General features: G+C 45.5%; 3 protein-coding genes and 1 long non-coding RNA gene across 4 annotated transcripts; 1 reads left to right on the top strand and 3 right to left on the bottom strand.

Annotated features, from left to right (window-relative positions):
• Window positions 1–36899: 36899 nt before the first annotated feature.
• On the bottom strand, window positions 36900–38050 carry LOC142761199 (histone H3-like centromeric protein A). The gene is made up of 3 exons (XM_075864393.1): window positions 37919–38050; window positions 37773–37850; window positions 36900–37474 (listed from the first exon to the last, which is right to left on the bottom strand). Exons 1-3 carry the CDS (start codon window positions 37982–37984, stop codon window positions 37343–37345), a joined length of 276 nt encoding a protein of 91 aa, XP_075720508.1. The 5' UTR covers window positions 37985–38050; the 3' UTR covers window positions 36900–37342.
• A 1706-nt stretch (window positions 38051–39756) lies between these two features.
• On the bottom strand, window positions 39757–127876 carry LOC142761197 (uncharacterized). Its single transcript, XR_012883544.1, has 3 exons — window positions 127845–127876; window positions 43423–43535; window positions 39757–39852 (listed from the first exon to the last, which is right to left on the bottom strand). It is a non-coding gene; the product is annotated as an uncharacterized LOC142761197 (long non-coding RNA).
• Window positions 119996–121128, bottom strand: LOC142761196 (histone H3-like centromeric protein A). Its single transcript, XM_075864392.1, has 3 exons — window positions 121035–121128; window positions 120889–120966; window positions 119996–120584 (listed from the first exon to the last, which is right to left on the bottom strand). Exons 1-3 carry the CDS (start codon window positions 121098–121100, stop codon window positions 120453–120455), a joined length of 276 nt encoding a protein of 91 aa, XP_075720507.1. The 5' UTR covers window positions 121101–121128; the 3' UTR covers window positions 119996–120452.
• Window positions 127877–135245: 7369 nt separating the features above from the next.
• Window positions 135246–140519, top strand: LOC142761195 (histone H3-like centromeric protein A). Its single transcript, XM_075864391.1, has 5 exons — window positions 135246–135299; window positions 137510–137611; window positions 139310–139446; window positions 139515–139592; window positions 139898–140519. The coding sequence occupies exons 3-5, from the start codon at window positions 139381–139383 to the stop codon at window positions 140027–140029; spliced, it is 276 nt and encodes a 91-aa protein (XP_075720506.1). The 5' UTR covers window positions 135246–135299; window positions 137510–137611; window positions 139310–139380; the 3' UTR covers window positions 140030–140519.
• Window positions 140520–144179: the final 3660 nt, after the last annotated feature.

Below are 144179 nucleotides of genomic sequence, written 5' to 3'. Positions count from 1 at the left end.
CTTTGAGCTAGTTGAGAATCTGGAGCATTACATTTGTGGGTTCGATTAAACTCTGCAAATGGCTAGAAAAAGAGAGCTTTCATGCGAAACTCGACAGTCTATTCTTGTTCTTAGAAATGAAGGCTTTTCCATGCGAGAAATTGCCAAGAAACTGAAGATGTCCTACAACGATGTGTACTACTCCCTTCAGAGGACAGCACAAACAGGCTCTAACCAGAGTAGAAAGAGAAGTGGGAGGCCCCGCTGCTCAACTGAGCAACAAGACAAGTACATTAGAGTCTCTAGTTTGAGAAATAGACGCCTCACTGGTCCTCAACTGGCAGCTTCATTAACCCCTTCCCGCTCCTGGACGTATTATTAGGTCATGGTAGCTGTATCGTTCGCGCTCCATGACCTAATAGTACGTCTCGGGAGTAACGGCCGTTTCGGCCGTCCACCCGACACATACAGGAGCTGTGACAGCTGATGTCTCGTACAGCAGCTGTCACAGCTCCTACAGCGGGGACCGATCGCTTTTTAGGGGTTAAGCTGCCATCGCCGGCCTGCTACACGATAGCGGCCGGCGATGGTGACTATTTCAACCGGACACCAAACAATGGAGTCCGGTTATGCCATCGACGGAAGCCTAGTGGGTCCTGACAAAGTCAGGATCCACTTTGCTTGCTATCAGTGAGTAGCTGACAGCTCTAATACACTGCACTACGCATGTAGTGCAGTGTATTAGAATTGCGATCAGGGCCTCCTGCCCTCAAGTCCCCTAGTGGGACAAAGTAATAAAGTAAAAAAAAAGTTTAAAAAAGATGTGTAAAAATAAGAAAATAAAAGTAAGTAAAAATCCCTCTTTTTACCTTATCAGTCCTTTATTATTAATAAAAATATATAAATAAACTATACATAATTGGTATCGCCGTGTCCGTAACGGCCTGAACTACAAAATTATTTCATTATTTATCCCGCACGGTGAACGCCGTAAAAGAAAATAATAATAAACCATACCAGAAACACAATTGTTTGGTCACTTCACCTCCCAAAAAATGGAATAAAAAGAGAGAAAAAAGTCGCATGTACCTAAAAATTTAACTTATCGAAACTACAGTTCGTTACGCAAAAAATAAGTCCTCGTACGGCTTTATTGATGGAAAAATAAAAAAGTTCTGGCTCTTAGAATAAGGTAACACAAAAAGTGAATGATTTTTTACAAAACGTATTTTATTGTGCAAACGCTATAAGACATAAAAAAAACTATAAACATCTGGTATCGCCATAATCGTATCGCCCCGCAGAATAAAGTGAATATGTCATTTATAGCTCACGGTGAACGCTGTAAAAAAAATAGAATAAAAGAACAATAGTAGAATTGCTGTTTTTTAGTCACCACGCCACCTAAAAATAGAATAAAAACTGATCAAAAATCCCAAGAAAACTACAATGAATTCCTCAAGGGGTCTAGTTTCCAAAATGGGGTCACTTTTGGGGGGTTTCCACTGTTTTGGCACCACAAGACCTCTTCAAACCGGACATGGTGCCTAATAAAAAAGATTCCTCAAAATCCACTAGGTGCTCCTTTGCTTCGGAGGCCGGTTCTTCAGTCCATTACCGCACTAGGGCCATTTGTGGGATATTTCTCAAAACTGCAGAATCTGGGTATTAAGTATTGAGTTGCGTTTCTCTAATAAAACCTTTTGTGTTATAAAAAAAAATGGTATAAAGAGGATTTTCTGACAAAAAAAAAATGTAAATTTCACCTCTACTTTGCTCTAAATTTCTGTGAAACACATAAAGGGTTCATAAACTTTCTAAATGCTGTTGTGAATACTTTGAGGGGTCTAGTTTCTAAAATGGGGTGTTTGATAGGGGTTTCTAATATATGGGCCCCTCAATGCAACTTCAAAACTGAACTGTAAACTAAAAAATAAATAAATTAGGCAATACTTCTCTTCTTACATTATACTGATAATGAGCCGTGCCCACCCCGAGATTACCCCAGTTTTGACTGTTTGTATAAACGGAGACCCCTATTAGACCGTTTCAGTGCCCGGTTTTCCCAAGCATACACCCCCAAGAAGTGTATTTCTATTGATGAGTCCTTGGTACATTTTAAAGGGAGGGTTCAATTCCGCGAGTACCTGCCGGGTAAGAGGGCAAGGTATGGCGTGAAGATGTATAAGCTGTGCGAAAGTGCATCAGGGTATACCTACAGGTTTAGGATATATGAAGGGAAGGACACCAGTAGTCAGCCCCCAGAATGCTTACTGGGAGTTAATGCAAAAATTGTGTGGGATTTGGTGCACCCACTGCTGGACCAGGGTTACCACCTGTCCCTGGATTATTTTTATACCAGCGTCCCACTCTTCAACTGCCTCGCTTCCAGTCATGCGGCACTGCTAGAAGAAATCTGAGAGGCCTCTCTAAGACTCTGCTTGGGCAAACACTCAGAAGGGGTGAGAGCAGGGAACATTCTAGCAGCAACATATTGTGTGTCAAGTACAAGGACAAGAGAGATGTCCTTGTATTGACAACAATACATGGCCACACCAGTACCCATGTACCAGTACGAGGTACCAGTACAGAGACCCCCAAACCAGACTGCATCCTGGATTACAATAGGTACATGGGAGGGTTGGACTTGTCAGATAAAGTCCTGAAGCCCTACAGCGCCATGCTATATGTATAAGAAGTTGGCCGTGCACATCATACCGATGGATTTGTACTGTGGATAGGCCATCAATGTTTAGGGACTGCACAACCCCTTTAAGCCTACTATTTAGCAGGCTTAGAGGGCCCATGAGACAGGATCACAGATTGTGTGATCCTGTCTGCTGGGCCCTGTATGTAAGCCAATCACATGGTAGGCTTAGATACATGGCCCATGTGTGATCCTGTCTGCTGGGCCCTGTATCTAAGCCAATCACATGGTAGGCTTAGATACATGGCCCATGTCTGATCCTGTCTGATGGGCCCTGTATATAAGCCTACCACACTGTAGGTTTAGATACAGGGTCCAGCAGACAGTAATCTTATACTTTATAAGATTACTGTCTGCTGGACCCTGTATCTAAGCCAATCACATGGTAGGCTTAGATACATGGCCCATGCGTGATCCTGTCTGCTGGGCCCTGTATCTAAGCCAATCACATGGTAGGCTTAGATACATGGCCCATGCGTGATCCTGTCTGCTGGGCCCTGTATCTAAGCCAATCACATGGTAGGCTTAGATACATGGCCCATGTGTGATCCTGTCTGATGGGCCCTGTATATAAGCCTACCACACTGTAGGTTTAGATACATGGCCCATGCGTGATCCTGTCTGCTGGGCCCTGTATCTAAGCCAATCACATGGTAGGCTTAGATACATGGCCCATGTGTGATCCTGTCTGATGGGCCCTGTATATAAGCCTACCACACTGTAGGTTTAGATACAGGGTCCAGCAGACAGTAATCTTATACTTTATAAGATTACTGTCTGCTGGACCCTGTATCTAAGCCTAACTTGTGGTAGGCTTAGATACAGGGTCCCACAGACAGTATCACACATGGGCCCTGTATCTAAGCCTAACACATGTGTTACTAATCGTGTTTTTTTGTGTGTTTTCTTACAGGTTTGGTCATTAGACTACGTCGGATTCCAGGACTACTTCGATGACGGCTTTTTTTTTATTATCAATAAAATGGTTAATGAGGGTTGTGTGGGTTTTTTTTTTATTTCAATAAAATATTTTTTCTATGTCTTTGATTTTTTTTAAACTATATTACTACCGCCTTAGTAATGGCCGCCGGCTGATTGACAGCATCCATTGCTAAGGCGGGGCTTAGTGTTAGCCGGTGCAAAGGCTAAAATTAACCCCCATTATTACCCCGGTACCCACCGCCACCAGGGGTGCTGGGAAGAGCCGGGTACGATCCAGTACCTGACCATCTGTAGTGATGGTCGGCTACTGGGGCGGCCGCAGGCTGGTAGTATCAGGAGGGGAAAGCCCAAAAACAGTGGCCCTTCCCACCCTGGTAATGCTAGCCTGCTGCTGCTTTATTGTATCTGGCTGGTTATGAAAAATGGGGGGGACCCCACGTCATTTAAAAAAAATAAAATAAAAAATAATTGGAAAGACTGTCGGGTCCCCCCCCAATTTTCATAACCAGCCAGATACAACACAGCAGCAGCAGGCAGCATTACCAGGGTGGTAGGTGGCACTGTTTTTGGCCTTCCCCAGCCTAAGGCTGGGTTCACAAGACCATGTTACGTCCGTAATGTACGGAACGTATTTCGGCCGGAAGACCCGGACCGAACACACTGCAGGGGGCCGGGCTCCTAGCATCATAGTGATGTACGACGCTAGGAGTCCCTGCCTCTGCGTGGAACTACTGTACCGTACTGTAATCATGATTACAGTACGAGACAGTTGTCCTGCAGCGAGGCAGGGACTCCTAGCGTCGTACATCACTATGATGCTAGGAGCCCGGCCCCCTGCAGTGTGTTCGGTCCGGGTCTTCCGGCCGAAATACGTTCCGTACATTACGGACGTAACATGGTCGTGTGAACCCAGCCTAATACTACCAGCCTGCGGCCGCCCCCGGTGCCTGACCGTCACTGCAGATGGTCGGGTACTGGTTCGTACCCGGCTCTTCCGAGTACCCCTGGTGGCGGTGAGTACCAGGGTAATAATGGGGGGTTAGTGTTGGCCTCTGCACCTGCTAACATTAAGCCCCGCCTTAGTAATGGAGGTTGTCAATCAGCCAGCGGCCGTTACTAAGGCGGTGATAATAAAGTTTAAAAAGATACAAGCACATAGAAAAAATATTTTATTTAAATAAAAAAACACAACCCTCATTAACCATTTTATTGAGAATAAAAAAAACGCCGTCATTGAAGTCCTCGTATCCGAAGTCCAACAACCGAACCTGTAAAAAAACACAAACGCACAAAAATAATCAGTAACACATAAAGAAGCAAAATTATTATTCTTACCTTTCCTGGGTCCAATGCTGGAGCCGCAATGTCAGCGAGCTGAGCCCTGTATCTAATCCTATCATGTGTGATACTGTCTGCTGAGCCGCTGTATCTAATCCTCTCATGTGTGATACTGCCTTCCGAGCCACTGTATCTAATCCGATCATGTGTGATACTGTCTGCTGGGCCCTATATCTAATCCGATCATGTGTGATACTGTCTGCTGGGCCCTATATCTAATCTAATCATGTGTGATACTGTCTGCTCAGCCACTGTATCTAATCCTATCATGTGTGATACTGTCTGCTGAGCCACTGTATCTAATCCTATCATGTGTGGTACTGTCTGCTGAGCCACTGTATCTAATCCTATCATGTGTGATACTGTCTGCTGAGTCATTGTATCTAATCCTATCATGTGTGATACTGTCTGCTCAGCCACTGTATCTAATCCTATCATGTGTGATACTGTCTGCTCAGCCACTGTATCTAATCCTATCATGTGTGATACTGTCTGCTCAGCCAATGTATCTAATCCTATCCATAGTTTATAGGGTCGTAGTGCTATAGATATGCTGTCTCCTATACACACATTTTTTGGGGGGCGGACACATATGTATTGGGGCTATTTCCCCTGACATTTTAAGCCCTGAGGGTATGTTCATACGGCAGCGTCCGTTACGGCTGAAATTACGGTGCTGTTTTCAGGAGAAAACAGCACCGTAATTTCAGCCGTAATAGCATGTGCAGGTGTCTTTCGCTGCGTCAATTACGGACGTAATTGGAGCTGTTTTTCCATGGAGTCCATGGAAAACGGCTCCATTTACGTCTGAAGAAGTGACAGGCACTTCTTTGATGCGGGCGTCTTTTTTACGCGCCGCGTTTTGACAGCGGCGCGTAAAAAAAATGACCGTCGGCACAGAACATCGTAAGACCCATTCAAATGAATGGGCAGATGTTTGCCAACGCTTTTGAGCCGCATTTTCAGACGTAATTCAATGCTAAAACGCCCGAATTACGTCCGTAAATAGGGTGTGTGAGCCCAGCCTTAGTGACGCCCCGGCTGCTAGTGCTGCATTGTTGGGTCACTTAGGAGAGTTTGCGGGGGGGGGGGGCTCAATAAGAACTTTTGCATCGGGGCCCATGAGCCTTTAGCTACGCCCCTGCACAGAAGAACGTTTGTGAGACGCAGAACAACTGAAAAGATGCTGGAAGAGTGCCTGACGCCATCTGTCAAGCATGGTGGAGGTAATGTGATGGTCTGGGGTCTGATGGTCAAACCCGACATGGAGGAGAGAGCGTAATAACTTCATGTAGGTAGCCATATATTCCTCATAAGACGTGAAGTACAGTGAAAGTGGAGCACCTCATGGAGCCCCTCTAAGTAGTTTATAGGGGAAATATATTGTAAGCTTGTCCCTAATATATATCCAGAACTCAAATCACCGCCAGCATCGTCTGCAGGATCCGTGAATGGAGGGAAGTGAAAACTGCTGTCATGGCCGGTCACACTTTATGGCAGCCCCTATGCTCTCTCCATTCACAGAATACAGGGGGCCATAAATGTGGGCATCAATGTGAAATGTAATATCCCTGCAGCTGCGGAGCCCAAAAAAGCCGCCCTCTTCTATCAAGATGTTATCCTTCTTTTCTGTCATTTCTTAGTGACAACTAATATGGCCACCAGGAACTGCCGCCCAGCTTTCCCAGGCTCCTGAATGGCAACATTACCTCATTATCCGTCATGTCACTGTATAACGGGGTGATTTGGCCATACACCACAGATTATACAACAATAGTGGCTGCTGTTGGTCATCTGCGGCACTTTCATACCTGCCAAATAATGAGTTCAATTCATTTTTAGTAGATCATTATTGTGCAAAGGAGGGGGTTTGCCTGAAATATTGATCAAGTGGCCTTATAGGTAGATTCACACAATGCAGTCAAATTGTGGTTTATTGCTTTGTGGCAGTGAGCTGCGATTTGACGCACTGTGTGAATAGACTCATATACTGTGAATAGACTCATTCACTATGCAGACAGTAAGATTTAATTTGACTCCCACCTTCTCTCAGCTGGAGGACGCTAAGCAACTAGTCACGGACTCCATAACGGCGGGCATCATCTGTGACCTTGGCTCCGGCAGTGGCGTGGATCGTTGTGTCATTACACGTGGAGGGGCACAGGTATTAAGGGGTTACACCGAAATGGAGGCCAAGGGAAAAAGGTAAAATAATATAAGAGGCCATATACATATATAGGGTACCCCCATATCAATGCTACCTCGCTGACAATGTAATGTTGATGGCGGCAGTGTCCCCTGAAATCTCTTGTGGGGGAGAACAAGGATCGTCCATAATGGAGGGTTTATGTTTTAATCACTGTATAATGAAAGGTTCTGCAACTTTCTAATATACTATCAGCTCTAACTCCTCACCCATTTCAAGATTTCTGCTTGCTTGCAGTGAATGGAAATATTAATTGTTTACATCCAGAAAATGAAAATCCGTTCTGACCTAACTCTGCTAGGGTCTATTCACATGGTGCAGTCAAATCGCGGTTTATATTTGTGATTACCATAACAATTTCATGGCAATGCACCACAACTTGATCACACCGTCTGACTGTGACAAGCAACGCACATTTTCAGCTTGACATAATGGGTTGCAACTATGCATGCTTCATTCACTGATAGCAAGCAGATATCTTGGAAATGATGAGAATTGAAGTACAAAGCACATTAGAAAGCTGCAGAACTTACATAAAACCCTGCAGTGCGTACATAGAATCAGCCCCTACGGCTGCTATGGTGCCCATGGGTCGGGGGCTCAGGTTAGCTCTACACTTATGATTGGTGTGGTGTCAGCTCCCAATGGGGGGGGTCTTCTGCTGGATCTTCAGGGCCAACCGCAGGATCTTCTGGTGGGCCAGTACGACCCTGGGTGTGAATATACCCTGAGCCATAATGTGAACATGTCCTGCCCCGTCCCCTATACATGCCCCCACTGCGGACACTCCATCAGATGGTACCAATGTCGCACGGTCTACGTATAATCCTTCTCCCTACTCTCATCCCAGGTTCGCTTCTTATCGTTACCTGCGGGGCACCACCGCCGTCCTGAGCGAAACCGTAACTCGCTGCGATCTGGTGGAAGAAACCGTTCAACGAATGGACACGGAATAACCGGATCTGAGAGGGGAGGGGGCACGATGTACCAATATGATTCATTTTTACTAATAGTCGTGGGTTCAACCCGTACACGACAAAACCTGATTCTGCCGCCAAATCGCTTCACAATAGAGACAAGACGATACTGTGCTGCCTGCTGGACTGTTCTCTATCCATACGCCTATAATCAATATATTACATAATCTTGTTCTCTGCGGGGCCGGCCTCATATATGGGATTCGGATTCCCATCATTCACACAAGGATTTAATATGTGGGAACTTTCATATAATAAAAAATAAAACTACAACAACCAGGTCATGTGACGTCTGTATAAAAATAAAGATGAGTCAGGTCGCGCGGCGCACGTGATGTAAATACACTGAAATTCCCTTAATCCGGCTTCCGATCATCTAGAAAATCTGATAATTCAGCACTTGTTTCCAGAACAGTCTTGTATATTCACAAGACGCCTCAGGGACGCAGCAATGTTACATGACTCTGTAGTGCACAACGTACAGAAAATTCCTTTAATCTGGCATCAATGGGACTTTATAGGTGCTCGATTATCAGACGACACACAAAGGTATATGAAACTGACTTGTAAGCAGTCATAACTTGAAGCTCCCAATGTAAATCTGTATCAGGGACCCCCAATTATCATGTCCATGTATAGTACTGGAGTCCTCTAATGTGGCATGTCGGCCCCCCACTCCTCAGGGCCCAGCTTCACCCTTTCCATTATTTCAGAACAACATTTCCTTAGAGGAATTTCTTCATTGGTTCCGCATTATACAGATTTGTGCTGGAAACAAGAGCCAGATCATCAGACTTTCTGGATTATCAAATGCCGGATTAAATTACATTGGATTTTAGTGAGTGAAAAGTCGACTAGCAAACACTATGTGCAATACATCTTCTTACACTGATCCCAGATCTCCAACATATTCTAAAAGACACTTAAAGAGGCTCTGTCACCACATTATAAGTGGCCTATCTTGTACATGATGTGATCCGCGCTGTAATGTAGATTACAGCAGTGTTTTTTTATTTAGAAAAACGATTATTTTTGACGGAGTGATGACCTATTTTAGATTTATGCTAATGAGTTTCTTAATAGACAACTGGGCGTGTTTTACATTTTAGCCAAGTGGGCGTTGTGGAGAGAAGTGTATGACGCTGACCAATCAGCGCCATACACTTCTCTCCGTTTATTTACTCTGCACATAGTGATCTTACTAGATCACTATGTGCAGCCACATACACACACATTAACGTTACTGAAGTGTCTTGAGAGCTAATAGACATCACCTCCAGCCAGGACATGATGTCTATTCAGAATCCTGACACTTCGCTAATGTTTGTGTGGGATTTACAGCACAGCACAACGAGATCTCGATGTAAATGACAGCCCAGCGTGATCTCGATAAACTGTGTTGTAAGTCAAACTCAAACGTTACTGAAGTGTCGGGATTGTGAATAGACATCACGTCCTGGCTGGTAGTGATGTCTATTCACTGTCAGGACACTTGAGTAACATGTAATGACGGGGTAAGGAAACAGACAAGTGAGCCCTAATCTACCCGCCACTCAGTCCCTGCCTACTTGCAACGACCCGCCCTAGGCGACGGGGTACAACTGGGCGACGGTCCCTACGCTCAATAAGTGCCCGACAGACAAACAGACAAGGGTACACAGAAGCAAGGGAAAAGGGGCAGTTGCCCACGGCAACACCGCGAGCAACAAGAGTGGTGAACGAGCCGAGTCAAACCAGGAGTGTACGAGGTACCAAATGCAGAGCAGTAGAGTAGTGAACAAGCCGAGTCAAACCAGGAGTGTACGAGGTACCAAACGCAGAGCAGGAGAGTAGTCAGTAAGCCAGGGTCGATATGAAGCAGGGTCAAATGGATAAAGAAGCTGCAGCAGGGCCAGGAAACAAAACAAAAATCACAAGCAAGGAGGAACAGGAAAGGCAGGTATAAATAGACAGAGGGCGGGAGCTAGCTCCGTCTGGCCAGGCTATGATAGGCTCTCCCACTCCTAAGCCTGCCATCCTGAGTGGTGGAAGATGGAGTCAGTCTCACAGACATAGAAGCAGGTGCAGGCTGATTACCTATGGGCGTGGGTACAGACGCTGTGCCTGGCAGATCCTTAACATAACATTAGTGTGTGTATGTGTCTGCACATAGAGATCTAGTAAGATCAAGATGTGCTGTGTAAATGAATGGAGAGAAGTGTATGACGCTGATTGGTCACTGATTGGTCAGCGTCATACACTTCTCTCCACAACGCCCACTTGGTCATATAGTAAAACACACCCAGTTGTCCATTGAGAAACTCATTAGCATAAGGCTAAAATAGGTCATAACTCCGTCAAAAATTATTGTTTTTCTAAATAAAAAACTGCTGCAATCTACATTACAGCGCCGATCACATCATGTACAAGATAGACCACTTATAATGTGGTGACAGAGCCTCTTTAAAGGAATAGTCCACCAAGGCTCTCTTTTTAGCTGAAAACGTTTCACACGCCCCTTTCTGAGTAACCAGCAAAGTCCCTGAATAACAGACGCCCTTTTATACAGTATAGCAGTCACTAATCCCCTTAAAGGGGCAGTCCACTATTAGCAAATAAATCTTATCCCTTGTATAGTCATTTCTCCATACAGTGGCATAACTGTAGGGGTCGCAGTGGTCGCAATTTCCCGCGGCCTCCCGCACGTCTATAAAATGTTACTATAGTACCTCCTGGGGCCTGTGAAATAAACTACACGGGCCCCTGTTACTATAGTAACTGACAATATACTTATCCTCCTTGTTCCGTGCGCAGGGGAGATCCTGGCGTCTCTTCACGTCATGATGTCGCATCGCTGTGCGCAAAATCCAGACTCTGGATGGAGTCAGGACCTCCGCTGCGGTCGGAGCTGAAGAGGAGGGTAAGTATACTATTACTGCCTGCTGGGGCCTGGGTTGTCCAGTCCCTAAAAATGTATGGCCTATCCCCAGGATAGGCTATCAATAGCTGATGGGTCGGGGTCCGCCTGCCGGGACTCCCGCCAATCAGCTGTTTTGAAGGGGGTGCAGCGCCCTCACTGCGGTTTGACGGTGATTCAGAAGTGACGGGAATGAAGGGGAAGCAGTGCTTTCACTATCTCTGCACCCCTTCCAATACAGCTGATTGGCGGAGGTCCCGGCAGGCGGACGCCATCTGTAGTGATGGCCGGCACCGGGGCGGCCGCAGGCTGGTAGAGTACAAAAACAGTGGCCCTTCCCACCCTGGTAATGCTCGGCTGCTGCTCTGTTGTATCTGGCTGGCTCTAAAAATGTGGGGGGGAGGGGCCCACGTCGATCTAAAAAAATAAAATAAATAATAATTGGAAAAATCGATGTGGGGTTCCCCCATTTTTCATAACTGTTTCCCCCCCAGCTATGCCCCTGCCCAATATTCCAAAACATCTTCTCCATTTAATTCAAGGACAACTCTGATTAGACGGGCAGGACCTCCTGCCACCCTAAGCACCCCGGTGGCGAACGCCAGCGAGCAGCAGCTTTAGGTTGTCTAAATTGTTCTGTACAATAAAGTTTATTGGATAAAGAAAAAATGGCCAGCAGCTATTGGCCAGTTATAGGTTCCGCCCCGTTTCCTAAGTAACAGCAGAGAGCGGACTGGACGTGGTCGGATGTTTAGATTCAAAGCGAGGAAAAAACGTGAGACCAAGCGGCCGCGGACAGCGACACCTGCAGGACCGGCGTGAGGTATTACCCGAGAGGAGAGGCGGTTTTCTCGTGTGTCGTGTGCTCCGCTGACAGGACACGCTCTTTCCGGTAATGACGTTCAGTAGTGGTCTGCTGCTATGTGGTACTATAACGCCCAGCATGTCTCTAGTCGCAGGTTGTTTATTCAGCAGTCTCTTCGCTATGGCCGACTATTAGGGGGTGCGCTCACTGCATACATGTGCCTACAGCTCCATTAACCCCTTAGTGACCAACAATACGCCTTTTTAACTTGCATTCTGCGGGGCGATACGATTATGGCGATACCATATGTTTATAGTTTTTTTTATGTCTTATAGCGTTTGCACAATAAAATACGTTTTGTAAAAAATCATTCACTTTTTGTGTTACCTTATTCTAAGAGCCAGAACTTTTTTATTTTTCCATCAATAAAGCCGTACGAGGACTTATTTTTTGCGTAACGAACTGTAGTTTCGATAAGTTAAATTTTTAGGTACATGCGACTTTTTTCTCTCTTTTTATTCCATTTTTTGGGAGGTGAAGTGACCAAACAATTGTGTTTCTGGTATGGTTTATTATTATTTTCTTTTACGGCGTTCACCGTGCGGGATAAATAATGAAATAATTTTGTAGTTCAGGCCGTTATGGACACGGCGATACCAATTATGTATAGTTTATTTATATATTTTTATTAATAATAAAGGACTGATAAGGTAAAAAGAGGGATTTTTACTTACTTTTATTTTCTTATTTTTACGCATCTTTTTTTTACTTTTTTTTTTACTGTATTACTTTGTCCCACTAGGGGACTTGAGGGCAGGAGGCCCTGATCGCAATTCTAATACACTGCACTACATGCATAGTGCAGTGTATTAGAGCTGTCAGCTACTCACTGATAGCAAGCATAGTGGGTCCTGACTTTGTCAGGACCCACTAGGCTTCCGTCGATGGCATAACCGGACTCCATTGTTTGGTGTCCGGTTGCCATAGTCACCATCGCCGGCCGCTATCGTGTAGCAGGCCGGCGATGGCAGCTTAACCCCTAAAAAGCCGCGATCTCTATTGAATGCAGCTTTTAAGGGGTTAATCAGCGGGGACACAGCGATCGGTCCCCGCTGTAGGAGCTGTTACAGCTGCTGTACAAGACATCAGCTGTCACAGCTCCTGTATATGTCGGGTGGACGGCCGAAACGGCCGTTACTCCTGTTATGGTATAAATATACATATATAATGTATTTGGGACCATAAGGAGTGAAATGTTATAAAGGAGAACATGTGTTACAATATAATGGGTATTTTAGAAAGGTTAAGAGAAGAAATAGTTTGCAGATGCTCTGCCGTCCCTTGAAAATTGCAAACAGATGGTGGTCAATCACTTGACCACCCCCCTAAGCATAAAGGAAACATAAGGGAATACCTGGTGCTCCACCAATGAGCTTTATGGGAAAGGAAGATGTAAGGCTTGAATATACAGATGACTCATATGTTATGGAATGTTCTTTGTTCGTCTGATGCTATAAGTATGAACGTTTGTAGTTCAATAAATTAGAAGTATTTTACCTTGAGAAACGTCTCAGTGTATCTGTTACTTCTCCGAGCAGCTCGTCCTACCTATCGATTTGAACCTGCATGGAGATCAAGGCGTAAAGTGACCCCATTGCGATCACAGAAATTGGCGCCCGAACAGGGACTTGACTAGAAGGACGGCACCCCACCCAGGGGATCTCCCGGGACTTGAATGGCGACCTCCCGGACGAAGGAACGTGCAGACCACTGCTGCAGCAAGGTAAGAAGACTTAATTCTTACAAACTCTGCTCTGCACCTTCCTGTCTGGTAGGTCACCTTCCCGGTAGTACTCCTAAGGAATAGAGGAGCCACATGAGGGTATTTTTAGTGTAAAAATCTGGTCGAGTCTAAAATAAATCCTACCCTCAGGATAAAGTGCCTGATCTCTATGGCAGTATTTGTATGAATGTTGTAGAAACCCAGTTTTGTGTCACAAATGCATTTTAGAATAAGGAAATTGTTTTTGGAAAAAAATTCTGATAATCCGGCAAATTACCAGAAACATGTGTACATGCTTCAGGTGACTACGGGGATTATGATAGGCTAAATTTTAGCCCGGAAATCGAAAATTTTGTGCAGTCCGATAATCCGGCAAAATACCGAGAACGTGTGTACACGATTGGAGTACTTGCGGGGATTATCATGCGCTGATTTTCAGCTCAAAATTCCAGAATTTTCTGCAGTCCGATAAACCGGCATGTCAAATGAACAGCTTGATTTTACGTTTGCCTTGTTATTTGGATTAGGAATATTTGTCATATTACTCTTATGGTGCGGAGGGCACGTACTCGAGTGGTGTCTCAGACGAAGAAAGTAAGCTAGTTATAAAAGGACTGTAAAAGGAAGATTCTCTGGCCAGAGTAGAAAGTAAGTACCGAAACTAGAAACTGTCTAAAATAGATGAGAATAGAATTCATCTGTCAGTAGCTAAAATCTGTAACAAAATAAGTAAGTATGGAAACTAGAAACTGTCTAAAATAGATGAGAATAGAATTCATCTGTCAGTAGCTAAAATCTGTAACAAAATACGGGTGTGCCTAAGGCCACCACTTACAGTCACAAGATGGGAAACTTGGTTACCCTCTTTAAAAAGAAGTTTCGAGGGTATAAGTAACTGTCTCAAATAGGTGAGAAAGGAATTCACCTATCAGGAAAATTACCCCCTACATAACTTAGGGTCTGCCCATAGGCGACCACTTATAACTAGGCAACAATGGGGAACTTGGTGTCCCTATTACGAGATGAGCACCCACAAGGACTGACAGCCAAACAGGTAGTGGCGGAAAGAGAGGGAAAGGATGTGACAAAAGGAACGAATCAGTTAATGAAGGCATGTGGAATGGGAAAAGCGGGAAGATTAGATCCGGAAAAATGGAATGAATGTTGTGACACAAAACGTGGATGGTTGAAAGATAAAAAGTTACAGGGGAAAGCAGAAGCATGGGAGAAGGTGTCAGAGGAAGTAACGCGAGGGGGATGCATGGAAACAGAATGTAAGAAAAAGTTTTATTATGATTGCTATAATGAAAATCCAGGAAAAAGCAAGTAGCCCACCGGGGTATGGGGTAGTCACGACGCAGGGACCAGGGGGATGGACGTGTAGAGTGTGTGGTCAGCAGAATCAAGCATGGAGGGATACTTGTTTTGCATGTGGGGCAGCAAGACGAAGAGGAGCAAAAAGAGCAAAACAGGAAGGACAATGCAAAAAGAGAGGATTGCAGTATGTTGATGATCTACTCCTTTGCTGTCCCTCCCAACCAGAGTGCGCAGAGGCTTCTGTGTCACTCCTCACGTTCCTAGCTAACCATGGCTGCAAAGCATCAAAAGACAAGTTGCAGTTTTGTTGCACACAAGTGGTATTTTTGGGACATTGTGTGGCTCAAGGCACACGACACCTTACTCCTGATAGGGTTCAAGCCATTACTCTATTGCCATTGCCCACGTCATTAAACACCCTCAGGACATTCCTGGGTCTTGTATCCTATTGCAGGCCCTGGATCAGATCAGCATCGATCCTCATGCAGCCCCTGTATGATTGCCTAAAAAGTCAGCCATTCGGACTCACCCCAGAAGCTGAAGAGAATTTTCATAGCCTTAAATTAGTAGTACAAACAGCTCCAGCCCTTGGTACTCCAGACTATGACAAACCCTTCAGGTTGTACTGTACTGAACAAAATGGACATGCCACTGCAGTTCTCACACAAAGTCATGGACCACAGCAGCGCCCGGTAGCATATTATTCAGCTAGACTAGACCCTGTGGCCCGAGGTTCCCCATCATGTGTGAGAGCTATCATTGCTGTAAATTCAATGTTAAACAAGGCCTCAGATTTGGTCCTGGCATTTCCAGTCCAAGTTTTTGCACCACATGATATTACTGCTATTCTTACTCAAGTACAGCCGAAGCACTTGTCAACAGCAAGACATTTGAGATTAACCTGTGCACTTCTTCTTCCTGAGCAGGTTACTTTACACCGCTGTACTACATTGAACCCAGCTACCTTACTGCCTTTGGAGCAAGGGGGAGAAGACGTAGGTAAAGTATGGTAAAGAGCAAAACAGGAAGGACAATGCAAAAAGAGAGGATTGCAGTATGTTGATGATCTACTCCTTTGCTGTCCCTCCCAACCAGAGTGCGCAGAGGCTTCTGTGTCACTCCTCACGTTCCTAGCTAACCATGGCTGCAAAGCATCAAAAGACAAGTTGCAGTTTTGTTGCACACAAGTGGTATTTTTGGGACATTGTGTGGCTCAAGGCACACGACACCTTACTCCTGATAGGGTTCAAGCCATTACTCTATTGCCATTGCCCACGTCATTAAACACCCTCAGGACATTCCTGGGTCTTGTATCCTATTGCAGGCCCTGGATCAGATCAGCATCGATCCTCATGCAGCCCCTGTATGATTGCCTAAAAAGTCAGCCATTCGGACTCACCCCAGAAGCTGAAGAGAATTTTCATAGCCTTAAATTAGTAGTACAAACAGCTCCAGCCCTTGGTACTCCAGACTATGACAAACCCTTCAGGTTGTACTGTACTGAACAAAATGGACATGCCACTGCAGTTCTCACACAAAGTCATGGACCACAGCAGCGCCCGGTAGCATATTATTCAGCTAGACTAGACCCTGTGGCCCGAGGTTCCCCATCATGTGTGAGAGCTATCATTGCTGTAAATTCAATGTTAAACAAGGCCTCAGATTTGGTCCTGGCATTTCCAGTCCAAGTTTTTGCACCACATGATATTACTGCTATTCTTACTCAAGTACAGCCGAAGCACTTGTCAACAGCAAGACATTTGAGATTAACCTGTGCACTTCTTCTTCCTGAGCAGGTTACTTTACACCGCTGTACTACATTGAACCCAGCTACCTTACTGCCTTTGGAGCAAGGGGGAGAAGACGTAGGTAAAGTATGGTCACAATTTTTGCCTGAAACTGATGAACATGATTGTATGGCCCAGGAAACAGTGGGGTTTGCACATGTAAAAGATACCCCACTCCAAAACCCAGACCTAATACTCTTTGTGGATGGTTCAAGGTATTTTGTAGAAGGATCTTTTCTTACAGGATATGCAGTAACCACCGAAGATGTAGTCCTAGAAGCAGCCTCCTTACCAGCGTCCCGCTCAGCACAAGAAGCGGAGCTTAAGGCCCTGGCAGCAGCATGCCAACATGCAGAAGGAAAGACAGCAAATATATACACTGACTCTCGATATGCTTTTGGCATTGCACATGACTATGGCCCCATATGGAGGGCAAGACAATTTTTGACCTCTGCAGGTACACCTGTAAAGAATGCAGACTTTGTAAAATACTTGATGGAGACCCTGATGTTACCCACAGAAGTAGCAGTAGTAAAAATTAAAGCTCACACTAAGGTGAGTTCACCAGAGACAAAAGGAAATGCTTTGGCAGACCAAGCCGCAAAAGCAGCAGCCTTAAAGCCAGTAGGTCCAGTAACAGTTATGATGTACCAACATCCTGAAGACTCCGTGGTCAACATCAGCCCCACAATACTACAAAATCTGCAAAACCAAATATCCAAAGAAGAAGATGGCAGACTAGATGGCAGAATCAGGGAGCTACCCTGAGAGCGGATGGACTATGGCAACAACAAAATAAGCTGTGTCTGCCACAAACAATGTTCCCTATGATGGCACAGGTAACGCATGGACAGACACACCAGTCAAAAACAGCAATGATGGACTTGGTTAACAAAACCTGGTATGCTCCAGGGTTTAGCACTGTAGCGAGTAAGTTTGTACAAGGGTGTATGGTATGTGCCACCAATAACGTGGGGAGAACAGTGAAAGTGCCACAAAAACACACCCCAAAGTCAATTTACCCATTCCAGAGACTACAGATAGACTATATTCAATTACCAAAAGTCGGTACCTATGAGTATGTGCTTGTTTGTATTGATCTCTTTTCAGGATGGCCAGAAGCATTTCCAGTAACCAAAGCTACAGCCGTAGCCACAGCAAAGAAACTGATCAACGAGGTGGTGTGCAGATATGGAGTTCCAGAGGTGATCGAGAGCGACAGAGGAACTCATTTTACGGGTGAAATCATGAACCATGTGTTGTCAGCTCTAGGCATAAGTCAAGCCCTACATACACCATACCATCCACAGAGCAGTGGGAAGGTTGAGAGACTAAATGGGACTCTCAAATTGAAAATCCAAAAAGCAATGGTAGAAACCGGGAAACCATGGACCGAGTGTCTACCATTAGCCTTGTTCTCAGTAAGATACACTACAACAAAAAGAACAGGTCTCAGCCCATATGAGATCTTATTTGGATCGGCTCCCAGATTAGGATGTTATTTTCCACAGGTGCTCCAAATGCAGTATGGTAGACTAACAGATTATGTATCAACGCTGAACAAACAATTGACCAAGGTGCATGCACAAGTCTTTGCTTCCATTCCAGATCCTGATTCAGTTGAAGGGACGCATAAGTTAGAACCGGGAGATTGGGTGGTCGTTAAGAGACACGTGAGGAAAAGTCTAGACCCAAGATTTGACGGACCGTTTCAAGTCCTACTCACAACAAGCACCTCAGTGAAGCTCGAAGGAAAGGCAAGCTGGATTGACGCCAGTCATTGTAAAAAGGTTCTTCAGCCAGAAGAATGAAGATCTTTGCGGTTGTTGCGGCGGTTGTTGCGTGTGCTCTTATACAAAAAGGCAGAACTGCTACTCCTGTACACGTAATCAGTACAGAATCACTGGAACAGTTCAGGACAGGGTGGGCGAATGCCACAGTGGATAGAAAGCAGGGTAACTACACCTGTAAGGCCAATGCCCCATGTTATACTACAAATGTGACTACAACCGAAGGGACTTGGAAAAAAGGACCACATGGAGGGACTGTGTACCTTCACATAGACAAAACAGCCAACATTAGCATACAAGAAGAGACGCCGGGGCTGTTGCTTTGTTGTTATGAACCAGATTTACAGTATCTACAGAAATATACAACCAGTAAAAATAGAAACGAAATGATAAATAAGACTTATGAAAGATGCAACAAGGAGAGGCTCAACTCTACGATTGTAATAAAAGAAACTGATGGGATGATATTATGTATGAATAATAGCGAAATAAGAAATAGAATATATTTTGTATTCTTGATAACAATTTTAAGAGATAGTTTTAAGCCACATATAACAGTACAAAGTCTGGAAAGAATCCCACACACTTGTAAGGCTATGTTCACACGGAGTATTTTGGGGGAGGAATATCTGCCTCAAAGCTCCAAACGGAATTTTGAGGCAGATATTCCTCCCCCAAAATACTCCGTGTGAATAGCAATTATCGCGCCGTTTTTCGCCCGCGGCCATTGAGCGCCGCGGGCATAAAACACGCTTTCTCCTGCCTCCCATTGAAGTCAATGGGAGGTCGGACGCGGAAGCGCCCGAAGATAGGGCATGTCGCTTCTTTTTCCCGCGAGGCAGTTTTACTGCTCGCGGGAAAAAGACGCCGACGCCTCCCATTGAAATCAATGGGAGGCGTTCTCGGGCCGTTTCTGCCGAGTTTGCGACGCGGTTTCCGCGTCAAAAAAACTCGGCAAAAGACCCCGTGTGAACATAGCCTAAGAGTGCTGTAACCCAACAGCAGAAAAAGAATGTACACTTCAATATTTCCTTCCCTGAATCCCCCAGCTGTCATAGACAAAAAAGAGAATGGTATGACACGCTATTAGGAGGGGTAGGAACGGGATTAGGAGAATTGAATGGTATACAGTTAGAAACAGTTATGAACAAATTAAACTCAGTGGGAGATGACACATCTACTGCATTAAGGATAGGTGCGTCATGGTTACCTACTACCTTTGACTTACAGCAAAAAGGGTTAGCTATAGATGAACTGTTTCTAAATGTTTTTAATGAAAGTATGCTAACCGAATATAGAACATTACAGAATGTATCAACTTTTGTAAATTGGACAGTATGTACGCTTAAAACGATGTGGCAACAAGAACAGATGAATAAATTGTTTAGTAGTCATGTTAGGCAATGGACAGACATTCTGCCCATAGGAAAGAGAAATGATACGTGGTTATTGTTACAGCCTGAGTATACTGAGTGTACACCTAAATGGTGTGCAGGAAGACTAATAGCATTTAATGTGAAAAATCCTACTCTATTATGCAAATATATTGTTATGCCAATGGTAATGATTGATCCGGTGACATTATTAGGACAATATTGGATGCCGGAAATGAAAGGAACACACATAGATTCTCAAAATAAGACAAGGAATATAGATTTGTGCCAGTTAACAGAGCAAGGATATGTATGTAATCAACAGTCAGGGATATATGAACCCTGTCTAATGCAGCACCAGGATAATGTATGCGCACTCACTATAATCCCAGAAGCTAACCTACAGGTTTATATTGAAGTAGGTCCACAGCATGTATGTTTAATAACTAACAACAAGCAGACCCTTAGCCAGTTTAAACGCACAGGACCATTTTCAGGATGTCTATACAATGTGACGCATTTGACTTGGGGGAACCAAACTATAGTGTTCCTGCCTACTTTAGAAGAAATAATGTCCACTATATGGGTACCTGAACCTTTGCCCTATGGAAACTTTAGTTTATCTTTAGACGAATTGAAAAAGGTGTTACAACGATCAGGAGAAGTTGAAAAACTAATCCAAGCCCATAATGTAACTCTAAGTAGGGTGAAAATATTGGCTACAATAGCAGCTAGGGAAGTGATACATTTGTCATCAGCAATTAAAGATGCTAGTGCCCATCACTGGTATGACGTTTTTACAGGATTCTCACCTACAGCTACTAAAATATTACATGTGCTTTTCCAACCATTGATTTGTTTAATGATATTATTTGTATTGCTTACATGTTTTAATTGTTATGCATTTTGTAAAATAAGGGAAGCATTCAATCAGAGGCCTATACATTATGATGAAAGAATGTTGTGAGATTACCCCACCTACATACCTGTGTGAATCAAGTGAAGAAATGCATCGAAGCCTTGCTATCCGGAGATAGAAGTAGCATTGGAATTTAGGTGTTGGTAAAATCACAAAAGGAGGGATTGTTATGGTATAAATATACATATATAATGTATTTGGGACCATAAGGAGTGAAATGTTATAAAGGAGAACATGTGTTACAATATAATGGGTATTTTAGAAAGGTTAAGAGAAGAAATAGTTTGCAGATGCTCTGCCGTCCCTTGAAAATTGCAAACAGATGGTGGTCAATCACTTGACCACCCCCCTAAGCATAAAGGAAACATAAGGGAATACCTGGTGCTCCACCAATGAGCTTTATGGGAAAGGAAGCTGTAAGGCTTGAATATACAGATGACTCATATGTTATGGAATGTTCTTTGTTCGTCTGATGCTTTAAGTATGAACGTCTGTAGTTCAATAAATTAGAAGTATTTTACATTGAGAAACGTCTCAGTGTATCTGTTACTTCTCCGAGCAGCTCGTCCTACCTATCGATTTGAACCTGCATGGAGATCAAGGCGTAAAGTGACCCCATTGCGATCACACTCCCGAGACGTAATATTAGGTCATGGAGCGCGAACGATACAGCTACCATGACCTAATCATACGTCCAGGAGCGGGAAGGGGTTAATGAAGCTGCCAGTTGAGGACCTGTGAGGCGTCTATTTCTCAAACTAGAGACTCTAATGTACTTGTCTTGTTGCTCAGTTGAGCAGCGGGGCCTCCCACTTCTCTTTCTACTCTGGTTAGAGCCTGTTTGTGCTGTCCTCTGAAGGGAGTAGTACACATCGTTGTAGGACATCTTCAGTTTCTTGGCAATTTCTCGCATGGAATAGCCTTCATTTCTAAGAACAAGAATAGACTGTCGAGTTTCGCATGAAAGCTCTCTTTTTCTAGCCATTTGCAGAGTTTAATCGAACCCACAAATGTAATGCTCCAGATTCTCAACTAGCTCAAAGGAAGGTCAGTTTTATAGCTCCTCTAAACAGCAAAACTGTTTACAGCGGTGCTAACATAATTGCACAAGGGTTTTCAAGTGTTTTCTAATCATCCATTAGCCTTCTAACACAGTTAGCAAACACAATGTACCATTAGAACACTGGAGTGATGGTTGCTGGAAATGGGCCTCTATACACCTATGTAGATATTGCATTAAAAACCAGACGTTTGCAGCTAGAATAGTCATTTACCACATTAACAATGTATAGAGTGTATTTCTGATTAATTTAATGTTATCTTCATTGAAAAAAACTGTGCTTTTCTTTCAAAAATAAGGAAATTTCTAAGTGACCCTAAACTTTTGAACGGTAGCGTATATGTGTGTATGTGTATATATATATATATACAGGGTGCTGTCGCCATTTTTTTATATCTGCTGTATATCTGCAGTCATAGGTGTTCTTGCACCAGCGTATTTTGTATCATTTAGTTGGAATGTGCTGTTCAATTTTTGTTGTGTTTATGGTATCCATATATGTGGGGTTAGTGACTGCCTCCACTTGTTGTTCTTGCACTCCTCCCACTCTGCCCTGGGTGATTTTAATCAGTTCAATGCTGGATCCTACCATCCCCAGGTATATATGTAGGCTTAGTCCCAGTTCTGGGTGTATGTGCAGCGTAGGTTCCCACCTTACAGAGGTCGCCTTGTCGTGGCAGGTGGGCTAACACTTTTTGATCAAAATGTGCACTAAGAACCTCCCTATTTGTAGGTAGATTTAGCTTTAGTGCATATCTATTTATATTTAGTGGTTTAGGTGGCATTAGTGTTTTAAGCAGGGTGCTGTCGCCATTTTTTTATATCTGCTGTATATCTGCAGTCATAGGTGTTCTTGCACCTGCGTATTTTGTATCATTTAGTTGGAATGTGCTGTTCAATTTTTGTTGTGTTTATGGTATCCATATATGTGGGGTTAGTGACTGCCTCCACTTGTTGTTCTTGCACTCCTCCCACTCTGCCCTGGGTGATTTTAATCAGTTCAATGCTGGATTCTACCATCCCCAGGTATATATGTAGGCTTAGTCCCAGTTCTGGGTGTATGTGCAGCGTAGGTTCCCACCTTACAGAGGTCGCCTTGTTGTGGCAGGTGGGCTAACACTTTTTGATCAAAATGTGCACTAAGAACCTCCCTATTTGTAGGTAGATTTAGCTTTAGTGCATATCTATTTATATTTAGTGGTTTAGGTGGCATTAGTGTTTTAAGCAGGGTGCTGTCGCCATTTTTTTATATCTGCTATATATATATATATATATATACACACACATACATGTGTGTTATATATATATATATATATAATGTGTGTGTGTGTGTGTGTGTGTATGTATATATGTTTGTATATGTGTGTGTGTGTGTGTGTGTGATAGATATATATATATATATATATATATATATATATATATAAAATGTGTGTGTATATGTATATATATGTGTTTGTATATATGTGCGTGTGTGTATATATACACACACATACACACACTGCATATTATAGTACACACACTGAGGCCTCGTTTCATTTGTCTTATCCATCATTCATCTCCCCTTGACTTATTCTCCGCTCACCCTCCGTCTGCGTCCAAGGTCAGTACAGTCCTGTCATTCATTAGAACGTAAAGAGGTTGTGGAAAAAGGAAGGATCCCGTGAGGCGCTGCTGCGTGGCTGTTGAAGGAACTCAGCGATGGTAGACAAAATAATATAAATAAATATATGTTTATTGAAAAACATTAATAATAATGGCTACGCGTTTCAACGTTGTACTAGCGTCTTCCTCAGGCCGTTAAAATTACATACAAAAGAGGTTGCTTATATATCAACAGAAATCTAAGCACACAGGAAGGAAAAAAAAAAAGGGGTCAAAAGGGGAAAGGTCAAAGAATGATTGTGACGTCATAAACAATTCTAAACAATTTTCCGATATAGATGTTATTTATGACGTCACAATCATTCTTTGACCTTTCCCCTTTTGACCCCTTTTTTTTCCTTCCTGTGTGCTTAGATTTCCGTTGATATATAAGCAACCTCTTTTGTATGTAATTTTAACGGCCTGAGGAAGACGCTAGTACAGCGTTGAAACGCGTAGCCATTATTATTAATGTTTTTCAATAAACATATATTTATTTATATCATTTTGTCTACCATCGCTGAGTTCCTTCAACAGCCATGCAGCAGCGCCTCACGGGATCCTCCCTTTTTCCACTACCTCTTTACGTTCTAACTAGCGGTGACCACCTGGTTTACCGGTTTGGATCCTGGCAGCAGCACCTGTGGACTTTTTCATTGCCTTTTCCAAGCACTATCGTGGTGAGCATAATAGACCACGTTCAATATTCTATTTAAACCCCATTGACCTGCACTATGTGGCGCCGTGCTTTTTGCTTTTCTGGTCATTCATTAGATGAAGCGATAAAAGACAGGGAAAGGTAACCTATTTTCAGACGTAAACAAGGCGTATAATGCCTCGTTTTACGTCTGAAAATAGGGCTACAATACGTCGGCAAACATCTGCCCATTCATTTGAATGGGTTTGCCGACGTGCTGTGCCGACGACCTGTCATTTACGCGTTGTCGTTTAACAGCTGTCAAACGACGACGCGTAAAATGACTGCCTCGTCAAAGAAGTGCAGGACACTTATTTGCAACGTAATTTGAGCCCTTCTTCATTGAAGTCAATGAAGAGCAGCTCAAGATTTACGAGCGTCACAGACGCCTCGCATAATGCGAGGAACTTTTACGTCTGAAACGACGCAGCTGTTTTCTCCTGAAAACAGTCTGTCTTTTCAGACGTAAAAGGTAGCTAGCGTGTGCACATACCCTAAAGGTCTGAAATGCTGTAATTGCTGCAAATGGAGCATTCTTTGACGAAAGCAAAGTTTGAAGGAGAAAATTATTATTTCAAATAAAAATCATTATTTCTAACCTTGTCAATGTCTTGACTATATTTTCTAGTCATTTTGCAACTCATTTGATAAATATAAGCGTGAGTTTTCATGGAAAACACAAAATTGTCTGGGTGACCCCAAACTTTTGAACGGTCGTGTACGTACATTAGCGATGCTGAGTTTGTCAGCTGAGCAGAGCTGTAATGGCTACCATCACTAGTTGTCATCTGGAATCTATTTCCTGTGTTAGAGACCAAGATAATATAGGAAAGGCAATAATTGTATAAATTAGTGATCATTTTTTTTATGAGTCTAATATAATGTCTAATTTATGTAGTATTTGTCTCAAAAGCAAACAGACTTCTTTAGGCGATACTTAAACAATGAAATAAATAGTGCTTTACAGAGATCTTAGTAATATGAAGCTTCTACTGTCCAAAAGGAAAAAATCTATTCCTGCTTGAGTTTATTTTGTAGTATATTATAATGACACCAATGATAATATAATGCATTAAATTAGAAGAATATTTTTTTTGTTATACATGAACACCATGCAAATTCAGAAAGTTTAGTATGATAAATAACATGTACTACATACTAATAGCTACATTATGTAAATGCAGTACAAACTGAAACACAAATAATAATATAATAGTAGGCCCATAAATATATTTACATTAAGGGCATGCCCCCACGTGGCGGAATTCCTCCGCAACTGTCCGCATCAATGCCGCACCTAATCCGGGTTGCGGATTACGGCTGCGGATCTGCCCAAAATGTGCAGTAAATTGATGCGGACTAGCTGCTGCGGACTGCGGGAAAAGTGCTTCCCTTCTCTCTATTATCAGTGCAGGATAGAGAGAAGGGACAGCACTTTCCCTAGTGAAAGTAAAAAACTTTCAAACTTACCGGCCGTTGTCTTGGTGACGCGTCCCTCTTTCGGCATCCAGCCCGACCTCCCTGGATGACGCGTCAGTCCATGTGACCGCTGCAGCCTGTGATTGGCTGCAGCCGTCACTTACACTGAAACGTCATCCTGAGAAGCCGGACTGGAGACAGAAGCAGGGAGTTCTCGGTAAGTATGAACTTCAATTTTTTTACAGGTTGCTGTATATTGGGATCGGTAGTCACTGTCCAGGGTGCAGAAACAGTTACTGCCGATCGCTTAACTCTTTCAGCACCCTGGACAGTGACTATTTACTGACGTCTCCTAGCAACGCTCCCGTAATTACGGGAGCCCCATTGACTTCCTCAGTCTGGCTGTAGACCTAGAAATACATAGGTCCAGCCAGAATGAAGAAATGTCATGTCCAAAAAGCAAGACGCATCCGCAGCACACATGACATGTGCATGACAGCTGCGGACTTCATTGCGGAATTTAGAATCTCCATTGAAGTCAATGGAGAAATTCCGCCATGAGTCCGCAACCAGTCCGCCACTGCTCCACAACAGACAGAGCATGCTGCGGACACCAAATTCCGCTCCGCAGTCTATGCTCCGCAGCGGAATTTTACGCATCGTCTAAACGAACACTTCTAAATAGAAGTGGAAGTCAATGGAGAAACGGCTCCGCTGCGGATTAACGCTGCGTAGTGTCCGCAGCGGAATTCAAGTGAAATTCCGCCACGTGTGAACCCAGCCTAAATCAGAATCAGTCAAACACTTGAGGTTGACTTGGTAACAAAGTAGACCACATACAGTGACCATATTTTAACCAGGCAAGCATGCGGGTGGTACGATAGAACCTTTTCTTTTTAATTTTTTCAAAATGACATTAATGACATGTTATTATTTACTTAAATCACATAACTATTGTAGAGTGCCTGTGATTATTATTATGTTTATTTAATTTTTACTTAATAGAGAAAAGAGAAGAAATGAGTAGAAATAGAGCAGATTTGTAATTTTATGTCTTCCATTAAAGGGGTTGCCTCTTGATAACAATCTCCTTCTGTATATCCTATTAGCGTGAATAGAGTCGGCCTTAGGATAGATGATGTCCCATGCGAAATTATCTTTCGGCGGTCCACCCCATCATAAATGCCCCATAAATAAGTATAATGCCACCACACAGTGTAATGCCCTATATAGTGCCCCCACGTAGTATAATGCCCCTTTAGTGCCCCACACACAGTAGAATGCTCCTTTAGTGCCCCCATACAGTATAATAATATTTAATATATATTATTCAAGAACACAGTATTTTGTCCCCTAATGCTGCCCACACAGTATTATGCCCCCTAAGTGTCACACAGTATATTGCTCCCTGTAGTGCCCCTACACTGTATAATATGTCCGCCTAGTGGCCTCCATACAGTATAATGCCCACCTCCCGACTGCCACACACAGCCACCCCCCCCTTGTAGATAGTGTCCCCCTGTAGATAGTGCCCCGTACCTGTCCGTGTAGACAGTGCCATAATCCCCCACCTTCACCTTGTAGGCAGTGCCACACAGCCCCCTGTAGGTAGTGCCACACAGCCCCTGTAGGTAGTGCCACACAGCCCCCTTGTAGGTTGTGCCACACAGCCCCCTTGTAGGTAGTGCCCCACAGCCCCCTTGTAGGTAGTGCCCCACAGCCCCCTTGTAGGTAGTGCCACACAGCCCCCTTGTAGGTAGTGCCACACAGCCCCCTTGTAGGTAGCACCCCCCTTCTGTAGATAGCGGCACTATAGCTCCCTGAAGGAGCGGAATCCCCCTGTGGCTGAGGTTTCCGTTCCTGGATGGAGAGCTTGATGTCACTGTCCATATAATCCCCGGCCACAGGGGGATTCCGCTCCTTCAGGGAGCTACAGTGGAGCTATGTACAGGAAGGAGGGGTGCTATATACAGGAAGGTGTGGTGGGGGGTGCCATCTACAGAGGCTGCAAAAAATCCCCTTCTCCTCCCATGCACTGCACGCTGTGAGGAGGAGGAAAGCATGGCCGTGGTTCAGAGGAATGTTGCGGCACCCTTGAAGTGTTCTCGCGGCACCCTGGTTGGGAACCACTGGCCTAGTAGATAGAAGAGAAGGGAGATAACATGGGGGTGCCGTCCAGGCGGGAGGCACGTGCACCCTCATGCCCGGTGTTGCCGCTAGTAGCCGCTTTGGCTGCTACAACGATAGTGACGCCACTGACCGAAGAAGCGACCGGACAGAAATGCAGCTGCTGATTCGCCAGGCCCGGGTGCTTCTGAAACACAAGCAGGGGAATGGAGACCTGTGCAATGGCACAGGTCGCACACCCATAAGGTCTGCCCTGAGCATGAATAGACCTAGAGGGGTTTCCTAGTTCCTAGTAACCCCCCTCTGAGAAGCTCATGAGAAAATAGAGCATAGAGACCTGACCTATATAAGTAATATAAGTATATTAAAAACCGCAGTTAAAAAAAAAACTTGGTGTGAAAGAGGCCTAAAGGGCTTTTACACTCACATGCAGATCACTGGGAGAATATAGACATGTAGCCTTATCTTTTTTTGTATACACTACCGTTCAAAAGTTTGGGGTAACTCACGCTTATATTTATCAAATGAGTTGCAAAATGACTAGAAAATATAGTCAAGACATTGAGAAAGGTTAGAAATAATGATTTTTATTTGAAATAACAATTTTCTCCTTCAAACTTTGCTTTTGTCAAAGAATGCTCCATTTGCAGCAATTACAGCATTGCAGGCCTTTGGCATTCTAGCTCTTAATTTGCTGAGGTAATTGGGAGAAATTTCACCCCATGCTTCTAGAAGTCCCTCCCACAAGTTGGATTGGCTTGATGGGCACTTCTTGCGTACCATACGGTCAAGCTGCTCCCACAACAGCTCTATGGGGTTGAGATCTGGTGACTGCGCTGGCCACTCCATTACAGATAGAATACCAGCTGCCTGCTTCTTCCCTAAATAGTTCTTGCATAATTTGGAGGTGTGCTTTGGGTCATTGTCCTGTTGTAGGATGAAATTGGCTCCAATCAAGAGCTGTCCACAGGGTATGGCATGGCGTTGCAAAATGGAGTGATAGCCTTCCTTATTCAAAATCCCTTTTACCTTGTACAAATCTCCCACTTTACCAGCACCAAAGCAACCCCAGACCATCACACTGGCGTTTGTTTTGCGGGTACTATTTAATGAAGCTGCCATTTGAGGACCTGTGAGGTGTCTATTTCTCAAACTAGAGACTCTAATGTACTTGTCTTGTTGCTCAGTTGTGCAGCGTGGCCTCCCACTTCTCTTTCTACTCTGGTTAGAGCCTGTTTGTGCTGTCCTCTGAAGGGAGTAGTACACACCGTTGTAGGAAATCTTCAGTTTCTTGGCAATTTCTCGCATGGAATAGCCTTCATTTCTAAGAACAAGAATAGACTGTCGAGTTTCACATGAAAGTTCTCTTTTTCTAGCCATTTTGAGAGTTTAATCGAAACCACAAATGTAATGCTTCAGATTCTCAACTAGCACAAAGGAAGATCAGTTTTATATCTCCTCTAAACAGCAAAATTGTTTACAGCGGTGCTAACATAATTGCACAAGGGTTTTCAAGTGTTTTCTAATCATCCATTAGCCTTCTAACACAGTTAGCAAACACAATGTACCATTAGAACACTGGAGTGATGGTTGCTGGAAATGGGCCTCTATACACCTATGTAGATATTGCATTAAAAACACGACGTTTGCAGGTAGAATAGTCATTTACCACATTAACAATGTATAGAGTGTATTTCTGATTAATTTAATGTTATCTTCATTGAAAAAGACTGCTTTTCTTTCAAAAATAAGGAAATTTCTAAGTGACCCTAAACTTTCGAACGGTAGTGTATTTGTGTGTATATATATATATATATATATATATATATATATATATATGTGTATATATATATATATATATATACTTATATATGTATATGTGTGTGTGTGTGTATATACTGTATATGTGTGTGTGTATGTAATATATATATATATATATATGTGTGTGTATATATGTATATATATGTGTTTGTATATATATATATATATATATATATATATATATATGTGTGTATGTATAATGTGTGTGTATGTGTATACACACACACACACACAAACACTGCATATTACATTACACACACGGAGGCCTCGTTTCATTTGTCTAAGGGCATGACCACACATGGCGGAATTCCTCCGCAACTGTCCGCATCAATGCCGCACAGAATCTGCGTTGCAGATTCTGCAGCGGATCTGCACAAAATGTGCAGAAAATTGATGCGGACTGGCCGCTGCGGACTGCAGGAAAAGTGCTTCTCTTCTCCCTATTCAGTGCAGGATAGAGAGAAGGGACAGCACTTTCCCTAGTGAAAGTCAAAGAAATTCATACTTACCGCCCGTTGTCTTGGTGACGCGTCCCTCTTTCGGCATCCGGCCCGACCTCCCTGGATGACGCTCCAGTCCATGTGACCGCTGCAGCCTGTGCTTGGCCTGTGATTGGCTGCAGCCGTCACTTACACTGAAACGTCATCCTGGGAGGCCGGACTGTAGACAGACGCAGGGAGTTCTCGGTAAGTATGAACTTATATTTTTTTTTACAGATACATGTATATTGAGATCGGTAGTCACTGTCCCGGGTGCAGAAACAGTTACTGCCGATCGCTTAACTCTTTCAGCACCCTGGACAGTGACTATTTACAGACGTCTCCTAGCAACGCTCCCGTCATTACGGGAGCCCCATTGACTTCCTCAGTCTGGCTGTAGACCTAGAAATACATAGGTCCAGCCAGAATGAAGAAATGTCATGGTAGTAAAAACAATACGCTCCGCAGCACACATAAGATCTGCGGACTTCATTGCGGAATTTTGACTCTCCATTGAAGTCAATGGAGAAATTCCGCCATGAGTCCGCAACCAGTCCGCCACTGCTCCGCAACAGACAGAGCATGCTGCGGACACCAAATTCCGCTCCGCAGCCTATGCTCCGCAGCGGAATTGTACGCATCGTGTAAACGAACACTGCTAAATTAAAGTTAAAGTCAATGGAGAAACGGCTCCGCTGCGGATTAACGCTGCGGAGTGTCCGCAGCGGAATTTAAGTGAAATTCCGCCATGTGTGAACCCGCCCTTATCCATCATTCATCTCTCCTTGACTTATTCTCCGCTCACCCTCCGTCTGCGCCCAAGGTCAGTACAGTCCTGTCATTCATTAGATGAAGCGATAAAACACAGGGGAAGGTCACGGTCACAGGATCTTGGGCTGTGAATAGAAACTCCATCATTTAAAGGGCCCCATCCACCCTATAGATAAACCGCACAGCACCTGGGCAATGTAGTGCACAGGACCTGTAGGCGATGTGATATAATTTGTAGATTGCTTGTAGAGAGGAGTTCAGAGCCCCCAAATCTTGCCGCCAATGTAATTTGGACTTGCAGTGATCCCAGGCTGAGGATTCCACTGTACTGGGAATGTGCAGCCTGAAGCTTGTGATCCTCTAGAGCGGAGACTCTCCAGCGGTTGTGAAACCATGACTCCCAGCATGCCAGGGCCTTGCCACCTGGTGAGGTTATTAAAGGGGAATTCCACTCAATTTATGGCTGTGCATAAAATGTGTCTTCTCCACACTGAGTGCTCACCCTGTGTCCGCTGCCTCCTCTCCTATCAATCTCCATGCCTCCCTCTGTATATTTCCTGTCCTCAAGGTTACGCCTGTCTCTACATATACACCCAGCATCTCCTAAGGCCCCATCTACACGAACGTGCTTTTGCGGCCGCAATTCCCCCGAAAATCCACGGGACAATTGCGGCCCCATTCATTTTTCTGGGGCAATGCACACGACCGTAGTTTTTACGGTCTGTGCATGGCCCGGGAGCCCGCACCGCAGAAAGAACGGACCTGTCTTATTACGGCTGTCTTCTGCGGTCCGGGCTCATTGAAAATAATGGCCGCGGCCATGTGCATGTCCCGCGATTTGCGGGCGGCTCGTGGCTGACAGTCCGCAGCCGGCCGACCCGAAATTCACATGGCTACGGTCGTGTGCATGAGGCCTAAGTCTTCAGCTTCACTATGGTCCCTCTGCTGCTGCCGGCCCTCGTCGTCCTCTTCTTTCTATACTTAAGATGTTCCCACTCCAAGTGTCGCCTGTCAGGACTCGACCAGAACCAGCGCCCTCCGCGTCCCGCACCACTGCCCTTCATCGGGAATCTGATGGATCTGGGGCGCAGTGATCTTCCTCGACATTTCATGCGCCTGGCCCAGAAATACGGCCCCATCTATTGTCTCAGCTTCTGGGGTCAAGGTATGTGAGGGTCCGGGGTTTTTTTGTGGTATTTTATTACTAAAACTGCTTTACTTCCAAAACTAGAAATAATGAAAATGACACTGGCGCTAAAAAAGTGACGACCAGCGCGCCAAGCATTAGATGTGGTCACTTCTTTAAGGCGACTTGCACCGAGACCAGCACCCATTCTGCTGGAACAATGTAAATTGACGATTCACATGATCATTACGAAGGACTCCTATGGTCAGCCATACAGCAGGCAATAGGTGGCTCATGAGCCACTGGTTGGGAACCCCCGCTGTAGCCTGTGACTTACGGGTAAAATGGTTTACAGCGGGTCTAGAAAATCTTTATTGGCACAACAAGGCAATGTGTTATGCGGCCCGAAAAAATACCCAAAATAGGCCGTGTGAACATACCCTTATAGCTCTTTAATATGTAGCTGCCTCTTTTTCAAAGGACCAAAAGGTAATTGGACAATTATCTCAATAGGCTATTTAATGGGCTGCATGGGTTATTCCCTCGTTATTCCATAACCAATTAAGCAGGTAAAGGGTCTGGAGTTGATTCCAGGTGTGGGATTTGCATTTGGAAGCTGTTGCTGTGAACCCACAACATGAGGTGAAAGGAGCTCTCAATGCAAGTGAAACCGACCATCGCTAGGCTGAAAAAAAATGAAGAAATCCATCAGAGAGAAGCACAAATGTCAGGAGTGGCCAAATCAACAGTTTGGTATATTCTTAAAAAAAAGAAGAAAAAAAAAAGAGCGCACTGGTGATCTCAGGAACTCCAAAAGGCCTGGACGTCCACGTAAAACAAGAGTGGTGTATGATCGCAGAATCCTTTCCATGGTGAACAAAACCCCTTCACAACATCTACCCAAGTGACGAACACTCTCCTGGAAGTAGGTGGATCAGTATCTAAGTCCACCATAAAGAGAAGACTTCATGAGAGCAAATACAGGGAGTTCACAAGGTGAAAACCATTAATCAGCCTCAGAAAGGCCAGATTAGACTTTACCAAACAACAAGTAAAGAAGCCGCCCAGTTCTGGAACAGCATGAAACTAAGATCAACCTGCACCAGAATGATGGGAGGAAGAAAGTATGGAGAAGGCTCGGAACGGCTCATGATCCAAAGCACACCACATCCTGTGTAATACATGTATAGCATGTGTAGCAATGTGGTGGCATGGCGGGGGCAGTGTGGTGGCATGGGCATGCATGGCTGCCTGGCACTGGGTCACTAGTGTTTGTTGATGATGTGACTGAAGACAGAAGCGGCCGGATGAATTCTGAAGTGTTCAGGGATTTACTTTCTGCTCAGATTCAACCACATGCAGCAGGTGATTGGACGTCGCTTCACAGGACAGATGGACAATGACCCAAAACATTCTGCGAAAGCAACCCAGGAGTATATAAGGCAAAAAAGTGGAATATTCTGCAATGACCGAGTCACCAGATCTCAACCCGATCGAGCTGCATTTCTTTAGCTTAAAGGGAATGTGTCGCTAGAAAAATTATTTTTTTTTTTTTTTAGTTAAACTGTTAGTATATAAATGATTAAACATTGTTCTAATTTTTTAACATTTTTTCACAAGTCAGGAAATATTATAAATTAGATTCTAATTTATAACATTTCCATGTGCTGGTCACTAGAGGGAGCAAATCCCAAAATTGCAGCATTGGCATGTGGTAAAGCAACCTCATTGCTTTATGCTGCAAAATTGGAGAAGACACACTCGCTTTAGCGTCCTCAAACAATCCCCCCTCATTTATCCTGGCTAGTGCCAGGAGAAAGGAGGGGGTTGAATGTTCAAACCTCCTACACTGTGTGTCGCCATTTTTTGAGCGAATGTACAGTGTAGGAGGATTAGATACAGTGGTAAATACTCAGTATAACACGAACATACACAAACATAACTTACCTGCTCCTGCCGCCGCCGCTCCGTCCGCTCCTAGTCCTTGCTTCTGAACATATGGACGGAAGCCGCGACCGGAAGTAGTCATCTTACTGTCCGGCCGCGACTTCCGGTCCACATGAAAATGGCGCCGGATGTCGCTCGGCGGAAGACCTTCCTTTTGGACTGTGTGGGAGCGGCGCATGTGCCGCTCCCACACAGACGGCGTACGCTATAGTGAATGGAACGGCTCCCGTTCGCATTCTCTATGGGGATGTATGTGCCGTATTCCATCTCTGTATGTGTCGTTAATCGACACATACAGAGATGAAAATAAAATTGCAGCCCACATAGTGAAGTGAAGTAAAAGTAATAGTAATAAAAAAGTACAACACAAAAACACAAATAAATAAAATTTATTTTAATAACATACTAAAAGCAATAACATAAAAAAAAAATATTTGCGCGACACCTTCCCTTTAAAGATTAAAGGTTCTCTTTAATCTGTGTCAATATTGCAGGATGCGATCAGGTGGCCCTGTAAATATAGGAGGTGTCCATTTGCAATAGAAATGAATGGATGAGTATTTTTATCTGCAATTATTGTCCGTAATGGATTGTGAGGTGTGTGCCAATATACAGAGCTTTACTAGACTATTCTACTGCCTTAAAGGGAATGTGTCGCGAATTAAACCTTTTTTTTTTTAAGTGTTGTTACTTATTGCTATTATATTTTTTACGTTTTTTGCTGTATTTTTTTTTCTTCCATATGGTGGAAAGTATTAAAAATTAAATAATAATTTCACATGTTTTCATTGACTCCTATGCCCTGTAGCTGCCGTATTCCATCTCTGTATGCGTCGTTAATCGACACATACAGAGATAAAAAAAAAATGGCAGCCCCCATAGAGTAAAAGAAAGAAAAAAAGAAAAAGAAAAAGTACAACACAAATAAATAAAATTTATTTTAATGACATACTAAAAGCAATATTATATAGAAAAAAATAATTTCGTGATCATCCTACCATATATCCAACTTTACAGGTGTTTAGAAAGGTGCGGAGTAGAGAGGGAATATCACAACTGTTATCACCCCTCACTCCGGTTTTGGGTAACCCGGAATTTGGCCCAGGTCTGTCAGATCAGACCTTTAAGATATGGGTACAGCAGGGGCATTTTAGAGTAAGTCATTTTTATAGGGGCAATGCATGGCTGCATGGAGAAGAGCTTTCCCAGCCAGAGGGTCTCCCGGACGCGTCCCAATGGCAGGCGTTACAATTGACTCATTACTTGTCAAGACTACCTACACCGGCTTCCTATGACCGAGCTCTATCTTCCTTTGAAACTTTGTGTTCTCAAACGGGGCATGTGAGACGGGCCCTGTCCAGTCTTTACTGCGTGCTGCTCACTCCTGCTGAGGATTTCATCCCACCATATATTACGAAATGGGAAAGAGATCTTCAGATTACTCTAACACAAGAGCAAAGGGAAAAGATCATGCTCCTCACACATAAGGCGTCTATTAGTAACGCCTATCAGGAAACCAGTTTTAAAATACTATCCCGTTGGTACAGAGTCCCACATGTGCTACATAAAATGTTCCCGGATGTTTCTCCTTTATGTTGGAGATGCGGCAGAGAAGAGGGAACGCTTTTACATATATTCTGGAGCTGTGAGAACCTTCGCACCTATTGGTCAGAGGTTCAAGATATCATTCTGGAGATCACAGGAATCTCGCTGGGAGATGATCCGGCATGGATTTTGCTGCACCACCACGATATACCTGTGGGGCGCTACAGGAAGATGTTAGTGAGACATTTGCTGAATGCAGCTAAGGCTTGTATTCCGGGGGGTTGGAGATCCTCTGAGCCTCCTGTGACTAGACAATGGCTGGAGCGCATTCACGAAATTCGGAGAATGGAGGAGTTGCTCCATTCCGCACCCGAACGAGCAACGCAGTTTCAGAAAACCTGGTTCTATTGGTTTGACTTCTGCAAGTCGGACAGATACAAGAGGGCCATGGGTGAACTGATTAGTGGAGAACCAGGGAGCTCTTTAGTTCCCTGTGGTCTGTGATGTGCTGTGGGGGGGGGGGGGAGAGAGTGAGGGGAGAACATCTCCCCTTCTCCCTCTTAAGATTTTCCCTATACCCCCCCCCCTCCTTTTGTCCTTCTACCCTTCGTTTACTTCCCTATTTGAATCAATCATTACTAAGAATTGACTGAGATGTGGGTGATGGAGGGGCGGATGAGGGTGTAATGCTGGTATTCCTGTCTTGCTATACTAATGCTTGTAGTGTATTGATGGTACTATGTTGGGAGGACTTTGATTGCATATTTACTTATTGTTGTTGAAATATAGGTTGAAATGATCGGCCCTCATGGGCTTTTTCTGTACCCATGTCACCCCCTTTTCTTTTTCTGTATCCCCATTTCTTTTCTTGAAAATAAAAAATTTGAAATATAAAAAACAAAAAAAACAAAGGAGGAAACCCAGCGTCTGGTGATGTCCATGGGTTCCAGACTTCAGGCCATCATTGCCTGCAAAGGATTCTCTACAAAGTATTAAAAAAAACATTTATGGTAATGTTAATTTGTCCAATCACTTTTGATCACCTGAAATGAGGAGGTTGTGTAGAAAAATGGTGGCAATTCCTAAACTTTTCACAGGAGATTTTTGTTTAACCCCTTGAAATAAACCTGAAAGTTTCAACTTCAATTGCATCTCAGTTGTTTCATTTCAAATCCAATGTGGTGGCAGCAAAACCCAAATCATGAAGATTGTGTCACTGCCCAAATAATTCTGGACCCAACCCACACACCCACCCACACAGCAAACACTCTGAACAAGCATAGCTGCAGTGTAAAGAATGGGGGTGGGACAGAGCAAGAGTATTGAACTACAGCGAAGCTGGAGTCATTGATCATATCCAAGCCCTTATGAAGATTAGTCTAAAATGATGAAGATCAAAGTTATAATATACATTTTTTTTTTATTTGAAAAAATTAACAAATCTTCACAGAATAAAAACAGGAAGCGGATCATAAACTCAGCAGAACATATAGAAGGTCGGCCAGATCAGGTTTCATTAGCGGTTGTGTCCAGCGTCTTTGTTAGCGGTTTTGTCCAGCAGTGCCGCCTTGTGGTCATTTTCTGTGCTACATCCTGGACCCCTATAACCCATTACATAGCTGGACAGAAAAACTACTGCACTACCACCCTGCAAACTGCAGCGGCAGCCATATTGGTTGTAACAACTTTCCCATGAACAGATAAAACAAAGAAAAAAACTCCACTGTAACCAGTGTCAGGAGGGGGCGCTAAAGCCGGTTTACTCTTCCAAACTGGATCTTTTATGCAATGGTAAAACTTGTATTTCCCAATAGATTTTCTCCATTAATATAAAACTATTTACACGTGATCATTCTTCATCAAATCTTGAGAGATAAAACGGCAGCGTTATCACAGTTCATACGGGATGCCTCGGATTCTCCGTGCGAGCTGCATGTCCTTCACAAAGAGAGTGCCCCTATTGGCCTGGTGACTGAAGAGGTAAGAATCTTCAAAGAGACTCACGAGGAAGTCCTCAGCTGACTGTGGATACAGAAGAGCATTAGTCCCTCTTAAAGTGACAGCACTCCCGGTATAATTTACTACACAGCTCGAAGGACTGATCAGATTTCACTTTTATGAGCTGTTAGCTAGAGTGATGGTGGGGGGGTCTGGCCTCTGGAACTCCCACAATGCATCACAACCCCTATGCAAATGTCCCGCTAGGGCATATGGATGTGTTAGAGGGGGCGGGGGCTGAGTAGTGAATCACTGCAAAGAGCAGCTCCCTCTCTGGTTGACCCATGCGTTACATGGACAGTGCATTGTATGAGATACTGACCTCTTGTAGCGCCATAAGTGCGGTGCTTTGCCAGTAGTAAAACACGCCGCGGGAATACTTCAGGCAGATCTCTCTCACCTGCAAGAATAAAAGGGGAATATCACTGACAATAAAGAGGAGCAGCCGCAGAGGACACATCCACTCACCAGGCGGAAAAACGGGGTTTTCTGAATGAGCAGATTGGTTGATTTTTGGTACTTTCTTATTTCCATCAGTGCACGGGCTCCTGGGCGGTAGCGTCTTCTTCGTTGTGTGCTCGGTCTGTGACTTGTTTCCCCACTACCTGTAAGAAAGAAATCCATAATCATAGCTGAAAATGAATCTCCCGCTACATGGAAATTCACTGTCTGGCCGGGTTCACACGTAGCGTAAACACGGCGGATTTTCTGCAACCGATTTCATTGCGGAAACTCCACAGCGTAATACAGAAGCAGAAGAGTGGAGGAGATTCAAACAAATCTCATCCAGACGCAGCGGAAAAAAACCGCCAAACTTACCCAGATCTCTCTGCTCCTGCGTTCAACCCGGCCTCCAGGGATGATGTCTCATCCCATATGACTGCTGCAGAACATCAGAGGGACACGTCACCATGGCTACGGGTAAGTATGGGTTTTTTTCTACCTTCTATGGACATTCCAGCCGAAAAACTGCAATTTTTCAGCCAGAATTACCTCCGGTGCCCAGGGCCAATACGCTGTGTACTTTTACGCCGCGTATCTGCCCTGTGTGAACATGGCCTATTACCTTAATGTCCCCCAAGGAACATCAGGTAAACAGATTTAAAACATAACATGCTACCTGCAGCCACCACTAGAGGGAGCTCATTGTATATGGTTGTACATTGAACTTGGTAACAAAACAGTATGCAGTGAGCTCCCTCTAGTGGTGGCTGCAGGGAGACAAAATTATACCATGTAACTGTCTACGCAGGAGATTTAGAGCTCCGTTTCAGAAAACTGTGCTCCAACTGCTGTAAAACGACATTAAGAAATTAATCAGCACAGAATGTTGGACCAAAAAATGATATAAATGTGGACGTTCAAATTTTAAATACTTTTCTATGACTGATAATTTGGGGTCCATCAAGTCCTATTGATACCTGATTAAAGGGGTTGTACCACGAAAATAATTTTTCACCTATCCACAAGATAGGTGATAAATGCCGGATCGCTGCGGGTTGTTAACAAGAGTGCGGGTCCCAGAGTGGTGGTCACTCAAGTCATTCTCTATGGCAGTGGTCCCCAACCTATTTTGCACGAGGACCGGTTTGATGCAAGAACATTTTTGCTGGGACTGGCGGGGGGGGGGGTGGGTGGAGGGGTTAGAGTCAGTTCACACATTACGTAAATACGGCATATACCTGTATTATAATGCGGAAAAATCGGCAGCATAATACAGTAGCAGCAAAGTGGATGAGATAAAACACGTCTCATCCACACGCTGCATAAACGGAGTAGAAAAAAGGCTCAGAAATTGACGTCACAACATCGCGCCTGCCTGCGCGGAGCCGCTCACGGCAGAGTGCATAATTGGGCAAGGAGCAGTCAAACTTGACTATTTCCGGCGATCCCATAGGGAATGAATAGAGCGGTCGGACTGCAGGTTGGAAATTCTTAGATCCCTCATTTCATAATATATCTTCATGGGTGTGAGATGTGTTCTCAGATTCCCTTCCCAGGGCCATATAGTAACGTGCTTCCTGCAACCACCACTAGGGGGAGACGATTGTGCACATGCATACAGCTCCTGTTGTGCCTATATAAATCAGTCCTCAGTTTGCTCCCCCTAGTTGCGGCCTTGTGCTACAGAAATTTCTGTATGTAACAGATTTTTACCTGCATAGAAACGAACCCTCTAAGATATAAAGCTGAGAAACGGATTACAATCTAGTATTACACGACCCGAGGTTATCTGGAATTCATTTTTAAAATAAAATATATAATGAGAGTGATAAGATGATCAAGGTGCAACTTTCTCTTACTTGGCGGAGATTGAGGAGGAGCTGCAGGTTTCTTCTGCGGCTGCGCCGACTTCCTGCGGGACGAGCTTTTCTGGGGTGGTTTCATGATGATGTAAAACGCTGCTGAGAGTCATACAATCAGTTAAGCAGATAAGAGACGGTGACAATTCAGCAGAATCACAGGTGACGTAGGATAAACTGAGCGGTTTTATACTGACTGATGCCACCAATGCAAGTGACAAGAAAGTGATGACATTGACGGTGAAGATATGAGATTGCCGGATGTCAGTAATTAACGCACGCTGCATCAATGAATACAATAGATCCTCGTGGCATCAATTACCAGAACAGCGACATCAATGATCTATTTAATAATGCGGCAACAGAAGAGCTACCCGCAGCAGATCCCGCAAGCAATGGGCAGATGTTTGCAGACGTAATGGAGCCGTCTTTTCAGGCGTGATTCGAGGCGTAAAACGCCTGAAAATAGGTCGTGTGCACAGAACCTTACAGAGAATCCGTAATCCAGACAAAGGTGGGAAATTTAAAACTGGAGCAAAGGAAAAGTGGAGCAGTCGTCATGGAAATGAAAGGCCGCAGCTGGAGGACGATGAGCTGCAACAATGCAGTACAAATATACAGAAATAAAACATCTAATAATCCATATGATCTCTAGACACGCAGCAGCGAAAATGTATAAAATCAACACACACAATAGACGAGGAGAAGAAACATTCAGTCGAGTGCGCAACTTTTCTTAGGACTCTCTGCTTTGTGCCGTTTCTCTGTTATTCCTCCTGGAAATGTAAGAATTGACAGCTGTGTGTTACCAGTTGGGGGTGTGTCCCTACACAAACTGACAACGTCCAATCAGTGCTGACAGAGAGACTGTAGGGACACGACCTTTGATGAGGAGAATGGCAACACCAAGTTATCTATTAATACATACATTTCAGGAGAAGTGACGGCTCCTCTTTAATAATATTGTCTGTATCCTGTATAATTCATGAGGACGGACGTGCTGCCCGGCGTGATGTCAGCGTCACCGTATCTATCAATGATTATACACTGAACTCTAGAAAACTGCCAGATACACCAGGACGACTGTATACATCAGAGTTTCCCAACCTTTTCAGGCTCGAGGCACCCCAGGGAAAAAAAATAATTCTCAGGGCACCCCTACCAAAAATTGTTTACAAAACGACAAAAAATTGCGAAAAACAAGCAGTACACTCTTAGGTTATGTTCACACAACGTTTTTTTGTAAGGCAGAAACTAAAAGTCTGCCTCGAAATTCATTTACGAATTTTGAGGCAGATTTTTAATTGACAGCGCTGTTTGACTTTTTTTTATTTATTTTTTTCCCACATTTTTTTTAAGCCGTTGAAGCGAATGCAAAAACCGCAGACAAAAAAGCACCAAACGAGCGCCGCAGTTTTTTTCTGCCTCCCATTAATTTCAATGGGAGGTCAGAGGAGGAAACCACTTGAAGACCGTCAGCCCCCCACTCACAGTAATAACCGTCAGCCCCCCACTCCCAGTAATGACCGTCAGCCCCCCACTCACAGTAATGACCGTCAGCCCCCCACTCACAGTAATGACCGTCAGCCCCCCACTCACAGTAATGACCGTCAGCCCCCCACTCACAGTAATGACCGTCAGCCCCCCACTCACAGTAATGACCGTCAGCCCCCCACTCACAGTAATGACCGTCAGCCCCCCACTCACAGTAATGACCGTCAGCCCCCCACTCCCAGTAATGACCGTCAGCCCCCCACTCCCAGTAATGAACGTCAGCCCCCCACTCACAGTAATGACCGTCAGCCCCCCACTCACAGTAATGACCGTCAGCTCCCCACTCCCAGTAATGACCGTCAGCCCCCCACTCACAGTAATGACCGTCAGCCCCCCACTCACAGTAATGACCGTCAGCCCCCCACTCACAGTAATGACCGTCAGCCCCCACTCCCAGTAATGACCGTCAGCCCCTCACTCCCAGTAATGACCGTCAGCCCCCCACTCCCAGTACTGACCGTCAGCCCCCCCCCACTCCCAGTAATGACCGTCAGCCCCCCCACTCCCAGTAAAGACCGTCAGCCCCCCCACTCCCAGTAATGACCGTCAGCACCCCCACTCCCAGTAATGACCGTCAGCCCCCCCACTCCCAGTAATGACCGTCAGCCCCCCCACTCCAGTAATGACCGTCAGCCCCCCACTCCCAGTAATGACCGTCAGCCCCCCACTCCCAGTAATGACCGTCAGCCCCCCACTCACAGTAATTACCGTCAGCCCCCCACTCACAGTAATGACCGTCAGCCCCCCACTCACAGTAATGACCGTCAGCCCCCCACTCCCAGTAATGACCGTCAGCCCCCCACTCACAGTAATGACCGTCAGCCCCCCACTCACATTATAATGACCCCTCAGTAAAGCCACCATCAGCCTCCATCCCCCCAGTAAAATGACCATCAGCCCCCTCCAGTAAAGCCACCATCAGCCTCAGTCCCCCCGCCCCCCGATAAAATAACCATCTGCCCCTCTAGTAAAGGGACCATCACAGACAGAAAGTGTGATTACCCCTGGGGAAGGAATAAATAAGGAGGTATAAGAACAACAACTCCCAGCATGTCCAGGATGTTATGTGATATCAGAGAAAGTTTACAGGAGGAGGTATAAGAGGAGAGGACTACAACTCCCAGCATGTCCAGACAGTATGGGATATCAGAGGACATTACAGGGAGGAGGTATAAGAGGAGAGGACTACAACTCCCAGCATGTCCAGACTTAGTATGGGATATCAGAGGACATTACAGGGAGGAGGTATAAGAGAAGAGGACTACAACTCCCAGCATGTCCAGGCTGTTATTATGGGATATCAGAGGACATTACAGGGAGGAGGTATAAGAGGAGAGAACTACAACTCCTAGCATGTCCAGGCTGTTATTATGGGATATCAGAGAGGACATTACAGGGAGGAGGTAGAAGAGGAGAGGACTACAACTCCCAGCATGTCCAGACTGTTATTATGGGATATCAGAGGACATTACAGGGAGGAGGTATAAGAGGAGAGAACTACAACTCCTAGCATGTCCAGGCTGTTATTATGGGATATCAGAGGACATTACAGGGAGGAGGTATAAGAGGAGAGGACTACAACTCCCAGCATGTCCATGCTGTTATTATGGGATATCAGAGGACATTACAGGGAGGAGGTATAAGAGGAGAGGACTACAACTCCCAGCATGTCCAGGACGTTATTATGGGATATCAGAGGACATTACAGGGAGGAGGTATAAGAGGAGAGAACTACAACTCCCAGCATGTCCAGACTGTTATTATGGGATATCAGAGGACATTACAGGGAGGAGGTATAAGAGGAGAGAACTACAACTCCCAGCATGTCCAGGCTGTTATTATGGGATATCAGAGGACATTACAGGGAGGAGGTATAAGAGGAGAGGACTACAACTCCTAGCATGTCCAGGCTGTTATTATGGGATATCAGAGGACATTACAGGGAGGAGGTATAAGAGGAGAGAACTACAACTCCCAGCATGTCCAGACTGTTATTATGGGATATCAGAGGACATTACAGGGAGGAGGTATAAGAGGAGAGAACTACAACTACCCACATTCCCCTGGCTCCATTTCTCACACAACTGCTAAGAAAGTAAAGAAAACCGCACTTACCCTGCCCAGTGTTAATGGCTCCTCTCCCTCCGTCAGGCTTCTAGTGGGAAGCTGTGGGCGGTGCTTGTAACAGACGTCCGCGCGTCACGCCTGCTACAACGTCGGGGGCGGAGCTTGTAGCAAAAAAAAAAAAAAATGTCAAAAAAAAATTCGATTATTTATTTTTTTTTTGCCGTGGATGAGCCGCGGCACCCCTGAACAGCTCTCGGCACCCCGGTTGGGAACCACTGGTATAGATTATATAATAGCCCCACAATATAAAAGCCAAGAAAAACCAAAAGGCTCCCGCACTGCGTTCTTCCAGGTTATGTATCGCCCCCTTGTGGCTAATAGAAGAAGTACACCAAATGTTCAAACCATCGCTAAAGCCAACAAAACTATATCCTGATGTTTGATCTCCCACAATCTATAATAATTATAATACACGATCACCGCGCGGTCTCAATGACGTCATCAAGACCTCGGGCTGTAAAGAAAAGCCTGTTTATACCCCTGGGTTCCAGGATGGGTCTATTTTAGGCTCGATGGGTTTCTATCAAGTTCTATAGAAAATGCTTAGAAACGTTGTGATATTAAAAAAATAACTTTTATTGACATTAAGACCCCTTTACCAATGCCGATAATCATACGAGCGCTTGTTTTCGATCACAGGCAGCGACGATCAGACGATAAACTGCACTCATTGGTCAGCTGATCACATCTTTTATGCATCCCAAAAAATCCTCGTTGTCCACAGCGTACAAACAGGGGATGTGCTGCCGACAATACGTAAACTGTACGAGCACGGACCATCGTATTAACCATCGCTCATCCCCGTACAGCGTGCGTCGGCTCGTGTAAATGAGCACCGAGTCACTGGATACATCGTTGATCGTGCAAGTTCCATCTAGTGAAAATCTGTAAACAGGGAGGAGGGGGATGCAGCTGCAGTTTCTTATGCCCCACGCACGCGACCGTATTTTTCATCAGTAATTACAGCAGGGACTCTCCCATAGAAGTCTATGGGCGCTTCCGTAAATATGGGCGGCTATGGATACGCATCCGTACTCTGACCATATTTATGGAAGCGGTGCTATGCAACATGCTGATGACATCATTTGCATCCTCCCTCTTTTTTTGTACGGATCCGTATATACCGATGCAATATGGACAGTTTTTCGGGATAGATGAAAACACGGTCGTGTGCATGGGGCCTTACTTGGTGTTGCAATGATGGGGGAGGGGTAGCGGCTGGTACTTGCTAGTTATACTATTACTGATATACTCATTAAAGGGGTCTTCCCATCAGACACATTTATGACGTATACATAGGATGTCAGAAAGATGAGGGTCCCACCTCCGGCTTTGTCTGATCTGTTTCCGTAACTCCCATAGTAGTGAATGCGGGTCCCAGAGGTGGAACCCCAATCTACCTGACATTTATGACATATCTGCTCGTTTGCTCCGGTCACACGGAGCTATGGATAACACGGAGCTATGGATAACACAGAGCTATGGATAACACGGAGCTATGGATGACACGGAGCTATGGATAACACGGAGCTATGGATAACACGGAGCTATGGATGACACGGAGCTATGGATAACACGGAGCTATGGATAACACGGAGCTATGGATGACACGGAGCTATGGATGACACGGAGCTATGGATAACACAGAGCTATGGATGACACGGAGCTATGGATAACACGGAGCTATGGATAACACGGAGCTATGGATGACACGGAGCTATGGATAACACGGAGCTATGGATAACACGGAGCTATGGATGACACGGAGCTATGGATAACACGGAGCTATGGATAACACGGAGCTATGGATAACACGGAGCTATGGATGACACGGAGCTATGGATGACACGGAGCTATGGATAACACGGAGCTATGGATAACACGGAGCTATGGATGACACGGAGCTATGGATAACATGGAGCTATGGATAACACGGAGCTATGGATAACACGGAGCTATGGATAACACGGAGCTATGGATAACACGGAGCTATGGATGACACGGAGCTATGGATGACACGGGGCTATGGATGACACGGAGCTATGGATGACACGGAGCTATGGATGACACGGAGCTATGGATGACACGGAGCTATGGATAACACGGAGCTATGGATAACACGGAGCTATGGATAACACGGAGCTATGGATAACACAGAGCTATGGATAACACGGCGCTATGGATGACACGGAGCTATGGATAACACGGAGCTATGGATAACACGGAGCTATGGATGACACGGAGCTATGGATAACACGGAGCTATGGATAACACGGAGCTATGGATGACACGGAGCTATGGATGACACGGAGCTATGGATAACACAGAGCTATGGATGACACGGAGCTATGGATAACACGGAGCTATGGATAACACGGAGCTATGGATGACACGGAGCTATGGATAACACGGAGCTATGGATAACACGGAGCTATGGATGACACGGAGCTATGGATAACACGGAGCTATGGATAACACGGAGCTATGGATAACACGGAGCTATGGATGACACGGAGCTATGGATGACACGGAGCTATGGATAACACGGAGCTATGGATAACACGGAGCTATGGATGACACGGAGCTATGGATAACATGGAGCTATGGATAACACGGAGCTATGGATAACACGGAGCTACGGATAACACGGAGCTATGGATAACACGGAGCTATGAATAACACGGAGCTATGGATGAGGGCGAGCGGTCGTTACTCCGATCGCTCGTCCCCAAACGTTATTATCATGTCGGCAGCGCGTTTTTCTGTTTACACAGGGAGATGCGCTGCCGACAACAATAATATTTCACTTTTTTAAAACGATACGACCAGCAGATGATTGGGTGTTTGCTCGTTCATCTGCGGATCGCTGCCCTTTTTACAAAGCGCAATTATCAGCAACGAGCGTTATATGAACACTTGTCTGCCCGATAATCGTCCTGTGTAAAGAACATTTTAGGCTAAGTTCACACTGAGTTTTTTGACGACTTTTTTTTACGCGGAAACCGCGCCGCAAAACTCGTCAAAAACTGCCCTATAATGCCTCCCATTGATTTCAATGGGAGGCGTCGGCGTCTTTTTCCCGCGAGCAGTAAAACTGCCTCGCGAGAAAAAGAAGCGACATGCCCTATCTTCGGGCGTTTATGCCTCTGACCTCCCATTGACTTCAATGGGAGGCAGAGAAAGCGTATTTCGCGGTGTATTATGCCCGCGGCGCTCAATGGCCGCGGGCGAAAAACGCAGCGAAAATCGGCGTGCAGGGAGAGGAAAATGTGCCTCAAACTTCCAAACGGAATTTTGAGGCAGATATTCCTCCTGCAAAAAACTCTGTGTGAACATAGCCTTAGACTCATGTCCTGGTTACTACACTTCAGTGGAAAGCTACCGGCAGTTGCCACTAGGGGGAGCTACTGTAAATGTATTTATATTGTGCTAACTGACGTTAACCCCTTAGTGACCATCCCATTTTAGGCCCTAATGACCGAGCTATTTTATTCGTTTTTCTATAGTCGCATTCAAAGAGCTCTAACTTTTTTATTTTTTCAGCACGCCACAGGTGTCTCATATATTTTATTAGAAATGGGCAGTGAAAATGAAAAATGACATTATTTTCCAATAAGACGCAGCATTAGTTAACATTTTTTCATTTTCTCAACAAATAATGGAGAAAAAGCAACTTCTTCAGAGTAGGGAAATACCCCACACGTGGTCATAAACTGCTATTTGGACACACAGCAAGGCTCTAAAGGGAAGGAGCGCCATTTAGTATTTGGAGTGGAGATTTTTGTAAGATTCGTTTTTTGACACCATGTTGCATTGAGCTATTGTAATGGCAGGAAGGAGGTGAAGGGAACAAGTGAGCCCTAATCTACCCACCGCCCTGTCCCTGCCTACTTGCAACGACCCGCCCTAGGCGACGGGGTACAACTTGGCGGCGGTCCCTACGCTGTCTAAGTGCAAGGGAGACAAACAGGGAACACGCAAGGGAATACAGTAGCCCACGGAACGCCGCGAGGAAACGGAGGGTTAATGAGCCAGTCAGGATCAGGAAGTAGTGGAGTATACAAACGGGAGCACGGAGCAGAAGCAAGCCAGGGGTAGAGCAACGCAGGATAAACGGAACTGAAGCAAAGCAGAAGCACGGCAGAAGCAGGCTGGAGCAAGGCAGCAGTGGGGCCAGGAATCCAAAAAGAATAACAAGCAAGGAGGAAGAGAAAACGTCAGGTATAAATGGACAGGGGGCGGAGCTAACTCTGACTGACCAGGCCGCGATAGGCTCTCCCACTCCTGAGCCTGCCACCCTGATTGGTGGGAGCAGGTGTCAGTCTCAGAGGTCTGGCCTCAGGTGTCGACTGATTAATCCTGGGAGTATACCCAGATGTAGTACCTGGCAGATCCTTTACAGTACTCCCCCTTTTATGAGGGGCCACCGGACCCTTACTAAGAGGACCCGGTTTAGTGGGGAAGAGAAGGTGGAACCTCCTTATCAATACCCCAGCGTGAACATCTCGAGCAGGTACCCAAGTCCTCTCCTCCGGCCCGTATCCTCTCCAATGGACCAGGCACTGGAGGGAGCCCTGGATCATCCTACTGTCCACAATCTTGGCCACCTCGAATTCCACCCCCTCAGGGGTGAGAACGGGAACAGGAGGTTTCCTCGAGGGGGACCAGGACGGGGAGCAGCGTTTCAGGAGGGAGGCATGGAAGACGTCGTGTATGCGAAAGGATGGGGGCAGCTCCAGACGGAAGGATACAGGGTTGAGGACTTCAATGACCTTATAAGGTCCAATAAATCGGGGAGCAAACTTCCTGGACGGGACCTTAAGGCGCAAGTTCCTTGACGACAACCACACCAGATCCCCGACGACAAACCGGGGGTTAGCAGAACGTCTACAATCAGCCTGAATCTTTTGTACGCTCTGGGACGCCTCTAGGTTCTTCTGAACCTGGGCCCAGACTGTGCACAGTTCCCGATGAACGTCCTCTACCTCGGGATTATTGGAACAACCAGGGGAAACGGAGGAGAACCTAGGATTAAACCCGAAATTACAGAAAAACGGGGAGACCCCTGACGAGTTACTGACCCGGTTATTCAGGGAAAATTCGGCGAGGGGAAGGAATGAGACCCAATCAAATTGACAGTCAGAAATGAAACACCTTAAATATTGTTCCAGGGATTGGTTAGTCCTTTCCGTTTGGCCATTAGTTTCGGGATGGAAGGCGGAGGAGAAGGATAGATCAATCTCCAACTTTTTACAAAAAGCTCTCCAAAATAAGGAAACAAATTGTACCCCTCTGTCCGAAACTATATTGACCGGGGCCCCGTGGAGACGCAGAATGTGTTTCACAAACAAAGAAGCTAACGTCTTGGCGTTAGGTAGTTTCTTAAGGGGCACAAAGTGGCACATCTTGCTGAAGCAGTCTACTACCACCCACACCACCGACTTGCCCTGAGATGGAGGCAAATCGGTGATAAAATCCATGGAGATATGGGTCCAAGGTCTCTGGGGAATGGGCAAGGAAAGTAGTAAGCCCGCAGGTCGGGACCTAGGGGTCTTGGACCTAGCACAGACCTCACAAGCGGCGACGTAAGCCCTAACGTCTTTAGGCAACCCAGGCCACCAATAGTTTCTGGTAATGAGGAGTTTGGTACCCAAGATGCCAGGATGACCAGATAGAGCGGAGTCATGGTTTTCCCTGAGTACCCTTAGCCGGTATTGCAGGGCGACAAACAGTTTGTCCCCAGGGAGGTTCCCGGGAGCTGAACCTTGATCAGCTGCGATGTCAGAGGCTAAGTCAGAATCAGTGGCAGAAACAATTATACCAGGGGGTAAAATACAAGCAGGATCCTTCTCAGAAGGAGGATTAGCCATGAAACTACGTGACAGTGCATCAGCCTTAATATTTTTGGACCCAGCCCTATAGGTAACCAAGAAATTAAATCTGGTAAAGAACAGTGCCCAACGAGCTTGTCTAGGATTAAGCCTCCGGGCAGATTCTAGGAAAACCAGATTCTTGTGGTCAGTAAGGACCGTTACCTGGTGTCTGGCCCCCTCCAAGAAGTGACGCCACTCTTCAAAAGCCCATTTAATGGCTAAAAGTTTGCGGTTGCCAATATCATAGTTACACTCCGTGGGCGAAAACTTCCTAGAGAAGTAAGCACAGGGGCGGAGATGGGTGAGGGAGCTGGTACCCTGGGACAAGACGGCCCCCACTCCCACCTCGGACGCGTCAACCTCCACAATAAATGGCTCCCTTTGGTTGGGCTGAACCAGCACGGGGGCCGAGATAAAGCACTTCTTGAGGGTCTCAAAAGCCTGGACGGCCTCAGGGGGCCAATGGAGGACATCAGCACCCTTGCGAGTGAGGTCCGTAAGAGGCTTAGCGACGACCGAGAAGTTGGCAATAAATCTCCTGTAATAGTTAGCGAACCCCAAAAAACACTGTAGCGCCTTCAGGGAGGCAGGTTGGACCCATTCCGCCACAGCCTGAACCTTGGCAGGGTCCATGCGGAATTCATGAGGAGTGAGGATTTGACCTAAAAATGGTATCTCCTGTACCCCAAACACACATTTTTCGGTCTTCGCAAACAGATTATTTTCCCGAAGGACCTGGAGGACCTTCCTGACATGCTCCACGTGGGAGGACCAGTCCTTGGAAAACACCAGTATGTCATCAAGGTACACTACAAGAAAATTACCCAGGTAATCTCTCAGAATTTCATTAATAAAATTCTGGAAGACGGCAGGGGCATTACACAACCCAAAGGGCATGACTAGGTATTCGAAATGACCTTCGGGCGTGTTGAACGCAGTTTTCCACTCATCCCCCTCTTTGATGCGGATAAGGTTATATGCCCCCCGTAGATCGAACTTAGAGAACCATTGGGCCCCCTGAACCTGATTAAAAAGATCCGGAATCAAAGGAAGGGGATACTAGTTCCTTACTGTGACCTTATTCAAGTTCCGATAATCAATGCACGGCCTAAGACCACCATCCTTCTTCCCCACGAAAAAGAAGCCAGCACCTACAGGAGAAGTCGAGGGGCGAATGAAACCCTTGGCCAGGCATTCTTGGATATACTCCCTCATAGCTTTACGTTCAGGACATGAAAGATTAAATATCCTCCCCTTAGGAAGCTTGGCACCAGGCACCAAATCGATGGCGCAATCGTAATCTCTATGAGGGGGCAACACCTCGGAGGCCTCCTTAGAAAACACATCAGCGAAGTCCTGAACAAACTCAGGAAGCGAGTTTACCGCCTCCCGGGGAGAAATAGAGTTAACCGAAAGACATGACATCCGGCAATCACTACCCCATTTGGTGAGATCCCCAGTATTCCAATCAAACGTGGGATTATGCAGCTGCAACCAGGGAAGACCTAATACCAGATCGGACGATAATCTCTGCATCACCAGTACAGAGCACTGCTCCAAATGCATGGAGCCAACACGGAGTTCAAAAACAGGAGTATGCTGAGTAAAATAACCATTAGCAAGAGGAGTGGAGTCGATACCTACTACAGGGATAGGATAAGGTAAATCAATAAATGGCATTTTTAGAGACATAGCAAATTCCACAGACATGATATTAGCAGATGAGCCCGAATCCACGAAGGCACTGCCAGTGGCAGACCGGCCAGCAAACGAGACCTGAAAGGGAAGCAAAATCTTATTGCGTTTAGTATTAACGGGAAATACCTGTGCGCCCAAGTGACCTCCCCGATGATCACTTAGGCGCGGAAGTTTTCCGGCTGCTTATTCTTGCGCCTGGGACAGGTGTTCAGTAGATGCTTGTCGTCCCCACAATAGAAGCAGAGACCATTCTTCCTGCGAAACTCTCTACGTTGTCGAGGGGACATGGAGGCCCCGAGTTGCATAGGTACCTCCGAGTCCTCCGTGGAAGAGCGAGGAGACGGGACCTCGGGGGGAATCGCAGGGCAGTCAGAGGGGAAAACATTGAAACGTTCAAGCTGACGTTCCCTGAGACGTCGGTCAAGTCGTACTGCTAGGGCCATAACCTGGTCTAGGGAGTCAGAAGAGGGGTAGCTAACCAGCAGATCCTTCAGGGTGTCAGATAATCCTAACCTAAACTGGCACTTTAGGGCCGGGTCGTTCCACCGAGAAGCTACGCACCACTTTCTAAAATCAGAACAGTATTCCTCAACAGGACTCCCACCAGGAGAGGTCACCAGCTGACTCTCGGCTAAGGCAGTCCTGTCAGTCTCGTCGTAAATGAGACCGAGGGCAGAGAAAAACCGATCAACGGAGGAAAGTTCAGGGACGTCAGGAGCCAAGGAGAAGGCCCACTCTTGGGGCCCTTCCTGGAGTCGGGATATAATGATACCCACCCGCTGGTTCTCGGAACCTGAGGAGTGAGGTCTTAGGCGGAAATAAAGTCTGCAACTCTCCCGGAAGGAGAGAAAAGTCTTACGGTCCCCTGAGAACCGGTCAGGTAACTTGAGGTTGGGTTCTAAAGGTGAGGTGAGGGGTACTACAAAGGCAGCGTCAGACTGATTGACCCTCTGAGCCAGGGCCTGGACCTGTAGGGAGAGGCCCTGCATCTGCTGGGTCAGGGTCTCAAGGGGGTCCATGATAACGTCAGCGTAGAAGAAATGGTAGACTAGGTAAGGGCTTGTTATTAGCGCTTGTTATTATGTAATGGCAGGAAGGAGGTGAAGGGAACAAGTGAGCCCTAATCTACCCACCGCCCTGTCCCTGCCTACTTGCAACGACCCGCCCTAGGCGACGGGGTACAACTTGGCGGCGGTCCCTACGCTGTCTAAGTGCAAGGGAGACAAACAGGGAACACGCAAGGGAATACAGTAGCCCACGGAACGCCGCGAGGAAACGGAGGGTTAATGAGCCAGTCAGGATCAGGAAGTAGTGGAGTATACAAACGGGAGCACGGAGCAGAAGCAAGCCAGGGGTAGAGCAACGCAGGATAAACGGAACTGAAGCAAAGCAGAAGCACGGCAGAAGCAGGCTGGAGCAAGGCAGCAGTGGGGCCAGGAATCCAAAAAGAATAACAAGCAAGGAGGAAGAGAAAACGGCAGGTATAAATGGACAGGGGGCGGAGCTAACTCTGACTGACCAGGCCGCGATAGGCTCTCCCACTCCTGAGCCTGCCACCCTGATTGGTGGGAGCAGGTGTCAGTCTCAGAGGTCTGGCCTCAGGTGTCGACTGATTAATCCTGGGAGTATACCCAGATGTAGTACCTGGCAGATCCTTTACAGCTATAGTACCAGTACAGTGGTACCCCCCGAAAAATTACCCCATTTTGGAAACTAGATCCCTCAAAGAATTGATCTAGGGGTGTAGTGAGCATTTTGACCGCACAAGTGTTTTGCAAATGATGAGTAAACAATAGATGTTGCAGATTGAAAATGGCTTTTTCCACAAATATGCCATTTCAGTGCCCAATGTGTTGTGCCCAGCTTGTACCACCGTAGACACACATCCCATAAATTGTTAAGCGGGTTCTCCAGAATACACCATATGTGGTCATAAATTGCCGTTTGGGTACACTGCCAGGTTCAGTTGGACCACCATTTGGCTTTTGAAGCGCAGATTTTGCTTGGTGTATTAGTGGTATTTCAGCTTATAATGTGGGGGCATATGTGAACTGGGCGGAGTACATCAGGGTATATGTAAGCTGTGATATACACTAAAGACACAGAGGAGCATACTAGCCAAAATTTAAAGAAATAAATTTTATTAAACATATATAAACAAGTATGAAAGATAAAAAGGTACAGAGCTGGACATAAGGACTCTGAGTAGTTACACTAAAACACAGAAAGCAACAATCTCTCTATATTGCAAAAAATGAAGGGCAGTAGCAATACACAAGTTAAAGTGGACGGACAAATGTATTCATAATGCCAGTCATATACATCGACATTACAGGACAACAATGGTATGCATAAGTTTCAAAAAAGTGACATATCATAACGCTCAGGTGATGCATGACCTATAGATATGCAGAAGTCTGAAAAAGGTATAAGAGCCATCAGTCATATCAGATGAAAGAGATGCAAAGACTGTTGCCAACTTAAGCCAGAAGTCCACCCACTATTACAGCAACTTACCCATGGTAATCGATAGATGCAGAGAGTCGAGCTAGTGTCAGTTGAAAAACCCCAACGCGCGTTTCGCGATGTGCTTCCTCAAGGGGTGTAGAGTGTCTAAAGAGATGAGAGGTATATGTAGCGCAAGCCCCAGGTGAGTCGAGTGGAACTCAGTCCAATGAGATTCCGGCGCACGTCATCTGTCGAGACCGGAAATGAGGCATGCCCCACTTCCAGCCCCCAGCACTGGAGCGCACACCAGGAATCCCCGACGCGTACAGGGATCCCGGGCATGCGCAGTGCGCTACAGGGGGCAAGGAAGAGGGCCGGCCGCAAATCAGCATCGCACAGAGGGCGCGCGCACCTGATTGGACGGAGAGCACGGGGGGGGAGGAGAAATATATATCATTGTCCTACTGCCTAGGGATGAACTGTATCGGAACCTCTCCATTATAGACCGAAGGTACAGTAGTTAGAAAATAGACAAATGTCTGATAAACACTGTTGCACGTACACTGTCAAAGACACATTAATAAAAGAAAATATCTATGAGAACCAAACCCATAAAAGAATAAAAAAAGGGGGTGGTGTATATCTAACCGTGAAATATAAGATCCACGACATATATAAAATATGAAGGGAAAATAATGATGCAACCATAGGGAATGGCTAGAACAAAAAATTGCAGTGAGTTACAAACACAATAAGGTGACATTACAGACGCCTAGGATCATAAAATATGAATAAAAAAGTGAAAATATGAATATATAAGGAAGTATAAAAATAGTAAATAAAAATGAAAATAAATAATAAGAAAAGAAAATTAAGAAATAGAATAGAATTAAAACACAAAACAGAAAACTAAACAGTTACATAAATAAAAAAAGTGTATCGAATATTGCAAGTATTAATATACTGCGAATAGCAAGAAAAAACATACATGAGTCATTACATGTAACATGCAATATGTAAACAGAGATAATATTTATTTAGACACAGGTCATGTAGTCGAGGAAATATGTTATATCCCCCGTAAAAGATGGAGTACGAATAGACAAAGATTCTTCTCCCTCCGTGTTCCAGAGTATATACAAATCAGGAAGGACGAGTTCTCTTCACAGGGAGCTGTCAGAACTATGATATAGCAAGTACCTATAAAATTACGAAAAACAGACACACACAATTAAAATCCTAGTTAAAAACCAGTGAAAATAAGGGATTCTAAAGAAAAGAGGTGAAATTAAGTTGTTCGTTAAGACCAACGGGAGTCATGGATCCCAATTTTACAATCCACATACACTCCCTTTGGGCTAGAACCTTCCTCAAATTACCCCCTCTGATGCCACAATGAACATGTTCAATGCCACGAATCATCAAAGAAACAGGATTACAGTTGTGAAATTGTTTAAAGTGTCTGGGCAGCGTTTTCAGCTGTCCAACATCACTTATAGTTTTCGCACTAGAGATATCGCGAACATGTTCCCTTGTACGAATCCTCAACTGCCTAGAAGTCAGGCCAACGTAGATCTTAGGGCATGCGCATAGTGCATAATACACAACATGTGTAGAGCTACAGGAAATGTACTCCCTGATTTTAAATGTTCTTAATCCATCAGCTGTTGAGAAATCCTTAGCTCTACAGATGTTCGGGCACGCAACGCATCCCCCACATGGGAAACATCCAATAGTGGGTTCCCGCGGGCCAAAAGGGTTGGTGTGTTTTGGTACATAATGACTCCTAGTAAGAAGGTCCTTAAGGTTTTTACTCCTTTTGGCCGTCATCGTGGGTTTTAGGGGAAGATATTTAGCTAGGCTCGGTTCTGATCTCAAAATCGACCAGTGATGTTCAAGGATTGATCTTATTTTGTCCCATTGGCTATTATAAGTAGTAATGAAACGTACATTGTTGTCTACTGGTCGATATGTTTTAGTTCTTAAAAGGTCACTTCGCGGTGTTCTCCTAGCCCTGCTATACCCCGCTTTAATAAGACGTGTACTATACCCTCTGTCAGTGAATCTCGATTTTAATTCGTCTGATTGGCGCTCAAAGAGTCTGTCTGTGGAGCAGATCCGCTTCATCCTGAGAAACTGCCCAACCGGGATGGCTTTAACTGTTGGACGAGTGTGAAAAGATGATGCATGCAGGAGAGAGTTGACTGCTGTGGATTTCCGGTGAACATCCGTCTGAAGAAATCCATCACAGTCAGCAAAAATCAGAACATCCAAAAAATCAATTTGCTGTTTATGAGATTTATATGTCAGCTTGATATTGTACGGATTCAGATTAAGCTGCTGCATAAACCCAGTCAACTCACTCTCCGACCCCTGCCAAATGAACAATACATCATCAATATATCGTAACCAACACTGCACATGTTCAGCGGCCCGGGCGCCACCCCCAAGGAAAACCTGCCTCTCCCAAAGACCGAGAAACAGGTTTGCATAGGATGGCGCGCAGGCCGCGCCCATGGCAGAATTATAAACACACAAACCAGTCCAAATAGCACGTGTGGGGCTGGATGCTTAAGGTATAGCATACTACCCTAATAAGAAAGAGGGCAACTCCCATATATAATGATATACACTAAAGACACAGAGGAGCATACTAGCCAAAATTTAAAGAAATACATTTTATTAAACATATATAAACAAGTATGAAAGATAAAAAGGTACAGAGCTGGACATAAGGACTCTGAGTAGTTACACTAAAACACAGAAAGCAACAATCTCTCTATATTGCAAAAAATGAAGGGCAGTAGCAATACACAAGTTAAAGTGGACGGACAAATGTATTCATAATGCCAGTCATATACATCGACATTACAGGACAACAATGGTATGCATAAGTTTCAAAAAAGTGACATATCATAACGCTCAGGTGATGCATGACCTATAGATATGCAGAAGTCTGAAAAAGGTATAAGAGCCATCAGTCATATCAGATGAAAGAGATGCAAAGACTGTTGCCAACTTAAGCCAGAAGTCCACCCACTATTACAGCAACTTACCCATGGTAATCGATAGATGCAGAGAGTCGAGCTAGTGTCAGTTGAAAAACCCCAACGCGCGTTTCGCGATGTGCTTCCTCAAGGGGTGTAGAGTGTCTAAAGAGATGAGAGGTATATGTAGCGCAAGCCCCAGGTGAGTCGAGTGGAACTCAGTCCAATGAGATTCCGGCGCACGTCATCTGTCGAGACCGGAAATGAGGCATGCCCCACTTCCAGCCCCCAGCACTGGAGCGCACACCAGGAATCCCCGACGCGTACAGGGATCCCGGGCATGCGCAGTGCGCTACAGGGGGCAAGGAAGAGGGCCGGCCGCAAATCAGCATCGCACAGAGGGCGCGCGCACCTGATTGGACGGAGAGCACGGGGGGGGAGGAGAAATATATATTATTGTCCTACTGCCTAGGGATGAACTGTATCGGAACCTCTCCATTATAGACCGAAGGTACAGTAGTTAGAAAATAGACAAATGTCTGATAAACACTGTTGCACGTACACTGTCAAAGACACATTAATAAAAGAAAATATCTATGAGAACCAAACCCATAAAAGAATAAAAAAAGGGGGTGGTGTATATCTAACCGTGAAATATAAGATCCACGACATATATAAAATATGAAGGGAAAATAATGATGCAACCATAGGGAATGGCTAGAACAAAAAATTGCAGTGAGTTACAAACACAATAAGGTGACATTACAGACGCCTAGGATCATAAAATATGAATAAAAAAGTGAAAATATGAATATATAAGGAAGTATAAAAATAGTAAATAAAAATGAAAATAAATAATAAGAAAAGAAAATTAAGAAATATAATAGAATTAAAACACAAAACAGAAAACTAAACAGTTACATAAATAAAAAAAGTGTATCGAATATTGCAAGTATTAATATACTGCGAATAGCAAGAAAAAACATACATGAGTCATTACATGTAACATGCAATATGTAAACAGAGATAATATTTATTTAGACACAGGACATGTAGTCGAGGAAATATGTTATATCCCCCGTAAAAGATGGAGTACGAATAGACAAAGATTCTTCTCCCTCCGTGTTCCAGAGTATATACAAATCAGGAAGGACGAGTTCTCTTCACAGGGAGCTGTCAGAACTATGATATAGCAAGTACCTATAAAATTACGAAAAACAGACACACACAATTAAAATCCTAGTTAAAAACCAGTGAAAATAAGGGATTCTAAAGAAAAGAGGTGAAATTAAGTTGTTCGTTAAGACCAACGGGAGTCATGGATCCCAATTTTACAATCCACATACACTCCCTTTGGGCTAGAACCTTCCTCAAATTACCCCCTCTGATGCCACAATGAACATGTTCAATGCCACGAATCATCAAAGAAACAGGATTACAGTTGTGAAATTGTTTAAAGTGTCTGGGCAGCGTTTTCAGCTGTCCAACATCACTTATAGTTTTCGCACTAGAGATATCGCGAACATGTTCCCTTGTACGAATCCTCAACTGCCTAGAAGTCAGGCCAACGTAGATCTTAGGGCATGCGCATAGTGCATAATACACAACATGTGTAGAGCTACAGGAAATGTACTCCCTGATTTTAAATGTTCTTAATCCATCAGCTGTTGAGAAATCCTTAGCTCTACAGATGTTCGGGCACGCAACGCATCCCCCACATGGGAAACATCCAATAGTGGGTTCCCGCGAGCCAAAAGGGTTGGTGTGTTTTGGTACATAATGACTCCTAGTAAGAAGGTCCTTAAGGTTTTTACTCCTTTTGGCCGTCATCGTGGGTTTTAGGGGAAGATATTTAGCTAGGCTCGGTTCTGATCTCAAAATCGACCAGTGATGTTCAAGGATTGATCTTATTTTGTCCCATTGGCTATTATAAGTAGTAATGAAACGTACATTGTTGTCTACTGGTCGATATGTTTTAGTTCTTAAAAGGTCACTTCGCGGTGTTCTCCTAGCCCTGCTATACCCCGCTTTAATAAGACGTGTACTATACCCTCTGTCAGTGAATCTCGATTTTAATTTGTCTGATTGGCGCTCAAAGAGTCTGTCTGTGGAGCAGATCCGCTTCATCCTGAGAAACTGCCCAACCGGGATGGCTTTAACTGTTGGACGAGTGTGAAAAGATGATGCATGCAGGAGAGAGTTGACTGCTGTGGATTTCCGGTGAACATCCGTCTGAAGAAATCCATCACAGTCAGCAAAAATCAGAACATCCAAAAAATCAATTTGCTGTTTATGAGATTTATATGTCAGCTTGATATTGTACGGATTCAGATTAAGCTGCTGCATAAACCCAGTCAACTCACTCTCCGACCCCTGCCAAATGAACAATACATCATCAATATATCGTAACCAACACTGCACATGTTCAGCGGCCCGGGCGCCACCCCCAAGGAAAACCTGCCTCTCCCAAAGACCGAGAAACAGGTTTGCATAGGATGGCGCGCAGGCCGCGCCCATGGCAGTGCCGGTAGTCTGCAGATAAAAGTGATCCTTAAACACAAAAAAATTATGGGTCAGAATATATTGCAGCAATTCTAAAATAAGATCACACATTTCTACGTCCCGGTTGCTGGTCCCCAGGAAGAAGCGGACCGCCTCCATCCCATCACAATGCCGTATACAGGTATAAAGGGACTCAACGTCTGCCGTGACCAAAAGCATATCAGGTTTTGCCTCATTTCCGGTCTCGACAGATGACGTGCGCCGGAATCTCATTGGACTGAGTTCCACTCGACTCACCTGGGGCTTGCGCTACATATACCTCTCATCTCTTTAGACACTCTACACCCCTTGAGGAAGCACATCGCGAAACGCGCGTTGGGGTTTTTCAACTGACACTAGCTCGACTCTCTGCATCTATCGATTACCATGGGTAAGTTGCTGTAATAGTGGGTGGACTTCTGGCTTAAGTTGGCAACAGTCTTTGCATCTCTTTCATCTGATATGACTGATGGCTCTTATACCTTTTTCAGACTTCTGCATATCTATAGGTCATGCATCACCTGAGCGTTATGATATGTCACTTTTTTGAAACTTATGCATACCATTGTTGTCCTGTAATGTCGATGTATATGACTGGCATTATGAATACATTTGTCCGTCCACTTTAACTTGTGTATTGCTACTGCCCTTCATTTTTTGCAATATAGAGAGATTGTTGCTTTCTGTGTTTTAGTGTAACTACTCAGAGTCCTTATGTCCAGCTCTGTACCTTTTTATCTTTCATACTTGTTTATATATGTTTAATAAAATTTATTTCTTTAAATTTTGGCTAGTATGCTCCTCTGTGTCTTTAGTGTATATCATTATATATGGGAGTTGCCCTCTTTCTTATTAGGGTAGTATGCTATACCTTAAGCATCCAGCCCCACACGTGCTATTTGGACTGGTTTGTGTGTTTATAATTCTGCCATGGGCGCGGCCTGCGCGCCATCCTATGCAAACCTGTTTCTCGGTCTTTGGGAGAGGCAGGTTTTCCTTGGGGGTGGCGCCCGGGCCGCTGAACATGTGCAGTGTTGGTTACGATATATTGATGATGTATTGTTCATTTGGCAGGGGTCGGAGAGTGAGTTGACTGGGTTTATGCAGCAGCTTAATCTGAATCCGTACAATATCAAGCTGACATATAAATCTCATAAACAGCAAATTGATTTTTTGGATGTTCTGATTTTTGCTGACTGTGATGGATTTCTTCAGACGGATGTTCACCGGAAATCCACAGCAGTCAACTCTCTCCTGCATGCATCATCTTTTCACACTCGTCCAACAGTTAAAGCCATCCCGGTTGGGCAGTTTCTCAGGATGAAGCGGATCTGCTCCACAGACAGACTCTTTGAGCGCCAATCAGACGAATTAAAATCGAGATTCACTGACAGAGGGTATAGTACACGTCTTATTAAAGCGGGGTATAGCAGGGCTAGGAGAACACCGCGAAGTGACCTTTTAAGAACTAAAACATATCGACCAGTAGACAACAATGTACGTTTCATTACTACTTATAATAGCCAATGGGACAAAATAAGATCAGTCCTTGAACATCACTGGTCGATTTTGAGATCAGAACCGAGCCTAGCTAAATATCTTCCCCTAAAACCCACGATGACGGCCAAAAGGAGTAAAAACCTTAAGGACCTTCTTACTAGGAGTCATTATGTACCAAAACACACCAACCCTTTTGGCCCGCGGGAACCCACTATTGGATGTTTCCCATGTGGGGGATGCGTTGCGTGCCCGAACATCTGTAGAGCTAAGGATTTCTCAACAGCTGATGGATTAAGAACATTTAAAATCAGGGAGTACATTTCCTGTAGCTCTACACATGTTGTGTATTATGCACTATGCGCATGCCCTAAGATCTACGTTGGCCTGACTTCTAGGCAGTTGAGGATTCGTACAAGGGAACATGTTCGCGATATCTCTAGTGCGAAAACTATAAGTGATGTTGGACAGCTGAAAACGCTGCCCAGACACTTTAAACAATTTCACAACTGTAATCCTGTTTCTTTGATGATTCGTGGCATTGAACATGTTCATTGTGGCATCAGAGGGGGTAATTTGAGGAAGGTTCTAGCCCAAAGGGAGTGTATGTGGATTGTAAAATTGGGATCCATGACTCCCGTTGGTCTTAACGAACAACTTAATTTCACCTCTTTTCTTTAGAATCCCTTATTTTCACTGGTTTTTAACTAGGATTTTAATTGTGTGTGTCTGTTTTTCGTAATTTTATAGGTACTTGCTATATCATAGTTCTGACAGCTCCCTGTGAAGAGAACTCGTCCTTCCTGATTTGTATATACTCTGGAACACGGAGGGAGAAGAATCTTTGTCTATTCGTACTCCATCTTTTACGGGGGATATAACATATTTCCTCGACTACATGTCCTGTGTCTAAATAAATATTATCTCTGTTTACATATTGCATGTTACATGTAATGACTCATGTATGTTTTTTCTTGCTATTCGCAGTATATTAATACTTGCAATATTCGATACACTTTTTTTATTTATGTAACTGTTTAGTTTTCTGTTTTGTGTTTTAATTCTATTCTATTTCTTAATTTTCTTTTCTTATTATTTATTTTCATTTTTATTTACTATTTTTATACTTCCTTATATATTCATATTTTCACTTTTTTATTCATATTTTATGATCCTAGGCGTCTGTAATGTCACCTTATTGTGTTTGTAACTCACTGCAATTTTTTGTTCTAGCCATTCCCTATGGTTGCATCATTATTTTCCCTTCATATTTTATATATGTCGTGGATCTTATATTTCACGGTTAGATATACACCACCCCCTTTTTTTATTCTTTTATGGGTTTGGTTCTCATAGATATTTTCTTTTATTAATGTGTCTTTGACAGTGTACGTGCAACAGTGTTTATCAGACATTTGTCTATTTTCTAACTACTGTACCTTCGGTCTATAATGGAGAGGTTCCGATACAGTTCATCCCTAGGCAGTAGGACAATGATATATATTTCTCCTCCCCCCCCGTGCTCTCCGTCCAATCAGGTGCGCGCGCCCTCTGTGCGATGCTGATTTGCGGCCGGCCCTCTTCCTTGCCCCCTGTAGCGCACTGCGCATGCCCGGGATCCCTGTACGCGTCGGGGATTCCTGGTGTGCGCTCCAGTGCTGGGGGCTGGAAGTGGGGCATGCCTCATTTCCGGTCTCGACAGATGACGTGCGCCGGAATCTCATTGGACTGAGTTCCACTCGACTCACCTGGGGCTTGCGCTACATATACCTCTCATCTCTTTAGACACTCTACACCCCTTGAGGAAGCACATCGCGAAACGCGCGTTGGGGTTTTTCAACTGACACTAGCTCGACTCTCTGCATCTATCGATTACCATGGGTAAGTTGCTGTAATAGTGGGTGGACTTCTGGCTTAAGTTGGCAACAGTCTTTGCATCTCTTTCATCTGATATGACTGATGGCTCTTATACCTTTTTCAGACTTCTGCATATCTATAGGTCATGCATCACCTGAGCGTTATGATATGTCACTTTTTTGAAACTTATGCATACCATTGTTGTCCTGTAATGTCGATGTATATGACTGGCATTATGAATACATTTGTCCGTCCACTTTAACTTGTGTATTGCTACTGCCCTTCATTTTTTGCAATATAGAGAGATTGTTGCTTTCTGTGTTTTAGTGTAACTACTCAGAGTCCTTATGTCCAGCTCTGTACCTTTTTATCTTTCATACTTGTTTATATATGTTTAATAAAATTTATTTCTTTAAATTTTGGCTAGTATGCTCCTCTGTGTCTTTAGTGTATATCATTATATATGGGAGTTGCCCTCTTTCTTATTAGGGTAGTATGCTATACCTTAAGCATCCAGCCCCACACGTGCTATTTGGACTGGTTTGTGTGTTTATAATATATATGTAAGCTGTGCGGAGTACATCAGGGTATATGTAAGCTGGGCGGAGTACATCAGGGTATATGTAAGCTGTGCGGAGTACATCAGGGTATATGTAATATGTGAGGAGTACATCAGGGTATATGTAAGCTGTGCGTAGTACATCATTATATATGTAAGCTGTGCGGAGTACATCAGGGTATATGTAAACTGTGGAGTACATCAGGGTATATGTAATATGTGCGGGTACATCAGGCTATATGCAAGCTGTGAGGAGTACATCAGGGTATATGTAAGCTGTGCGGAGTACATCAGGGTATATGTAAGCTGGGCGGAGTACATCAGGGCATATGTAAGCTGTGCGGAGTACATCATTGTATATGTAAGCTGTGCGGAGTACATCAGGGTATATGTAATATGTGAGGAGTACATCAGGGTATATGTAAGCTGTGCGTAGTACATCATTATATATGTAAGCTGTGCGGAGTACATCAGGGTATATATAAACTGTGGAGTACATCAGGGTATATGTAAGCTGGGCAGAGTACATCAGGGTATATGTAAGCTGGGCGGAGTACATCAGGGCATATGTAAACTGGGCGGAGTACATCATTATTGTAACGTCTATGGTCACGGCCCGACGATCGGTCGTTAACCCCGACGGCCGTGGCCATGGACAGCTTACCTGCCTCCAGCGTCGTCCCCCAGTCAGGCGCCGGCACTCTCTTCCAGATTCTGAGTGTCTCCGGCGGGTGCGCGCGCCCGCGCGTGCACGGCCTTAAAGGGCCAGTGCGCGCATTTTTGTAAAAAGCTGTGATCTGGCCCAGGCTATAAAAAGGGCTCTGCCCTCTTGCCCTTTGCCAGTTAGTTTTCCCGTTGTTCGTCTTACTTATGGTCTACCAGTGTCTTCCAGCCTCCCAGTGTACCTTGCTCCTGTATTCCGTATCCCGTATCCAGTTCCTGTGCCTACCAGCGTCAAGTGTCTTCTGCCACGCCAAGTGTCATCTGCCACGCCAAGTGTCTTCTGCCACGCCAAATGTCTTCTGCCACGCCAAGTGTCTTCTGCCATGCCAAGTGTCATCTGCCACGCCAAGTGTCATCTGCCACGCCAAGTGTCTTCCGCTTCATCGGATACTGCCCGCCACGTCTGGCGCCACCTGTCACATCTGCCTCCATCCGTGCTGTAGCCACAGCCACCGCCGGGACTATTTCAGGTACCCAAAGCATTACTGTCTGCCATTGACTTCCGCATAGACTGTGACCTGGTCAGCTGCCTCCCCGCTACGGCGGTGCGGCCTAGTGGGTCCACATACCCTGTGTCCGTGACAATTATATATGTAAGCTGGGCGGAGTACATCAGGGTATATGTAATCTGGGCGGAGTACATCAGGATATATGTAAGCTGGGCGGAGTACATCAGGGCATATGTAAGCTGGGCGGAGTACATCAGGGTATATGTAAGCCGGGCGGAGTACATCAGGGCATATTTAAGCTGGGTGGAGTACATCAGGGTATATGTAAGCTGGGCGGAGTACATCAGGGCATATGTAAGCTGGGCGGAGAACATCCGGGTATATGTAAGCTGGGCGAAGTACATCAGGGTATATGTAAGCTGGGCGGAGTACATCAGGGCATATGTAAGCTGGGCGGAGTACATCAGGGTATATGTAAGCTGGGCGGAGTACATCAGGGTATATGTAAACTGTGCGGAGTACATCAGGGTATATGTAAGCTGGGCGGAGTACATCAGGGTATATGTAATATGTGCGGAGTACATCAGGATATATGTAAGCTGTGCGTAGTACATCAGGATATATGTAAACTGTGGAGTACATCAGGGTATATGTAAGCTGTGCGGAGTACATCAGGGTATATGTTAGCTGGGTGGAGTGCATCAGGATATATGTAAGCTGTGCGGAGTACATCAGGGTATATGTTAGCTGGGTGGAGTGCATCAGGATATATGTAAACTGGGCGGAGTACATCAGGGTATATGTAAGCTGTGCGGAGTACATCAGGGTATATGTAATATGCGCGGAGTACATCAGGATATATGTAAACTGTAGAGTACATCAGGATATATGTAATATGTGCGGGTACATCAGGCTATATGCAAGCTGTGAGGAGTACATCAGGGTATATGTAAGCTGTGCGGAGTGCATCAGGGTATATGTAAGCTGGGCGGAGTACATCAGGGCATATGTAAGCTGTGCGGAGTACATCATTGTATATGTAAGCTGGGCGGAGTACATCATTGTATATGTAAGCTGGATGGAGTACATCAGGGTATATGTAAGCTGGGCGGAGTACATCAGGGCATATGTAAACTGGGCGGAGTACATCAGGGTATATGTAAGCTGGGCGGAGTACATCAGGGTATATGTAAGCTGGGCGGCGTACATCAGGGTATATGTTAGCTGGGCGGAGTACATCAGGGCATAATAGGATGATGTAATAATGGGGTGAATGAATAATCCATGGATTGGTGTGGTACGCTTTGAACCAATCCTTTATACACAGGCCGGGTTTATTGGGTATTATGCAAAATATCTGTGCTCCAGTATTGCCTAATCTTTGACTTCTTCACTAGCCCTATAAGCCGCACAAGGCCCTAAAGTTTCCTCATCTCCGATGCATCTACAGGGTCCACCTGTGGGGTCCAGCAAATGACGATGTGGGATATTTAGTGAAATTCTACTGGACCTAAAAAATTAGTCTGGGTCGTCATTTAGCATCATTGCGTTTTGAGAGCCATAACGTGTTATTTTTCTGAGCTGTGTGAGGGCGCGTTTTTTGTGGAACGAGCTGTAATTTTTATTGGTTCCATTTTGGGGTACATGCGATTTTTTTATCACTATTTATTCCATTTTTTGGGAGATGAGGAAACAACAAAACAGCAATTCTAGCACTTTTCTTTGTTTTTTTTTTACAGTGTTCACCGTGCAGTATAAACAACATGTTAACTTTATTCTGTGGGGCGATACGATTACAGCGACACCAAATTTATATCGTTTTTTTACGTTTCACTACGTTCCCACAATAAAAATACTCTTTTCTAAAAAAATCATGTTTTAGTGTCGCCATTTTCTGACAGCCATAACTTTTTTATTTTTTAGTTGATATCGCTGCGGGACGGCTTCTTTTATGCGTGACGAACTGTAGTTTCTATTGGTACCATATTGCGTTACTTGCAACTTTTTGATCACTTTTTATTAAAAAAATTTTGAGACAAGATGACCAAAAACGAAAATGCTGTCATTGTTTTTTATTAAAAATGTTTACGGTGTTCACCGTGCGGTAAAAATAATGTGATATTTTTATAGATCAGGCCGTTCCGAACGCGGCAATACCTATTATGTATAGGTTTTTTTCATATTTTAATTTTTTTTCTAATAAAGAAGTTGATCAGGGAAACAGGGCAAGTGTTGTTTTTATTATTTATTTATTATTTATTAACTTTTATTTATTTATTTTTCTTTCACATTTTTTTTTACATTTTTTACTTTTTCTTTTACATTGACCTGGGGACTTGAAGATCTGGTCTTCTGATCCCCGGTACGATACACTGCACTACTTATGTAGTGCAGTGCATCGTAACTGTCATTCTTCATTTGACAGTTAGCGTATTAGGTCGTGCCTCGGGCAGGACCTAATAGGCTACCATACCTGGGCAACCAGGAAGCCTAGTAACGGCTTCCTGGTTGCCATAGCAACTATCGCCACCCGCGATCCATCGCGGGGCGCGCGGGGGGTACAGAGGGAGCTCCCTCCCTCTGTCAACCACTTCAATGCGGCGGACGTCATTGACAGCCGCATTGAAGGGGTTAAATGGCTGCGATCGGCGGTAACAGCCATCGCAGCCATTGCAGCGGCATGTCAGCTGTGTATAACAGCTGACAGCCGCTGAAGATAAACCGCGCACAGCTCCTGTGCTTGCTTTATCTGCAGGGCGTAACTGTACGCCCGTCTGCAGGAAATCACTTTGATTTCGGACGTACAGTCACGCCCAATCGCGGGAAGGGGTTAATAATCTTTATTTCACATTTATTACTTATTTCATTAGTCCCACTAGGGGACTTTACTGTGCGATCTTCAGATCAATGCTATAATACTTTGGTATACTTCGTATACCAGAGCATTATTGCCTGTCAGTGTAAATCTGACAGGCAATCTATTAGGACGTGCCTCCGGCGCGTCCTAACAGGCATATGTCCAGGGCAGAACTGGGGGCTTTTATCAAGCCCACGGCTGCCATGACAACCCTTCGGAGACCCGCGATTGCGTTTGCGGGCCGCCGATGGGTGAACAAGTTAAATGCCGCGGTCACTATTGGCGGCATTTAACGGGTTAAACGGCCGCGATCGAAGTCAACTTCTATCGCGGGCATTGGAGCAGGAGCTCGGCTGTCATCAGACAGCTGAGCCCCGACTCCAGCCTGCACGGGAGACCCGTGCAGGACTTAGACTAGGCGAACGTGAAAAGGTGTCAGCCTAGCCTAAGGCCCCTTAGTGACGAACGTGAAAAGGCGTCAGCCTAGCCTAAGGCTCCATAGTGATGAACGTGAAAAGGCGTATTGTTGGTCACTAAGGGGTTAATGGAGCTGTACGCACATGTATGCAGTGAGCCCACCCGCTAATAGTCGGCCATAGCGAAGAGACTGCTGAATAAACAACCTGCGACTAGAGACATGCTGGGCGTTATAGTACCACATAGCAGCAGACCACTACTGAACGTCATTACCGGAAAGAGCGCGTCCTGTCAGCGGAGCACACGACACACGAGAAAACCGCCTCTCCTCTCGGGTAATACCTCACGCCGGTCCTGCAGGTGTCGCTGTCCGCGGCCGCTTGGTCTCACGTTTTTTCCTCACTTTGAATCTAAACATCTGACCACGTCCAGTTCGCTCTCTGCTGTTACTTAGGAAACGGGGCGGAACCTATAACTGGCCAATAGCTGCTGGCCATTTTTTCTTTATTCAATAAACTTTATTGTACAGAACAATTTAGACAACCTAAAGCTGCTGCTCGCTGGCGTTCGCCACCGGGGTGCTTAGGGTGGCAGGAGGTCCTGCCCGTCTTATCAGAGTTGTCCTTGAATTAAATGGAGAAGATGTTTTGGAATATTGGGCAGGGGCGTAGCTGGGGGGAAACATTATGAAAAATGGGGGAACCCCACATCGATTTTTCCAATTATTATTTTTTTTATTTTTTTAGATCGACGTGGGCCCCTCCCCCCCACATTTTTATAGCCAGCCAGATACAACAGAGCAGCAGCCGAGCATTGCCAGGGTGGGAAGGGCCACTGTTTTTGTACTTTACCAGCCTGCGGCTGCCCCGGTGCCGGTGATCACTACAGATGGGGTCCGCCTGCCTGGACCTCCGCCAATCAGTTGTATTGGAGGGGGTGCAGCGATAGTGAGAGCGCTGCTTCCCCTTCATTCCGGTCACTTCTGAATCGCCGTCACACCGCAGTGAGAGCGCTGCACCCCCTTCAAAACAGCTGATTGGCGGGGGTCCCGGCAGGCGGACCCCGACCCATCAGTTATTGATAGCCTATCCTGGGGATAGGCCATACATTTTTAGGGACTGGACAACCCGGGCCCCAGCAGGCAGTAATAGTATACTTACCCTCCTCTTCAGCTCCAGCCGCAGCGGAGGTCCTGACTCCATCCAGAGTCGGGATGTTGCACACAGCGATGCGACGTCATGACGTGAAGAGACGCCAGGATCTCCCCTGCGCTCGGAACGAGGAGGATAAGTATATTGTCAGTCACTATAGTAACAGGGGCACGTGTAGTTTATTTCATAGGCCCCAGGAGGTACTATAGTAACATTTTATAGATGTGGTGCGAGGGGCCGCGGGCTATTGTGGCAGCTGCGACCCCTATAGTTATGCCACTGTATGGAGAAATGACTATACAAGGGATAAGATTTATTTGCTAATAGTGGTGTCAGGGATCATTACTATGTATATTGTTTGAAAAATATTATCCTCACACATATGTATATACATTTCAGTTCTTTGTGTAATATACTGACATATATAACAAGTTCTTTGTTCATGTCGGACACACCTATGGAAGACACCGCCCCCTGGAATGCAAGAAGAGTGAGTCTGAGAAACTGGTGGGGGCTTGGGCACTCCCACATCTCTGGGGAGGAGGCATGTGTCTCTTTCTGTGTTTCTTTGTTCTGAATAAAAAGTTTTCAGTCTTCCTCCTGGCTGAGAGAGGGAAGCTGTGTACCAAACATATTTGGCTGGTTTACTTCTTCCAGGCATGCCTTCAGCTTTCAATTTACAGAGGTGGTTATTCGGTGTGAAATACGGACTTGACATTTGGCGCCCGAACGTGGGGCCTCACTCGAGGAAATATCAAAATCCGGACAATCGACAATCACAGGGTGAAACTGAAGACTCAAAGTTGCCCACTGAAGGAATTGGATCACCTCCGCAACACGGTAAGCAAGTTAATTTTATGAATCTTCGACTTATCTGTGTTAGTGGACAGTCTTGTGGCGATCCGTAGAACCCTTTTGTTGATTTACTGGATTATCTCAGGCGACAGAGGTGATATTTTCCGCTGTGAGGTCAAAAAAACCTGTGAGACCTTAGTCGCGCTCGACTAACCATCGTCTGGGTAATTAGGGACTAGATAGAAAATACGCGGACACAATATAGATGTGTGATAAGTCGTGGATAGTATTATAACCTGTCCTATACGCGGGCACACCGGGTGCAATGATTCACTGATAAGACGTGTGATAAGACGTGAGACAGGTGCAAGCGGGGTGCAATGCAAAACACTGATAAGTCGTGTGATAAGGCATACGCGGTGTGTATGAAAAAAAACCAAAAAAAACAACCTGTTAAGTTGTGTGATAAGTCGTGGGTAATATATATATATATATATATTAACCATGTCAGAGAGTTATAGACCGAAGATTGTTATATAAATTACGTGTATAATATAGACTGTTAGAATGGATGGTTTATGGTCCATATTCAAATCATCAGGATCACCCGATCCTATTCATGATTTGGTGAAGTGAATGGAAGTTAGGAATAAGAAAGGTATTGTATGTTATAGGTATTAGAAAACACAGGACCAGCCGACGCCCGGTAATGGTGTCCGTACCTCATGTTGAGTGTGTCCTCATTGTTGGTGGGAAACCCCCCCCCCTCACAGCTGCGCACTGTGTTTCCAATGGGAGAGGCTGCCCCCCACCACCCACCCCTGATGTGGTCACGCCCGGCCCAACCAAATCAGTATGAAATAATCGCCTTGTTAATTTTGTCATTTTTAGTGTCTTTCCTATTTTTAGGTTCCATGCTAGACGCTGTTCACTGATGAAGCAACACGTCATCATAATATAGAGATGGTGGCCGACAGATTGGATACAGTTACAGATTATGTGGTTGATGTTTTGAATATAGATAATTCCTATACAATGGTGTGATGAATGATTGCAGATACCTATGTTGTTTTGCCGGCATTGAAAGTGTTAAGATTGTGAGACTAGACGCTGTTAGAAGCTGTGAGTGTGTGACCCCCCCGCCTCCCCCCTGTAGTATGCTGTGTTTGGGAGGAGGAGGGGGGCTGACTGGGTGCAGTCTGCAGGGCTGATGAGACAAAGGATTTCAGTATGCACTGCTGAGAGATATATATATATCAGTGATGTCTACAAACCTAAATAAATTTCTTCTCTTTGCGCATGCGCTGTTGTTTATAAAAGTTACGATATTTATGTGTTGTGATGTGATCAGATTTCATGTGTTCTGATGTTAATTCAGATGTATTAAGCTATAGATACTGTGAGACACGGGGGGGGGGGGTTTGAAAATGTATGTGCCCCCACCGTTCCCTATTTTTATATACAGTTTATTGGTTTGCAGTAATTAATGTTATCAGATATAATATTTTCACATTATAATGATTTCACACATGAGTTATGTCATTGTAAAGATAAAATGTATTTTCGTCAGGAAAAAGTCATTTTTGTTTCAGGCTGTTGTACATTACAGGGGGTTAAACTAGTGCCCGACTTTGTTATGTTGAGATGTAGTTTTGAACTCTTCTACATTACTTTCGGAGAGTCACAGTTCTCCCTGTAGATAATGCCCACATAGTGCCACACAGTGCCCATGTAGATAGCGCCAGTGTTCCCTTTAGATGGTGCCAATATAATGCCACAATACCCATGTAGATAGTGCCACCCCCCCCCCCCTGTAGATATCGCCACCGCCCTATACTTGGCAACATTCCCCCCTGTATTTTAGCAATATTCCCGCTGCAGATAGCACCCACCCCCCTGTATATGGCACTACCCTTTCTGTAATTAGCACCACTGTAGCTCCCTGTAGAAGCGGAATCCCTCTGGCCGAAGATTCCACACCTATAGGAAGCCCCTGATGTCTCTGTCCATATATGGATTGTGACACCAGGCGCTTCTCCAGTAGCGGAATCCCCGACAGAGTGACGGCCGGGGATTCCGCTCCTAGAGAGAGCCACTAACGACAATGTCCAAATGGACAGTGCCGTCAGGGGCTCTCTAGAAGCGGAATCCCCGGCCAGTGCGATCTGACACTGGGGATTCTGCTCCTAGAGTCAGTCCAGGCACTATCTACTGTGGTGGGGTTGTGATTTGCAGGGGGGGGGGGGGTGGCGGCACTATCCATTGCTATGAATGAAATCGGCAGCTAAATTGCACACTAAAATCAACAACAAAATTTGCAGATTTTGGTATGGATTTTGAGGCAGGTTCCACAGTGTACCCAACCTCAAAGGGTGACTTGTGTCTGAAGGAATCTAAAGTTTTGAGCTGCAGTGAGGGCTCTGACCAATCAGCTTCTGTGTAGCTTAGCATAGTATGTGAGGTCATATAATTGACCAATCGGCTTCTAAATCCTGTATTCCAAGAGGACTGCCCAGGTGTAAATGCATTTTATGAAAATTAGCGCTCTTCCAGTATGGAGAAAACTGCTTTTCTAGGGCCACTTATATGTTGCTACTCTGGGTAATTGAATGTGCGACCCATTAACCCTTTCATGACCAAGGGTCATTGATGCCTCTGTGTCCTGGTCAAATTTTCCATTTTTGATATGCACTTCTTTAAACGATAATATCTTTGGAACTGCTTTGAATATCCCAATTAATTTCATTATGTTTTTTTTTACAAGACTTATAAGGCTTTAATTTTCTAGATTAGTTCAGTGTTTTTAAATTTTTCTTATGAGCAGACAAATCACATAAATAAAAAAATTATATATATATATATATATATATATATATATATATATACACACACACACCGTAGAGCTCTGTAACAATTAGTCACCCTGGATCGCTGTGAGGAGGGCTATATACACACGACCGACCGTGAAAACAATGACAGTCAACAACGGATCAACTGTCAGTTTTACATGGCTGTTTTGCATCCATGTGTCTCAAAATTTTAATTCGTTTCCTGGCCGTCTGACACCGTTTTTCACCGCCATTTGCCATCCGTTTTTCATGGACGTTAAAAAAATGGATGAATTATATTTAAGTTTTTTTTGTCCCACCCCCCTGAAAACACCACAGTGCCCATGTAGATAGTGATGCAATACCACTGTAGATAGTGCCACATTGCCCACATAGTGCCAGTGCCCACTGTAAATAGTGTCACAGTGCCCCCACCGTTCCCTATTTTTATATACAGTTTATTGGTTTGCAGTAATTAATGTTATCAGATATAATATTTTCACATTATAATGATTTCACACATGAGTTATGTCATTGTAAAGATAAAATGTATTTTCGTCAGGAAAAAGTCATTTTTGTTTCAGGCTGTTGTACATTACAGGGGGTTAAACTAGTGCCCGACTTTGTTATGTTGAGATGCAGTTTTGAACTCTGCTACATTACTTTCGTAGAGTCCACAAAGGGGGGAATGGTGAAGGGACTGATCAGGTACAATTTTGGTTTGTTTTGAATTAATTAATTTGGTTTCAGGAGATCTAAAAATGTGTAAGAGACCCCAATGAGTAATCCAGATTAAATGTGTATGAGAGTAACCTAAATGTTGAGGTTTTTCTGTGTAGATGGTTCCAGATCTTTCCAGAACAGTAAATACGGCACTGGGTAAGCTGTGCTGTAGTCTCCATCCAATATGAGGTATTGTGTAAAAGACCATCCCCCTCCAGCAAATTTACACATGAGGCAGAGGTGACGTCACCCACACGAGTCTTTATGGATTTAGATGGGGGAGAAGGCAAAACAAAAATTGTCTGGACATTGTTAATTTGATGTAAAGTTTTTAGGAATTTCTTTTATTTTTTATTTGTCTTTGTATTAATCAAGTATTTGCAGAACCTGATAAAAGTGAGATTCTCAAAGTGTTCTGGATTATCAGATGAGTGTGGAGAAGTGTATAACATTTGGTTTTATTTTAGAGGATGAAGACGCCACCCCTTTGAGATGTTCTATCTATATGCGACATGGGTTTCTAATGTAAATTTGTAATAAAGAGATTTTATTATACAGTATGTACAAGACAGGATACGAGGCACCAGGTAAATTACCCAGAAACCACTCTCACCTTCTTGTTCATCTCAAGGAGCGGAGCTGGAGGTGCTCGCTGAGGCTTGTAACCTGGCAAAAGGTAAGACGGCCGACATTTATACTGACTCTAGGTACGCTTTTGGCATCGCCCACAATTATGGGCCCATTGGTAGTAGGAACTTTATTGGATCATCGGGTAAGCCAATTGAGAGAGTGAGAGAAGACAGACCTGACAACAAGGGTATGTGCAGCCAGGTGTCAGTAAATTGGCTTGTCCCTGGATACAATAATGCCACCACTAGGTTTGAAGCAGCCGGCATGATGTGCGTATGGCATGACATAGGTAAAACAGCAAAGGTACCTGTGAAAAGTGCAGCCCGGCCAGATTACCAGTTCCAGCGACTGCAGAACATACAACTACCCGAGGTAGAAGTGTATGACAATGTGCTCGTGTGTGTAGACCTGTTCTCAGGGGGGTCTGAAGCCCGGCCTGTATCCTCCCCACTGCAGATGTTGTGTGTAAGTGACGGGGGAACAATGTTATCCCAAGTATTGACCTGATGTTTGTACAATAAGATATCAGCAGTTCTGCAGATGTTATCCCAAAGTTAGTTTGTTTAATAACTGTATTTAAGAAGTGTTGTGGGAATATTAAATACTGAGGTTAAGTTTTATGTAAAGTTCTAGACCAGCCTTAGCATTGGACTATTAGAGTCATGCGTCAGATAAAAGGTACAGAAGCGGAATATTCCCATTCGAAAACATTTTTATTTGTTTCTTTTTATTTTTGTTGTGAAAGGGAAATTTTAGAGCAGAGAATTCTGTGCAGTGTATATATGTGTATGTATAGATATATATATAAAGGAAAGAGAAATCAGTTTGTAGGTATAAGTTTTAGTTACTGACCAGTTTGAACGTTTAACATAAATCTGTCATTGTTTATGTTTTTCTTCAAGTTAATTATCTGATTAAGATCAATTACTGATTAGGCTATGAAAAGCTTGTTCTCCACAGGAAGAGTCCAACTGGGAGCGGAAGGCGTGAGAACCAGATTCTAACAGAATGTGGACGGATAAAGGAATGTGAACCGGTAACACCCAATGCACTCTTGATGGCTTTTGCATTGATGGTGTATGACCTCACATATGCCCCAAGACTGCAAGGATCGATTTGGTAAGATCTAATTGGTATGTCCCAGGTTTTACAGCTGTTGCTGCTAAATTCTGTTAGAGCTGTTTGATTTGCCTACAGAACAGTCCAGACAGACCGGTGCCAACCTTATCATACCCGCCTCCCACAAAGAGAACCGACCTTGAGAGGCCTTCCCAGGTAGAACGAACCAGATTAGAGTAAGAAAAAATTGGTTTGAGACACTTGTCAAATAAACATGTGGAATCTGTGTATGTTTCTGTGAGGTGGAGATGTTCTAGGCAATCAGCTGAGATCAAGGTACAAATCCTGCTGAAAGAGTATCACCAAGTGCAAATGAAGTACCCAATAATTACACATCTTCTAGGTGCCATGTCCATTGTAACAGAGAAGTTTTTTTTTTTTTTTTCCTTATATAAAGGTGTTTGATGTCGTTTAAGGGCCTGACATTATTGTATGTACTTAGAACAACGTTTATAGTGTATGCGGATGATGTTATCACCAGATTAGTATTTATTTTAACAATTGACAAGAGTTGGGGGTCCCCAGCAAGTGCCAGTAAATATGAACTAAGAGACTTTTAATATGATGAACTCCATCACTGAGATGCGGCAGGCGCAGCCTGAGCCACTACAACGCGTTTATCATGAACAGACGGCAGTGTCACAATTCTAAGCAGCCGCCCAGACAAGTAACTTGCCAGAGAAAGAGTACAGATGCGGAGGGTTCGTGATAGTCACAATACAACTCCACTAATCCGCCTACGTGGGATCTCACCCTAGGCTCACAGCATGAGGTGCTATGTACAGTCTGATGACGTAAACTAAAGGAGACGGTGTCGGACAGATGAGAAGGACCAAACCAAGTCCTGATGACATCAGAAAAGATCAAAGTAAAGACCAAAGACCTGAGTGAATCCGTCAGCAGGATCAAGTATTTTGATAAGTAAGTGACTAGGAGGGGGTAATAATAACTCCCCCACTGGACACCAACGTAGTCTGACTCCACAATTGTGTGGGTTACCCTGAGGGTGACAGTCAGTGAAGAGCAGAAGACAGGAGAAGAAGAAGACGATGGTGTACAGGACTGGCAATGAACTGATGGGACCCGAAACCTGAGGGTGATAGCATTATGATTATTAGTTGAGGCCCTATTGTTCATAATGTCTGAGGTTTATAATTATAATGTGTGTAAATATGCCACGGTGCTGCAAATTACAATCTGAGGAGTTTTATGTGGAGGTGTGAGGTGAAGATCACTGTGCTGCCCATGACCTGTCATATCTGCAGGGGTAAAGTCCCATTAGGACAGTAAATGACAGTGCGACAATTATTACTGTTAATAAAAATGTAGACCGGATTAATTATATATATATATATTACAACCAGCAGCGGTTTGTAGATTATATCAAGACAACCATCCTGTATCCAGAGGAGAATAGGGAAAGTTAGGACCACTCCGACACCTTGGAAGTCCAGGTACAAAGGGGGGTTACTCATCAGGAGTAGCTCGTCTCAAGCTGGTGAAGAAATCCAAAACCCCTACCCGCCTGGTTCGAGTGGTCAGTGATAGGTTGCTAGGCAAGACTCAGGGATAGAGTAATAATATTTTTAGGGGGGACTGTCAGGGATCATTACTATGTATATTGTTTGAAAAATATTATCCTCACACATATGTATATACCTTTCAGTTCTTTGTGTAATATACTGACATATATAATAAGTTCTTTGTTCATGTCGGACACACCTATGGAAGACACCGCCCCCTGGAATGCAAGAAGAGTGAGTCTGAGAAACTGGTGGGGGCTTGGGCACTCCCACATCTCTGGGGAGGAGGCATGTGTCTCTTTCTGTGTTTCTTTGTTCTGAATAAACATTTTCAGTCTTCCTCCTGGCTGAGAGAGGGAAGCTGTGTACCAAACATATTTGGCTGGTTTACTTCTTCCAGGCATGCCTTCAGCTTTCAATTTACAGAGGTGGTTATTCGGTGTGAAATACGGACTTGACATTGGACTGCCCCTTTAAGGGGATTAGTGACTGCTATACTGTATAAAAGGGGCGTCTGTTATTCAGGGACTTTGCTGGTCACCCAGAAAGGGGCGTGTGAAACGTTTTCAGCTAAAAAGGGAGCCTTGGTGGACTATTCCTTTAAACAGGCTCTGTCACCACATTATAAGTGGTCTATCTTGTACATGATGTGATCGGCGCTGTAATGTAGATTACAGCAGTTTTTTATTTAGAAAAGCAATCATTTTTTACAGAGTTATGACCTATTTTAGCTTTATGCTAATGAGTTTCTCAATTGACAACTGGGTGTGTTTCACTATATGACCAAGTGGGCGTTGTGGAGAGAAGTGTATGACGCTGACCAATCAGTGACCAATCAGCGTCATACACTTCTCTCTTTTTTTTTTTCTTTATCAAAGATTTTTATTTTTGAGAATATACACAACATAACAGCATATACATGGTTTCATACATTTGCAAAATTCACACACAGTGCAATATAGCCACTTCAATATCACCTAACATATGCAAAGACATAGAACAGTAGAAGGAGGCAACCTCCTAGTCAGTAAGCAAAAACGAAATAAAAATGCAGTGAAAATAACAATATCATAAGTGCAGCAAAGATAGTGCATTATTTAGGGAAACCAGTCCCCACAGGTGGATGACAATTATCGCATAAAAGTGCACATTATACGACAGACTAACACAGACACAAGACAACAAAGGGAAACACATACGGACATAGCACGCAAAAGGTAGACTTGATATAGGTATTCAAAAAAGGCCATCCAGCCAGAGAGGTAAATCATCACCACCCCGGAATCCACACCACACTGCCCAGGTGCGGACAAAGAGCTCAGCTTTACCCTGATCAGCAGACATCAACTCCTCCATCCTCATAATTCCGTTCACCTCCGTCACCCATTCCTTCAGGGAAGGCACAGTGCTAGATTTCCAATGACGAGGAATCACTGCTCTTGCTGCGGTTAAAAAATGCCGAAAGACACTCTTTTTGAGGTGTGAGAGTGATCCCGGAACCATGGAAAGTAAACCAATGGAGGCCGAGGTCTGAACCTCAGTATGACAAAGTTTATTACCGAGATCAAAAATCTTTCCCCAAAAGGGACGAAGTTTGGGACAATCCCACCAAATGTGCAGCATGGTTCCAGGAGCCTCCCCACACCTCCAGCACTCATCAGGTACATCAGGGAATATCCTATGCAGCAAAGAAGGACAGCGATACCATCTAGTGAGAATCTTATAATTTTTCTCCTGAGCAAAGCACGAGGTCGGTAGCTTATGCGCCAGGAAGAAAGATGTGCCCCACTCCTCAGCAGAGTGTCTAGTCCCCAATTCCTCATCCCATGCGGTAGTGAATGTCAGCTGAGAGTAATCGTATTTAGGTACAAGGATCCTGTGTAAAAAGGACAGCACATGAGAGGGGGCAGTGGTCAACAACAAGTAGTGTTCCAGAGGAGTCTTATCCTGCAGCAAAGCACAACGGTCGCCCATTGAAAAAAGATAGGAGCACAACTGAAAATAGGACCACCAAACCGGACGTCCCCCCGGGCAGGCCCCAGAGACCTCAGACTGTGACAATATTGTACCCTCAGGTGTAAGAGTCTTAGCCAAGAAACCACCGTCCTGTCTCTCCCAACAGAGGAATGTGTCCACACCCACCGCCGGAGAGAAGGAAGGATCATCAAACAGAGGATTTAGAGGACCTGGACGGTGAACAATGTCCATCGTAGCAATGATCCGCTCCCAGACTACAAGAAACTGACGTGTGAGGGAAGGCAGAGAAGATGTAGGCCGCTGAGAAGCAGACAACCAAGGCAGAGACGACAGTGCAATGGGAGACATAGCCTTCTCAATGCGCACCCATTGCTTACCCGCACCTGGAACCAGTCTACCAATCGCATCAGTAACGCAGCTTGGTGGTAGCATTTAAAATCCGGCAATCCTGCCCCCCCCCCCTCAATTTTCGGTCGACTAAGGACAGTAAAACGAACACGAGGCTTAGAGGAGCCCCAAACAAATTTAGTTATGGCCCTATGCAATATTTGGAAGAAGCTCGTTGGAATTATGATAGGGACGGTTTGGAATATGTAAAGGAATTTGGGTAGGATGTCCATTTTTACAGCGTTAATGCGCCCAAACCACGATATGCGACTCCCACCATACGCCATTAAATCCTTCAAGGTGCGCTGCAGGATGGGTGTGTAATTTAGAGCGAACAAATCCGACTGGTGTATGGGAATTTGCACCCCCAGATATTTTAGAGATTTAGATTGCCATTTGAACGGGAAAACTCGAGCGAGATGGGTGGCTAAGGCAGTATCGAGAGATATATTCAATGCCTCCGATTTGGAATAATTGACTTTGAAATTGCTCACATGGCCAAACCGCTCAAATTCCCCAGTCAAAGATGGCAAGGAAACCATGGGAGTCGTAATGTATACCAGGAGATCATCGGCATACAATGCTAATTTGTGATGTTTTGCGCCAACACAGACACCATTAACATTAGGGTTGTTCCGCAGTGCCACGGCCAGGTGTTCCATGACCAAAACATAGAGTAAAGGTGAGAGTGGGCACCCCTGCCTCATGCCATTAGAAATAGACAAAGATTCAGATAACAGACCATTAACTCGAACCCGTGCCGTAGGCCCATCATATAATGCCATAATCCTATCCACCATAATGGCGCCTAGGCCAACCTGTGTCAGGGCACTGCGGAGAAACACCCAATGTACCCTGTCAAATGCTTTTTCCGCATCGACCGAGAGTAAACACATCGGTATCTTATGGGATTGGCAGTATGATGTTAAAAGTAGGGTCTTGTTAGTGTTGTCCCGTGCTTCTCTACCACGCACAAACCCCACCTGGTCATCTGTGACCAAATCGTGTAAGGGAGGCGAGAGTCGAGAGGCCAGCAAGTTCGCAAAAATCTTAACGTCAACATTTATCAATGATATTGGTCGGAAGTTTGCGCACGCCGTCGGATCTTTGCCCGGTTTTGGTAAAAGGGTAATATGAGCCTCAAGGGATTGGGGTGCAAAGGGACATGAGGAAGACACTGAATTAAAAACTTTGGTCAAGAACGGAGCCAATTGATCCTTAAATGTCTTGTAGAATTTATTATTAAACCCATCGGGTCCTGGACTTTTGCCCAAGGGGGAATCTCCAATAGCGCGCTCCACCTCCGTTTCCAGAAAATCTTCCTCAAGTCCCAAAGCCTCCCCGTCCCCCAGGGACGGTAGCGCAGTGTCGTGCACATAACGGTCTATTTTATCACGCAACGCATCCGCCTGCATATCCTGAAAATGGCCTTTAAGATTGTATAATGCCGAGTAATACTGTCTGAAGCAATCAGTGATGCCCACCGGATCATGAACCTCACCGCCCGAAGGAGAAGTAATTTTAGGGATATATGACGCCTGGGTGCGAGGATGTAGTATCCGTGCCAGAGACCTGCCACATTTATCTGCAAATTCGTACGAGTGTTTTCGCATACGGTCCCGGAATCGAGCGTGTGACTGGTCTATCAAAGACCGCAAGGATTCTCTCGCTGCAGTAAGTTCCGCAAATATCTGTGAGGAAAGCACTCGCTTATGACGGGATTCAAGGTCCCGTATCTGAGCAAGGAGCCGCGTAATGGCCACCCCTTTTTCCCGCTTCAAACGAGCCCCATGCTGGATCAGGACTCCCCTGACTACACACTTTAGCGCCTCCCACTGTAACGGTAATGGGGTGGTGTCACGTGTATGTACCTCAAAAAAAAAGTTTAGCGAGTCCTTAAGAGCTGACACACACACTGAGTCACACAATAGATTATCGTTAAGTTTCCAAGATTGGAAATTGGGTACTGAACTAGGAAACGTAAGTGTCAGAAATACAGGGGAATGATCCGACCAAACCATAGGGCCCACCTCAGAAATAGGATGCCAGGTAAGCAAATGGTGGCTAATAAGAAAGGCGTCCAATCTACTATACATATTGTGTAGCGGGGAGAAGTAAGTGTATTCTCTTGCCTGAGGATGCAGGATCCTCCACACGTCAATCAATTGCATGGAATGCATCACAGTTTTCAAGGCTCCCAAGTGGGACTTCGGAACCGCTGACCTGCCCGAGGAGGTGTCAAGCCTGGCATCGAACGTCAGGTTAAAATCACCGCCCACAATCAAAACTCCCTCCGTGAACTCCTCCAATTTCCGCAAATACCTGCAGCACACTCGCGCCTGATCCTGATTGGGGAGGTACAAATTAGCTAAGGTGAACAGCTTATTCCGAATGGACAGTTTAAGAAACACATAACGACCACCCGGGTCAAGCAGAACGTCTACCAGTTTATGAGAGAGTGACTTGTGGATACAAATACTAGCACCCTTGGACTTGGATTCCGGGTTGGTACTGTGGAACCAGACTGGATAATAACGATTTGTAAACTGTGGAGTGTGGCCCACCTGAAAATGAGTCTCCTGTAAAAACAGGATATTCACACGTTCTTTGTGCATGTTGTACAATATCTGCGAACGCTTTTCGGGGACATTAAGCCATCTAGCATTAAAGGTACAGATTTTCAGCTGCGCCATTTCCAACGCACGTATGTCTAGCAAATCAAGAAATGTGCTACAACAGTGAAGAGAAGGACAAGACAGACAAGGAAGGGAGACACGACAACGAGGACAAACAAGCGGGTGAACAAGCACCCACTCCTTGATCTAATCAAGGAGAAACAATCCAATATACACCGGATATAACCAGTGAAACCCTAAGAGGAGGAGTGTCAGGACAAGGTCTAGCCAGTGCCCCGCACCCCCCAACCCAGCAAATTTTATATAGCAAATAACGATATAACACACAAGAAAGGAAAACCAAGGCACTTAGTGTGATACCCAAAAATAATTAAATAAGAGTTACGTTGTTAGTAGGGCCCTAAAGAAACCCCAACAGCGAACACCCCTGCATACATTCATTGTCAGCATAAATGTGCAAACAGGTTAGCAATAAAGAAAAATAATAAAAATAATAATACATTCACGATTGTGGCGTGTTGACGGCAATCGACCTATATAGCCACCAGGTCTCCAACAGCAATCACCTGTGATACATAATGCAGACCTATTCAGTAATGACCATATGTAACTCCGCATACAATTGCTTCAGCTGATAAACACAATAACCATTGTAATTAGGCTCCGACAGCAGGCTGCAATTAAGAGACATTAAAAAGGGCATCACATCGGCTCCACAGGCCGACCATCATGACGCCTCATAGGAGAGGCAGGAGAACGACCTCGCCTGCGTGATCGTGGACGCGGCGGCGGGATGGGAACATAAGGCCAATCAGGGAGAGAGACTCTAGGCAAACGGAGAGCCTCGCAGAAATCTGGAACATCCCCCGGTTCACGAACACTCAGCAGTGCCCCGTTCCTGCGAACCTGCAATTGAAAGGGGTGACCCCAAGAGTAGGAGATCTCATGTTCTCTCAAGGCATCCAGCAAAGGACGTAGCACGCGGCGCTTGTCCAAAGTCATCCTGGACAAATCAGACAGTAGCTGGATCTTGACTCCCTGTAATAACACCTCGCCTTTATCCCGGGCCTTCCTCATGATCTGCTCCTTAAGAGAGAAAAAATGGACACGACATAGCACATCTCTAGGCCTATCAGGATCCGGGTTGCGCGGACCTAGAGTCCTGTGAGCTCTATCCAGCTCCGGAGGATCATCAGCAGGGCGCCCGAGTAAAGAATTAAACAGAGACTGTAGAGCAGGAATAAGTTGACCCGGAGAGATATCCTCAGGAATGCCCCGCAGCCGAATATTATTACGGCGATTCCGATTCTCATGATCCTCAGCAAGATTAAATAATGTGTGGATCTGCTGAGAGTGCTGATCCAATCGGTCGGCATGAGAAACTTGTTGCTGAGTAATACTGGATACATCGCTTTCCATCCGCTGTACTTGATCGGACAATTGAGATAAATTGGTAGTAAGAGATTGTATTTCCGATTTATATGTCGTCTCCAGACGGTTTACATAACGTTCCATGTTCTGTTTAGTGGGCAATGCTGATAACTGCTGTCTCAAGCCCTGTAAATCATCCCCTAGGACAGCAGAACCCCCTATGTGAGAGGAGGGATGAACAGCCATATCTCTGGGAGAGGTAGAAGACAGCATTGCAGGCCCCCGCACATGTGGGGAGGATAAGGGAGAAACCTGGCCGCCATGACAGGCACCACGTGGCGAGCAGTCCCGCGCAGGCAGCGCCATCTCAGCCCCAGAAGAGCTCGGCTCAATCCCATCCAGCAAGGAGGGAAACTGCCCCTGAGAGCCCGATATCGAGGGGAAGGCACTAGCGGTACCTGATGCAGCGACGCCGGCTGCAGATGATAGCCCCTCTGAAAGCGAAGTCCCGGCGCCATCACGCCTCCCCTCCAGCGGCGCCATCTTAGATGATGTTCCAGATGCAGCGTCGGTCAGAAATCTCTGGATAGAGCCGGCTGAAGACATCTGCCGTGTACAGTAAGGAGTCCCCGTGGAGGCCTTGGATTTCCTGACCATCAGGGTGATAGAATGATACTTATTAATGTGCTTATGAGTGGGTTAGGGAAGTGCAGGAACGGAGCTCTCAAGCAGCACGTCTGGTCAGCGCCATGTCCAAGCCACGCCCCCGTCATACACTTCTCTCCATTCATTTACACAGCACATCTTGATCTTACTAGATCTCTATGTACAGACACATACACACACTAATGTTACTCAAGTGTCCTGACAGTGAATAGACATCACTACCAGCCAGGACGTGATGTCTAATCACAATCCCGACACTTCAGTAACGTTTGAGTTTGACTTACAACACAGTTTATCGAGATCACGCTGGGCTGTCATTTACAGCGAGATCTCGTTGTGCTGTGCTGTAAATCCCACACAAACATTAGCGAAGTGTCAGGATTCTGAATAGACATCACGTCCTGGCTGGAGGTGATGTCTATTAGCTCTCAAGACACTTCAGTAACGTTAATGTGTGTGTATGTGGCTGCACATAGTGATCTAGTAAGATCACTATGTGCAGAGTAAATGAATGGAGAGAAGTGTATGGCGCTGATTGGTCAGCGTCATACACTTCTCTCCACAACGCCAACTTGGCTAAAATGTAAAACACGCCCAGTTGTCTATTAAGAAACTCATTAGCATAAATCTAAAATAGGTCATCACTCCGTCAAAAATAATCGTTTTTCTAAATAAAAAAACACTGCTGTAATCTACATTACAGCGCGGATCACATCATGTACAAGATAGGCCACTTATAATGTGGTGACAGAGCCTCTTTAAGTGTCTTTTAGAATATGTTGGAGATCTGGGATCAGTGTAAGAAGATGTATTGCCCATAGTGTTTGCTAGTCGACTTTTCACTCACTAAAATCCAATGTAATTTAATCCGGCATTTGATAATCCAGAACGTCTGATGATCTGGCTCTTGTTTCCAGCACAAATCTGTATAATGTGGAACCAATGAAGAAATTCCTCTAAGGAAATGTTGTTCTGAAATAATGGAAAGGGTGAAGCTGGGCCCTGAGGAGTGGGGGGCCGACATGCCACATTAGAGGACTCCAGTACTATACATGGACATGATAATTGGGGGTCCCTGATACAGATTTACATTGGGAGCTTCAAGTTATGACTGCTTACAAGTCAGTTTCATATACCTTTGTGTGTCGTCTGATAATAGAGCACCTATAAAGTCCCATTGATGCCAGATTAAAGGAATTTTCCGTACGTTGTGAACTACAGTCATGTAACATTGCTGCGTCTCTGAGGCGTCTTGTGAATATACAAGACTGTTCTGGAAACAAGTGCTGAATTATCAGATTTTCTGGATGATCGGAAGCCGGATTAAGGGAATTTCAGTGTATTTACATCACGTGCGCCGCGCGACCTGACTCATCTTTATTTTTATACAGACGTCAAATGACCTGGTTGTTGTAGTTTTATTCTTTATTATATGAAAGTTCCCACATATTAAATCCTTGTGTGAATGATGGGAATCCGAATCCCATATATGAGGCCGGCCCCGCAGTGAACAAGATTATGTAATATATTGATTATAGGCGTATGGATAGAGAACAGTTCAGCAGGCAGCGCAGTATCGTCTTGTCTCTATTGTGAAGCGATTTGGCGGCAGAATCAGGTTTTGTCGTGTACGGGTTGAACCCACGACTATTAGTAATAATGAAGCGGATCATATTGGTACATCGTGCCCCCTCCCCTCTCAGATCCGGTTATGCCGTGTCCATTCGTTGAACGGTTTCTTCCACCAGATCGCAGCGAGTTACGGTTTCGCTCAGGACGGCGGTGGTGCCCCGCAGGTAACGATAAGAAGCGAACCTGGGATGAGAGTAGGGAGAAGGATTATACGTAGACCATGCGACATTGGTACCATCTGATGGAGTGTCCGCAGCGGGGGCATGTATAGGGGACGGGGCAGGACATGTTCACATTATGGCTCATGGTATATTCACACCCAGGGTCGTACTGGCCCACCAGAAGATCCTGCGGTTGGCCCTGAAGATCCAGCAGAAGACCCCCCCATTGGGAGCTGACACCACACCAATCATAAGTGTAGAGCTAACCTGAGCCCCCGACCCATGGGCACCATAGCAGCCGTAGGGGCTGATTCTATGTACGCACTGCAGGGTTTTATGTAAGTTCTGCAGCTTTCTAATGTGCTTTGTACTTCAATTCTCATCATTTCCAAGATATCTGCTTGCTATCAGTGAATGGAGCATGCATAGTTGCAACCCATTATGTCAAGCTGAAAATGTGCGTTGCTTGTCACAGTCAGACGGTGTGATCAAGTTGTGGTGCATTGCCATGAAATTGTTATGGTAATCACAAATATAAACCACGATTTGACTGCACCATGTGAATAGACCCTAGCAGAGTTAGGTCAGAACGGATTTTCATTTTCTGGATGTAAACAATTAATATTTCCATTCACTGCAAGCAAGCAGAAATCTTGAACTGGGTGAGGAGTTAGAGCTGATAGTATATTAGAAAGTTGCAGAACTTTTCATTATACAGTGATTAAAACATAAACCCTCCATTATGGACGATCCTTGTTCTCCCCCACAAGAGATTTCAGGGGAAACTGCCACCATCAACATTACATTGTCAGCGAGGTAGCATTGATATGGGGGTACCCTATATATGTATATGGCCTCTTATATTACTTTACCTTTTTCCCTTGGCCTCCATTTCGGTGTAACCCCTTAATACCTGTGCCCCTTCACGTGTAATGACACAAAGATCCACGCCACTGCCGGAGCCAAGGTCACAGATGATGCCCGCCGTTATGGAGTCCGTGACTAGTTGCTTAGCGTCCTCCAGCTGAGAGAAGGTGGGAGTCAAATAAAATCTTACGGTCTGCATAGTGAATGAGTCTATTCACAGTATATGAGTCTATTCACACAGTGCGTCATATCGCAGCTTACTGCCACAAAGCAATAAACCACAATTTGACTGCATTGTGTGAATCGACCTATAAGGCCACTTGATCAATATTTCAGGCAAACCCCCTCCTTTGCGCAATAATGATCTACTAAAAATGCATTGAGCTCATTATTTGGCAGGTAGGAAAGTGCCGCAGATGACCAACAGCAGCCACTATTGTTGTATAATCTGTGGTGTATGGCCAAATCACCCCGTTATACAGTGACATGACGGATAATGAGGTAATGTTGCCATTCAGGAGCCTGGGAAAGCTGGGCGGCAGTTCCTTGTGGCCATATTAATTGTCACTAAGAAATGACAGAAAAGAAGGATAACATCTTGATAGAAGAGGGCGGCTTTTTTGGGCTCCGCAGCTGCAGGGATATTACATTTCACATTGATGCCCACATCTAAGGCTGGGTTCACACACCCTATTTACGGACGTAATTCGGGCGTTTTAGCATTGAATTACGTCTGAAAATGCGGCTCAACAGCGTTGGCAAACATCTGCCCATTCATTTGAATGGGTCTTACGATGTTCTGTGCCGACGGTCATTTTTTTTACACGCCGCTGTCAAAAGGCGGCGCGTAAAAAAGACGCCCGCATCAAAGAAGTGCCTGTCACTTCTTCAGACATAAATGGAGCCGTTTTCCATGGACTCCATGGAAAAACAGCTCCAATTACGTCCGTAATGGACGCAGCGAAAGACGCCTGCACATGCTATTACGGCTGAAATTACGGTGCTGTTTTCTCCTGAAAACAGCACCGTAATTTCAGCCGTAACGGACGCTGCCGTATGAACATACCCTCAGGGCTTAAAATGTCAGGGGAAATAGCCCCAATACATATGTGTCCGCCCCCCAAAAAATGTGTGTATAGGAGACAGCATATCTATAGCACTACGACCCTATAAACTATGGATAGGATTAGATACATTGGCTGAGCAGACAGTATCACACATGATAGGATTAGATACAGTGGCTGAGCAGACAGTATCACACATGATAGGATTAGATACAGTGGCTGAGCAGACAGTATCACACATGATAGGATTAGATACAATGACTCAGCAGACAGTATCACACATGATAGGATTAGATACAGTGGCTCAGCAGACAGTACCACACATGATAGGATTAGATACAGTGGCTGAGCAGACAGTATCACACATGATAGGATTAGATACAGTGGCTGAGCAGACAGTATCACACATGATAGGATTAGATACAATGACTCAGCAGACAGTATCACACATGATAGGATTAGATACAGTGGCTCAGCAGACAGTACCACACATGATAGGATTAGATACAGTGGCTCAGCAGACAGTATCACACATGATAGGATTAGATACAGTGGCTGAGCAGACAGTATCACACATGATTAGATTAGATATAGGGCCCAGCAGACAGTATCACACATGATCGGATTAGATATAGGGCCCAGCAGACAGTATCACACATGATCGGATTAGATACAGTGGCTCGGAAGGCAGTATCACACATGATAGGATTAGATACAGCGGCTCAGCAGACAGTATCACACATGATAGGATTAGATACAGGTGCGTTTTGTGCGTTTGTGTTTTTTTACAGGTTCGGTTGTTGGACTTCGGATACGAGGACTTCAATGACGGCGTTTTTTTTATTCTCAATAAAATGGTTAATGAGGGTTGTTTTTTTATTTCAATAAAATATTTTTTCTATGTGCTTGTATCTTTTTAAACTTTATTATCACCGCCTAAGTAACGGCCGCTGGCTGATTGACAACCTCCATTACTAAGGCGGGGCTTAATGTTAGCAGGTGCAGAGTCCAACACTAACCCCCCATTATTACCCCGGTACTCACCGCCACCAGCGGTACTCGGAAGAGTCGGGTACGAACCAGTACCCGACCATCTGCAGTGACGGTCAGGCACCGGGCCGGCCGCAGGCTGGTAGTATTAGGCTGGGTTCACACGACCATGTTACGTCTGTAATGTAAGGAACGTACAAAACAGATAAAAACAAGGACATTTAAGCAAAAACACCGAAAAAGGCCATACTTACAAATGGACACAGCCAGGTCTGAAACGCTGATGAAGGCAAGTGAGCAGGTGCTTTAAATAATAATAGCCACTCCCACTAGTCTTGAGGGGAGTGGTGTGTGGTGCATGGGATGTGTAGTAAGAAATAATAAATGAATAGTGTATGTGCAAGTGTAATAATGTGAGTGAAATATAGGGGGCAGTAATGAGTAAAGTGCCTAAAAAATAAATGAATAATGGGATGCAAGTGTGTGAAACATGGAGGAATAGTGTGTAAGTCATGAGGCGCAACGTAACTAGCCAGGTAGAAGCCTATTTGTGACGCCTTGATAATTCATAGAGCGGGCTACCCTGCTTGCTAGGCCAAACAACAACACACCATGCTCTCCCAGCATCAAAGACCTGGCTGTGTCCAAAAGAAGCGAATATAAGTAATAATGAAAAATACCTGGGGTATTAGTGATCATTTTGGCCAAAAGGACGCAAGCTCGCAATCCACGACAAGGATCCCCAGACTTGCGAGTCCCTAACTGGAGCGAAAAGCTCCTGATGTACAGACAAAACAGATAAAAACAAGGACATTTAAGCAAAAACACCGAAAAAGGCCATACTTACAAATGGACACAGCCAGGTCTGAAACGCTGATGAAGGCAAGTGAGCAGGTGCTTTAAGTAATAATAGCCACTCCCACTAGTCTTGAGGGGAGTGGTGTGTGGTGCATGGGATGTGTAGTAAGAAATAATAAATGAATAGTGTATGTGCAAGTGTAATAATGTGAGTGAAATATAGGGGGCAGTAATGAGTAAAGTGCCTAAAAAATAAATGAATAATGGGATGCAAGTGTGTGAAACATGGAGGAATAGTGTGTAAGTCATGAGGCGCAACGTAACTAGCCAGGTAGAAGCCTATTTGTGACGCCTTGATAATTCATAGAGCGGGCTACCCTGCTTGCTAGGCCAAACAACAACACACCATGCTCTCCCAGCATCAAAGACCTGGCTGTGTCCAAAAGAAGCGAATATAAGTAATAATGAAAAATACCTGGGGTATTAGTGATCATTTTGGCCAAAAGGACGCAAGCTCGCAATCCACGACAAGGATCCCCAGACTTGCGAGTCCCTAACTGGAGCGAAAAGCTCCTGATGTACAGACAAAACAGATAAAAACAAGGACATTTAAGCAAAAACACCGAAAAAGGCCATACTTACAAATGGACACAGCCAGGTCTGAAACGCTGATGAAGGCAAGTGAGCAGGTGCTTTAAATAATAATAGCCACTCCCACTAGTCTTGAGGGGAGTGGTGTGTGGTGCATGGGATGTGTAGTAAGAAATAATAAATGAATAGTGTATGTGCAAGTGTAATAATGTGAGTGAAATATAGGGGGCAGTAATGAGTAAAGTGCCTAAAAAATAAATGAATAATGGGATGCAAGTGTGTGAAACATGGAGGAATAGTGTGTAAGTCATGAGGCGCAACGTAACTAGCCAGGTAGAAGCCTATTTGTGACGCCTTGATAATTCATAGAGCGGGCTACCCTGCTTGCTAGGCCAAACAACAACACACCATGCTCTCCCAGCATCAAAGACCTGGCTGTGTCCAAAAGAAGCGAATATAAGTAATAATGAAAAATACCTGGGGTATTAGTGATCATTTTGGCCAAAAGGACGCAAGCTCGCAATCCACGACAAGGATCCCCAGACTTGCGAGTCCCTAACTGGAGCGAAAAGCTCCTGATGTACAGACAAAACAGATAAAAACAAGGACATTTAAGCAAAAACACCGAAAAAGGCCATACTTACAAATGGACACAGCCAGGTCTGAAACGCTGATGAAGGCAAGTGAGCAGGTGCTTTAAATAATAATAGCCACTCCCACTAGTCTTGAGGGGAGTGGTGTGTGGTGCATGGGATGTGTAGTAAGAAATAATAAATGAATAGTGTATGTGCAAGTGTAATAATGTGAGTGAAATATAGGGGGCAGTAATGAGTAAAGTGCCTAAAAAATAAATGAATAATGGGATGCAAGTGTGTGAAACATGGAGGAATAGTGTGTAAGTCATGAGGCCTGAAGACGTATTTCGGCCGGAAGACCCGGACTGAACACACTGCAGGGGGCCGGGCTCCTAGCATCATAGTGATGTACGACGCTAGGAGTCCCTGCCTCGCTGCAGGACAACTGTCTCGTACTTTAACCAGGGGTACTCGGAAGAGCCGGGTACGAACTAGTACCGACCATCTGCAGTGATGGTCAGGCACCGGGGCGGCCGCAGGCTGGTAGTATTAGGCTGGGGAAGGCCAAAAACAGTGGCACCTACCACCCTGGTAATGCTGCCTGCTGCTGTGTTGTATCTGGCTGGATATGAAAATTGGGGGGGGACCCGCCATCAGTCTTTCCAATTATTTTATTTTTATTTTTTTTTAAATGACGTGGGGTCCCCCCCATTTTTCATAAACAGCCAGATACAATAAAGCAGCAGCAGGCTAGCATTACCAGGGTGGGAAGGGCCACTGTTTTTGGGCTTTCCCCTCCTGATACTACCAGCCTGCGGCCGCCCCAGTAGCCGACCATCACTACAGATGGTCAGGTACTGGATCGTACCCGGCTCTTCCCAGCACCCCTGGTGGCGGTGGGTACCGGGGTAATAATGGGGGTTAGTGTTAGCCTCTGCACCGGCTAACACTAAGCCCCGCCTGACAGGATCACGCATGGGCCATGTATCTAAGCCTACCATGTGATTGGCTTAGATACATGGCCCAGCAGACAGGATCACGCATGGGCCATGTATCTAAGCCTACCATGTGATTGGCTTACATACAGGGCCCAGCAGACAGGATCACACAATCTGTGATCCTGTCTCATGGGCCCTCTAAGCCTGCTAAATCGTAGGCTTAAAGGGGTTGTGCAGTCCCTAAACATTGATGGCCTATCCACAGTACAAATCCATCGGTATGATGTGCACGGCCAACTTCTTTTACATATAGCATGGTGCTGTAGGGCTTCAGGACTTGATCTGACAAGTCCAACCCTCCCATGTACCTATTGTAATCCAGGATGCAGTCTGGTTTGGGGGTCTCTGTACTGGTACCTCGTACTGGTACATGGGTACTGGTGTGGCCATGTATTGTTGTCAATACAAGGACATCTCTCTTGTCCTTGTACTTGACACACAATATGTTGCTGCTAGAATGTTCCCTGCTCTCACCCCTTCTGAGTGTTTGCCCAAGCAGAGTCTTAGGGAGGCCTCTCAGATTTCTTCTAGCAGTGCCGCATGACTGGAAGCGAGGCAGTTGAAGAGTGGGACGCTGGTATAAAAATAATCCAGGGACAGGTGGTAACCCTGGTCCAGCAGTGGGTGCACCAAATCCCACACAATTTTTGCATTAACTCCCAGTAAGCATTCTGGGGGCTGACTACTGGTTTCCTTCCCTTCATATATCCTAAACCTGTAGGTATACCCTGATGCACTTTCGCACAGCTTATACATCATCACGCCATACCTTGCCCTCTTACCCGGCAGGTACTCGCGGAATTGAACCCTCCCTTTAAAATGTACCAAGGACTCATCAATAGAAATACACTTCTTGGGGGTGTATGCTTGGGAAAACCGGGCACTGAAACGGTCTAATAGGGGTCTCCGTTTATACAAACAGTCAAAACTGGGGTAATCTCGGGGTGGGCACGGCTCATTATCAGTATAATGTAAGAAGAGAAGTATTGCCTAATTTATTTATTTTTTAGTTTACAGTTCAGTTTTGAAGTTGCATTGAGGGGCCCATATATTAGAAACCCCTATCAAACACCCCATTTTAGAAACTAGACCCCTCAAAGTATTCACAACAGCATTTAGAAAGTTTATGAACCCTTTATGTGTTTCACAGAAATTTAGAGCAAAGTAGAGGTGAAATGTACATTTTTTTTTTGTCAGAAAATCCTCTTTATACCATTTTTTTTATAACACAAAAGGTTTTATCAGAGAAACGCAACTCAATACTTAATACCCAGATTCTGCAGTTTTGAGAAATATCCCACATGTGGCCCTAGTGCGGTAATGGACTGAAGCACCGGTCTCCGAAGCAAAGGAGCACCTAGTGGATTTTGAGGAATCTTTTTTATTAGGCACCATGTCCGGTTTGAAGAGGTCTTGTGGTGCCAAAACAGTGGAAACCCCCGAAAAGTGACCCCATTTTGGAAACTAGACCCCTTGAGGAATTCATTGTAGTTTTCTTGGGCTTTTTGATCAGTTTTTATTCTATTTTTAGGTGGCGTGGTGACTAAAAAACAGCAATTCTACTATTGTTCTTTTATTCAATTTTTTTTACAGCGTTCACCGTGAGCTATAAATGACATATTCACTTTATTCTGCGGGGCGATACGATTACGGAGATACCAGATGTTTATAGTTTTTTTTATGTCTTATAGCGTTTGCACAATAAAATACGTTTTGTAAAAAATCATTCACTTTTTGTGTTACCTTATTCTAAGAGCCAGAACTTTTTTATTTTGCCATCAATAAAGCCGTACGAGGACTTATTTTTTGCGTAACGAACTGTAGTTTCGATAAGTTACATTTTTAGGTACATGCGACTTTTTTCTCTCTTTTTATTCCATTATTTGGGAGGTGAAGTGACCAAACAATTGTGTTTCTGGTATGGTTTATTATTATTTTCTTTTACGGCGTTCACCGTGCGGCATAAATAATGAAATAATTTTGTAGTTCAGGCCGTTACGGACACGGCGATACCAATTATGTATAGTTTATTTATATATTTTTATTAATAATAAAGGACTGATAAGGTAAAAAGAGGGATTTTTACTTACTTTTATTTTCTTATTTTTACACATCTTTTTTTTACTTTTTTTTTTACTTTATTACTTTGTCCCACTAGGGGACTTGAGGGCAGGAGGCCCTGATCGCAATTCTAATACACTGCACTACATGCGTAGTGCAGTGTATTAGAGCTGTCAGCTACTCACTGATAGCAAGAAAAGTGGATCCTGACTTTGTCAGGACCCACTAGGCTTCCGTCGATGGCATAACCGGACTCCATTGTTTGGTGTCCGGTTGAAATAGTCACCATCGCCGGCCGCTATCGTGTAGCAGGCCGGCGATGGCAGCTTAACCCCTAAAAAGCCGCGATCTCTATTGAATGCGACTTTTAAGGAGTTAATCAGCGGGGACACAGCGATCGGTCCCCGCTGTAGGAGCTGTGACAGCTGCTGTACGAGACATCAGCTGTCACAGCTCCTGTGTCGGGTGGACGGCCGAAACGGCCGTTACTCCCGAGACGTACTATTAGGTCATGGAGCGCGAACGATACAGCTACCATGACCTAATAATACGTCCAGTAGCGGGAAGGGGTTAATGAAGCTGCCAGTTGAGGACCTGTGAGGCGTCTATTTCTCAAACTAGAGACTCTAATGTACTTGTCTTGTTGCTCAGTTGAGCAGCGGGGCCTCCCACTTCTCTTTCTACTCTGGTTAGAGCCTGTTTGTGCTGTCCTCTGAAGGGAGTAGTACACATCGTTGTAGGACATCTTCAGTTTCTTGGCAATTTCTCGCATGGAATAGCCTTCATTTCTAAGAACAAGAATAGACTGTCGAGTTTCGCATGAAAGCTCTCTTTTTCAAGCCATTTGCAGAGTTTAATCGAACCCACAAATGTAATGCTCCAGATTCTCAACTAGCTCAAAGGAAGGTCAGTTTTATAGCTCCTCTAAACAGCAAAACTGTTTACAGCGGTGCTAACATAATTGCACAAGGGTTTTCAAGTGTTTTCTAATCATCCATTAGCCTTCTAACACAGTTAGCAAACACAATGTACCATTAGAACACTGGAGTGATGGTTGCTGGAAATGGGCCTCTATACACCTATGTAGATATTGCATTAAAAACCAGACGTTTGCCGCTAGAATAGTCATTTACCACATTAACAATGTATAGAGTGTATTTCTGATTAATTTAATGTTATCTTCATTGAAAAAAGCTGTGCTTTTCTTTCAAAAATAAGGAAATTTCTAAGTGACACTAAACTTTTGAACGGTAGCGTATATGTGTGTATGTGTATATATATATACACATGTGTGTGTTATATATATATATATATAATGTGTGTGTGTATGTATATATATGTTTGTATATGTGTGTGTGCGTGTGTGTGTGTGTGATGTAGTGGAAAAAGGGAGGATCCCGTAAGGCGCTGCTGCGTGGCTGTTGAAGGAACTCAGCGATGGTAGACAAAATAATATAAATAAATATATGTTTATTGAAAACATTAATAATAATGGCTACGCGTTTCAACGCTGTACTAGCGTCTTCCTCAGGCCGTTAAAATTACATACAAAAGAGGTTGCTTATATATCAACGGAAATCTAAGCACACAGGAAGGAAAAAAAAAAGGGGGTCAAAAGGGGAAAGGTCAAAGAATGATTGTGACGTCATAAACAATTCTAAACAATTTTCCGATATAGATGTTATTTATGACGTCACAATCATTCTTTGACCTTTCCCCTTTTGACCCCTTTTTTTTCCTTCCTGTGTGCTTAGATTTCCGTTGATATATAAGCAACCTCTTTTGTATGTAATTTTAACGGCCTGAGGAAGACGCTAGTACAGCGTTGAAACGCGTAGCCATTATTATTAATGTTTTTCAATAAACATATATTTATTTATATCATTTTGTCTACCATCGCTGAGTTCCTTCAACAGCCATGCAGCAGCGCCTCACGGGATCCTCCATTTTTCCACTACCTCTTTACGTTCTAACTAGCGGTGACCACCTGGTTTACCGGTTTGGATCCTGGCAGCAGCACCTGTGGACTTTTTCATTGCCTTTTCCAAGCACTATCGTGGTGAGCATAATAGACCACGTTCAATATTCTATTTAAACCCCATTGACCTGCACTATGTGGCGCCGTGCTTTTTGCTTTTCTGGTCATTCATTAGATGAAGCGATAAAAGACAGGAGAAGGTAACCTAAGTCTGAAAATAGGGCTACAATACGTCGGCAAACATCTGCCCATTCATTTGAATGGGTTTGCCGACGTGCTGTGCCGACGACCTGTCATTTACGCGTCGTCGTTTGACAGCTGTCAAACGACGACGCGTAAAATGACTGCCTCGTCAAAGAAGTGCAGGACACTTATTTGCAACGTAATTTGAGCCGTTCTTAATTGAAGTCAATGAAGAGCAGCTCAAGATTTACGAGCGTCACAGACGCCTCGCATAATGCGAGGAACTTTTACGTCTGAAACGACGCAGCTGTTTTCTCCTGAAAACAGTCTGTCTTTTCAGACGTAAAACGTAGCTAGCGTGTGCACATACCCTAAAGGTCTGAAATGCTGTAATTGCTGCAAATGGAGCATTCTTTGATGAAAGCAAAGTTTGAAGGAGAAAATTATTATTTCAAATAAAAATCATTATTTCTAACCTTGTCAATGTCTTGACTATATTTTCTAGTCATTTTGCAACTCATTTGATAAATATAAGCGTGAGTTTTCATGGAAAACACAAAATTGTCTGGGTGACCCCAAACTTTTGAACGGTCGTGTACGTACATTAGCGATGCTGAGTTTGTCAGCTGAGCAGAGCTGTAATGGCTACCATCACTAGTTGTCATCTGGAATCTATTTCCTGTGTTAGAGACCAAGATAATATAGGAATGGCAATAATTGTATAAATTAGTGATCATTTTTTTTATGAGTCTAATATAATGTCTAATTTATGTAGTATTTGTCTCAAAAGCAAACAGACTTCTTTAGGCGATACTTAAACAATGAAAGAAATAGTGCTTTACAGAGATCTTAGTAATTTGAAGCTTCTACTGTCCAAAAGGAAAAAATCTATTCCTGCTTGAGTTTATTTTGTAGTATATTATAATGTCACCAATGATAATATAATGCATTAAATTAGAAGAATATTTTTTTTGTTATACATGAACACCATGCAAATTCAGAAAGTTTAGTATGATAAATAACATGTACTACATACTAATAGCTACATTATGTAAATGCAGTACAAACTGAAACACAATTCATGCAAGCCTTCAGTTATAACAGTAGGCCCATAAATATATTTACATTAAATCAGAATCAGTCAAACACTTGAGGTTGACTTGGTAACAAAGTAGACCACATACAGTGACCATATTTTAACCAGGCAAGCATGCGGGTGGTACGATAGAACCTTTTCCTTTTAATTTTTTCAAAATGACATTAATGACATGTTATTATTTACTTATATCACATAACTATTGTAGAGTGCCTGTGATTATTATTATGTTTATTTAATTTTTACTTAATAGAGAAAAGAGAAGAAATGAATAGAAATAGTGCAGATTTGTAATTTTATGTCTTCCATTAAAGGGGTTGCCTCTTGATAACAATCTCCTTCTGTATATCCTATTAGCGTGAATAGAGTCGGCCTTAGGATAGATGATGTCCCATGCGAAATTATCTTTCGGCGGTCCACCCCATCATAAATGCCCCATAAATAAGTATAATGCCACCACACAGTGTAATGCCCTATATAGTGCCCCCACATAGTATAATGCCCCTTTAGTGCCCCACACACAGTAGAATGCTCCTTTAGTGCCCCCATACAGTATAATAATATTTAATATATATTATTCAAGAACACAGTATTTTGTCCCCTAATGCTGCCCACACAGTATTATGCCCCCTAAGTGTCACACAGTATATTGCTCCCTGTAGTGCCCCTACACTGTATAATATGTCCGCCTAGTGGCCTCCATACAGTATAATGCCCACCTCCCCTGGCTGCCACACACAGCCACCCCCCCTTGTAGATAGTGTCCCCCTGTAGATAGTGCCCCCGTACCTGTCCCTGTAGACAGTGCCATAATCCCCCACCTTCACCTTGTAGGCAGTGCCACACAGCCCCCTGTAGGTAGTGCCACACAGCCCCTGTAGGTAGTGCCACACAGCCCCCTTGTAGGTAGTGCCACACAGCCCCCTTGTAGGTAGTGCCCCACAGCCCCCTTGTAGGTAGTGCCCCACAGCCCCCTTGTAGGTAGTGCCACACAGCCCCCTTGTAGGTAGTGCCACACAGCCCCCTTGTAGGTAGCACCCCCCTTCTGTAGATAGCGGCACTATAGCTCCCTGAAGGAGCGGAATCCCCCTGTGGCTGAGGTTTCCGTTCCTGGATGGAGAGCTTGATGTCTCTGTCCAGTGACATCAGGGGCAACTCCTGAAGCGGAATCCCCATCCACAGCGTTGACGACACTGTGACCGGGGATTCCACTCCATGAGAAGCTCCTGACGTCTCTGTCCTTTTATTGACAGTGACGTCAGGGGCTTCGCCTGGAGCCAAATCACTGCGCCAGCAACCCTGTAGGCGGGGATTCCACTTCACGAGTTGCCCCTGATGTCACTGTCCATATAATCCCCGGCCACAGGGGGATTCCGCTCCTTCAGGGAGCTACAGTGGAGCTATGTACAGGAACGGGGGGGGGGGTGCTATATACAGGAAGGTGGGGTGGGGGGTGCCATCTACAGAGGCTGCAAAAAATCCCCTTCTCCTCCCATGCACTGCACGCTGTGAGGAGGAGGAGAGAAAGCATGGCCGTGGTTCAGAGGAATGTTGCGGCACCCTTGAAGTGTTCTCGCGGCACCCTGGTTGGGAACCACTGGCCTAGTAGATAGAAGAGCAGGGAGATAACATGGGGGTGCCGTCCAGGCGGGAGGCACCTGCACCCTCATGCCCGGTGTTGCCGCTAGTAGCCGCTTTGGCTGCTACAACGATAGTGACGCCACTGACCGAAGAAGCGACCGGACGGAAATGCAGCTGCTGATTCGCCAGGCCCGGGTGCTTCTGAAACACAAGCAGGGGAATGGAGACCTGTGCAATGGCACAGGTCGCACACCCATAAGGTCGGCCCTGAGCATGAATAGACCTAGAGGGGTTTCCTAGTTCCTGGTAACCCCCCTCTGAGAAGCTCATGAGAAAATAGAGCATAGAGACCTGACCTATATAAGTAATATAAGTATATTAAAAACCGCAGTTAAAAAAAAACTTGGTGTGAAAGAGGCCTAAAGGGCTTTTACACTCACATGCAGATCACTGGGAGAATATAGACATGTAGCCTTATCTTTTTTTGTATACACTACCGTTCAAAAGTTTGGGGTAACTCACGCTTATATTTATCAAATGAGTTGCAAAATGACTAGAAAATATAGTCAAGACATTGAGAAAGGTTAGAAATAATGATTTTTATTTGAAATAATAATTTTCTCCTTCAAACTTTGCTTTTGCCAAAGAATGCTCCATTTGCAGCAATTACAGCATTGCAGACCTTTGGCATTCTAGCTGTTAATTTGCTGAGGTAATTGGGAGAAATTTCACCCCATGCTTCTAGAAGTCCCTCCCACAAGTTGGATTGGCTTGATGGGCACTTCTTGCGTACCATACGGTCAAGCTGCTCCCACAACAGCTCTATGGGGTTGAGATCTGGTGACTGCGCTGGCCACTCCATTACAGATAGAATACCAGCTGCCTGCTTCTTCCCTAAATAGTTCTTGCATAATTTGGAGGTGTGCTTTGGGTCATTGTCCTGTTGTAGGATGAAATTGGCTCCAATCAAGCGCTGTCCACAGGGTATGGCATGGCGTTGCAAAATGGAGTGATAGCCTTCCTTATTCAAAATCCCTTTTACCTTGTACAAATCTCCCACTTTACCAGCACCAAAGCAACCCCAGACAATCACATTACCTCCACCATGCTTGACAGATGGCATCAGGCACTCTTCCAGCATCTTTTCAGTTGTTCTGCGTGTCACAAATGTTCTTCTGTGTGATCCAAACACCTCAAACTTCGATTCGTCTGTCCATAACACTTTTTTCCAATCCTCCTTTGTCCAATGTCTGTGTGCTTTTGCCCATATTATTCTTTTCCTTTTATTAGCCAGTCTCAGATATGGCTTTTTCTTTGCCATTCTGCCCTGCAGGCCAGCATCCCGGAGTTGCCTCTTCACTGTAGACGTTGACACTGGCGTTTGTTTTGCGGGTACTATTTAATGAAGCTGCCAGTTGAGGACCTGTGAGGTGTCTATTTCTCAAACTAGAGACTCTAATGTACTTGTCTTGTTGCTCAGTTGTGCAGCGTGGCCTCCCACTTCTCTTTCTACTCTGGTTAGAGCCTGTGTGTGCTGTCCTCTGAAGGGAGTAGTACACACCGTTGTAGGAAATCTTCAGTTTCTTGGCAATTTCTCGCATGGAATAGCCTTCATTTCTAAGAACAAGAATAGACTGTCGAGTTTCACATGAAAGTTCTCTTTTTTTTACCATTTTGAGAGTTTAATCGAACCCACAAATGTAATGCTTCAGATTCTCAACTAGCACAAAGGAAGATCAGTTTTATATCTCCTCTAAACAGCAAAATAGTTTACAGCGGTGCTAACATAATTGCACAAGGGTTTTCAAGTGTTTTCTAATCATCCATTAGCCTTCTAACACAGTTAGCAAACACAATGTACCATTAGAACACTGGAGTGATGGTTGCTGGAAATGGGTCTCTATACACCTATGTAGATATTGCATTAAAAACCAGACGTTTGCAGGTAGAATAGTCATTTACCACATTAACAATGTATAGAGTGTATTTCTGATTAATTTAATGTTATCTTCATTGAAAAAAACTGTGCTTTTCTTTCAAAAATAAGGAAATTTCTAAGTGACCCTAAACTTTCGAACGGTAGTGTATTTGTGTATATATATATATGTATGTGTGTATATATATATATACTTATATATGTATACTTATATATGTATATGTGTGTGTGTGTATATACTGTATATGTGTGTGTGTGTGTGTATGTAATATATATATATATATATATATACATATATATATAATGTGTGTGTATATATGTATATATATGTGTGTTTGTATATATATATATATATATATATATATATATATATGTGTGTACGTATAATGTGTGTGTGTGTATGTGTATGTGTATACACACACACACACAAACACTGCATATTACATTACACACACGGAGGCCTCGTTTCATTTGTCTTATCCATCATTCATCTCTCCTTGACTTATTCTCCGCTCACCCTCCGTCTGCGCCCAAGGTCAGTACAGTCCTGTCATTCATTAGATGAAGCGATAAAACACAGGGGAAGGTCACGGTCACAGGATCTTGGGCTGTGAATAGAAACTCCATCATTTAAAGGGCCCCATCCACCCTATAGATAAACCGCACAGCACCTGGGCAATGTAGTGCGCAGGACCTGTAGGCGATGTGATATAATTTGTAGATTGCTGTAGAGAGGAGTTCAGAGCCCCCAAATCTTGCCGCCAATGTAATTTGGACTTGCAGTGATCCCAGGCTGAGGAGTCCACTGTACTGGGCATGTGCAGCGGTTGTGAAACTACGACTCCCAGCATGCCAGGGCCTTGCCACCTGGTGAGGTTATTAAAGGGGAACTCCACTCAATTTATGGCTGTGCATAAAATGTGTCTTCTCCACACTGAGTGCTCACCCTGTGTCCGCTTCCTCCTCTCCTATCAATCTCCATGCCTCCCTCTGTATATTTCCTGTCCTCAAGGTTACGCCTGTCTCTACATATACACCCAGCATCTCCTAAGGCCCCATCTACACGAACGTGCTTTTGCGGCCGCAATTCTCCCGAAAATCCACGGGAGAATTGCGGCCCCATTCATTTTTCTGGGGCAATGCACACGACCGTAGTTTTTACGGTCTGTGCATGGCCCGGGAGCCCGCTCCGCAGAAAGAACGGACCTGTCTTATTACGGCTGTCTTCTGCGATCCGGGCTCATTGAAAATAATGGCCGCGGCCATGTGCATGTCCCGCGATTTGCGGGCGGCTCGTGGCTGACAGTCCGCAGCCGGCCGACCCGAAATTCACGGCCGTGCATATGGCTACGGTCGTGTGCATGAGGCCTAAGTCTTCAGCTTCACTATGGTCCCTCTGCTGCTGCCGGCCCTCGTCGTCCTCTTCTTTCTATACTTAAGATGTTCCCACTCCAAATGTCGCCTGTCAGGACTCGACCAGAACCAGCGCCCTCCGTGTCCCGCACCACTGCCATTTATCGGGAATCTGATGGATCTGGGGCGCAGTGATCTTCCTCAACATTTCATGCGCCTGGCCCAGAAATACGGCCCCATCTATCGTCTCAGCTTCTGGGGTCAAGGTATGTGAGGGTCCGGGGTTTTTTTGTGGTATTTTATTACTAAAACTGCTTTACTTCAAAAACTAGAAATAATAAAAATGACACTGGCACTAAAAAAGTGACGACCAGTGCGCCAAGCATTAGATGTGGTCACTTCTTTAAGGCGACTTGCACCGAGACCAGCACCCATTCTGCTGGAACAATGTAAATTGACGATTCACATGGTCATTACGAAGGACTCCTATGGTCAGCCATACAGCAGGCAATAGGTGGCTCATGAGCCACTGGTTGGGTACCCCCGCTGTAGCCTGTGACTTACGGGTAAAATGGTTTACAGCGGGTCTAGAAAATCTTTATTGGCACAACAAGGCAATGTGTTATGCGGCCCGAAAAAATACCCAAAATAGGCCGTGTGAACATACCCTTATAGCTCTTTAATATGTAGCTGCCTCTTTTTCAAAGGACCAAAAGGTAATTGGACAATTATCTCAATAGGCTATTTAATGGGCTGCATGGGCTATTCCCTCGTTATTCCATCACCAATTAAGCAGGTAAAGGGTCTGGAGTTGATTCCAGGTGTGGGATTTGCATTTGGAAGCTGTTGCTGTGAACCCACAACATGAGGTGAAAGGAGCTCTCAATGCAAGTGAAACCGACCATCGCTAGGCTGAAAAAAAATGAAGAAATCCATCAGAGAGAAGCACAAATGTCAGGAGTGGCCAAATCAACAGTTTGGTATATTCTTAAAAAAAAAAAAGAAAAAAAAAGAGCGCACTGGTGATCTCAGGAACTCCAAAAGGCCTGGACGTCCACGTAAAACAAGAGTGGTGGATGATCGCAGAATCCTTTCCATGGTGAAGAAAACCCCTTCACAACATCTACCCAAGTGACGAACACTCTCCTGGAAGTAGGTGGATCAGTATCTAAGTCCACCATAAAGAGAAGACTTCATGAGAGCAAATACAGAGGGTTCACAAGGTGAAAACCATTAATGAGCCTCAGAAAGGCCAGATTAGACTTTACTAAACAACAAGTAAAGAAGCCGCCCAGTTCTGGAACAGCATGAAACTAAGATCAACCTGCACCAGAATGATGGGAGGAAGAAAGTATGGAGAAGGCTCGGAACGGCTCATGATCCAAAGCACACCACATCCTGTGTAATACATGTATAGCATGTGTAGCAATGTGGTGGCATGGCGGGGGCAGTGTGGTGGCATGGGCATGCATGGCTGCCTGGCACTGGGTCACTAGTGTTTGTTGATGATGTGACTGAAGACAGAAGCGGCCGGATGAATTCTGAAGTGTTCAGGGATTTACTTTCTGCTCAGATTCAACCACATGCAGCAGGTGATTGGACGTTGCTTCACAGGACAGATGGACAATGACCCAAAACATTCTGCGAAAGCAACCCAGGAGTATATAAGGCAAAAAAGTGGAATATTCTGCAATGACTGAGTCACCAGATCTCAACGCGATCGAGCTGCATTTCTTTAGCTTAAAGGGAATGTGTCGCTAATTTTTTAACATTTTTTCACAAGTCAGGAAATATTATAAATTAGATTCTAATTGATAACATTTCCATGTGCTGGTCACTAGAGGGAGCGATTCCCAAAATTGCAGCATTGGCATGTGGTAAAGCAACCTCATTGCTTTATGCTGCAAAATTGGAGAAGACACACTCGCTTTAGCGTACTCAAACAATCCCCCCTCCTTTATCCTGGCTAGTGCCAGGAGAAAGGAGGGGGTTGAATGTTCAAACCTCCTACACTGTGTGTCGCCATTTTTTGAGCAAATGTACAGTGTAGGAGGATTAGATACAGTGGTAAATACACAGTATAACACGAACATACACAAACATAACTTACCTGCTCCTGCCGCCGCCGCTCCGTCCGCTCCTAGTCCTTGCTTCTGAACATATGGACGGAAGCCGCGACCGGAAGTAGTCATCTTACTGTCCGGCCGTGACTTCCGGTCCACATGAAAATGGCGCCGGATGTCGCTCGGCCGAAGACCTTTCTTTTGGACTGTGTGGGAGCGGCGCATGTGCCATTCCCACACAGACGGCGTACGCTATAGTGAATGGAACGGCTCCCGTTCGCATTCTCTATGGGGATGTATGTGCCGTATTCCATCTCTGTATGTGTCGTTAATCGACACATACAGAGATGAAAATAAAATGGCAGCCCACATAGTGAAGTGAAGTAAAAGTAATAGTAATAAAAAAGTACAACACAAAAACACAAATACATAAAATTTATTTTAATAACATACTAAAAGCAATAACATATAAAAAAAAAAAAATCTGCGCGACACCTTCCCTTTAACCCCTTAATGACCGGGCATGTTTGTACCTTAATGACCAAGCCAGATTTGTCAAATCTGGTATGTCTGACTTTATCAGAGAATAACTCTGTGAAAGTTTTGAATATCCAAGTAATTCTGACATTGTTTTTTCGTCACATGTTGTACTTTATTTTAGTGGTAAAAGTAGACTGATACGATTTGCGGAAATTAATTAAAAAATAGAAAAATGGAAGAAATTTTGTAAAAATTACCATTTTCCCCTATTTTTAACTGCAATATGTCACATATGTACATACATACTGTACAATTTTTTTAATTAAATATATATTTCTATCTCTTTACTCTATTTTGGCAGCACTTTTGAAAAAATAAAATAAATTTTCAGCAATTTAGAGGACTTACAAATTGAATAATAATTTTATACATTTTGAAGTACATTTTGTTTTCCTGCACCAAGCCAGGTTTTCAGAGGCTCATAGGTCTCAGAGTGATGGAAACCCCCACAAATGACCCCATTTAGAAAACTAGACCCATTAAGGTATTTACCTAAGGGTATAGTAAGTATTTTGACTCCACAGTTTTTTGCTAAATTTAATACATAGCAGGTGAAAAAAAAAATAATTTCACTTTTTTTCATAAAAGTATCAGTTTGAAGACCAATTTCTTTGTAAAGCGACCATGAGAATGAAGAAACACACCGCAAAATCTATCACCCTCTTTCTCCTGTTTTCAAAAATACCCACATTGTGGCCCTAATGCGCTGCCTGGACACACGGCAGGACCCAAAAGGAAGGGAACACCCGGAGGCTTTCAGGACTCATATTTTGCTTGAAAATGTTTTAGACCCCACTGTACATTTGGAGAGGCTTTGAGCTGCCAGAACGATAGAAACTCCCCATAAATGACCCCATTTAGAAAACTAGACCCCATAAGGTATTTATTTAGGGGTATAGTAATTACTTTGACCCCACAGTTCTTTGCTAAATTTAATGCATATCAGGTGAAAAAAATAATAATTTCACTTTTTTCATAAAAGTATCAGTTTGAAGACCGATTTCTTTGTAAAGCGACCATGAAAATGAAGAAACACACCCCAAAATCTATCACCCTCTTTCTCCTGTTTTCAAAAATACCCACATTATGGCCCTAATGCGTTGTTTGGACACACGGCAGGGCCCCAAAGGAAGGGAACACCCGGAGGCTTTCAGGACTCATATTTTGCTTGAAAATGTTTTAGGCCCCAATGTACATTTGGAGAAGCTTTGAGCTGCCAGAATGATAGAAACTCCCCATAAACGACCCCATTTCGAAAACTAGACCCCTTAAGGTATTTATCTAGGGGTATAGTTAGCATTTTGACCACACAGGTTTTTCGCTAAATATATTGAAATTAGTCTCTAAGAATTAAAATGTACTTTTTTTCTGAAACAACATAGAAATTTTTATTATTTACAAGGAATAACGAAGTAAATGCACCCCAACATTTGTAAAGCAATGTCTCCCGATTACGACAATACCCCATATGTGGTAATAAACTGCTGTTTGGACCCACAGCAGGGCTCAGAAGGGAAGGAGCGCCATTTGGATTTATGATTTTGCTGGAATGGTTTTCGGTGCCATGTCGCATTTGCAATGCACTGGAGGGACCAAAACAGTGGAAACCCACCAAAAGTGACCCCATTTTGGAAAAACCTTCAAGGAATTTTTCTAGGGGTATAGTGAGCATTTAAACCCCACGGGTCTTTTGCAGAGTTTATTAGAATTAGGGCGCGAAAATTAATATCAACATTTTTTCCACTAAAATGTTGCATTTTCTCATTTTCACAAGGGATAAAGGAGGAAAAAAACAACCATTTTTTTATAAAGCAATTTCTCCCGAGTACGGAAATACCCAACATGTTGTCATACGTTTTTTCATTAGAAATGAGTTAACCCTTTCAGGACTGATCTATTTTTTGCTTTCATATTTTAGATTTTCACTCACCGCTTTCCAAGAGCCATAACTTTTTTATTTTTCCATCAATAGAGTGGTGTGAAGGCTTATTTGTTGCGGGACAATCTGTAGTTTTCATTGGTACCATTTTGGGGTACATGCGATTTTTTTTGATCACTTTTTATTCAATTTTTTTGCAATCCTGAGCAAAAAACAGGAATTCTGACACCGTTTTTTAGGTTTTCTTTTTGCGGCGTTCACCGTACGCTATAAATGACATTTTTACTTTATTCTGCAGGTTGGTACGATTACGGCGATACCATATGTATATAGGTTTGGTCCTTTTTTTTAGCGTTTGCGCAATAAAATGACTTATTTATAAAAAAAAAAATTTCTGTGTCACCATATTCTGAGAGCCGTAATTTTTTAATTTTTTAGTCAAAAAAGCTGTGTAAGGGCTTGTTTTTTGCGGGACGGATAGAAGTTTTTATTGGTACTATTTTCGGGTACATGCGACTTTTTGATCACTTTTTATTCTTTATTTAGGGAGCGGTGGTGACCCAAAAAATTGCGATTCTGTCGTAGTTTTTTATTGATTTTTTTTTGGGGTGTTCATCGTGCGGGAAAAACAACATTATAGTTTTATAGTCGGGGTCGTTACGAACGCGGTGATACCAGATATGTGTACTTTTTTAACGTGTTCATTTTTTTTTCTATAATAAAAGTTTTATTATAGGAAAAAAAGCATTTAGTGTTTATAGAACTTATAACTTTTATTTTTACACTTTTTTTAAAACATTTTTATTACTTTTTTTTCTTGTCCCACTAGGGGACACTTAGTCTTGCAGCTTTGATCGCTGCTAGAGTACATTACACTACACACGTAGTGTAATGTACTCTAACTGTCATTGTGACGTGACTGTCACACTGACAGGAAGCAGAGGAGGAACGGCCGGAGGCTGTTCCTCCGAGGCTTCCGTGCATGGCAACCCGGAGGTCATTATCTGACCTCCGATTGCCGTGACAAGCATCGGTAGCCCCCACGATCACTTCGTGGGGGCTGCTGATGAGCTTCAAACCACTTAAATGCGGCGACGGCATTCCGTCGCCGCACTTAAGGGGTTAACTGCCGAAATCAGCGGCGATGGTCCGCTGTCCGGCAAGACTGATGTCTCAGCTGTCGGGGACAACTGTCAGCGCGGGTCTGTCACTCTGTGTTTACACAGAGTGACAGTTTGAAATGCGGACGAAAATGAACGTCATGGTGCGGGAACTAGCAGCCGACCATGATGTTCATTTTCGTCCTTGGTCGTTAAGGGGTTAAAGATTAAAGGTTCTCTTTAATCTGTGTCAATATTGCAGGATGCGATCAGGTGGCCCTGTAAATATAGGAGGTGTCCATTTGCAATAGAAATGAATGGATGAGTATTTTTATCTGCAATTATGGTCCGTAATGGAGTGTGAGGTGTGTGCCAATATACAGAGCTTTACTAGCCTATTCTGCTGCCTTAAAGGGAATGTGTCGCGAATTAAACTTTTTTTTTTTTAAGTGTTGTTACTTATTGCTATTATATTTTTTAAGTTTTTTGCTGTATTTTTTTTTTCTTCCATATGGTGGAAAGTATTAAAAATGAAATAATAATTTGACATGTTTTCCTATGTTGGCCACCAGGGGGAGAACTTCCCAGAATTACAGCAAGGTGAATAAGGCAAAGCAACCTGACTCACAGCTGCCGTAAATGTGGGAGGGAATCTCACCCCCCCCCTCCCACAAGCCAGGAAAAGGTGTCTTCAAATTGCTAAGCAGTGTCCGGCAGCCATTTTGGGTGTGATTCTGCATCTGGCAGAAGTTATAGGAAACACCAAAAGGCTAAGTGTATGTTCACACGCTTACTAAACAAAGGGAAAACCGCTCCTGATTTTCAGCCATTTTTTAATCTAACTCACGTTTTTACGGCCGTTTTTGGAGCTGTTTTTCTATAAAGTCAATTAAAAACGGCTCCAAAAACGTCCCAAGAAGTGATGTACACTTCATTTTGGCGGGCATCTTTTTACGTGCCGGTTTTGGAAAACGACCACGTAAAAAACGCCCTGTCGGAACAGAACGCCGTATCTCCCATTGAAACCAATGGGCAGACGCTTGCAGGCGTCCTGCTTCCGATTTTTCAGCTGAAAACACTGCGTGTGAACATACCCTTAGAATGATGAAAGTGAAGAGAATGACTTTTCAGTTGACCGGTTCACACGCCGTGTATTTTTTGCACATTTTACGTGCCAAAAAGCACATTAAAAAAAATGCTTGATTACACTTGATTTTGCACAACTAGAGATTTATCGTTCGGGGGTCTGGGAAAGCTGGGTGACCACCATTACCCCCTCCTACTGGAGTGTGTTTGGGGATGTGACTAATGAACCTTTCACACTCCAGTAGGAGGGGTAATGGTGGTCACCCAGCTTTCCCAGACCCCTGAACGATAAATCTCTCTAGTTGTGCTGAGACTGAGAGGTTCATTAGTCACATTCCCAAACAGTCTCAGCACAACTAGAGAGATTTATCGTTCAGGGGTCTGGGAAAGCTGGGTGACCACCATTACCCTTCCTACTGGCGTGTGAGAGGTTCATTAGTCACATCCCCAAACAGTCTCAGCACAACTAGAGAGATTTATCGTTCAGGGCTTTCCCAGTACAGTTGCATCATGTGTCCTTCATACAAGGGGGGGGGGGGCCCGTCGGGGGTCACGAAAGCGGGGGTCTGTGAGATAGAGAGTGGGACAGAAAGAGACACACACCTTACCTGCAGTGCAGCTGGTCTTCAGTATGGCGCCTGCTATCTCCCTGCAAACAGCTGCTCTGCTGTGTGACTCTGACCTGCGTCTGCGCAGTACAGAGACAGAGAGCAGAGTCAATGGAACGGCTCCCGTTCATTGACTCCTATGCCCTGTAACTGCCGTATTCCATCTCTGTATGCGTCGTTAATCGACACATACAGAGATAAAAAAAAAATGGCACCCCCATAGAGTAAAAGAAAGAAAAAAAAGAAAAAGAAAAAGTACAACACAAATAAATAAAATTTATTTTAATGACATACTAAAAGCAATATTATATAGAAAAAAATAATTTTGTGATCATCCTACCATATATCCAACTTTACAGGTGTTTAGAAAGGTGCGGAGTAGAGAGGGAATATCACAACTGTTGTCACCCCTCACTCCGGTTTTGGGTAACCCGGAATTTGGCCCAGGTGTAAAGGATCTGCCAGGCACAGCTTCGGGGTTAACTTCCAGAGGTAATCAGTCTTCACCTGAGTCTATCTCTCTGAGACTGACTCCAGCTTCCACCACTCAGGCTGGCAGGCTTAGGAGTGGGAGAGCCTATTGCAGCCTGGCCAGACTCAGCTAGCTCCCGCCCTCTGTCTATTTATACCTGCCTTTCCTGTTCCTCCTTGCTTGTGATTCTTTCCGTGTAGTTTCCTGGCCCAGCTACAGCTCCGAACAATTTGATCCTGCTCCATTCTGACCCTGGCTTTCTGACGACTCTTCTGCTCTGCGTTTTGTACCTCGTGCTCTCCTGGTTTGACTTGGCTCGTTCACCACTCTGTTGCTCACGGTGTTGCCGTGGGCAACTGCCCCTTTCCCTTTGCTTTATATTCCCTTGTATGTTTGTCTTGTGCACTTACTGAGCGTAGGAACCGCCGCCCAGTTGTACCCCGTCGCCTAGGGCGGGTCGTTGCAAGTAGGCAGGGACAGAGTGGCGGGTAGATTAGGGCTCGCTTGTCCGTTTCCCTACCCCTATCATTACATAATCACAAGCCCATATACCTAGTCTACCCTGGTCCCTGACACTACTATGGACCCCCTTGAGACCCTGGCTCAGCAAATGCAGGGTCTCTCCCTACAGGCTCAGGCCCTGGCTCAGAAGGTCAACCAGCCTGATGCTACCTTGGTAGTTCCCCTCACCTCAACTCCTGAACCCCACCTCAAGTTGCCCGACCGGTTCTCAGGGGACCGGAGGGCTTTTCTCTCCTTTCGGGGAAGTTGCAGGCTTTACTTTCGGTTAAAGCCCCAGTCCTCAGGTTCTGAGAGCCAGCGAGTGGGTATAATTATGTCCCGGCTCCAGGACGGCCCCAAGAATGGGCCTTCTCCTTGGCTCCTGACGCCCCTGAACTTTCCTCCGTTGATCTTTTCTTCTCTCGGACTCATTTATGACGAGACTGACAAGACTGCCTTTGCCGAGAGTCAGCTGGTGACCTTACGTCAGGGTAAGAGACCTGTTGAGGAGTATTGTTCTGACTTTAGGAAGTGGTGCGTAGCTTCTCGGTGGAATGACCCTGCCTTAAGGTGCCAGTTTAGGTTGAGTCTGTCGAATGCCCTGAAAGACCTGCTAGTTAGTTATCCCTCTTCTGACTCCCTAGACCAGGTTATGGCTTTAGCGGTACGACTTGACCGACGTCTCAGGGAACGACAACGCGAACGTTTATGTGTTTTCTCCTCCGACTCCCCCATGATGCCTCCCGAGGTTCCGTCGCTTCGTTCTTCCCCGGAAGACTCAGAGGTACCTATGCAACTCGGGGCCTTCGTGTCCCCCCAACAACGTAGAGATTTCCGCAGGAAGAATGGTCTCTGCTTCTACTGTGGGGATGACAAGCATCAAGTGAACAACTGTCCTAAGCGTAAGAATGCAGCCGGAGAACTTCCGCGCCTAAGTGATCATCGGGGAGGTCACTTGGGCGCACAGGTATTTCCCGTAAATATGAAACGTAATAAGATCTTGCTTCCCTTTCAGGTCTCTTTTGGTGGTAGGTCTGCTACCGGCAGCGCCTTCGTGGATTCAGGGTCCTCTGCTAATATCATGTCTGTGGAGTTTGCTATGTCTCTTGCTATGCCTTTGATTGATTTGCCTAAACCTGTCCCGGTAGTGGGTATCGACTCCACTCCTCTTGCTAATGGTTATTTTACACAGCATACCCCTGTTTTTGAACTCCTTGTTGGCTCCATGCATTTGGAGCAGTGCTCTGTACTGTTGATGCAGGGATTATCGTCCGATTTGGTTTTAGGCCTTCCCTGGTTGCAGTTGCATAATCCCACGTTTGACTGGAATACTGGTGAGCTAACCAAATGGGGTAATGAATGTTGTACGTCATGTTTTTCTGTTAATTCTATTTCTCCCCCTGAGGAGGTGAACACGCTACCTGAGTTTGTTCGGGACTTTGCTGATGTTTTCTCTAAGGAGGCCTCCGAAGTGTTACCTCCTCATAGAGAATACGATTGCGCTATCGAATTGGTACCAGGAGCTAAGCTTCCTAAGGGTAGGATATTTAATCTTTCTTGTCCCGAACGTGAAGCCATGAGAGAGTATATCCAGGAATGCCTGGCCAAGGGTTACATTCGCCCCTCTACTTCTCCGGTAGGTGCTGGCTTCTTCTTCGTACGGAAGAAGGATGGTGGTCTTAGGCCATGCATTGACTACCGTAACCTGAATAAGGTCACTGTAAGGAACCAGTATCCCCTTCCTTTGATTCCTGATCTCTTTAATCAGGTTCAGGGGGCCCAATGGTTCTCTAAGTTTGATCTACGGGGGGCGTATAATCTTATCCGCATCAAAGAGGGGGATGAGTGGAAGACTGTGTTTAACACGCCCGAAGGTAATTTCGAATACCTCGTCATGCCCTTTGCGTTGTGTAATGCGCCGGCGGTCTTCCAGAATTTCATAAATGAGATTTTGAGAGATTACCTGGGGATATTTCTTGTAGTGTACCTTGATGACATACTGGTGTTTTCCAAGGACTGGCCCTCCCACATTGAGCATGTCAGGAAGGTGCTCCAGGTCCTTCGGGAAAACAAACTGTTTGCAAAAACCGAAAAATGTGTGTTTGGGGTACAGGAGATACCATTTTGGGGTCAAATCCTCACTCCTCATGAATTCCGCATGGACCCCGCCAAGGTTCAGGCTGTGGCGGAATGGGTCCAACTTGCCTCCCTGAAGGCGCTACAGTGTTTTTTGGGGTTCGCTAATTATTACAGGAGATTCATTGCTAACTTCTCGGTCATCGCTAAGCCTCTTACGGACCTCACTCGCAAAGGTGCTGATCTCCTCCACTGGTCTCCAGAGGCTGTCCAGGCTTTTGAGGTCCTTAAGAAGTGCTTTATCTCGGCCCCGGTGCTGGTTCAGCCCAACCAAATGGAGCCATTTATCGTGGAAGTTGACGCATCCGAGGTGGGAGTGGGTGCTGTCTTGTCCCAGGGTACCAGGTCCCTCACCCATCTCCGCCCCTGTGCCTACTTCTCCAGGAAGTTTTCGCCCACTGAGAGTAACTATGATATTGGCAACCGCGAACTCTTAGCCATTAAATGGGCATTTGAAGAGTGGCGCCACTTCCTGGAGGGGGCTAGGCACCAGGTAACGGTCCTTACCGACCACAAGAATCTGGTTTTCCTAGAATCTGCCCGGAGGCTAAACCCGAGACAAGCTCGATCGGCACTATTTTTTACCAGATTCAACTTTTTGGTTACCTATAGGGCTGGGTCTAAAAATATTAAGGCCGATGCACTGTCGCGTAGCTTCATGGCCAGCCCTCCTTCAGAGGAAGATCCTGCTTGTATTTTGCCTCCCGGTATAATCATTTCTTCTATTGATTCTGATTTAGTCTCTGAAATTGCAGCTGATCAAGGTTCAGCTCCCGGGAACCTTCCTGAGGACAAGCTGTTTGTTCCCCTGCAATACCGGCTAAGGGTACTTAGGGAAAATCATGACTCTGCACTATCTGGTCATCCAGGCATCCTGGGCACCAAACACCTCATTGCCAGAAACTATTGGTGGCCTGGGTTGCCTAAAGACGTTAAGGCCTACGTCGCCGCTTGTGAGGTTTGTGCTAGGTCCAAGACTCCCAGGTCCCGACCAGCGGGCTTACTACGTTCGTTGCCCATTCCCCAGAAACCTTGGACACATATCTCCATGGATTTTATCACCGATTTGCCTCCATCCCAAGGCAAGTCGGTGGTGTGGGTGGTAGTAGACCGCTTCAGTAAGATGTGCCACTTTGTGCCCCTCAAGAAACTACCCAACGCCAAGACGTTAGCTACCTTGTTTGTCAAACACATCCTGCGTCTCCATGGGGTCCCTGTAAATATTGTTTCGGACAGAGGGGTACAATTTGTTTCTTTGTTTTGGAGAGCCTTCTGTAAGAAGTTGGAGATTGATCTGTCCTTCTCCTCTGCTTTCCATCCTGAAACCAATGGCCAAACTGAGAGGACTAATCAATCTCTAGAACAATATTTAAGGTGTTTTATCTCTGACTGTCAATATGATTGGGTCTCATTCATTCCCCTCGCTGAATTTTCCCTTAATAACCGGGTCAGTAACTCGTCAGGGGTCTCCCCCTTTTTCTGTAATTTTGGGTTTAATCCACGGTTCTCCTCAGTTTCACCTGGTAGTTCCAACAATCCCGAGGTAGAGGTCGTTCATCGGGAACTGTGCACAGTCTGGGCCCAGGTTCAGAAGAACCTAGAGGCGTCCCAGAGCGTACAAAAAACTCAGGCTGATAGAAAACGTTCTGCTAACCCCTTGTTTATGGTCGGGGATCTGGTGTGGTTATCATCTAGGAACTTGCGTCTTAAGGTCCCGTCCAAGAAGTTTGCTCCCCAGTTTATTGGGCCGTATAACCTATAGCAGCTTGGCCAGACTCAGCTAGCTCCCGCCCTCTGTCTATTTATACCTGCCTTTCCTGTTCCTCCTTGCTTGTGATTCTTTCCGTGTGGTTTCCTGGCCCAGCTACAGCTCCGAACAATTTGATCCTGCTCCATTCTGACCCTGGCTTTCTGACGACTCTTCTGCTCTGCTTTTTGTACCTCGTGCTCTCCTGGTTTGACTTGGCTCGTTCACCACTCTGTTGCTCACGGTGTTGCCGTGGGCAACTGCCCCTTTCCCTTTGCTTTATATTCCCTTGTATGTTTGTCTTGTGCACTTACTGAGCGTAGGGACCGCCGCCCAGTTGTACCCCGTCGCCTAGGGCGGGTCGTTGCAAGTAGGCAGGGACAGAGTGGCGGGTAGATTAGGGCTCACTTGTCCGTTTCCCTACCCCTATCATTACACCAGGTCTGTCAGATCAGACCTTTAAGATATGGGTACAGCAGGGGCATTTTAGAGTAAGTCATTTTTATAGGGGCAATGCATGGCTGCGTGCAGGGTCGCCATCAGGAATTTCAGGGCCCCCTACAGCTAAATTTTCTGGGCCCCCCTACCGTGGCACCGCCTGTTAAAGGTACTCCGTCCAGCACTATATCATGCTACCCAGGGCCGCCATCAGGGGGGGTATTATGGGTACTGATGGGAGAGGCCCGGCCAAACCTAATTGAAAGGGGGGCCCGGCAACTGCCACGACTTGCCTTTGGTAGAAAAAAAACAGGTCCCTGCAATGGGGCCCGTTTTTTTCACCAAAAGAATGTCGTGAGCTGCGGGCCCCCCTTTCAATTAGGTTTGGCCGGGTCTCTCACATCAGTACCCATAATACCCCCCCTGATGGCGGCCCTGGGTAGCATGGGGGTCGTCATGGGGGCCGGCAAACACTGCCGCCCGTGCGACCGATCGCGCGCACCCGCAAACTCCCGCGCATGCGCACCCGCGACCGCCTGGAACCGCGCACCGAATTTTGAGGCAGATTTTGACCTGCCCACACTATCTTGCCGCGTTTTTTGCCCGCGGCGATTGAGGACAGCAGACAAAAAACTTAGGGAAAAATGCATTTTCTGCCTCCCATTGATTTCGATGGGAGGTCAGAGGCGGAACCGCGGCAAGAAAGGACGTGCTGCTTTTTCTTTTTTCCGCGACTGGCTCCCATTGATTTCAGATTAAATCAATGGGAGGCGGTTTTGGAAGTTGTTTGGTGCTGATTCTGATGCAGTGTCAGAGTCAATATCAAGGCCCAAAAACTCTGAACTGGGCCTTATTGTTAGGGCTTATTCAGACGAACGTGTAATACATCCGTGCAACGTGCGTGATTTTCACGCGCCTCGCACGGACCTATCTAACTCTACGGGGCCGTGCAGACTGTCAGTGAGTTTCATGCAGCGTGTGTCCGTGTGTCCGCTGCGTAAAACTCATGACATGTCCTATATTTGTGCATTGTTCGCGCATCACGCACCCATTGAAGTCAATGGGTGCGTGAAAATCACGCCCAGCACTTCCGCAGCAGTATAAACTATGACTGAAAACAGAAAAGCACCACGTGCTACAAACATACAAACAGAGTGTCATGATGGCGGCTGCGCGAAAATCACGCAGCCACGCATCATACGCTGCTGCCACACGGAGCTGTTATGGACCTTTTGCATGCGCAAAATGCCACGTTTTTGCGCACGCAAAAAGCACACGCTCGTGTAAATCCGGCCTTAGGGTAGGAACACACTAGGCATGAACACTGCGGATTTTATGCAACACATTTTATTGTGGAAAATCCGCAGCGTATTACAGTCGCAGCAGAGTGGATGAGGTTTGAACAAATCTCATCCACACGCTGCAAAAATAATGGACCTGCAGTGCGGCTTTTGGCTTTTTAAGCCGCAGCATGTCAATTTATTCTGTAGAATCGCCGCTCCTCTGTTGCGGAAATGCTGCGGTTCTGCCGCAAAAATCACACATGAGAAAAAAAAAAGGCACTTTCTAAAATTATAAAAAAGTTTAGACTTGCCCCGGCCGTAGTCCTGGTGACGCGATCCTCTATTCTTAGCGCAGCCCGGCCTCCTGTCATGACGTTTCATCCCATGTGACTGCTGCAGCGGTCACATGGTCTACAGCGTCATCCCAGGAGGCGGGGCTACGTTCAGAAGAGAGATGCGTCAGCAGGACTACGGCCGGGGCAAGTCTAAACTTTTTTTTCCCTGCAGGATTCCCGCAGCGGACAAGCCTCACGAAACCTGCGCCACTATTTGGTGCGGTTTTGCTGTCGGAATTCCCTGCGGCTACCGAGAGTGTTACTCAGCATATCCGCCTAGTGTGTTCCTACCCTTATGATGTCGCTCCTGGAGCTGCTGCCGGTCTCTAAATAGTCAGTTGGTCCAGTAGAATTTGGAATAATTTTTTTTTGTGAACCAGCTTAAAAAAATACAAAACTTTTGTGTTAGGGCCTGTTCACATCACCGTTCGCTTCCGTTCCGGGGTTCCGTCTGAGGATTCCGTCGGGTGAACCCCGCAACGGAAAGTGAAAGTGACAGCACAGCTTCCGTCACCATTAGTGCAGTCGACTACGCTATTGATTCCGTCCGAAAACCTGCCGGAACGGTGACGAACGGAAACCATTAGCGATTTTTCCGTCACCATTGATCTCACTGGTGACGAAAACATCGCTAATGGTTTCCGTTCGTCACCATTCCGGCTTATCCGCCCCGGTAGCAGAAGGGAATTCTGCCCGCAAAACCGCACCAAATAGTGGCGCAGGTTTCGTGAGGCTTGTCCGCTGCGGGAATCCTGCAGGAAAAAAAAAGTTTAGACTTGCCCCGGCCGTAGTCCTGGTGACGCATCTCTCTCTTCTGAACGTAGCCCCGCCTCCTGGGATGACGCTGTAGACCATGTGACCGCTGCAGCAGTCACATGGGATGAAACGTCATGACAGGAGGCCGGGCTGCGCTAAGAATAGAGGATCGCGTCACCAGGACTACGGCCGGGGCAAGTCTAAACTTTTTTATAAATTTAAAAAAGTGCCTTTTTTTTTTTTCTCATGTGTGCTTTTTGCGGCAGAACCGCAGCATTTCCGCAACAGAGGAGCAGCGATTCCACAGAATACATTGACATGCTGCGGCTTAAAAAGCCAAAAGCCACACGGCAGGTCCATTTTTTTTGCAGCGTGTGAATGAGATTTGTTCAAACCTCATCCACTCTGCTGCGACTGTAATACGCTGCAGATTTTCCACAATAAAATGTGTTGCATAAAATCCGCAGTGTTCATGCCTAGTGTGTTCCTACCCTAAGGCCGGATTCACACAAGCGTGTGCTTTTTGCACGCGCAAAAAACGTGGCATTTTGCGCATGCAAAAGGTCCATAACAGCTCCGTGTGGCAGCAGCGTATGATGCGCGGCTGCGTGAGTTTTGCGCAGCCGCCATCATTATGACACTCTCTTTGTATGTTTGTAGCACGTGGTGCTTTTCTGTTTTCATTCATAGTTTATACTGCTGCGGAAGTGCTGGGCGTGATTTTCATGCTCCCATTGACTTCAATGGGTGCGTGATGCGCAAACCACGCACAAATATAGGACATGTCGTGAGTTTTACGCAGCGGACACACGCTGCGTGAAAATCACTGACGGTCTGCACGGCCCCATAGACTAACATAGGTCCGTACGAGGCGCGTGAAAATCACGCACGTTGCACGGACGTATTACACGTTCGTCTGAATAAGCCCTAACAATAAGGCCCAGTTCACAGAGTTTTTGGGCCTTGATATTGACTCGGACACTGCGTCAGAATCAGCACCAAAAAACTTCCAAAACCGCCTCCAATTGATTTAATCTGAAATCAATGGCAGCCAGTCGCGGAAAAAAGAAAAAGCAGCAAGTCCTTTCTTGCCGCGGTTCCGCCTCTGACCTCCCATCGAAATCAATGGGAGGCAGAAAATTCATTTTTCGCTGCGTTTTTTGTCTGCTGTCCTCAATCGGCGCGGGCAAAAAACGCGGCAAGATCGTGTGGGCAAGTCAAAATCTGCCTCAAAATTCTTTAAGGAATTTTGAGGCAGATTTTTTTTTGCCTGCAAAATACTGTGTGAACAGGGCCATACATAAACAGCACTTTGAGATAATTTACTCACCGTGTCAGAAGAGCTGCTCCCACTCCAGTCCTCTTCCGGCGATGTCTTCCAGGCAAGGTCTTCGGTCCAGACGTCCAGTCCTTCACCTCCAGCCAGGCTCCAGGTAAGTTTTGTCCATGTGTGACCGCGGCTGCGCGTGCTTCGTTCGCTAGTGCGCGCGCGGGCGATCGTGGGTGCGCGCGCGGACGATCGCGGGTGCGCGCTTCCGGGCTTTCGCGGGTGCGTGCGGTCTCGAGTGCGGCCGTTAGTGGGTGCGCGCTCGCGACTGCGCACGTGCGGGAGTTTCCTTGTGCGCGCGATCGGTCGCGCGAGGGCGGTTTGACGGCCCCCCATGGGGAGGGGGCCCGCAGCAGCAGCAGCTCACGACATTCTTTTGGTGAAAAAAACGGGCCCCATTGCAAGGGCCCGTTTTTTCCTACCAAAAAAATGTCGCGGCAGTTGCCGGGCCCCCTTTCAGTTAGCTTTGGCCGGGCCCCTCACACCAGTACCCCTAATACCCCCTGATGGCGGCCCTGGCTGCGTGGAGAAGAGCTTTCCCAGCCAGAGGGTTATCCCAGACCCGTCCCAATGGCAGGCGTTACAATTGACTCATTACTTGTCAAGACTACCTACACCGGCTTCCTATGACCGAGCTCTATCTTCCTTTGAAACTTTGTGTTCTCAAACGGGGCATGTGAGACGGGCCCTGTCCAGTCTTTACTGCGTGCTGCTCACTCCTGCTGAGGATTTCATCCCACCATATATTACGAAATGGGAAAGAGATCTTCAGATTACTCTAAGGGTATGTTCACACGAGGGTGTCCGTTACGGCTGAAATTACGGGTATGTTTCAGCCTGAAAACATCCCCGTAATTTCAGCCGTACCGGCATGTGCAGGCGCTTGTACGCCGCGTCCATTACAGCCGTAATTAGCGCTGCTATTCATTGAAGTCAATGAATAACGGCTCCAATTACGGCCAAAGAAGTGACAGGTCACTTCTTTGACGCGGGCGTCTATTTACGCGCCGTCATTTGACAGCGGCGCGTAAATATACGCCTCGTGTGAACAGACAAACGTCTGCCCATTGCTTTCAATGGGCAGATGTTTGTCAGCGCTATTGAGGCGCTATTTTCAGACGTAATTCGGGGCAAAAACGCCCGAATTACGTCCGTAAATAGGCCGTGTGAACATACCCAAACACAAGAGCAAAGGGAAAAGATCATGCTCCTCACACATAAGGCGTCTATTAGTAACGCCTATCAGGAAACCAGTTTTAAAATACTATCCCGTTGGTACAGAGTCCCACATGTGCTACATAAAATGTTCCCGGATGTTTCTCCTTTATGTTGGAGATGCGGCAGAGAAGAGGGAACGCTTTTACATATATTCTGGAGCTGTGAGAACCTTCGCACCTATTGGTCAGAGGTTCAAGATATCATTCTGGAGATCACAGGAATCTCGCTGGGAGATGATCCGGCATGGATTTTGCTGCACCACCACGATATACCTGTGGGGCGCTACAGGAAGATGTTAGTGAGACATTTGCTGAACGCAGCTAAGGCTTGTATTCTCGGGGGGTTGGAGATCCTCTGAGCCTCCTGTGACTAGACAATGGCTGGAGCGCATTCACGAAATTCGGAGAATGGAGGAGTTGCTCCATTCCGCACCCGAACGAGCAACGCAGTTTCAGAAAACCTGGTTCTATTGGTTTGACTTCTGCAAGTCGGGCAGATACAAGAGGGCCATGGGTGAACTGATTAGTGGAGAACCAGGGAGCTCTTGAGTTCTCTCTGGTCTGTGATGTGCTGTGGGGGGGGGGGGGAGAGAGTGAGGGGAGAACATCTCCCCTTCTCCCTCTTAAGATTTTCCCTATACCCCCCCCCCTTCCTTTAGTCCTTCTACCCTTCGTTTACTTCCCTATTTGAATCAATCGTTACTAAGAATTGACTGAGATGTGGGTGATGGAGGGGCGGATGAGGGTGTAATGCTGGTATTCCTGTCTTGCTATACTAATGCTTGTAGTGTATTGATGGTACTATGTTGGGAGGACTTTAATTGCATATTTACTTATTGTTGTTGAAATATAGGTTGAAATGATCGGCCCTCATGGGCTTTTTATGTACCCATGTCACCCCCTTTTCTTTTTCTGTATCCCCATTTCTTTTCTTGAAAATAAAAAATTTGAAATATAAAAAACAAAAAAAACAAAGGAGGAAACCCAGCGTCTGGTGATGTCCATGGGTTCCAGACTGCAGGCCATCATTGCCTGCAAAGGATTCTCTACAAAGTATTAAAAAAAACATTTATGGTAATGTTAATTTGTCCAATCACTTTTGATCACCTGAAATGAGGAGGTTGTGTAGAAAAATGGTGGCAATTCCTAAACTTTTCACAGGAGATTTTTGTTTAACCCCTTGAAATAAACCTGAAAGCTTCAACTTCAATTGCATCTCAGTTGTTTCATTTCAAATCCAATGTGGTGGCAGCAAAACCCAAATCATGAAGATTGTGTCACTGCCCAAATAATTCTGGACCCAACCCACACACCCACCCACACAGCAAACACTCTGAACAAGCATAGCTGCAGTGTAAAGAATGGGGGTGGGACAGAGCAAGAGTATTGAACTACAGCGAAGCTGGAGTCATTGATCATATCCAAGCCCTTATGAAGATTAGTCTAAAATGATGAAGATCAAAGTTATAATATACATTTTTTTTTTATTTGAAAAAATTAACAAATCTTCACAGAATAAAAACAGGAAGCGGATCATAAACTCAGCAGAACAATTAGAAGGTCGGCCAGATCAGGTTTCATTAGCGGTTGTATCCAGCGTCTTTGTTAGCGGTTTTGTCCAGCAGTGCCGCCTTGTGGTCATTTTCTGTGCTACATCCTGGACCCCTATAACCCATTACATAGCTGGACAGAAAAACTACTGCAATACCACCCTGCAAACTGCAGCGGCAGCCATATTGGTTGTAACAACTTTCCCATGAACAGATAAAACAAAGAAAAAGCCTCCACTGTAACCAGTGTCAGGAGGGGGCGCTAAAGCCGGTTTACTCTTCCAAACTGGATCTTTTATGCAATGGTAAAACTTGTATTTCCCAATAGATTTTCTCCATTAATATAAAACTATTTACACGTGATCATTCTTCATCAAATCTTGAGAGATAAAACGGCAGCGTTATCACAGTTCATACGGGATGCCTCGGATTCTCCGTGCGAGCTGCATGTCCTTCACAAAGAGAGTGCCCCTATTGGCCTGGTGACTGAAGAGGTAAGAATCTTCAAAGAGACTCACGAGGAAGTCCTCAGCTGACTGTGGATACAGAAGAGCATTAGTCCCTCTTAAAGTGACAGCACTCCCGGTATAATTTACTACACAGCTCGAAGGACTGATCAGATTTCACTTTTATGAGCTGTTAGCTAGAGTGATGGTGGGGGGGGGGGGGTCTGGCCTCTGGAACTCCCACAATGCATCACAACCCCTCTACAAATGTCCCGCTAGGGCATATGGATGTGTTAGAGGGGGCGGGGGCTGAGTAGTGAACCACTGCAAAGAGCAGCTCCCTCTCTGGTTGACCCATGCGTTACATGGACAGTGCATTGTATGAGATACTGACCTCTTGTAGCGCCATAAGTGCGGTGCTTTGCCAGTAGTAAAACACGCCGCGGGAATACTTCAGGCAGATCTCTCTCACCTGCAAGAATAAAAGGGGAATATCACCGACAATAAAGAGGAGCAGCCGCAGAGGACACATCCACTCACCAGGCGGAAAAACGGGGTTTTCTGAATGAGCAGATTGGTTGATTTTTGGTACTTTCTTATTTCCATCAGCGCACGGGCTCCTGGGCGGTAGCGTCTTCTTCGTTGTGTGCTCGGTCTGTGACTTGTTTCCCCTCTACCTGTAAGAAAGAAATCCATAATCATAGCTGAAAATGAATCTCCCGCTACATGGAAATTCACTGTCTGGCCGGGTTCACACGTAGCGTAAACACGGCGGATTTTCTGCAACGGATTTCATTGCGGAAACTCCACAGCGTAATACAGAAGCAGAAGAGTGGAGGAGATTCAAACAAATCTCATCCAGACGCAGCGGAAAAAAACCGCCAAACTTACCCAGATCTCGCTGCTCCTGCGTTCAACCCGGCCTCCAGGGATGATGTCTCATCCCATATGACTGCTGCAGAACATCAGAGGGACACGTCACCATGGCTACGGGTAAGTATGGTTTTTTTTCTACCTTCTATGGACATTCCAGCCGAAAAACTGCAGTTTTTCAGCCAGAATTACCTCCGGTGCCCAGGGCCAATACGCTGTGTACTTTTACGCCGCGTATCTGCCCTGTGTGAACATGGCCTATTACCTTAATGTCCCCCAAGGAACATCAGGTAAACAGATTTAAAACATAACATGCTACCTGCAGCCACCACTAGAGGGAGCTCATTGTATATGGTTGTACATTGAACTTGGTAACAAAACAGTATGCAGTGAGCTCCCTCTAGTGGTGGCTGCAGGGAGACAAAATTATACCATGTAACTGTCTACGCAGGAGATTTAGAGCTCCGTTTCAGAAAACTGTGCTCACACTGCTGTAAAACGACATTAAGAAATTAATCAGCACAGAATGTTGGACCTAAAAAGATATAAATGTGGACGTTCAAATTTTAGATACTTTTCTATGACTGATAATTTGGGGTCCATCAAGTCCCATTGATACCTGATTAAAGGGGTTGTACCACGAAAATAATTTTTCACCTATCCACAAGATAGGTGATAAATGCCGGATCGCTGCGGGTTGTTAACAAGAGTGCGGGTCCCAGAGGGTGGTCACTCAATCATTCTCTATGGCAGTGGTCCCCAACCTATTTTGCACCGAGGACCGGTTTGATGCAAGAACATTTTTGCGGGGACTGCCGGGGGGGTGGGTGGAGGGGTTAGAGTCAGTTCACACATTGCGTAAATACGGCGTATACCTGTATTATAATGCGGAAAAATCGGCAGCATAATACAGTAGCAGCAAAGTGGATGAGATAAAACACGTCTCATCCACACGCTGCATAAATGGAGTAGAAAAAAGGCTCAGAAATTGACGTCACAACATCGCGCCTGCCTGCGCGGAGCCGCTCACGGCAGAGTGCATAATTGGGCAAGGAGCAGTCAAACTTGACTATTTCCGGCGATACCATAGGGAATGAATAGAGCGGTCGGACTGCAGGTTGGAAATTCTTAGATCCCTCATTTCATAATATATCTTCATGGGTGTGAGCTGTGTTCTCAGATTCCCTTCCCAGGGCCATATAGTAACGTGCTTCCTGCAACCACCACTAGGGGGAGACGATTGTGCACATGCATACAGCTCCTGTTGTGCCTATATAAATCAGTCCTCAGTTTGCTCCCCCTAGTGGCGGCCTTGTGCTACAGAAATTTCGGTAAGTAACAGATTTTTACCTGCATAGAAACGAACCCTCTAAGATATAAAGCTGAGAAACGGATTACAATCTAGTATTACACGACCCGAGGTTATCTGGGATTCATTTTTAAAATAAAATATATAATAAGAGTGATAAGATGATCAAACTGCAACTTTCTCTTACTTGGCGGAGATTGAGGAGGAGCTGCAGGTTTCTTCTGCGGCTGCGCCGACTTCCTGCGGGACGAGCTTTTCTGGGGTGGTTTCATGATGATGTAAAACGCTGCTGAGAGTCATACAATCAGTTAAGCAGATAAGAGACGGTGACAATTCAGCAGAATCACAGGTGACGTAGGATAAACGGAGCGGTTTTATACTGACTGATGCCACCAATGCAAGTGACAAGAAAGTGATGACATTGACGGTGAAGATATGAGATTGCCGGATGTCAGTAATTAACGCACGCTGCATCAATGAATACAATAGATCCTCGTGGCATCAATTACCAGAACAGCGACATCAATGATCTATTTAATAATGCGGCAACAGAAGAGCTACCCGCAGCAGATCCCGCAAGCAATGGGCAGATGTTTGCAGACGTAATGGAGCCGTCTTTTCAGGCGTGATTCGAGGCGTAAAACGCCTGAAAATAGGTCGGGTGCACATAACCTTACAGAGAATCCGTAATCCAGACAAAGGTGGGAAATTTAAAACTGGAGCAAAGGAAAAGTGGAGCAGTCGTCATGGAAATGAAAGGCCGCAGCTGGAGGACGATGAGCTGCAACAATGCAGTACAAATATACAGAAATAAAACATCTAATAATCCATATGATCTCTAGACACGCAGCAGCGAAAATGTATAAAATCAACACACACGATAGACGAGGAGAAGAAACATTCAGTCGAGTGCGCAACTTTTCTTAGGACTCTCTGCTTTGTACCGTTTCTCTGTTATTCCTCCTGGAAATGTAAGAATTGACAGCTGTGTGTTACCAGTTGGGGGTGTGTCCCTACACAAACTGACAACGTCCAATCAGTGCTGACAGAGAGACTGTAGGGACACGACCTTTGATGAGGAGAATGGCAACACCAGGTTATCTATTAATACATACATTTCTAGGAGGAACCACAGAGGAATGGCACAAGCCAGAGATCTGAGAAAATACGCTCCAGAATAGTTATTTCATGGGGAATACAGGTATTTACTATAAGGGTATGTTCACACGCAGTGGTTTCAGACCTAATTCTGGCATTTTACGCCTCGAATTACGGCTGAAAAAACGCCCCTAATACGCCTACAAACATCTGCCCATTGCTTTCAATGGGAATTACGATGTTCTGTTCGCACGAGCCTTAAATTTACGTGTCGCTGTCAAAATACGGCGCGCAAAATCACGGCTCGTCAAAAGAAGTGCAGGACACTTTTTGGGACGTTTTTGGAGCCGTTTTCTCATAGACTCGTGAAAACAGCTCCAAAAACGGCTGTAAAAAACGCAGCGAAAAACGCGAGTGGTTAAAAAAACATCTGAAAATCAGGAGCTGTTTTCGCCTGAAAACAGCTCCGTATTTTCAGACGTTTTTGCTCACTGCGTGTGAACAGAGCCTTACAGACACGTCAGGAGAAGTGACGGCTCCTCTTTAATAATATTGTCTGTATCCTGTATAATTCATGAGGACGCACGTGCTGCCCGGCGTGATGTCAGCGTCACCGTATCTATCAATGATTATACACTAAACTCTAGAAAACTGCCAGATACACCAGGACGACTGTATACATCAGAGTTTCCCAACCTTTTCAGGCTCGAGGCACCCCAGGGAAAAAAAATAATTCTCAGGGCACCCCTACCAAAAATTGTTTGCAAAACGACAAAAAATGGCGAAAAACAAGCAGTACACTCTTAGGTTATGTTCACACAACGTTTTTTTGTAAGGCAGAAACTAAAAGTCTGCCTCGAAATTCATTTACGAATTTTGAGGCAGATTTTGAATTGACAGCGCTGTTTGACTTTTTTTTTTTTCCCCACATTTTTTTTAAGCCGTTGAAGCGAATGCAAAAACCGCAGACAAAAAAGCACCAAACGAGCGCCGCAGGTTTTTTCTGCCTCCTATTAATTTCAATGGGAGGTGAGAGGCGGAAACCACTTGAAGACCGTCAGCCCCCCACTCCCAGTAATGACCGTCAGCCCCCCACTCACAGTAATGACCGTCAGCCCCCCACTCACAGTAATGACCGTCAGCCCCCCACTCACAGTAATGACCGTCAGCCCCCCACTCCCAGTAATGACCGTCAGCCCCCCACTCACAGTAATGACCGTCAGCCCCCCACTCACAGTAATGACCGTCAGCCCCCCACTCACAGTAATGACCGTCAGCCCCCCACTAACAGTAATGACCGTCAGCCCCCCACTCACAGTAATGACCGTCAGCCCCCCACTCACAGTAATGACCGTCAGCCCCCCACACACAGTAATGACCGTCAGCCCCCCCACTCCCAGTAATGACCGTCAGCCCCCCACTCACAGTAATGACCGTCAGCCCCCCACTCACAGTAATGACCGTCAGCCCCCCACTCACAGTAATGACCGTCAGCCCCGCACACACAGTAATGACCGTCAGCCCCGCACACACAGTAATGACCGTCAGCCCCCCCACTCACAGTAATGACCGTCAGCCCCCCCACTCACAGTACTGACCGTCAGCCCCCGCACACACAGTAATGACCGTCAGCCCCCGCACACACAGTAATGACCGTCAGCCCCCCACTCACAGTAATGACCGTCAGCCCCCGCACACACAGTAATGACCGTCAGCCCCCCACTCACAGTAATGACCGTCAGCCCCCCCACTCACAGTAATGACCGTCAGCCCCCCCACTCACAGTAATGACCGTCAGCCCCCCCACTCACAGTAATGACCGTCAGCCCCCCCACTCACAGTAATGACCGTCAGCCCCCCCACTCACAGTAATGACCGTCAGCCCCCCCACTCACAGTAATGACCGTCAGCCCCCCCACTCACAGTAATGACCGTCAGCCCCCCCACTCACAGTAATGACCGTCAGCCCCCCCACTCACAGTAATGACCTTCAGCCCCCGCACACACAGTAATGACCGTCAGCCCCCCACTCCCAGTAATGACCGTCAGCCCCCCACTCCCAGTAATGACCGTCAGCCCCCCACTCCCAGTAATGACCGTCAGCCCCCCACTCCCAGTAATGACCGTCAGCCCCCCATTCACAGTAATTACCGTCAGCCCCCCCACTCACAGTAATGACCGTCAGCCCCCCCACTCACAGTAATGACCGTCAGCCCCCCCACTCACAGTAATGACCGTCAGCCCCCCCACTCACAGTAATGACCGTCAGCCCCCCCACTCACAGTAATGACCGTCAGCCCCCCCACTCACAGTAATGACCGTCAGCCCCCCCACTCACAGTAATGACCGTCAGCCCCCCCACTCACAGTAATGACCGTCAGCCCCCCCACTCACAGTAATGACCGTCAGCCCCCCCACTCACAGTAATGACCGTCAGCCCCCCCACTCACAGTAATGACCGTCAGCCCCCCCACTCACAGTAATGACCGTCAGCCCCCCACTCCCAGTAATGACCGTCAGCCCCCCACTCACAGTAATGACCGTCAGCCCCCCCACTCACAGTAATGACCGTCAGCCCCCCACTCACAGTAATGACCGTCAGCCCCCCACTCACAGTAATGACCGTCAGCCCCCCACTCACAGTAATGACCGTCAGCCCCCCCACTCACAGTAATGACCGTCAGCCCCCCCACTCACAGTAATGACCGTCAGCCCCCCCACTCACAGTAATGACCGTCAGCCCCCCCACTCACAGTAATGACCGTCAGCCCCCCCACTCACAGTAATGACCGTCAGCCCCCCCACTCACAGTAATGACCGTCAGCCCCCCCACTCACAGTAATGACGTCAGCCCCCCCACTCACAGTAATGACGTCAGCCCCCCACTCCCAGTAATGACCGTCAGCCCCCCACTCCCAGTAATGACCGTCAGCCCCCCACTCCCAGTAATGACCGTCAGCCCCCCACTCCCAGTAATGACCGTCAGCCCCCCACTCACATTATAATGACCCCTCAGTAAAGCCACCATCAGCCTCAGTCCCCCCGCCCCCCGATAAAATAACCATCTGCCCCTCTAGTAAAGGGACCATCACAGACAGAAAGTGTGATTACCCCTGGGGAAGGAATAAATAAGGAGGTATAAGAACAACAACTCCCAGCATGTCCAGGATGTTATGTGATATCAGAGAAAGTTTACAGGAGGAGGTATAAGAGGAGAGGACTACAACTCCCAGCATGTCCAGACTGTTATTATGGGATATCAGAGGACATTACAGGGAGGAGGTATAAGAGAAGAGAACTACAACTCCTAGCATGTCCAGGCTGTTATTATGGTATATCAGAGGACATTACAGGGAGGAGGTATAAGAGGAGAGAACTACAACTCCCAGCATGTCCAGACTGTTATTATGGGATATCAGAGGACATTACAGGGAGGAGGTATAAGAGGAGAGGACTACAACTCCCAGCATGTCCAGACTGTTATTATGGGATATCAGAGGACATTACAGGAAGGAGGTATAAGAGGAGAGGACTACAACTCCTAGCATGTCCAGACTTAGTATGGGATATCAGAGGACATTACAGGGAGGAGGTATAAGAGGAGAGAACTACAACTCCTAGCATGTCCAGGCTGTTATTATGGGATATCAGAGGACATTACAGGGAGGAGGTAGAAGAGGAGAGGACTACAACTCCCAGCATGTCCAGGACGTTATTATGGGATATCAGAGGACATTACAGGGAGGAGGTAGAAGAGGAGAGGACTACAACTCCCAGCATGTCCAGGACGTTATTATGGGATATCAGAGGACATTACAGGGAGGAGGTAGAAGAGGAGAGGACTACAACTCCCAGCATGTCCAGGACGTTATTATGGGATATCAGAGGACATTACAGGGAGGAGGTATAAGAGGAGAGAACTACAACTCCTAGCATGTCCAGGCTGTTATTATGGGATATCAGAGGACATTACAGGGAGGAGGTATAAGAGGAGAGAACTACAACTACCCACATTCCCCTGGCTCCATTTCTCACACAACTGCTAAGAAAGTAAAGAAAACCGCACTTACCCTGCCCAGTGTTAATGGCTCCTCTCCCTCCGTCAGGCTTCTAGTGGGAAGCGGTGGGCGGTGCTTGTAACAGACGTCCGCGCGTCACGTCTGCTACAACGTCGGGGGCGGAGCTTGTAGCAAAAAAAAAATGTAAACAAACATTTTTTTTTTATTTTTTTTTTGCCGTGGATGAGCCGCGGCACCCCTGAACAGCTCTCGGCACCCCGGTTGGGAACCACTGGTATAGATTATATAATAGCCCCACAATATAAAAGCCAAGAAAAACCAAAAGGCTCCCGCACTGCGTTCTTCCAGGTTATGTATCGCCCCCTTGTGGCTAATAGAAGTACACCAAATGTTCAAACCATCGCTAAAGCCAACAAAACTATATCCTGATGTTTCATCTCCCACAATCTATAATAATTATAATACACGATCACCGCGCGGTCTCAATGACGTCATCAAGACCTCGGGCTGTAAAGAAAAGCCTGTTTATACCCCTGGGTTCCAGGATGGGTCTATTTTAGGCTCGATGGGTTTCTATCAAGTTCTATAGAAAATGCTTAGAAACGTTGTGATATAAAAAAAAAACCTTTTATTGACATTAAGACCCCTTTACCAATGCCGATAATCATACGAGCGCTTGTTTTCGATCACAGGCAGCGACGATCAGACGATAAACTGCACTCATTGGTCAGCTGATCACATTTTTTATGCGTCCCAAAAAATCGTCGTTGTCCACAGCGTACAAACAGGGGATGTGCTGCCGACAATACGTAAACTGTACGAGCACGGACCATCGTATTAACCATCGCTCATCCCCGTACAGCGTGCGTCGGCTCGTGTAAATGAGCGCCGACTCACTGGATACATCGTTGATCGTGCAAGTTCCATCTAGTGAAAAACTGTAAACAGGGAGGAGGGGGATGCAGCTGCAGTTTCTTATGCCCCACGCACGCGACCATATTTTTCATCAGTAATTACAGCAGGGACTCTCCCATAGAAGTCTATGGGCGCTTCCGTAAATATGGGCGGCTATGGATACGCATCCGTACTCTGACCGTATTTATGGAAGCGTTGCTATGCAACATGCTGATGACATCATTTGCATCCTCCCTCTTTTTTTTTACGGATCCGTATATACCGATGCAATATGGACAGTTTTTCGGGATAGATGAAAATACGGTCGTGCGCATGGGGCCTTACTTGGTGTTGCAATGAGGGGGGAGGGGTAGCGGCTGGTACTTGCTAGTTATACTATTACTGATATACTCATTAAAGGGGTCTTCCCATCAGACACATTTATGACGTATCCATAGGATGTCAGATAGATGAGGGTCCCACCTCCGGCTTTGTCTGATCTGTTTCCGTAACTCCCATAGTAGTGAATGCGGAGGTGGAACCCCAATCTACCTGACATTTATGACATATCTGCTCGTTTGCTCCGGTCACACGGAGCTATGGATAACACGGAGCTATGGATGACACGGAGCTATGGATGACACGGAGCTATGGATGACACGGAGCTATGGATGACACGGAGCTATGGATGACACGGAGCTATGGATAACACGGAGCTATGGATAACACGGAGCTATGGATAACACGGAGCTATGGATGACACGGAGCTATGGATAACACGGAGCTATGGATAACACGGAGCTATGGATAACACGGAGCTATGGATGACACGGAGCTATGGATGACACGGAGCTATGGATAACACGGAGCTATGGATAACACGGAGCTATGGATAACACGGAGCTATGGATAACACGGAGCTATGGATAACACAGAGCTATGGATAACACGGAGCTATGGATAACACGGAGCTATGGATAACACGGAGCTATAGATAACACGGAGCTATGGATAACACGGAGCTATGGATGACACGGAGCTATGGATAACACGGAGCTATGGATAACACAGAGCTATGGATGACACGGAGCTATGGATAACACGGGGCTATGGATAACACGGAGCTATGGATAACACGGAGCTATGGATAACACGGAGCTATGGATGACACGGAGCTATGGATGACACGGAGCTATGGATGACACGGAGCTATGGATGACACGGAGCTATGGATAACACGGAGCTATGGATAACACGGAGCTATGGATGACACGGAGCTATGGATAACACGGAGCTATGGATAACACGGAGCTATGGATAACACGGAGCTATGGATAACACGGAGCTATGGATAACACGGAGCTATGGATGACACGGAGCTATGGATAACACGGAGCTATGGATGACACGGAGCTATGGATGACACGGAGCTATGGATAACACGGAGCTATGGATAACACGGAGCTATGGATGACACGGAGCTATGGATAACACGGAGCTATGGATGACACGGAGCTATGGATAACACGGAGCTATGGATAACACGGAGCTATGGATAACACGGAGCTATGGATGACACGGAGCTATGGATAACACGGAGCTATGGATGACACGGAGCTATGGATGACACGGAGCTATGGATGACACGGAGCTATGGATGACACGGAGCTATGGATGACATGGAGCTATGGATAACACGGAGCTATGCATAAAACACGGAGCTATGGATAACACGGAGCTATGGATAACACGGAGCTATGGATAACACGGAGCTATGGATAACACGGAGCTATGGATAACACGGAGCTATGAATGAGGGCGAGCGGTCGTTACTCCGATCGCTCGTCCCCAAACATTATTATCATGTCGGCAGCGCGTTTTTCTGTTTACACAGGGAGATGCGCTGCCGACAACAATAATATTTCACTTTTTTAAAACGATACGACCAGCAGATGATTGGGTGTTTGCTCGTTCATCTGCGGATCGCTGCCCTTTTTACAAAGCGCAATTATCAGCAACGAGCGTTATATGAACACTTGTCTGCCCGATAATCGTCCTGTGTAAAGAACATTTTAGGCTAAGTTCACACTGAGTTTTTTTGACGAGTTTTTTTTACGCGGAAACCGCGCCGCAAATCTCGTCAAAAACTGCCCTATAATGCCTCCCATTGATTTCAATGGGAGGCGTCGGCGTCTTTTTCCCGCGAGCAGTAAAACTGCCTCGCGAGAAAAAGAAGCGACATGCCCTATCTTTGGGCGTTTACGCCTCTGACCTCCCATTGACTTCAATGGGAGGCAGAGAAAGCGTATTTCGCGGTGTATTATGCCCGCGGCGCTCAATGGCCGCGGGCGAAAAACGCAGCAAAAATCGACGTGCAGGGAGAGGAAAATGTGCCTCAAACTTCCAAACTGAATTTTGAGGCAGATATTCCTCCTGCAAAAACTCTGTGTGAACATAGCCTTAGGCCTCATTTACACGAGCGTGTGCGTTTTGCGCAGGCTAAAAAACGCAGCGTTTTGCGTGCCAAAAGGCACTTGACAGCTCCGTGTGTCATCAGTGTATGATGCGCGGCTGCGTGATTTTCGCGCAGCCGCCATCATAGAGATGAGGCTAGTCGACATCAGTCACTGTCCAGGGTGCTAAAAGAGTTAACTGATCGGCAGTAACTCTTTCAGCACCCTCGACAGTGAATTCCAATCACAATATACAGCAAACTGTGAATAAAAAAAAGACGTTCATACTTACCAAGAACTTCCTACTTCCTCCAGTCCGGTCTCCCGGCCGTTGCCTTGGTGACGCGTCCCTCTCTTGTCATCCGGCCCCACCTCCCTGGATGACGCGGCAGTCCATGTGACCGCTGCAGCCTGTGATTGGCTGCAGCCTGTGCTTGGCCTGTGATCGGCTGCAGCTGTCACTTGGACTGAATTGTCATCCCGGGAGGTCAGACTGGAGGAAGAAGCCGGGAGTTATCGGTAAGTCAGAACTTCTTTTTTTTTTTTACACGTTCATGTATATTGTGATCGGAAGTCACTGTCCAGGGTGCTGAACCAGTTTAACTCTTTCAGCACCGTGGACAGTGACTGTCTCCTGACGTCGCGTACCGGAAATTTTTTTGCCGGGTTCGGTCAAAACTAGTTCGGCCGAACCCGGTGAAGTTCGGTGCGCTCATCTCTAATTTGACACTCCGTTTGGATGTTTGTAAACAGGTGCTTTTCTGTTTACATTCATCCTTTTGACAGCTCTTGCGCGAATCACGCAGTTCGCACGGAAGTGCTTCCGTGCGGCATGCGTGGTTTTCACGCACCCATTGACTTCAATGGGTGCGTGATGCGCGAAAAACGCACGATTATAGAACATGTCGTGAGTTTTACGCAACGCACTCGCGCTGCGCAAAATTCACGCATTGTCTGCACTGCCCCATAGACTAATATAGGTGCGTACGACACGCATGAAAAGCATGCGTGTCGCACGCGCGTATATTCCGCTCGTGTAAATGAGGCCTTAGACTCATGTCCTGGTTACTACACTTCAGTGGAAAGCTACCAGCAGTCGCCACTAGGGGGAGCTACTGTAAATGTATTTATATTGTGCTAACTGACGTTAACCCCTTAGTCACCATCCCATTTTAGGCTAATGACCGAGCTATTTTATTCGTTTTTCTATAGTCGCATTCAAAGAGCTCTAACTTTTTTATTTTTTCAGCACCCCACAGGTGTCTCATATATTTTATTATAAATGGGCAGTGAAAATGAAAAATGACATTATTTTCCAATAAGACACAGCATTAGTTAAAAAATTTTCATTTTCTCAACAAATAAAGGAGAAAAAGCACCGTAACATTTGTAAAGCAACTTCTTCAGAGTAGGGAAATACCCCACACGTGGTCATAAACTGCTATTTGGACACACAGCAAGGCTCTAAAGGGAAGGAGCGCCATTTAGTATTTGGAGTGGAGATTTTATAAGATTCGTTTTTTGACACCATGTTGCATTGAGCTATAGTACCAGTACAGTGGTACCCCCGAAAAATTACCCCATTTTGGAAACTAGATCCCTCAAAGAATTGATCTAGGGGTGTAGTGAGCATTTTGACCGCACAAGTGTTTTGCAAAAATGAGTAAACAATAGATGTTGCAGATTAAAAATGGCTTTTTTCCACAAATATGCCATTTCAGTGCCCAATGTGTTGTGCCCAGCTTGTACCACCGTAGACACACATCCCATAAATTGTTAAGCGGGTTCTCCAGAATACACCATATGTGGTCATAAATTGCCGTTTGGGTACACTGCCAGGCTCAGTTGGACCACCATTTGGCTTTTGAAGCGCAGATTTTGCTTGGTGTATTAGTGGTATTTCAGCTTATAATGTGGGGGCATATGTGAACTGGGCGGAGTACATCAGGGTATATGTAAGCTGTGTGGAGTACATCAGGGTATATGTAAGCTGGGCGGAGTACATCAGGGTATATGTAAGCAGTGCGGAGTACATCAGGGCATATGTAATATGTGAGGAGTACATCAGGGTATATGTAAGCTGTGCGTAGTACATCATTATATATGTAAGCTGTGCGGAGTACATCGGTATATGTAAGCTGTGCGGAGTACATCAGGGTATATGTGAACTGGGCGGAGTACATCAGGGTATATGTAAGCTGTGCGGAGTACATCAGGGTATATGTAAGCTGGGCGGAGTACATCAGGGTATATGTAAGCTGGGCGGAGTACATCAGGGTATATGTAAGCTGTGCGGAGTACATCAGGGTATATGTAAGCTGTGCGGAGTACATCATTGTATATGTAAGCTGTGCGGAGTACATCAGGGTATATGTAAGCTGGGCGGAGTACATCAGGGTATATGTAATATGCGCAGGGTACATCAGGATATATGTAAACTGGGCGGAGTACATCAGGGTATATGTAAGCTGTGCGGAGTACATCAGGGTATATGTAAGCTGGGCGGAGTAAATCAGGGTATATGTAATATGCGCAGAGTACATCAGGATATATGTAAACTGGGGAGTACATCAGGGTATATGTAAGCTGTGCGGAGTACATCAGGGTATATGTTAGCTGGGTGGAGTGCATCAGGATATATGTAAACTGGGCGGAGTACATCAGGGTATATGTAATATGCGCGGAGTACATCAGGATATATGTAAACTGTGGAGTACCTCAGGGTATATGTAATATGTGCGGGTACATCAGGATATATGTAAACTGTGGAGTACATCAGGGTATATGTAATATGCGCGGAGTACATCAGGATATATGTAAACTGTGGAGTACATCAGTGTATATGCAAGCTGTGAGGAGTACATCAGGGTATATGTAAGCCGTGCGGAGTACATCAGGGTATATGTAAGCTGTGCGGAGTACATCAGGGTATATGTAAGCTGTGCGGAGTACATCAGGGTATATGTAAGCTGGGCGGAGTACATCAGGGTATATGTAAGCTGTGCGGAGTACATCAGGATATATGTAAGCTGTGCGGAGTACATCAGGGTATATGTAAGCTGGGCGGAGTACATCAGGATATATGTAAGCTGTGCGTAGCATAAATACGGTCAGAGTACGGATGCGTATCCATAGCCGCCCATATTTACGGAAGCGCCCATAGACTTCTATGGGAGAGTCCCTGCTGTAATTACTGATGAAAAATACGGTCGCGTGCGTGGGGCATAAGAAACTGCAGCTGCATCCCCCTCCTCTCTGTTTACAGTTTTTCACTAGATGGAACTTGCACGATCAACGATATATCCAGTGAGTCGGCGCTCATTTACACGAGCCGACGCACGCTGTACAGGGATAAGCGATGGTTAATATGATGGTCCGTGCTCGTACAGTTTACGTATTGTCGGCAGCACATCCCCTGTTTGTACGCTGTGGACAACGAGAATTTTTTGGGACGCATAAAAGATGTGATCAGCTGACCAATGAGTGCAGTTTATCGTCTGATCGTCGCTGCCCGTGATCGAAAACAAGCGCTCGTATGATTATCGGCATTGGTAAAGGGGTCTTAATGTCAATAAAAGGTTTTTTTTTTATATCACAACGTTTCTAAGCATTTTCTATAGAACTTGATAGAAACCCATCGAGCCTAAAATAGACCCATCCTGGAACCCAGGGGTATAAACAGGCTTTTCTTTACAGCCGAGGTCTTGATGACGTCATTGAGACCGCGCGGTGATCGTGTATTATAATTAATATAGATTGTGGGAGATCAAACATCAGGATATAGTTTTGTTGGCTTTAGCGATGGTTTGAACATTTGGTGTACTTCTTCTATTAGCCACAAGGGGGCGATACATAACATGGAAGAACGCAGTGCTGGAGCCTTTTGGTTTTTCTTGGCTTTTATATTTTGGGGCTATTATATAATCTATACCAGTGGTTCCCAACCGGGGTGCCGAGAGCTGTTCAGGGGTGCCGCGGCTCAACCACGGCAAAAAAAAAAAAAACACAATTTTTTTTTACATTTTTTTTATTTTTTTTGCTACAAGCTCCGCCCCCGACGTTGTAGCAGACGTGACGCGCGGACGTCTGTTACAAGCACCGCCCACAGCTTCCCACTAGAAGCCTGACGGAGGGAGAGGAGCCATTAACACTGGGCAGGGTAAGTGCGGTTTTCTTTACTTTCTTAGCAGTTGTGTGAGAAATGGAGCCAGGGGAATGTGGGTAGTTGTAGTTCTCTCCTCTTATACCTCCTCCCTGTAATGTCCTCTGATATCCCATAATAACAGCCTGGACATGCTAGGAGTTGTAGTTCTCTCCTCTTATACCTCCTCCCTGTAATGTCCTCTGATATCCCATAATAACAGCCTGGACATGCTAGGAGTTGTAGTCCTCTCCTCTTATACCTCCTCCCTGTAATGTCCTCTGATATCCCATAATAACAGCCTGGACATGCTGGGAGTTGTAGTCCTCTCCTCTTCTACCTCCTCCCTGTAATGTCCTCTGATATCCCATAATAACGTCCTGGACATGCTGGGAGTTGTAGTCCTCTCCTCTTCTACCTCCTCCCTGTAATGTCCTCTGATATCCCATAATAACGTCCTGGACATGCTGGGAGTTGTAGTCCTCTTCTACCTTCTCCCTGTAATGTCCTCTGATATCCCATAATAACGTCCTGGACATGCTGGGAGTTGTAGTCCTCTCCTCTTATACCTCCTCCCTGTAATGTCCTCTGATATCCCATACTAAGTCTGGACATGCTGGGAGTTGTAGTCCTCTTCTCTTATACCTCCTCCCTGTAATGTCCTCTGATATCCCATACTAAGTCTGGACATGCTGGGAGTTGTAGTCCTCTCCTCTTATACCTCCTCCTGTAAACTTTCTCTGATATCACATAACATCCTGGACATGCTGGTAGTTGTTGTTCTTATACCTCCTTATTTATTCCTTCCCCAGGGGTAATCACACTTTCTGTCTGTGATGGTCCCTTTACTAGAGGGGCAGATGGTTATTTTATCGGGGGGCGGGGGGACTGAGGCTGATGGTGGCTTTACTGGAGGGGGCTGATGGTCATTTTACTGGGGGGACGGAGGCTGATGGTGGCTTTACTGAGGGGTCATTATAATGTGAGTGGGGGGCTGACGGTCATTACTGTGAGTGGGGGGCTGACGGTCATTACTGGGAGTGGGGGGCTGACGGTCATTACTGGGAGTGGGGGGCTGACGGTCATTACTGGGAGTGGGGGGGCTGACGGTCATTACTGGGAGTGGGGGGGCTGACGGTCATTACTGTGAGTGGGGGGCTGACGGTCATTACTGTGAGTGGGGGGGCTGACGGTCATTACTGGGAGTGGGGGGCTGACGGTCATTACTGTGAGTGGGGGGCTGACGGTCATTACTGGGAGTGGGGGGCTGACGGTCATTACTGGGAGTGGGGGGGCTGACGGACATTACTGGGAGTGGGGGGGCTGACGGTCATTACTGGGAGTGGGGGGGCTGACGGTCATTACTTGGAGTGGGGGGGCTGACGGTCATTACTGTGAGTGGGGGGCTGACGGTCATTACTGTGAGTGGGGGGCTGACGGTCATTACTGGGAGTGGGGGGCTGACGGTCATTACTGTGAGTGGGGGGCTGACGGTCATTACTGGGAGTGGGGGGCTGACGGTCATTACTGGGAGTGGGGGGCTGACGTCATTACTGGGAGTGGGGGGCTGACGGTCATTACTGGGAGTGGGGGGCTGACGTCATTACTGGGAGTGGGGGGCTGACGGTCATTACTGTGAGTGGGGGGCTGACGGTACATTTTCGCTGCTGCGTGTCTAGAGATCATATGGATTATTAGATGTTTTATTTCTGTATATTTGTACTGCATTGTTGCAGCTCATCGTCCTCCAGCTGCGGCCTTTCATTTCCATGACGACTGCTCCACTTTTCCTTTGCTCCAGTTTTAAATTTCCCACCTTTGTCTGGATTACGGATTCTCTGTAAGGTTCTGTGCACACAACCTATTTTCAGGCGTTTTACCCCTCGAATCACGCCTGAAAAGACGGCTCCATTACGTCTGCAAACATCTGCCCATTGCTTGCGGGATCTGCTGCGGGTAGCTCTTCTGTTGCCGCATTATTAAATAGATCATTGATGTCGCTGTTCTGGTATTTGATGCCACGAGGATCTATTGTATTCATTGATGCAGCGTGCGTTAATTACTGACATCCGGCAATCTCATATCTTCACCGTCAATGTCATCACTTTCTTGTCACTTGCATTGGTGGCATCAGTCAGTATAAAACCGCTCAGTTTATCCTACGTCACCTGTGATTCTGCTGAATTGTCACCGTTTGTTATCCGCTTAACTGATTGTATGACTCTCAGCAGCGTTTTACATCAGCATGAAACCACCCCAGAAAAGCTCGTCCCGCAGGAAGTCGGCACAGCCGCAGAAGAAACCTGCAGCTCCTCCTCAATCTCCGCCAAGTAAGAGAAAGTTGCACCTTGATCATCTTATCACTCTCATTATATATTTTATTTTAAAAATGAATTCCAGATAACCTCGGGTCGTGTAATACTAGATTGTAATCCGTTTCTCAGCTTTATATCTTAGAGGGTTCGTTTCTATGCAGGTAAAAATCTGTTACATACAGAAATTTCTGTAGCACAAGGCCGCCACTAGGGGGAGCAAACTGAGGACTGATTTGTATAGGCACAACAGGAGCTGTATGCATGTGCACAATTGTCTCCCCCTAGTGGTGGTTGCAGGAAGCACGTTACTATATGGCCCTGGGAAGGGAATCTGAGAACACAGCTCACACCCATGAAATGAGGGATCTAAGAATTTCCAACCTGCAGTCCGACCGCTCTATTCATTCCCTATGTAATCGACGGAAATAGTCAAGTTTGACTGCTCTTTGCCCAATTATGCACTCTGCCGTGAGCGGCTCCGCGCAGGCAGGCGCGATGTTGTGACGTCAATTTCTGAGCCTTTTTTCTACTCCGCTTATGCAGCGTGTGGATGAGACGTGTTTTATCTCATCCACTTTGCTGCTACTGTATTATGCTGCCGATTTTTCCGCATTATAATACAGGTATACGCCGTATTTACGCAATGTGTGAACTGACCCTAACCTCTCCACCCACCCCCCCCCCCCCCGCCAGTCCCCGCAAAACTGTTCTTGCATCAAACCGGTCCTCGGTGCAAAATAGGTTGGGGACCACTGCCATAGAGAATGACTTGAGTGACCACCACTCTGGGACCCGCACTCTTGTTAACAACCCGCAGCGATCCGGCATTTATCACCTATCTTGTGGATAGGTGAAAAATTATTTTCGTGGTACAACCCCTTTAATCAGGTATCAATGGGACTTGATGGACCCCAAATTATCAGTCATAGAAAAGTATCTAAAATTTGAACGTCCACATTTATATCCTTTTTAGGTCCAACATTCTGTGCTGATTAATTTCTTAATGTAGTTTTACAGCAGTGTGAGCACAGTTTTCTGAAACGGAGCTCTAAATCTCCTGCGTAGACAGTTACATGGTATAATTTTGTCTCCCTGCAGCCACCACTAGAGGGAGCTCACTGCATACTGTTTTGTTACCAAGTTCAATGTACAACCATATACAATGAGCTCCCTCTAGTGGTGGCTGCAGGTAGCATGTTCTGTTTTAAATCTGTTTACCTGATGTTCCTTGGGGGACATTAAGGTAATAGGCCATGTTCACACAGGGCAGATACGCGGCGTAAAAGTACACAGCGTATTGGCCCTGGGCTCCGGAGGTAATTCTGGCTGAAAAACTGCAGTTTTTCGGCTGGAATGTCCATAGAAGGTAGAAAAAACCCAAAAAAAAACATACTTACCCGTAGCCATGGTGACGTGTCCCTCTGATGTTCTGCAGCAGTCATATGGGATGAGACATCATCCCTGGAGGCCGGGTTGAACGCAGGAGCAGAGAGATCTGGGTAAGTTTGGCGGTTTTTTTCCGCTGCGTCTGGATGAGATTTGTTTGAATCTCCTCCACTCTTCTGCTTCTGTATTACGCTGTGGAGTTTCCGCAATGAAATCCGTTGCAGAAAATCCGCCGTGTTTACCCTACGTGTGACCCCGGCCAGACAGTGAATTTCCATGTAGCGGGAGATTCATTTTCAGCTGTGATTATGGATTTCTTTCTTACAGGTAGAGGGGAAACAAGTCACAGACCGAGCACGTAACGAAGAAGACGTTACCGCCCAGGAGCCCGTGCGCTGATGGAAATAAGAAAGTACCAAAAATCAACCAATCTGCTCATTCAGAAAACCCAGTTTTTCCGCCTGGTGAGTGGATGTGTCCTCTGCGGCTGCTCCTCTTTATTGTCGGTGATATTCCCCTTTTATTCTTGCAGGTGAGAGAGATCTGCCTGAAGTATTCCCGCGGCGTGTTTTACTACTGGCAAAGCACCGCACTTATGGCGCTACAAGAGGTCAGTATCTCATACAATGCACTGTCCATGTAACGCATGGGTCAACCAGAGAGGGAGCTGCTCTTTGCAGTGGTTCACTACTCAGCCCCCGCCCCCTCTAACACATCCATATGCCCTAGCGGGACATTTGCATAGGGGTTGTGATGCATTGTGGGAGTTCCAGAGGCCAGACCCCCCCCCCCCCCACCATCACTCTAGCTAACAGCTCATAAAAGTGAAAGCTGATCAGTCCTTCGAGCTGTGTAGTAAATTATACCGGGAGTGCTGTCACTTTAAGAGGGACTAATGCTCTTCTGTATCCACAGTCAGCTGAGGACTTCCTCGTGAGTCTCTTTGAAGATTCTTACCTCTTCAGTCACCAGGCCAATAGGGGCACTCTCTTTGTGAAGGACATGCAGCTCGCACGGAGAATCCGAGGCATCCCGTATGAACTGTGATAACGCTGCCGTTTTATCTCTCAAGATTTGATGAAGAATGATCACGTGTAAATAGTTTTATATTAATGGAGAAAATCTATTGGGAAATACAAGTTTTACCATTGCATAAAAGATCCAGTTTGGAAGAGTAAACCGGCTTTAGCGCCCCCTCCTGACACTGGTTACAGTGGAGGTTTTTTCTTTGTTTTATCTGTTCATGGGAAAGTTGTTACAACCAATATGGCTGCCGCTGCAGTTTGCAGGGTGGTAGTGCAGTAGTTTTTCTGTCCAGCTATGTAATGGGTTATAGGGGTCCAGGATGTAGCACAGAAAATGACCACAAGGCGGCACTGCTGGACAAAACCGCTAACAAAGACGCTGGACACAACCGCTAATGAAACCTGATCTGGCCGACCTTCTAATTGTTCTGCTGAGTTTATGATCCGCTTCCTGTTTTTATTCTGTGAAGATTTGTTAATTTTTTCAAATAAAAAAAAAATGTATATTATAACTTTGATCTTCATCATTTTAGACTAATCTTCATAAGGGCTTGGATATGATCAATGACTCCAGCTTCGCTGTAGTTCAATACTCTTGCTCTGTCCCACCCCCATTCTTTACACTGCAGCTATGCTTGTTCAGAGTGTTTGCTGTGTGGGTGGGTGTGTGGGTTGGGTCCAGAATTATTTGGGCAGTGACACAATCTTCATGATTTGGGTTTTGCTGCCACCACATTGGATTTGAAATGAAACAACTGAGATGCAATTGAAGTTGAAACTTTCAGGTTTATTTCAAGGGGTTAAACAAAAATCTCCTGTGAAAAGTTTAGGAATTGCCACCATTTTTCTACACAACCTCCTCATTTCAGGTGATCAAAAGTGATTGGACAAATTAACATTACCATAAATGTTTTTTTTAATACTTTGTAGAGAATCCTTTGCAGGCAATGATGGCCTGAAGTCTGGAACCCATGGACATCACCAGACGCTGGGTTTCCTCCTTTTGTTTTTTTTGTTTTTTATATTTCAAATTTTTTATTTTCAAGAAAAGAAATGGGGATACAGAAAAAGAAAAGGGGGTGACATGGGTACAGAAAAAGCCCATGAGGGCCGATCATTTCAACCTATATTTCAACAACAATAAGTAAATATGCAATCAAAGTCCTCCCAACATAGTACCATCAATACACTACAAGCATTAGTATAGCAAGACAGGAATACCAGCATTACACCCTCATCCGCCCCTCCATCACCCACATCCCAGTCAATTCTTAGTAACGATTGATTCAAATAGGGAAGTAAACGAAGGGTAGAAGGACAAAAGGAAGGGGGGGGGGTATAGGGAAAATCTTAAGAGGGAGAAGGGGAGATGTTCTCCCCTCACTCCCCCCCCCCACAGCACATCACAGACCAGAGAGAACTCAAGAGCTCCCTGGTTCTCCACTAATCAGTTCACCCATGGCCCTCTTGTATCTGCCCGACTTGCAAAAGTCAAACCAATAGAAGCAGGTTTTCTGAAACTGTGTTGCTCGTTCGGGTGCGGAATGGAGCAACTCCTCCATTCTCCGAATTTCGTGATTGCGCTCCAGCCATTGTCTAGTCACAGGAGGCTCAGAGGATCTCCAACCCCCCGAGAATACAAGCCTTAGCTGCGTTCAGCAAATGTCTCACTAACATCTTCCTGTAGCGCCCCACAGGTATATCGTGGTGGTGCAGCAAAATCCATGCCGGATCATCTCCCAGCGAGATTCCTGTGATCTCCAGAATGATATCTTGAACCTCTGACCAATAGGTGCGAAGGTTCTCACAGCTCCAGAATATATGTAAAAGCGTTCCCTCTTCTCTGCCGCATCGCCAACATAAAGGAGAAACATCCGGGAACATTTTATGTAGCACATGTGGGACTCTGTACCAACGGAATAGTATTTTAAAACTGGTTTCCTGATAGGCGTTACTAATAGACGCCTTATGTGTGAGGAGCATGATCTTTTCTTTTTGCTCTTGTGTTAGAGTAATCTGAAGATCTCTTTCCCATTTCGTAATATATGGTGGGATGAAATCCTCAGCAGGAGTGAGCAGCACGCAGTAAAGACTGGACAGGGCCCGTCTCACATGCCCCGTTTGAGAACACATAGTTTCAAAGGAAGATAGAGCTCGGTCATAGGAAGCCGGTGTAGGTAGTCTTGACAAGTAATGAGTCAACTGTAACGCCTGCCATTGGGACGCGTCCGGGAGACCCTCTGGCTGGGAACGCTCTTCTCCACGCAGCCAGGGCCGCCATCAGGGGGGTATTAGGGGTACTGGTGTGAGGGGCCCGGCCAAACCTAACTGAAAGGGTGGCCGGGCAACTGCCGCGACATTCTTTTGGTAGGAAAAAACGGGCCCTTGCAATGGGGCCCGTTTTTTTCACCAAAAGAATGTCGTGAGCTGCTGCGGGCCCCCTCCCCATGGGGGGGCCGTCAAACCGCCCGCGCGCGACCGATCGCGCGCACAAGGAAACTCCCGCGCATGCGCAGTCACGAGCGCGCACCCACGAACGGCCGCACTCGAGACCGCCGGTGCGCGCACCCGCGAACGAAGTTCGCGCAGCCACGGTCACACATGGACAAAACTTACCTGGAGCCTGGCTGGAGGTGAAGGACTGGACGTCTGGACCGAAGACCTCGCCTGGAAGACATCGCCGGAAGAGGACTGGAGTGGGAGCAGCTCTTCTGACACGGTGAGTAAATTATCTGTTTATGTATGGCCCTGTTCACACAGTATTTTGCAGGCAAAAAAAAATCTGCCTCAAAATTCCTTAAAGAATTTTGAGGCAGATTTTGACTTGCCCACACTATCTTGCCGCGTTTTTTGCCCGCGGCGATTGAGGACAGCAAACAAAAAACGCAGCGAAAAATGAATTTTCTGCCTCCCATTGATTTCGATGGGAGGTCAGAGGCGGAACCACGGCAAGAAAGGACTTGCTGCTTTTTCTTTTTTCCGCGACTGGCTCCCATTGATTTCAGATTAAATCAATGGGAGGCGGTTTTGGAAGTTTTTTGGTGCTGATTCTGACGCAGTGTCCGAGTCAATATCAAGGCCCAAAAACTCTGTGAACTGGGCCTTATTGTTAGGGCTTATTCAGACGAACGTGTAATACGTCTGTGCAACGTGCGTGATTTTCACGCGCCTCGCACGGACCTATGTTAGTCTATGGGGCCGTGCAGACCGTCAGTGATTTTCACGCAGCGTGTGTCCGCTGCGTAAAACTCACGACATGTCCTATATTTGTGCGTGGTTGGCGCATCACGCACCCATTGAAGTCAATGGGAGCATGAAAATCACACCCAGCACTTCCACAGCAGTATAAACTATGAATGAAAACAGAAAAGCACCACGTGCTACAAACATACAAACAGAGTGTCATAATGATGGCGGCTGCGCAAAACTCACGCAGCCGCGCATCATACGCTGCTGACACACGGAGCTGTTATGGACCTTTTGCATGCGCAAAATGCCACGTTTTTTGCGCGTGCAAAAAGCACACGCTTGTGTGAATCCGGCCTTAGGGTAGGAACACACTAGGCATGAACACTGCGGATTTTATGCAACACATTTTATTGTGGAAACATTGAGATCAATGGTGACGGAAACATCGCTAATGGTTTCCGTTCGTCACCGTTCCGGCAGGTTTTCGGACGGAATCAATAGCGTAGTCGACTGCGCTAAGGGTGACGGAAGCTGTGCTGTCACTTTCACTTTCCGTTGCGGGGTTCACACGACGGAAACCTCAGACGGAACCCCGGAACGGAAGCGAACGGTGATGTGAACAGGCCCTAACACAAAAGTTTTGTATTTTTTTAAGCTGGTTCACAAAAAAAAAGAATTACAAATTCTACTGGACCAACTGCCTATTTAGAGACCGGCAGCAGCTCCAGGAGCGACATCATAAGGGTAGGAACACACTAGGCGGATATGCTGAGTAAAACTACACATGTTATCCGCCCCGGTAGCCGCAGGGAATTCCGACAGCAAAACCGCACCAAATAGTGGCGCAGGTTTCGTGAGGCTTGTCCGCTGCGGGAATCCTGCAGGGAAAAAAAAGTTTAGACTAGTCCTGGTGACGCATCTCTCTCTTCTGAACGTAGCCCCGCCTCCTGGGATGACGCTGTAGACCATGTGACCGCTGCAGC

Source organism: Rhinoderma darwinii, chromosome 4 (genome assembly GCF_050947455.1).
Source record: "Rhinoderma darwinii isolate aRhiDar2 chromosome 4, aRhiDar2.hap1, whole genome shotgun sequence".
Taxonomy (NCBI): Eukaryota; Metazoa; Chordata; class Amphibia; order Anura; family Rhinodermatidae; genus Rhinoderma; species Rhinoderma darwinii.
This window is presented reverse-complemented; position numbering and strand designations above follow the sequence as displayed.

Bases quoted from the DNA above. Each gene is read 5' to 3' on its own strand.
- LOC142761195 (XM_075864391.1), top strand. From the start codon at position 139,381: ATGGAAATAAGAAAGTACCAAAAATCAACCAATCTGCTCATTCAGAAA. The intron at 139,447-139,514 runs GTGAGTGGATGT...TTATTCTTGCAG, and splicing joins AAACCCAGTTTTTCCGCCTG to GTGAGAGAGATCTGCCTGAA. The intron at 139,593-139,897 runs GTCAGTATCTCA...CTGTATCCACAG, and splicing joins CACTTATGGCGCTACAAGAG to TCAGCTGAGGACTTCCTCGT.
- LOC142761196 (XM_075864392.1), bottom strand. From the start codon at position 121,100: ATGGAAATAAGAAAGTACCAAAAATCAACCAATCTGCTCATTCAGAAA. The intron at 120,967-121,034 runs GTGAGTGGATGT...TTATTCTTGCAG, and splicing joins AAACCCCGTTTTTCCGCCTG to GTGAGAGAGATCTGCCTGAA. The intron at 120,585-120,888 runs GTCAGTATCTCA...CTGTATCCACAG, and splicing joins CACTTATGGCGCTACAAGAG to TCAGCTGAGGACTTCCTCGT.
- LOC142761199 (XM_075864393.1), bottom strand. From the start codon at position 37,984: ATGGAAATAAGAAAGTACCAAAAATCAACCAATCTGCTCATTCAGAAA. The intron at 37,851-37,918 runs GTGAGTGGATGT...TTATTCTTGCAG, and splicing joins AAACCCCGTTTTTCCGCCTG to GTGAGAGAGATCTGCCTGAA. The intron at 37,475-37,772 runs GTCAGTATCTCA...CTGTATCCACAG, and splicing joins CACTTATGGCGCTACAAGAG to TCAGCTGAGGACTTCCTCGT.